The 144,179-nt window shown below is 41.6% G+C and overlaps 1 protein-coding gene across 1 annotated transcript; it reads left to right on the forward strand.

Moving 5' to 3' along the window:
* Positions 1 to 18,084: 18,084 nt before the first annotated feature.
* Positions 18,085 to 94,926, forward strand: FSHR (follicle stimulating hormone receptor; the record flags this gene model as incomplete). Its single annotated transcript, XM_080615005.1, has 10 exons — positions 18,085 to 18,269; positions 47,458 to 47,529; positions 70,040 to 70,114; positions 70,505 to 70,579; positions 78,503 to 78,574; positions 81,084 to 81,161; positions 83,631 to 83,699; positions 83,815 to 83,889; positions 88,680 to 88,865; positions 93,666 to 94,926. 10 exons carry the CDS (start codon positions 18,085 to 18,087, stop codon positions 94,924 to 94,926), a joined length of 2,148 nt encoding a protein of 715 aa, XP_080471131.1.
* Positions 94,927 to 144,179: the final 49,253 nt, after the last annotated feature.

Raw genomic sequence — 144,179 nt, forward strand, 5'->3', positions numbered from 1 at the left:
AGAAGAGAGTCAAGAAAAATAGAATTCATGTTGACTTTTTGCCTATACTTATATATATATTTTGTGTTCAGTTAAGTTGCCTGTGTTTAGTTATTTGCAGATTTCTTTGATTGCCTGGAAAATTCTTGGGTCTTATTCAACCTTTTACTCTCTTTTTCTGGTTTTGACAATTGAAAAACTTTTGATACTGCTATTACAGAAGTAGATGTAATATAGCAAACTATAAAAATACATAGCTGCTGTGCCGAAGTAGTGCGAAGCGTCAGACCTGGGAACAGGCTGGACAAAAAACAAGGGGGTGGGTGTAGCCATATGTAGAGAGCTGCTTGGAATCTATCATCTTCAACAATTCAAATCATTATTCCTCATTGTGGGTAAGCAAGGGGGGGGGGGGAGAGAGGGAGAATTAAATATGCAGTTTTATTCAACAGAAATGTTTTGAAGATGTATGGAATTCTTTGTGAATAATTCATGCTCTTTAAGATCAGAAGCACTGAGACAAAGAAAAGGTGGGGAATTCTGCTGGGATGTGCCAGTTTAGAAACAAAGCAGCACTCTTGCTCCATGTAAATGCTGCTGAAACAGGATGGCTGTAACATCGGAGGGGAAAAAAATCTTTGCTAAAAAGTCTGTAGCAATATAGATGATCTCTTCTTCAGCAAGTAAATTATTCATTTTGTCCTTGATCAGTTCCAGTTAACATGTATTTGTGGCTCACAGCTGTTTCTCTAAAACATAAAAGGGGCTCACGGGGGAGAAGAAAAATCAGGCTTGGGGAAAAGAGCATCAAGAAGCCACAGGGTAGTTCTCCATCTTATGCCCCTGCCAGGTATCTCTGATTAACTAACCCTTTCAATGACTTTGGCACTAGCAAGTTATTTAAATTTTCCTTGTCTCTCTCAGTGCATTGCTCTACTTATTTTTTCTAGCAGATTAAACACAAAATTTAAATGAAAAAGGAAGAGAAATATTGGAATGTGCTTTGGATTGGGGCAGTTGAACAGCAGTGGGTGTAGCATGGACTGTAGGGTGAAGCCTGGGAGAGATGGGTGACAGCTCTGTCATGTCATGCAAACTTTTGTATGCTTGCTTCTGTAAGCCTGCCCTAGCAGAGTAATGTAGGTATTAATATTCTTTGCTATATCTGCAGATAGAGCCCCTTGTCTTGCAGCACGAACCGAAGTCAATGGGAATCTGCTGGTGCTTAAAAATACGTTCTTCTGGTGTAAAGAGCTGTGACTTTGTGGTACACACAAATTGTCCCCCGACTGCTTGCTGCAGGGTATGCTGAGCAGCTTGTCACTCCTGGGGAGCCCCTGTCAATGGGAAGAGTTAAAGCTTTCTCCCATTTGTCATGTTCTAGCAAGACTTTCTGTTCTCCCTTTACCAGGGAATGCATGAAGCAAAGCATTGTCTAGAATTGGTATTTCTGTCTAGTTTTCATAGTGCTTTGGTGACTTCTGGATCATCTGCAGATCCTTTTCATGCAACATTTTTAAGTTCTCTGAAAAATGGATGTAAACTCTTTATGTTCAGCATCCAGAAGCTGAGATACTTCTGTAAATCATAGAATCATAGAGTCACGTGGGTTGGGAAAAACCTTGAAGATCAAGTTCAACCATTACCCAGTACTGCCAAGGCCACCACTAAACCATGCCACTAAGGGCCTTGTCTACACAGCTTGTGAACACTTCCAGGGACGATGATTCCATCACTGCCCTGAGCAGCCTGTTCCAATGCCCAACAGCCCTTTGGGGGAAAAAATTGTTCCTAATATCCAGTCTAAAAATGTTCCTATATACAAGCAGAGTCCTCCTTCCTGTATGTGCACTGGCTATTAGCATGTCTCCTCTTGTTACAAGGGATGAACACCTTTAGCTATATAGATGATGCATAGACACAGGGTAAAAGCATGGTATGTCCAGTTACACCCTCATGCCAGGACATTTTCACTACCCAGGTTATACTATGACGCTTGACTGAGAAGCCAAACAGAACTGAAATGTGTCAGTCTTTTAAAATATTGCTTTACCACCTGTTTGTTACTTTTCTTCCAAACATATATAAATAAAACTATAGTTTGGGGGTGAGGTTCATCCAAATCCAACTGTCTGAACACTAAGCCATTTTTGGAACTGCCGCAGTGTGCCCTGCACCACTTCTGTTCCATTTTACATGCATGCAGAGAAGGTCAAGCAGTGAATTAGCAGACAGCTTTGATGGTGCCAAAGACAGCAACCTGCTTCAATATATTATCAAATAATAGACTATAAATTATGTAAGCACCGAAATGCCAAGCAGCAAACAGCATTTCCACTGCTAAATAGAATCACCAAATTCATTAGGAACTGCTAACCCTGATGATGTATTTATTTTGAGGAGTCTGAACATTAACTCTTTGCCACCATCCTTCCTTTCTTTCTGCCTATCAAATGTGCTCATTTTTTGATCACATTCCCTTATTATGTGATTCTCCACCAAGCCCTGCCTCCAGCATGCAGAAACTGTGTTTTGAATCATGTTCAGACCATAAGGTGACAGATGTCTGAGGTAGCTCAGGAGGAGCACCACTTAGGAGCAAAATACTGAGTATGCAAAGTTCAGGAGTAAAATGACCCAAGTTGGAGCTGGCAGCATGGAGCTGTGATCCTTTCTGAGCTGCTTAGCTCCAGACTTTCTGTAAGCAGATGGTGGAGAGGTGACAGAGCCACAGGCTGTGCATGTATCGGTGTATTACCTCCTGACACAGATTGTGCAGCCTCTAGGAGATGGGAACCCCAGCTGTCTAGGGCTTTGAGAATCTGTGGTAGTAAGAAGTAAAAGGAGATGGAAACAAAAGCAAACACAGATGTAAATGGCAGATTTTATTAGGAATTAAACTATGTTTTATTATTTTTTTTATAGAGAAACATCAAAGTAAATAAGACAGAATAGAAATTTAAGCAGTTTTACGCATGATTCTTCTACACCCTATGCCCTCACAAATCAATCTGTATTTGTAGGTTTGGTTCTTGTTACTTTATAAATGGCAGCAAACTCTGCCCAGCCTCTTCTGTTTCCTGGGGGTCTTTTCTCCCCCTCTGGAACTGGACTAGTTCTCCCCATCTCCTGGTCTCCAGCCCTGGACTGTGCTGCTTCTCAGCTGCTGCTGCTGCCATACCCTGCTTGGTTGCAGCCTTCTCTTCTGTGGCTTACCCAGATCTTCCCCAGGGAAGACATCATCTTCCCTCCCTTCAAAGGTCTGTTCAAGTCCTGTCTCCTTGCAGGAGTATAAAACATAACTGAAAACAATGAGAGTGCTCACCAAGCAACGTCCTGAGTGGTCTGCACTCGGGTTTTTTGCTGATACCACCAGCAGTGATGTTGCTTGCAGTATCTGGCATACTTTCATGTATGTAAGACAGGTTTGTGGCAGTGGGCATTACAGTCCTAGGAAAAGTAAGTGCAATCCTATGCAAAATAATCTAATGTAGTACCCTTAGGAAGAGGTACAGCTGAACTCAACTAGAACTTCTCATTCCCAATGCCAAATTTTAAGCACATTTGTTTCGGGGAATAAAACAATCTTGTTAGTAAAACCTTAATGTATCCAAGTCAAGTCAAAAGAGTCTTTTAGAAGCATCCTTCAAAGGGTGGGATTTTATATGAAAACTAGGTTTTACAGAGTTTCGAAAGGCTGTGTCCAGGTAGTGTTCTGCTAATACAGCTGCCAGACACACAAGGGCAAGGAGTGCCATATATGCAAAATGCCATTATCATTTATTGACAAAATGTCTCACAGACTCAATGGACTACATAAAAATCAGGCTAAAGCAAAACAAAAAACACAGCGTAAATATTAATGAACAAAAAATCCATAGTCTAGCATAGCAGTTGGTCCCTGTTTAGGCTTGGCAAATAGAATGAATATTAGGTACATAGCAGGACTCAGAGGCAATTGCAGTGCTCAATAGGGAAATGTAGTAGTAGTTCATGTACTGTTTCTATACAGGCTGCTATCAGTGCATTATTTTGCAGAACCACTAAAACTCAGTGGATCATTATCAAAGGATAAAAAGCATAAAGTTAAAATACAACCGAAGTATGGAATCAAATCATTTGCCTCTGAACATTTTACTTGCTAAGCTTTTTTCTTTCAGGGAACTCTGCAGTTCTTAAAAACATCTCTCTCCTTTTCATGACCAATCTGATGATTTCTGTGCTTATGATAGTTTCTGGTTATAATGCTTAAGGCAGGGCTGTGGTTGTTCCACATCCTCGTTTAGGTGGTCTTGCATCATTCTTCTGCGAGTAAACTGGAAGTGAATGATCAGAGAAACATCTGGTTTTCTCTTGTATACTCCATGCATCAAGAGACCAGAGGTGGTCTTTCAGTTATAGTATGCGCCGAAGTAGTTTTGCTTAACAAAGGAGAAGAAAAGAGAAAATGCTTGCACTGACTTCTTTAAAAGAGGGGAAGCCTCGAACAGAGGAATATTCTCAAGCCCGTATCCAAGTTTAAGCATTGAGTTTGGTATTCATGAAACAATTCAAATGCATAAAATTAGACATACACTTGGCAAGCAATGATGTCAACTCTTAGTAATGAACCACTGTCCTTACATGAATCTGGAGGCAGTGCAGATATATGACTCAAGAGCTAACTACTAGAAAGTTTCTCCTATCTCTAGAATTATCAGTACTACATATTTCAGTGTTGTAACTTCTGTACAAGACAGTGAGTATATCAGGGAGAAAATTTAGGAGATTAACTTAAAGTATTCCAGTTAACACAATAGAAGGTCCTCACCTACTGTAGAATTGCTGATTAATTTAACTCATAATTGGCCATTGTAGGGTCTCACATGTCTAAAACTGGTGACAATGTTCACACCAAGGATCTGCTATTCTGTCTCCAGGAGTAATCAAAAATGGACACCTGAAGAAAAGGAAGAGCAGGCAAACCTACATGATAGCTTTCTCCCAATATTCTCTCCGCCTCCAACTTCATGCAACTATAGGGATTTCCTAAGTCTTTTGTTGCGTGTTCATTTGACAACCCTAAATCATCTCTCTTCCAGGTATTCATCCAATCTTTCCTTGAACCAGTGTCCACTTGTGCACCCACAGTATATTTTAAGAAGGAATTACATGGGTCTGCTCTCTGTTGTGTTAAAAAAACAGCTCTTCTGGCTTCATCTGATGCCCCTTAGTCCTTGGAATGAAAGGACATCCCTTCCATTTGAGTCTTTATTTTGTTGACTTATGCCAAATTCTTCTAAATCAGCTCACTCTTCCAGCTTTGTCACTTTGACTCTTATATCCTAGATAGTTTTTTGCACAGGTCAGAATTGTCCCATTTCTCCCACAGCCTTTTATGAAGGATTTTGTCAAAAGCGTTTTGGAAACACTGATAAACTGTATCAACTAGATCCCTTTTTTCTGCAAGGATCTGTAAGGCAGGATTTCCCTTTGCAGTTCCTCACAGCTCTGTCATTTTCCATGCTCTGTAGCTGCATCCTTTGTTACAGCTTCTAGTTTGCCCAGTGTTGCCATCATGGTTACAGGCCTGCAATTTCTCAAGGTCTCCCTGGGAACTTTTCTTAAGGATTGACATTACACCCATTTTTTAGATTGGAGAATGTTTCAAGTCATTAATAGGTTTATGTATTGGCATTAGTAACTCAGCTACTTGACTCTTGAGTTCTTTCAGAAATCCTGGGGGACTGCCATTTGGTTTTTGCAATAGGTTACCGCTGGAGGTGAGGTTAACCAGTACCATTGTATTATCTGCCTTCACTGCCTCTCAGATTCCTCTGACCACATAGCAGTCACTGCCATTAGCCTCAAAGAGCAGGCAGTAAGAGATGCTTCCTAAGGAATGTCCTTATTGCTAGAAGGTCCATGAATGCGGCCCAGTGGGATCATTTCCCCCATGTCTGTTCTAAAATGATGATTCTGGAACTGATCAACCTCTACAAGCCTCTCCCTATTCTCTTCCTGGGAAGAAGCATTTAAAAATAAATGGAAGAAAAGTTGAATGGTGAATCTTGCCTATGTCAGGCCTGATCCTGCCCCATGCTGTGCCATAGTTGGTTCCCTTTTAAGAAGGCATCTGGCTTCAGAAGTAGATTGAGCTGAGAAGCCATGTACAGCTGGAATTGTGGATCTATTTTTCAAGGTTTTTGCAGAATGGGGTGGGTTCAGAGTTCAGTATTTGAGAAATGGTTTGGTTTGTTGGGTTTTTTTGTGATGAATCTGGAACTCTGATCTCATCATGGGATCTGAAGATTAAGCAGGAGCAAACACTACATAATCCTCTGCCTTTTCCTGCTGCCAGAAATGTGCCACATTGCCCTATGACAGATAAGTGGGAGGCAGAGAAGAAGAAAAGGGATGAAATAGAAGCTATTTACAGATGCAAGGCTTAACTTTTATGCTATCACCTTCATACATGGCTGAAATGCCACCTTCTCCTACGCATGTTGGAGAATGCTCCATACAACAGCTGTGGTCTGTCAGTGACAAAAGCCAGAGTTTGCAGTAGGATGTGTAAATGTGAATATTGGCCACAACCAGCTTTGGGAACTTTTCCCTGCTGGAGCTTGCATGCTTTCTACCTAGAAGCTGGTGCTCTGGTAGCTAATGCTAGCTTTAGATTTGGCCATGCATCCTATCTGAAGGGTACATTTAGGCTGGGTTTATGTTTCTCCCAAAGCTTTATATACCTCTATAGTGACTCACTTGTTTGTTATTCATAGCTTTTCTTTACATGCAGGTGTGCCTACTGTTAATGCCAATACAGCAGGTTTGCATAACAACCATGCAGAGACTAAAGATCTTAATTTCTTCAAGTGGAACAGGAGGTTTCCCCCAGAGAGTCTTTTTTAGTCATTTTCCTCATTCAAAACTCAGTCCTCTTCCAACAGTTCAGTGTCACTGCTAGCATTTGGTAAAATCACTCCTATAATGAACTTGAATTGAGATATATTAGGGTGACCAGTGGCTTAATGGCTCAACTGTAACTACGCCTTGATTCAGCTCTTGGGTAATAAGTGAGGTAAGAATAGCTCCTCATCTTGTGTTCTGCACTACCTGAGGTTCCTGCAGGCAATCATTATTACCTGCTACTTCATACACTGTTTGGCCAGATAATGCCTTGCAATTAGGCCCTAAGAGCAAGCGATGGAAAGCTCTCCATAAAAGCTGATTATATTAGAGCCCAGCAGTGTATCTGTACCACCATTCTCTAAGATTTGCTGCCTTTTTGATGTCTCACTCTTGCTGCTCTCATCCAGAGGCAAGCTGTTTATTCAAACTGCTGCAGGCCATATCTTCAGCAGTGGTGTGCTCTGGCATAGCTACACTCAAGTCAAGGGAAATATAGCCTGGCTCCTTCTTACTTACCTCTCTTCATATTCCATAATGTTAGTTGTATCTTATTGGTACTTTTCCATTTCTTCTGTTGCCACAGTCATCTTCAGCTGGTATAAATAATATGTCAATTTTAACTCAATGAATCTGTTATTGAAATTATGTCTGTTTCATGGTTTTACATAGATGATGAAATGTATATAGGGGCTGTACAATAGTAGAAAACCTTGATAATTTGGTGAATGTCAGCACAGTTTGGCAGTAAATCTTTGCTAACCCTTATGGTTACACTGCCATGCATGGAAAGGATGAACACCTTAAATTGATTCCAACAGGAGCCTCATATCCTCAGTAGAGAGAAACTCTGCTCATGCAGAGTAGCAATCAAGCATAACTGGCTCCTGAGGACAGCACTGCAAGCCCAGGTTTAACAGATGGGGAATCTATAAGGAAATTTTCAGCTTTCTTGCATTCTGTAAGAGAGCATCCAAATATGGCCAGGAGCCTTCTTTCCACTTCCCAAAACTACTGTGCTTTGGAAGGGTGCAAAGCAATTTTCTTTTGCTTTGTATATAAACAAGCAACAGTAATGTCCTTCAGCCTGCCAATGCAGTGCTTGCTTTCTCCAAGGGCACACCACACATTTCTTTGCAAGCAGAGGCAAAGTCTCTTTACCCACATGCCAGGCCAATCAGGAGTTATAAGAGTAAGACTGGTTAGCACTGAGCATGAACTGGTGAGTCCTAATGAGATTTCTGCTCAGCTTGGAGCATATGCAGATCAGGCTTGTAATATACCCTGTAGGTACTTTTCAAGAGACACAGTGCAAAACCTCACCTGTTAGTCCCCAGGCATTTTGAATTTCACCTAGGCTAGTAATAATTAGGCAAGGTATGGTCTTCATCTCTTGGTTTGGCAGCATTCAACAGGCTATGCTTTGCCTGTGCAGTCCATCTTAAAAGCAGCAATCACCAAAGGTAGTTTTGCAGCCTTCCACAGGCAGTTTAGGTTTGGGTTGTTGTGCCTAGATTGTTGTCAGCTTAGACCAAAACGTACTTGTTTTTTTCATCTCAGACAGATGTAACACAATAGAGTGTATCATTTGTTGATAGATTATATTATGATAAACCATGTCATGTGAGTCAAAAGGATAAGGAGAACTGTAGAAGAGGTAAGAAAAATGAAATATTCTGGTGGAGTGTGGCTTTTCTTTCTGATTTGAGTTCACAACGTTCAATAGATATAAATCTTTTTTAGGTATCTAACACTTTTCTCAGCTAACCCATCAACAAACCATATCCTAGCATTGTTACAAGGGTGGCAGCAGCCAGAAGAGCCTTTCTGAGTGGAGGACATGTAATCTGTCAGGGTGTGCAGGTGAGCAGGCTAATGCAAATCTGTTAGCACATTTGTTTCCTACACAGGTCATGATCTTCTGGTACAGTGGCCAGGTTTCAATTTGGGTAGCTATACATCTGTTGGGACTTCAGCTGTGGCTTGTGAAGTGTGTTTGAATCCTTTGAATAGCAAGTAAGGCCTATCTGAATGTCAGGTGTGATGGAGTGTTAGAGATAAGGGGAAGGTGAGGTGGGATGTGAGGGGGGAATCTCAGTGCCTCTCTGTCCTTCCCCAGTGGATGCCATTCAGTTCCCCAGGGTGCAGGCAGCAGCATTGCTTCTCCATTGCCAGGTCTGGATGTGCAGAGAAACACAGGTCAGATGCCTGAAGTGGCTGCAGGTGGGCCAGGGGGGTGTCGGAAGTCCTGTGTGTGTTTGCAGTGTGGGGTCCTAAAGCACAGCTTCTTGGCTCAGGCACATCACTGTGAGGATATGAGGATATTGTGCACAGATCCGCACCTCCCTGGGGTCTGTCTCCAGGTATCTCTGCTCTGCAGCTGGGTGGATCCACCCACCACCAGGATGTGGATGTGCCGTTAGTTTCCCTGACACTTAACCAGTGCATCACCAGTAAAATGATGCTAGAGGTCTTTCTGTGCCATAGAAATGGGGATTAAAATGTGCATCAGAATTGTGAGGTGCTTTGATAACATGGTAATGAGAACTATAAAGTACCTGAGAGAGATTCAGAAGCTTTTTTTTTTCATCATCTGCAGAATCTCATTAGTCTACCTGCCATTGCTTTATTTGCCTTAAGAGCAATGGCAGGACCTTATTCTCCTTTCACAGAGAGCTGTGACTGACCTCCTCCCTGTGTGCTGAGAGCACTTGCAGGCACAACAAGAATTGGAGGCAACTTTCTGTCATCTTTCATGCAATAACCTGCTTCCTGGCAGAAAAGGTGTCCAAGAAAAACTGCTCCAAGGAGGAATATAACCTTGGGCAGTCTTATAGCACCAATTCAAGCTTGCTGAAGCAACTGGAAGCTGCTCCCTTTCTATTTCGCCAGGACTCCAGCTGCATAAAGACTTAGACATGCTGAGCTCTCCTGAGCTCAGCTGCTTACTTTTAAGTGCATGTGCCATTTTTCACTACTTTATACGCTAAGGAGCAGATTCTGAATTTTTTAGTCATGTTTGGCAGAACCTTGTTCCATAAATAATCTTATTAACTTTGGTGGATCTGCATGGGGAAAACAGTACTGTTCAGCAGAGGCTGAGGAGTCCCAGCAGGAAGAGCAAGGAAGAGCGAAAGAGGAAATGTGCTGCCAGAGATCAAATCAACATTTAGGCTTTGGTGTGGCTCAACATCAGTCACTGAATGCAGTAAAATAATTCTTCTAATTTGCTCTAAAAGCTTCAGCAAGAGTAGGAAAAACCTCAGGTGCTCTTCTAGGAGTGTTTTGAAACAAAGGTGCAATATTCATTTTCACTGTATAGCATTAAAGAAAGACCCAGGAACTCTCTGGCTCCTAATTATCACCATAGGCAGCTTATTTAGCCTACCTGTCAGGAAGGTAGCAAGTATACAACCCACTGTAACTCTTGCAAAGTCATTAAGCCACTTTTTTAGCCTTCCTCTGTCGATATTAATAACCTACACTAATTGCACAATGCTTTCACACATTTTTTTCTTCCTTTTTCTTCAGTCTCCTACAGGGATTAGTGAGGCATTTGCATCTTCTTTAGGGGCCTTAACAAATGTTAATTTCTTATTTTTACCTTTCCCTGTTTTTTTTTTTTTTTTTTTCTTTTTTTGGTATTGTCAGAACGAAATTAATTTCCCACAAGGATATTTACTGCCTTTCATGTATCAGTCAGGGCTGAGCTTTTCCCTTTCTCATGCAGAGATGATTTCTCCTAAGCTCTCTGAGGTCAAGAAAAGAGAAGATAGAGTTTTACACATTGGAGAGAACCTTGAAATTAAAGACATTGGAAGTAGAAAGTTAAGTGACCTATGGTATGCTGTAAAGATATTTCCATTTGAGACCCCTTTAATATATTTCAATGCCTGAAATACTCATGCAATCTGAATGAATTTCAGCAAACTTAGTTGCTCTGGCTGAACAACAGGTTGCTGGCACTACCTATGAGCAGGTGGTAAGTACTAGAGGAGTTAAGCAAGTTTCGTCTTTACAGATATTTCAACCATTGAAATTCCTCATGTATGCTCTTCCAGGCTGCTCTCTTTCTTTAATAGGAGATGCTAATTATGTGACATGTTGGGGGAGCATCATTAGCGTGAAGTTTCTTTAATTCATTTTATTTCATAATAAATTGTACTTGAAAGTATTAATGTTTTCTTGAATTTCGGTGAGTAAGAAGTTTAGGTTTGCTGCTGAACTGCATACCTTCCTGGATAGCAGGCTTCTGAACTTGGAAATGGTGGGCAGGAAGCATTGCCAGCCTATTTATTCATGCTGATGAACATTTCTCTGTTATTTACGGATTAGAGATTAATAGCTGAGTAGTATCTTGTAACCATGCTCAAAAGCAACTGGCAGTGTAGGCTTGAGAAAAAGAGTGAATAGTCATTCTCTATTTTAAACATCCTGAAGAGGTTTTTTTTATGAGCCACAAGTAGAATCATGAAAGAATTCAAGTGGAAAGGGGACTTAAGGGGATCTCTGGTCCCACATCTCAAAGTGAGGTCAGCTGGATTGTCCAGGGGTTTATTTGGTTTGGTCTCTTAAAACTCCATGGAAGGAGACACAACCTCTGTAGTCAACCATGCTACTGCTTCACTGCCTTCAAGGTGAAAAATATCTCTTTGTAGCTGGTCTGAATGTCTGATTTCAACTCTTGTTCTCCCACCCCGCACCACTGCAGTGAGTCTGGGTCCCTCTCTTGATTACCTCCTTGTGGGTGCTGTTAAGTCCCCACAGGCATCCCTCCCCCAGGCTGAACAAGCCCTGGTCTCGCAGCTTTAGCTTACAGGGAAGAGCTGATGGTCCTACCCTTACTGTCTTGGTTGCCTTCCCTCAATTCCCTCCTTAAAGACCTAATGGTCCTTCCTAAGGGAGACTTTGTAACAGTCTCCCAATACCTAAAGGGGACAGACAAGAAATCTGGAAAGGGACTTTTGACAAGGGCCTGTAGTGACAGGACAAGGGGGAATGGCTTTAAACTGACAGAGGGGAGACTGAGATTAGACATTAGGAAGGAATTCTTCTGTGAGAGTGGTGAAACACTGGCACAGGTTGCCTAGAGAAGCTGTGGCTGCCCCATCCCTGGCAGTGTTCAAGAACAGGTTGGACGGGGCTTGGAGCAACCTGCTCTAGTGGCAGGGACTTTCAACTAGATGAGCTTTAAGGTCCCTTCCAACCCAAACTATTCTTTGATTCTATGAAATGGTGTCTTTCTTCTACTGGGCATTCCAGATGGGATGCAGTACTGTCACTGTGGTCTAACAAGTGCTGAGTTAAAGGGAACGATCACCTCTCTCTATTATAAAGCCTGCTCTCCATCCAGGCGGTGCTCAGCCTGTATTGCTGCAGGGGGTTCATCCTCCCCAGGTTTGGGGCTTTGCATTTGAGGTTCTACTGGTGCTAGCATTAACAATATATAGTTATTGTTGTCTGTAGGCAGGTCTGCTTGACACTGCAGTTAGGCAAAGTTTCTCTTGCTTTGCATCTCTGGACTTTGGATACACTTCGCTGTCTGGGAAAGGTGCTGGGAATGAATATATGATGGGAAGGGCAATTTTGGGCAGGCTTTGGCATTGCTTGTGCATTATTTTGGTCTAGTCAAACCCACTCACGGACAGTGCAAAGAAAAAGTACTTCTATAACTGTGCTTGTACAGACTTGATAGAAACCTAGCAGATGGGCTGTGTCTTTTATTATCGACGGGGGATGAACAAACCTGAACCTGGGGAGCAAAATCGGGTGGCAAAGACTGTTCTCCGACTTGAGTGTTGTCTCTTGCATATGTCTCCGGAGGTCCAAAAATACATGAGGTACTTATATCCTTAGATTACTTCTGAAAAATCATACAGATAAAGGGCTGGGTGGGAGTTTGTCAGCCATAAAAGCCACTGAAGTACTGGAGCAGAGTGAAATAAAGACGGTCATTATTCCCCAGATCATAACACAAGGACATGGTCACTGCCGAGAAGTGTCAGCAAAAACATTACAAGTGTCCAAGGCCCTTCCATGCTGGGCAGTGTCCTTCCATAATCAGGGAGATAGGCAGGGCTATTTATATCAGATGTTAATTAGATTTTAAGGACGAGAAGATGGATAACAAGGGAAGCAAGAGACACAGTGCCACTGGTTATTACTGCGTTAAACACAATGCAGAGGTGCTGTTTATAGAACCATAGAATCATTAGGTTGGAGAAGACCTTTAAGATCATTGAGTTCAACTGTAAACCAAGACCAAGCTGTCAGTCTTTCTGTGCTGCCTACATACTCTATTTTTTTCTAATAAACTAATAACTAATCATGGCCAAGTTTGGGAGTCAAAAGCCAGTCACAAGAACCCCGTGTGAGCAAAATTCCATCAAATTTCTAATCCTTTCCTTATACTAGTTCATTTTCTCGAGTGAATGCACTCCCTCTGGTGGCTAATTTACTGTCTCCATTTCATTCTGGTTTTAGAGGTAAGAAGCAGCTGGCTTAAAAGAATTATAAGAGCAATGAGCTGACTGCCTTTATCAGGCTAGTTTAATGTTTTATGCTCTCAACACTGAGGGCACATAAAAAGTCTGGCCCTTAAAATGTGTTTAAAAATAATTACCTTTCATGGGAAAAGATGAAGAAAAACGTAAAAAAAGAAAAAAAATCTGTTCAGAAAGATTGTTTCTGAAAAGAAGCCTAAAACATGTTTTTATCAGGTAAATGGTCTGTTGGGTTCTGTGATCTGCTGTTTTAAAACCCAAGCTGGTCATTCACAAAAGGTAAATCAATGATGTGTCAAACTCCCTCTTATGAATTTCCTTTTAGGTGTCTATTTGTTACATCTCACCTTGCAAGCTTTTCTGAGTAGAAAACTCCTTTTTCTGATCATAGCATGGTAGTCAGGGCAATAGATGCTATTGCTACCTTTAAAAACCCATAGGAAGAATTGATGGGCTGGAAATCATCCACAGAGTAAGAAATCTCCAGTCTTTGAAGGCTAAACTTCTTTTGGATGTGGTTTGTATCTAATTTATTCATACAGGAGACTTACTGCCTACACAGTTTTATAAAATGCTTACAGTTTTATTTAGTTTTAGGATTTAGTGTTACAGTAGCATTTATATAGTGGACATTATTCTGAGGCTAGAAAAAGTCAGCAGAAAGTGTATTTACTTAATTAGCTGTCATGCTGTGTTTCAAGAGATAGAAACACAAGCAGAAACTGCTGCAAACTTGCTTGCCTGTAGATTGATGTACTCCAGCACCCTGTAAGCTTCCTACCTTACGAGAAAAAGCTGTTCCCATGCCTGAGAGCTGGATTTAGGTGCTGTGCCGATCCTGTCTGCACCATAGTGGGTGGAATTAAAGCCTTTTCAGTATATTTGGAGCATGTTTTGTGAGGGCAAGAAGCAGAGACCTGGGGTGGTTCATTTTACTTCCTACTGTATCCTCATCAATCCAGGTGACAGAGTGGCCTGGGACAGGAGTCACTGCCTGGTAAGAGGACGGGATCTGCAAAACCCTTCAGTACTTACAGAATTAGGCTAATGCTAATTTTAGAGGCCAAAGCTGACGTTAGAGGCCAGTCCTATCAACCAGGCTCTTTTACTACTGTGTCAAAAAAGGTTCCTTGGTGACTATATAACCTTGAATTAACTGTCTACCCCAGAAATCCTCTAATCTCATAATCTATAAAGTCATCATTGAATTTCTGTCATAATTCACTCAATTGCATGTCTGTTGCTACAGTGCTTCAATTTGGGGAAATTTCTGTTTCCTTACTCAGAAAAAGAGTTTACACTCTCAAGACCAATTTGCCAGCTGGAGCATAGTTCTGCAAAGATAAGGCTCTTATAAATATCTGAAAGCACCATCATCTCTGCATTTATACTTTTGACAGTATGTATCTCAATGACAGCCATCATCACAGTCAGCCATCTCCTTGCACCTAGCATGTGATGCTCTGAAGATGGCAGAATGCGTTGCTGGGGTAGATCTATGGAGGCATGAGTTTACTTTGGACAACTACTGAAGAAGAAGTATGAAACTGATGACACAAAGATATGGGGCATAATTATGACTAGCTTTAAGTAGCACTCATGGATCCCTTGCAACAGGTCTTTTGGGTTTTCAGGCATGGTTGTAGCTCCAACCTGGTACTCAACGACTTGTGAGTGCAGCCTCCCCAGAAAGAGACCAGGAGGTATCTTTCATTTTTTCCCCTCCTTTACATGGATTTTCTTCCTGAGAGGAGACAATCGTGCTCCTGAACTGGTAGAGAGAGGATCATCAGCTGATTAATCTATCAGAGGACTGTAGTGATGTGGCTGTTGTCATTTGGCAGTCAGGAACAGAAATTAGGAGATTCCCGGTTCAAAAAATTAATAGACACCAGAATCTTTTCTGCAAGACCTTGGATCGTGTAGGCAATGTGTAGGCAATAAAATAACTTGGAAATCCTTTTCAATCTTCATTTATCCTCAAATAGTTTTAGTGTGGTTCTGCGTTAGTACTTTCTCTAATATCAGTGAAATGTCAGTTCTATTTTGCATACTAGTCTGATTTTATTGAAATTAATGATAACTGGATACTTCTCTCAATGTCTGGTCTCCGTGGTGTTTCAAGAGAATCTTGGAGTTTAGGATTTTAAAATATTATTTAATAATCATCATTTGATTCTATGATCTCACTCTTAACTGTTGGAAATCAAAGTGGAGCAATGTGCACTGGACTGATAAAATGGCCTTACCAGGTAAAGGCGGGAAGGAGACAACCTCCTCTAATTTTTCTTCGTGTTGCTCATGATTTGCTGCTGGGCCTGACCTGATGTTCTAAAAAGTCTGTGTTTTACTAACTATATTAAAATAAGGCACAGTTGGTGTAGTTTTAAAAGTCACTAATAACTGGAAAGATCTCTTGGAGCCCTGGTGATATTTTTTAATCTCCTGACTTTTCCATATAGAAGAATTATTATTACCATCTGAAAGAAATTTTGTAGTTTGAACTATGAAGCCCAAAGTTAGTCAAATTACAATGTCTTCATATCAGTGAAAATTATTTTGACATTCAGAGAATGTTACCACTTTTACAACTATGTCATAAATATCACTATCCGTTTCATCAGTATAACATGACCGTCTATATTGATGTATGTCAGAATGAAGAGATATGGCTTGCATTCATTTGTAACCAAATGTTCTCCTGCCCTGTATTTTCATTAAGCTTCACCTTTTGTATTTGGGGTTGACTGTCAGTCTAATTTCAATCTATAGCTGTAGAAACTAGAGACTTGCTATTGAAAAGGCAAAACCAAAAAAGCCTCGAATGAATTGTCCTCCTGGCATTTGTTTAAATCCTAAGGTGTCTAGTTAGTCCAACCTGCAGTGGGCTACAGCAGATTTTTTATGAAATGGGTATTTGTTTGACCAGAGAATGGACTTTTGCAGTTTTCATCCCATTGGGTATAACAGAAACTGAAGGTTGTACTCATTTCAGAAGATCTTGTAGCTCAAAGTTGTTTCAAAGGAAAGGATAGGTAGGTATACAGACATATATATGTCTGTATAGAATATATATATCTTATAGCTCTAAGGTGTTTCAAAGTAAAGTATAGGTAGACAGACATATATATATGTGTGTGTATATATATATATGACAAAAACATCACTCAAGGTTTCGTTACTTCTTTTGTGGCAGTCACTGTCATTCTCACAAAACTCATTCAGACACCTTAGCAAAATGGACTCTGTTTCACACATTCAGTTAAATGAATGCTCTTACAATTCAGTACAAGCCTACCCTGGTTAGAAAAAGATTGTTGTGAGTTATTTTTTATTTTACCTTTATTGTTTAAATGGCGCTGTTCTCATCTTGAATGGGCTTAAATGAGTGGGGGAAGAGTAACCAATATTTGATGATATTTGGTAAAATTAGGCCAACTCTTAAGGTAGCTTAATTAGTTGAATTAGTTTTAAAATACTATTTAGCTCGTTTCAGAAACATCTACATTTTGAGTCTTACCGTAAAGGTGAGAATGCTGGCATCTTTAGGCTAGCACACTTCAGAGAAAAGATGCTGTCTTGTGTCTCATTATATTTGCTTATGCTTTTTGATTGTAGGAGCAGAAAAAAACCCAAACAAGTAACAATTAAAAATCCCAGAAAAACAACCTAACAGCTGCTTTTAACAAGATTAAAATCCTTCCTCCCAGCAATGTGAAGGACTGAAAGTGAATCAGGTTCCAGTTGTCCCTTAAAATGCATGTGATTTAAAAGCTCTGTTTGAAACAGCTATTTACAGTTTAAAAGAAAAGTAAGAAAAAACCCAAATGAAACCATAAAACCAAAAACTGGGGGGGAAAACCCCAACCAACCAAACAACAAAACCAAACCAACAACAAAACCCCACCTTTTTATCTCGAAATTCTCATTTCAGGTGTCTTGTAGACACCCCTGGTTCCAACTGATATCCTGGTGCAGCACGATCTAGTGACAGGAAAAGGTTCACAAGGTCCCTTCCTCGAGGATTAATATTTGTAACAAGAAAGATATTTTAGCTGGTTTACAAGTCCACAGGGACTATTGCGATTGTGGCATTTTCTCCTGTTTGGGTTCCTGTAAGGATGCCAAGAAGAGGAGATGAATCAGCAAGTACATGAAGAGTAATCACAGCTGAAAATATAGATGTGTTATTTAGCTCTGGATTTAGGACTGTACAGCTTTTAACCTATCAAATAGATTATATACCCTATGAAAAAAATAACACATTTCTTTTGCCTAGGAGCAACACAAAAGGAGGGGCTCTTGGATCCATGAAGGGGAGCGTAAATAGTGCCTGTCCTTCAGGGACAAAAGTGCCTGGGCTGTAGAAAGTAAAAATGCTCTGTTGTCCCTTGGTCTTACCAAATAAAGCATGCAAAGTAGCACAGCTGAGAAAGAAGCAGCTTTTCCCAGTGCAGATACCTAGTGCATCAAAAGCACCCTTAATTCAGCTGGGCCTGTGATTTCAACACCGCTTTAAATATAAAATACTCTTCTCGGAAAATCAGCATTGCTGAACTCCATCTCTGCTGTAAGGTCAGGAAGGATCTGGGGCCATGACCCGAAACTTGCTGAGAAGTCATCCCCCAAGGGCCACAAGGTTTGTCCCAGCTCTTGGGCGGGTCTTCCATTCGGGGAGATGGGTGGGGGAGGTCTCTGCACTCCTCCTTTTGAAATGAAGGAGCCGGGCACAGATGTGAAGGCAGAGATGTCTCCAGTCCTTGCCTGCTTGCTGGTTATCCTGGTGTGCTGCTCGGGATGCCAACACCATGCCTGCCATTGCGTGGGAACAGTCTTCATTTGTGAGGAGAGCAAAGTGGTCCAGGTTCCCCGCGACATCCCTGCCAACACCACCGAACTGTAAGTAGGAAGAGGGACTGGTTGTGAATAGCAGCCTTGCACTGTCTCTGACAAGAAACTGCTGCTTGGCAAGCCAAGGGTCAGGTTCATAGGGAGTCACTCGGGAGACTTGCGCCAGCTGTTTGTAAAGCACAGCCCTTCCTCCGCTGCTTGCTAAATTACATCTTGAAGCTCCTCTCTGTTACTCTAACCGTGCTCACTTTAAGATCTCTGTTAAGAAAAGATATGGTACCTTAGAATGCAAAGTGCAGCCTAAATTTTAAGGAAGCTTTCTTGGTGCTGTGACAGTAATCTGAAACATAAAGCCGAAGCTTTCTTTACAGCTTGTGTAGTGCAGCTTGTCTGCCCCAAACAACTTGATGATGAGCATTTGCGTTTGTGCTTCAGGAGCTTTCTGAAAGATTTGTGCTTGTTTGCCAAGCAGCAGCTTAATGTTTTCTTTCTGAAATCACAAAGGCGTTGCAGAAAGGACTCTGATAAACACTCAGAGAGCTATCCTTCCCTATTAGAGGAGCAGTTGGAGAGAGTAAACAATGTAAAGATATTGTCCTGCATTACTTGAGGAAGGGTTTTTCTATCTTAAAGCTTCTCTGTGTTTTGCATAAAGTAACATGAAGTAATAACTGTATGACAGCTGTTTTCTGGGTCAGTAGCACAGGCGAGCAAAAGAGCTTACGCAGTGGCAAGTATTTACCTGTGCAAGTGGCTGTTTTCATTTTCATTTTTTAAAAGCAAATTAGATCCCCTCTTGCCTACACCCACAGCTGCCTGACATCATTATGACCTAAAGCAAAACCAAAAGGAGTAGTCGTGGATAAACCCTTTGTGTGGCAAGTTTGGAGGGAGGATACAACAAAGAATGATATGTCACTAATTGGAGAAATATATCCCTATCCCAGTGTTGCACACCACAATATACCCGTGGTTACTATCCCACAGTTCCTAGGGCAGAAGTTTCCTTTCTTTCACAAGGAAGAGTTATTATGCTCGCTGAATAAGTAGACTGCAGTGAAAACTTGAGAAAACTGTCTGAGTTAACCAGAGAAGGTCAGTAAAAGTTTAAATCATTCTCGCAACTAGAGGGAAAATAATCCATCTGTGGTTCAGGTCATCTAAATCCTGAGCAAACCGTGCTCCAGGCGTACACTGCTAATTTGGTTTAATTTTGCTTTGATTGTTTCTTTAGATTACACAGTTACGGTTTGCCTTCTAGGGATTAAGCAAAAGCAGTTTATAATTATTTCTGCAAAGAAGTAGAGTTTTGTATTGCCAAATAGCACCTGTTACTAAACTGGGATTTGTTCACAGCAGATCCTAATTGTTAACTTCTCGAGGGTTTGTGGAGGATGCTAATTTGTGGGTCCCTCGAGCGTGAGTGTGTATTCTCTGAAACAGGCATACTAGAACGTTAGTATGACTGAAAACAGCAAACATTATTTCTTCTGGCAGCACTGTGCATATACTGGGGTTGGAACCTCTCTACTTGACTCTCTTCTCACACCAACTTTTGGTTCCTCAGGAGGTAACTCTGGTCTCATTCAGTCAATAGAGCCCTGGGACAGATTTAGGCATAGCTTAAAAATTTGTCTATGAAAACTATGTAGAGTTGCTTTGAATATACCAAATATTAGTGCTACTAAAGCCAGATACATCAGCTGAAGAGCTATTAAATCACTGTTCTGGTATTCCAGGGAAATAGCTTTTCCCCAGCAGCTAGCTGCAACCGTTGGTAGACTATACCTGTGATGTGACAAAGAAAAGGGACAGTATAAGGCAGCTTGGTCCAATTCTGCTTCTGCTCCTGCAGAGTTATGTGACAGAAATGCTAATATCAGCATCCTGTGATAAAAAGGCATCTGAAAATCAAATTTGGTCATCTTGTATTTGTTATAAAGAGAAACTGCATTCAACTCTATTACTTCCCTAATTTTCTCCTGCTCCTAAACTGTACTCCCTTGATGTTTAGCCCTCCTTAGCTGCCATATAACAGCAGCAGCATGTAGAGGTTGACCAGTTGGTTCCGTCGGCCTGACCATTTTTATGCCATGGAGATAACACAAGAAATATCTCTTGAGAATGGAAGCTCCTCAAAGAAAGCTTGCAAACTTGGATACATGACTCAGCTAATGGAAAGGAATTGTTCAATGTGTTAGTGTGCTAGAGGCTTTAGAGGGATCGTTGTTCCAGTTTTAGAAAGGAGCAACTGAAACAGCTGAAACAATTAATGACAGAGACAGTCCATCATTTGGCACCCATATGTCAAGGTGCTATATAAAAGGAAACTGCAGCTAAAATAAGCAAGGCCTACGCCTGTTGATTCTATGATTCTGTGTGGTGTTTTGTATTTTAAAAACCATTCTGTGGATTCGGTAGCCAGTTTAGCCATTGTCAGTGCAGTTTAGAGGTATGTTATGTAACATGTTTTCTCCCAGGCATCTGCAAACTATAAACAGCGAGGTTTTTTACTTGCTATCTGCATAGGTGTTTTTGTACAGTTGCTCAAGGATGTTTATTTTAAGGCTATCAAGTCAAGGATGAGGAGATGTCTGAGCACTAAACAGTGGCTGCCTTGAAATAGCAAGTTCCATGTTATGTACTGAATGAGTCAGATGTGCTTGCTTGCAACTGAAGCTGCAAATGATGTGAAACAGTGGCTGCAACACTGTTATTGACAGCTGCAATTAAGATATATTCATTTTTAATGCTTTAAAACTTAAAGGTGAAATGACATTGAAACCTGCAAACAGTTACAGTTCTTGCTCAGGGGTTTATGCTGGTCGATTGACCTTAATCTAAGAAAGATGCAGTGTGGAGAGGATAAAGTAACTTAACAAAGTGATGACACATAAAGCTTTCAAGTCCCTGTGTTATGGTGGTTAATCATGTAGTTAATCAATAAACCCACGTATTACCAGAAGGGGATGAGAATATTAGCACAGTGGAACATACTGAAAACATACTACATGTCATCTAAAGCTTTTTTTGTTGTTGCTGTTATTTGGGGGGTTTTTTTGTATTTAAACCAGCTTTGTTTCTGTTAGGGTAGAAAAAGTTCTGCAGTAAGTGCTGTATTCTTCTCTTCCTGAATTTATGATCAGTTCATGTTTTGAAGTAGAAAGCTATGGAGGTTGTTGTATGATCACTGGCTGTATATCTGTGGAGTGTTCCAGCATTTATGCTGCATTCTGGTTTTGCCATTTTCATTGGGAGGATAAAAACAAATAAGCAGAGCATAAGAGCGAAAAGAAAGGAAAAAAGTGACACTAAAGTATAACAAACTCTGCAGGGCAGATCCTCAGCTAGTGTAAATTACCAAGTACATATCTCTATAGAAAAAATCCACTTTCCAAAGCTTCAGGAGCTTTTTTCCAACACAAGGAGATACGCTGCACACAACAGGATTTGCTCTGCAGTGCAGTACTGTCTGCTGGCTTACTCGTGATAATATGGCAATAAACACACACACCTGACTTAAATGGCTGCATCTTAATTTATCTACGAAAGATGTATGACACGCACACACAGAGAGAAATCAGAGGCCTTCTGTTATATCCCAACGTATCTGCTACCAAACAAAATAGGTTCCTGGGGCTGGTCAGCTCCACATCCCAAAATAGAGCCTCTCTGTTAGACATTTTAGGTATATTTTTGCTTCAGTTCCTACGAGGAATCAAAACATGACTATTGAATGAGATTATCATCAGTGTTTTTTGACAGTGTTTGAGATGAAACTAGTCATTGGTAGGTGTTACATTTTCTTGTCTCAAACGTGTCTTCATCTTGGGTGTCTCCCCATTCAAATCTTGTTTCATATAGTTATAAACTAGGAGAGTTTGACAGTAATGTTATTCATGAGATGTGAGCTGGTAAATACCAAGGTTTAGCATAGAGGCACAGCAAGAGATAAAACCCTAGTAAGAACAAGAAGAAGTAGTTTTAAACTAAAATGTGGTTAAAATGGAGAATTGGTAAGCCTAGGGGACATTGCAAAGTAGGATGGAGATATATCTTTTAATTCTCGAAAAAGGACACTTATCACAAAACAGATCTGAGGAATCATGAATTCATCGTTGTCATGTAGCAGTTGATTTCCTCTGCTCTGAATGGTATACCATGCTAAACTCTTCAACAGTATGGATGATTTCCTAGCTCCATTTACTCCCCCTACTACAGCTTCTGTATTTCAGACTTTGTTACCTTCTCTTTTCTAATATTAAAGTGTATTAGCTTCATCTCTCATCTCACCTAGGGAAGCCAAGTCACTTTGGCTCTGGGAATCCTACTGATACTCAAAGGTGATTATTGCTAGCTGAGAGAGCAGAGCACAGCCAGAGCTCTAGGGAAAAGTTTTCAAGGGTTCTTTCATGAGTTTGAGAGAGTTAAAGTGCTTATGTGTTTCTGTCTCAGCTTTGCTGAGTTGCTTTCCCATCCTTTCCATAGGGAGCTCAGGGCATTTATACAGAGGGAGATGCAGAAAAGGGGGGGAGGGGTGTATCTGACAGCAGGGTACAGGCAGCTGTACTGTAAGATCCACCAAGGCAAGACAACTCATCCATTATCCCTGTATCTGAATACGCCTTCAGCTCCTCACTGAGCTTTATAAATGACAGCTTGGGAATTTGAGTTAATCATTTTCTGTATTTGGCCCTTAGCAAAGTTACATCAGCATTGCAGTCCTGAAGAATAAAGCTTATTATCTCCCTCCAAACCCAGGCCATGCCTCTTAAATGTAAATAAAAAAATAAAAAGCTTCTCAAATACTTGATCTTCCCAGCAACGTTTCTGAGGTGTAATGGAGAAGAGGTATCAAAGGAAAGGTGTCTTTAAAAGCTCCAAATTGAATTCCTCTGGAGGAGTATCACACACAAAATGTGTTGCCTGGTAAGCCAGCAGGAGAAAGTCTGCTGTGCAGCTCAAGGGTTTCCTTTGCAGATGCCAGGGGGGTCTCATTGGGCTGGCATGCCACTGAAAATACGGGGTTTGTGGACAGCTTAAGGGGGAAAGAGGAGAGTGGAGGAGGAGCGCCGTAAGAACAGAGAGAACGGTTGCAGAGAAGAGAGATGCCAAGTGAATATGCATCCTGAAGGGGATAGCTACTGTAACTGCCAGCAGTTTGTATGCAGGAGGGAGTTCTGCAAAGCCAAACTGATTTATCTACTGAAGAAAAGCAAACAAACCTGGTAGACACACAACTGAGGAGTGAAAGAAAGCCATGCAAAGTTCAACATGCTCACTCACCTCTCACTTGCTGGCATTTTAGTTAGTTCTGCTTAACTTTCCCAAGTGTCCTTGTGCAGGAGAGCTAAAAGATAATTGGGGTAGGTTCACAGCTAATTTAAATTGTCATAGCTTCATTAACTTCAGTGGAAAGAACAAAGTTCACTATCACTGGCTGGCAATGGGGACCTCCGCAAGCCATGTGCTGTTGGTTTTGGCAGCAGCTGATTGGTAATTAATGTGTGTATTTGGTAAACAAGATACTTTGGGCACAAAAGACAGGTATTATTTTTCCTAGCAGTCTGTTAGTTTTACACAGCAAGGAACAAGCACTTTCATAGCAAAAGTCACTTTTCTTTGTTGAAGACCTTGACCTTTTCAGACAAAACCTGTAAATTATTTCACACTCTTTGCCTGTAGTTTGATTGGACTGCTCTTATTAGCAGTGAAAGTTAAGTCATTAAAATGAAGCATATTTCAAATTATAGGTCAGAGTCAAGCCTGGGCTTCATATAAGAGTACAGAAAATGATTTCTTCCAATTGTCTTGCGTACACTGTAACAAGGTACCTGTTTACTCAGGTGCAGTTTCTTGATTTTTGGGGCTCTAGCATCCGGAAAGCTTGTGATTTGTTTGCTTTATGTTTTGCTCCAAATATACATAGGTGTTTTGGGAGCTTACTCAGCCTGGAAGGCATGGATGCTTCTTATCTCCTATTACCTTATCAAGCCACTCAGACGCATTTGCTCCTGGGTAGCTAGGGGAGAATTTACAGACTGCTGGTGTATGCAGAGGGAGAAGAAAACAGCCTTCAACCTAACTCAGATGAACCAGTCTTTGTTTTTCATAACTATATTGAACTTCCTGAGCTTCTGTCTTTGCCTGGACTAGCTAAATAATGTTGTAACCTTGACTGTAATGTAGTCAGAACTTGCTGTAGATAGGGCAGCCTCCATTCTAAATATATTCCCACTGGGTGAGCTGTGGGCTGAAGATTTCACCTCTGCTCTCTTATCTACTCTAGAATGTGGTTATTAATCAGTATTTAGTGTATTTGCCTAGAAATCCCATTTTTTTGAATGCCTGTGAAACATTGCTGTGGTAATCATCCCAGAAAGTTTCCCCTAGCACTCATGGGGATGTACTTTATGATACGAGTCCTTGGCCAAATACAGCCTGTTAATCGGAATTAATTCATAAATACTTATTTGTAAGAAATCTGTGAATGTTCAGTTGCTTTCCAAAACCACCTCGTGCATAAACATGCAGTGGAGAAAACTTCCAAGTTTTCAATGTTTGATTCATCTCTTTTTTTCCCTTTGAGAGGGGAGCAAGGAGGGAATATGCTTTCAAATGATGGTCAATGGATTTTTTTTTTTAATTTGAAATAGTAGTGTGCAATGAAGAACTGGATTGATTGTGTGAAGACCAGAAAATAAAGGGGTACTTGTTCTCTCAGGAGAGTTTCTGCTCTCCTGTATTTATGTGCTGACTATAAAACTGTGGAATGCAGTGGGATACTCATAAAACAACCACTCCTCACCCTTACCTCAAAACCAGATCCTTCCCAAAGAAGCGAGAGGAGTAGCATATGTACATGAGCATGGGGTGTCTGTGTGTTTAATGTCTTCCTCCACCACTTTGATTCCAGACAAAGAAGATGAGAATCAAAAACAGTAGCATATATTATAGACCTTTTAACAGTCTTCCAATACCTAAAAGGGACTGACAAGAAATCTGGAGGAGGGCTTTTGACAAGGGCCTGTAGTGATAGGGCAAGGAGGAATGGCTTTAAACTGGCAGAGGGGAGATTTAGTTAAGACATTAGGAAGAAATTCTTCCCTGTGAGGGTGGTGAGGCCCTGCCACAGGTCACCCAGTGAAGCTGTGGCTGCCCCATCTCTGGCAGTGTTCAAGGCCAGGTTGGACGGGGCTTGGAGCAACCTGGTCTAGTGGAAGGTGTCCCTGCGAATGGCAAGGGCTTGGAACTGGGTGAACTCTAAGGTCTCTTCCAACCCAAATCATTCTGTGATGTGTTGCTATAACTGGTAAAACTGACAAGTCTCAGTTGTGAGAGAGTGCAATGGAGGGAAGGACTGTCTCTTTTTCCGCAAGCCAGGAGCATGAGATGAGAAGAAGGAATATGTGGTTATACAGGGTTGGTTTTCTGTACTGAAAAAGTTTGTCACATGGGCAGGCTAAGCATTATGAAGGATTTTTTTTATACACATTCTGAAAGCCTTTTAATGGTTTTCCATTCTGTGCTATGCCTCATGCTTAGAAATGATCCCTGGTGTAACACCCTTGGCTTTGGGAGGTTTGGATTTCAGTGCTAACTTCAGGGTAAGCTTTGATTTCTTTTTGGTTTTTACTTGTACCATCACATGATATAAATATATTAGTCTATTGCATTTAGTAGCCCATTAAGTGTTTTCAAGGAATGAGCCTTTGCCAAAGGGCATCCTATTCAGTGGGAAGCACTCTTGTCCGTGAAAGCCACAGACACTCACGGAGTTCACAAAGCAAATCTGTCTCCAGCAGTGGAAGCACTGCCTGTGCTGCTGTCTCTAGCATCTCCAGTCTCTCCATAGCTGCAAAAAGGAAGCACAAGTCAGACAAATCCATTTTTTCCTTCTTGCCAGCTACTGGGAAGTGCTCAGTTCTGAAGAGTCTTTCGTTGGAGTCCAGTCTCTCAGCAGGAATATTTATAGATATACAGAAATTTCTGAGTAAGCAAGACACAAGAAGAGGGGCTGTAAACTGCCCTGCTATGGGAAGACATTAGGTTGATGCTAAAAAACCTGCCTTGTCCCTGAGGTTTTCTTTGGCCAGCAAAGCTGCTATGGAATTTTTTGCATTTCTTCTTTTGGCAAATAGAGAGTCATAAAAGACATACAGACCGTGTCAGAAAATGACAGCAAAGTAAGAAATGCCCTGGCAGAACTACTTCCTCTAGAAGGAATTACTGGTTTGGGGAAATACTCACTGTATTGAATCCCAGGAGCTGTAATTTTCTATCTGCAGTATATTGTTGCCATGGCAGATGAAGCCCAGACCTCATTCTTCAGGCCTTTGAAATCAGCACTAGTGGCCCCTGTGAGGGACTACCCTACAAGAAAATCTACGGTTTGATTCCGCAAGCATCCATACACATCCTAATTGCTTGCCCAAGCAGCTCCTTTGCCTTCCAGTGGGACGAACTGCAGGTGTGAAACTACCAATCTGTATGTATTTGCAGACTCAGGACTTAGTGCTATTGTGATAGACAGGAAACCACTTTAGAGAAAAATAAAATGGGTGCTGAAAGTACAAATGCAATAGGTAACCAACTGCTTAAAGTTAGTTGAAATTATTAGCAGAAATTTTAAGTGTTGTAATGGGCCATATGGAAATTACAGGATTTTCTTAGGGCTAACAAAGTTTTCCATAAGTATTAGCAGATTTCACAACATTCCTGGTAAATATGTAACCATAATTTTATCCACTGTAGAAACAGCAAAGCTATAGATTGTAAAGGACAAGTGATTTCCCAAGAGCATGGGCTAACAAATCAGTGCTCATAGTTGGGACTTTAGCCCCTTCAGGACCGTATTCATCAGACTGTACTCCTATGACAATATATTTCCTTGTTCAAAAAGAAAAAAAATACCTTTTGCACATTAATATTCCTTTCTAATAACTATTCCTCATCAGATGAAGGCTTTATGCCCAGTGGCATGAAATACAGGCCTGCTGCTTTGCGTCTTCTATATAAGGCAGTACAAAGTCATAGCTTTACTGTATTTGAATGTTCAAGTGATGCATATATACAGTTTCAGGAGTTTTTCCTTCAAATGTTTTTTACTGACATGGTACCTCTGCATCATTATCTTTTCCACTTTCTTCATACTTGTATCCATTTCTGTCACTGTGTTAGAAGAGCAGCCTTTCACAGTAGTGTTACAGTCAGTGATTTAAGGACAGCTAAAGTGGAGATTTTTGTGGGCATTTCAGTTACAGCTCTTGGCTCTGTTAGGGTCAGTAGGGCTGCCTATGGAGCACTAATTGGAAGGTCTTCATCCCTTCCGGTGTTTAACTACTATCTGTATGTGCATCCTTAGCTAGGGCCCTTCATAAATACAAGAACAATGCATCTATAGGGTTATTTGATAGAGATGTATATATGCACATATACATATATGTATAATAATATATATTTTATATATGTGTACATATATACAGTATTCATGTAGTATTCATATGTATATATATCCAGTATTCATGCAATGAACAATATTGCTTTGGCTTTCCTTCATTTCCATACATGTTATGGCTGCATTATATCAGTGTGGTTGAGTGTACTGCATGGGCCCACACCCCAAAAATTGGATTTGTTTTAGAGCACTTCAACCTAGAAGTTGGAGCACATCCATCCAGGGCTTTACAGGAGCACCACATGGGCTGGACACAGAGGCATGTGTCTCCATGAAATGCCCATCGCGGGGTGCTTGCCCTTGGATTTACTGATGCCCTGGTATGGTGGGAGTAACCTTGTAGCTTCAGAGCTGTGGACCAGCACCAGCTAGGGCTTTGGCATTTTGTTTGTCCATCAGAGGTGGGAATGCTGTCTGGAAGAAACACGCCAGCAGCACTATAAACCAGGGAGATTCTTTGGCTCTTTGTTCAAGGCTTTGAAAGACTTTATTATTGTTTCCCCCCTCTGTGTCAGACTGCCAAGTGGTAGCCTTGGTTCTAAGTGTAGATTCATGTTTACTGTCCTTAGGGCTAGATGCACATAGTGGTGGTTATCAGCTAAAATAAGGAATGAAGCAGGGGGTGCTTCAGAAGTTCCTGCTTGCATCTGCTTGAAGATTTTCTGCATTCCCCAGAAAGCTCGTTGTTAACCACTGCTTTGGAAGGATGGCAGGTTGCTATTTTTATTAGCAGTGCCTGACTTGCCAGCTAAAGTACGTCTGTTCAATGTCCATCATGTAAAGAAGTTCAGATATATCTGTAAAGCACCTTATGCTTGTATCCGTCTTTTATGAACAACAGCTTTGGGTGTCAGCTTATGTTGCATAGGAATACACAGGGTTTTATTAGCCTGAACTCAACTGGTTCATGTTGGCTGTCAATCATAGAAGCCCACAAGTGCCAGAAGCCTTAATGTTCAATATGATGTCAACTGCTTTTGTTAGAATGCTCCAAAGAAGGAAAATGGTGCACCTAAACTATATGGAGGTCTAAATTTCACTTTCACCATCAAGTATAGCATCAGCGTAGGAGTTTCCATAGCATTGAGTTCCCTCAGTTGGAAAGTGGTTTTCCAAGATCAGTATCTGTATTTCAGCAGCTATTGTAACAGAACCCAATGACCATTCTTCTTCCACTAACCTGCCTGACAGCAAGCTTCCAAGTTACGCTTGGCTTGCGTGGTCATCTGAATGTTCTTCCCTCTTGTTTATCTTATTGAAGAGGTGATGATGGAAAATATTTCCTGCGAAAAATGGTATCAAACCAATCACTAACTGTTCCCCGTTATCTCAATGCTGAAATAGCAATAGTCACTATGTGAGAGGTTACTTCTGCCAGATAAAGGGATAATCGGCTGAAACATCTGCGTGTTTCAGGGGATTACACTAAAGTGAAGCAGGTAGGAAAATCAAAAAGCATACACAAAGGCAGACAATATGTTGGTTGTGGCTTTCTGTACTTTCATTGCATGTTCTTTCTCTTTTCTAACTCAAGTAAATGAGCACTAAATGTTGTTTTTGTGAACAGGAACAACAGTAGCACTTATCAAACCTGCAACTTTTGCCAAAGGCAGCATAAAATAATCTTTTAAAGACTGCAGACTTACAAACAAAGCCCTAGGAAATAAATATCCTTTACAAACTGTCAAACTCAGAGCAAATGTTCATTTTCTCATTGCCAAAAGTGTGCCTTAATCTGAGAAATTGAGAGAGAATGCTTGCTCCTTGAAGAATCTATTTGCAGGAGTAGATAGGGGTGTTACATTAAAAGAAAAGAAAAAAAGGGATTGGCTAGTGAAATGAGTTAATCAAAAGGGCTGAATAACAAGCACTATATCTAGCCCAGCAGGTCAAGGGGCATAAATGAGTGGCACACTTTCTCAGCAAAGTAATCAGCTCCAATTCATGCACCCTCTCATTTTTTTGCAAGGCCAGCTAATCTTTAAAACTGAAGAGACCTTTTACCACTTGAAACAAAGCAAAAAGTTAAGGGATTCTGCAAGGAAGCTGCAATTAAAGTAATGTAAAGTAATGATGCAGACCTTTGAAATATAGCAAAGGGAAAACATAATGATTCTGGAAGGGTATGTGTGAATCTTTGCAGTGACATTTCAGGTTCAGTGGTGATGCTGACTGTCATTTTTGCTGGCTCTAAAGCAAAACTAAACATGGTTAACTAAGCCTCTTGCAGTGAATTCTATCAGCTAGATAAGACCTGCAGCACTTAATGCATAGTACATTCGCTGATTGTGGATGTCACCAGAGGAGAATGTAAGGCCGACTCATTTTTTTGTTGCAAACTCTAATCGGGACGATTCCATCTGTGCATAGAGAGATTATCATTGCGTCGCTGCTTGGTTAACCTCTCATCCCATTATTCAGGCTTATGCATGCAATAAAGGGTCTGTCCAATACATGTTGAGAAATCATTGGAAGAATTCCTATTGATTTCCATTAAATTGTGTCATAGTCTTTCACTGCATTGCTTTAGCAGTTGGTCATCAACACTGTCAATTGACAAAAGCTAAGGAGCCATGGGAACGTTTTTCTCATATGAGTCATGAATAGATATGTATATAAAATGAGAGCATTTGACAAAGCCAAGTTCTTATACAATTTATACCCCTGTAATTATCTTCTGTCACAGCAAGTTATCATTGGTTTTAATTAAGCAAATGTCCTTTGACTGGCAAGTTGTGCTGCTTCATGCTTTATCCCTGCTGGAAATGTTTATTTCTGTTTTGAAATTTTAATATGAAATATCAAGGAAGCGGAAGGAGAGCAGAGGTTTCAAGAACCCTGACATGCAGTACTGTATATTATGTTTCCCTAACTCTCTCTTCAAGGTGAGCAGTCAAGATAAGCCAATGATCTGCAGCCCATCTAATTTGTTTTTCCATCATTTCCTTAAGTTGTCTTACGTGCCGTAATCATTACAGGGTAAGTGACACCGCTGGGAAAATCAATTCTTCCTCGCTGAATGGAAAATAACTTACACTGCACTTGAATCATAATTGGTATTCTGTTTATTTTGTTGGACTTGCAGTTAACTGTAGAGTACTTTGGCCAAGAAAGTTCTGTGTGTTCTGGCAAAGGGGCTGCTTGCTATAAAATATTCTAAAATCTACTTCCGATTAAAATGTAATAAACCCCACTTCCGGATCTACCCTGAATTTTCTGTCATATGCTTGGTATTATGCCCTTGAAGATTAAAACGTCTCTGAATATTTATTAGCAAGGTGGAAGGCTGTTCCAGATAGGCTTTGAACCATGCTCATCACTGGAGCATGTGAATGGCTTTCAGTGGTACATCTGTCACATAGTCTATTATTATAAGATTGTTACTCTTCTTTTGCTGTTTATCTATACTTCCACCACAACACTGAAAAAGACTCTTATGTGCTATATGTGGGTGCAAAGCCCATGTAACTGATGCTAGCTTTTCCAACTGAGGATGAATGTGAGTTAGCAAAGGTTATCAACACCATGCATTGTTTCTAGGGTGTGCTTTGGTGTGCCAGAACCTCCTCAATTGTACTGTATTTGATTAAATAAATTCAGGGCTGGTAGTTTGTTCTTGGCTTAATTTTAACAAGAAGGTTTTATTGGAAGGAGTGGAGGGAAAGGTTTTTAAAGTGCATTAGTTTCTTGTACAGCACCTGTGCTCCAGAGCTGGTGCTCAGGGTATTTGGGATCAAACCCCTGCAATGAAAGGGGAGCTCATGGTGATGTCCCAATGATGACCAGGACAAGCCCTCTCATTACAGACACAGGGCTGGTGACCAGGGTTTCAACAGAGACTTGAAAAGCTGTTTGGAGCCGCAATATGCTTTTCCTAGGTTTCATTATTGGAGGGGCCCACTATTATTCAAAACAATCTTAAACAAAGTAGGGTCACCTCCCTGTTGCCCAGAATAAGGAGGCGTGTAGAATTGTCCGTTTTCTTCTACCCTTTTAGGTGGTGTGTCGTGTAGCAGGCATGTCTGTCTGCTGTACCCTTACACTGCTGGGACACATCTGGAGACCAGCTCTTTCCTTAGCAAAGAAAAGGCAAAGGCACCCTGAGCAGAGTGAGAACCCTGCTGCTGGCACACTCCTGCTCTGCTCCTGGGTGACCTAACACGTGGAAAGACACTTTTCCAGTGATTTGACAAAATCTCTGCACCTGAGCATTAAATCCCATATATATATGCTTCATGCTTGTTCGTCTGTTTGGTTCTGTCATCTCTGTAAATTCCTGCATTCATCTTCAGGACAAAGGATTTTTTCCTTTTTCCTTTTTCCTTTTTCCTTTTTCCTTTTTCCTTTTTCCTTTTTCCTTTTTCCTTTTTCCTTTTTCCTTTTTCCTTTTTCCTTTTTCCTTTTTCCTTTTTCCTTTTTCCTTTTCCCTTTTCCCTTTTCCCTTTTCCCTTTTCCCCTATTATTTCTTTGAAAAGGAAAGGGTGGCTGTGTTTGTGTTTGGATAACCAGGAGCATTTTCAGGCTCTGTATCCAAATCTGTGTACAGCTGTTCTGAGAGAGATACTGAAAAGCTGCAAGTGGATTCTTGTGCCACCTTATCTCATTCAGACAAGAGAAGACACCCCTTGGCCTATAATGATAAGCTACAGCCTTGATCGATTTGATCTGTGCTTTTGTTCTTCTTCATAATTTGAGCTATTGATTCTATTTATTAAAACTAATTTAAAAACCCCAAGGCTTGAGTGCTTGGCTGTTCCAGAGCTGGCTGCTCCGGCCAGTATGAAGTGAAGCTAATCCATTCATTGCTGATTTATTTTCACTCTGTTTTCAAGCAGAGTTCTGTTGTGTGTTTTGGGGGATTTTTACCCTCTGTTTCTCTCCAAGAAAAAAGACATTTAATTTCACACCTCCAGTGTGAGCAGGGGGTCTAGATACTCTTTTCTGGTATATGAAGTAAGCTTAGGAAAGTTTACCTGGCTCATGTTCATGCAGGTTTTGCTCAGATGGTGGCCCACTGTGTACTGTTCTCTAGTGTCTTAAATCAAAGCACTATCTTTATGCTAGAAAAGAAATCCAAGTCTTTGCTTGAACGCACTCATCTTGCCATTCCGGAGTTAACAGGACTTACTGTTTTTATGTCCAGCATGGATGTCTAGCATTAATGTTCCCAAATAAATGTCCAGCAAAGGAAATCCTTTCCTACTTCTTCCTGGGAAGCACAGGTTTCTCTAAGGGCTGAGGGATAATACCCTAAAATAAATACATTTGTTCAGATCTAGAGAAATCAAATTCTATTAAAACCAGATTAAAAAATAAGCCTTAAGGAGCTAGGCACCATTTAGCACCAAGCTAGATTTGAGTCTCTGGCCAAAGATCAGCATTTAGTGACTTAATGATACTTATTTACTGTTGGTGCATTTTGCTGGTAATAGTATTGTAGCCTTCTCTCCCTTAGATAACATAGTTGTTCAAATCTTCAGCCTTCAAATTCTTCAGGTGGTTAAAGCTCTTTGGGTGTCTTGATTGTGCAGGGACTGCATATTGTGTCTACTACATCTCTTGGCATTTGCTGATGTAATATATTCTTTCCATTCTATAAAACCTCATAGTCTGTTCCTAATTTATCTGCAGGTCTGTGTGGTCATCCTCATAGTCTAAAGCCTGTGATTTCTTCTATCAGCTAGAATTAATCAGACAAAACATAAGCCTAGATACATCATAAAGAAAACAGGCACAAGGCCTCCAAAGCCTTAGTCTGCTTTTAAAAATGTTATGCTTTACTTCAGAATCAGTATGGACACAGAAAGGTGGAGTCAGTATTACTGACTATTTCTTTGTAGGTTAGAAATGCCTTATGTACTGCAGTAGGAAGATATCTTTGTTTTGACTTGAGAGCCACAGGTAGAGGATTGGTTGCATACTTGCTACAACCAGTATTGAAGCAAAACCATAGCTGTTCAGATGCGGTAAGAAAGTGAAGCACCTCAGCTTGTTTATGATACAGTCTTGCCCCAGAGGTTGATTGAGATATTCTGTTAGTGGTTAGCAGCTCAAATTTGACCTACGAGCACCAGCCAAGGGCATGCTAGACCCCCTTTCTACAATCCTCTCCCTTGCCTCCAGGCAGGAGTATAGCCCAGCTCAGGCAGATGATGATCAGTTCTTCCTCTGTAGGAAAGGAGCCCCGCCTTTGCCTGCTCTCCTCCTGCAGTATATGCTCTGGCTATGGTAAGGCAGATCAAGCGCCCTGTGTACAAGGGGGATTCTTAATAGCTGCTAAGGTTTGAGTAAGAACAGGGCAATCGTTTTAGATGTATTACCACAATATTGCTCTAGCCTCCCACTAATTCCAGCCAGGGAATTGCATGAGATACTTGTTTAGTATATTTTAGTAACTCTAATTTCTCTCTTCTCAAATTGCTTGTACAGTCTGCCTGTGAGCCCGCATCAGCTTTCTGCACCCAGGCAAGCTGCATGAAGGAGTTGTGGCAGTGCATGTGCTCTGCCAAAGAGCCAGATCCTCTTGTTTGCTTTGAATCTAGCTGTCTCTGTCCTCACCTCTAAGTTTTTGTAACAGACGAGCTGATAAAGCTCTTGCCCACCCTCTCAGGGACATTTTGTAGGCCTCTAGCATCCCAGGGCAATTAGCAAAAGAATTTGGGGAGAGCTGAAATCATTCTTTAATAATAAAAATATTAAAAGAATGTGAAGCCTTCTTGTCACACTTATTTTTGGGTATGTCTTGTGGAGCCAATTCAAATAGGAGTCTGAATGTGGCACTGAAAACTGCACCCCTGATTCAGTTTTACCCTTTGATCTTCTAGCAAATGGAGGGGACTAATTCTTGAATTGTTTTAACCTAAGCAGCAGCCCCTTCTTCTGCACTGTACAAAAACTTGCAAATATTGAAGAACACGTCAACACTTCAACCTAGACAGAGATCTCCTGTTTCAAACAGTGCCTGAATAGGTGGTGTTTGCTTGTGCTGGTCTGGGTATGTCTCCCTGTTTTGGCAGAGCTGTCCCAAGCTGGCTGCTATGCACGTTTTTGGCTCCTCTGATGTGTTTATCAGCAGATTTGTGTACCTTTCCAGCTGTCTGGCTCAGGGATCTCTTGAGTAGAGTGATACCTTGGTAGTCAGTCCTCTTCATGTACTTTCTTTTCATGTGTTTATCCATTTCTTCTTCAGTATCCACAGTGTCCTGTAGCAAGGAGTTGCATTGTTGAGCTATGTGCTCTGTTAACTCCTCCTTTGCAAATCTTCTCACCCAGCTCTTGTCTTACTACCCTGGCCATCATACATGTTTGTCACCTTGCTCCCCTTCCAGATCGCTTATGACTTATGTAGGCGTAGGCCCTATGCAGGTCTCCTTGGGATGGCATTCGTGACCTCCTTTTACTCAGAATGCTGTTACTTCTATCCTTGTTTCTTCCAGTCAGGTTTTATCTAATTTTACACAAGAAGATACCTATAACAGTCATTTAGAGGGCTGATGGCAGAGTGTGTAAGAAGGGGGCAAAGCTCTAGGTTTAATCCACTGATGTTCGGTGTTGCAATGATATATTTTCCCAGGTATAGAGTCATAGAATAGTTAGGGTTGGAAAGGCATAACTGCTAAGCATTTTCTCAGGAGTCTTTCGTAGCCTTCACCTGTGCCACAAGCAGGTCAAGTTTCCCCCATCACTATCTCACTGTCTTATCACCCTTTTTAAGAAGACCATGTATGTTTATTATTTTTAAGCGCTCCATAGAGGGTTCATGTGCTAGAAGCACTCTGAAGGTGAAAGCACTAAGCACATCATTATTCTGAACATAGTGTTTCAGGTGCCAGTGCGGTCGAGCTGGCATCTTTCTGAAACAACACTCACTTTCGAATTCATTAAAGATCCATGCTTGACACCAGTACAAGCTTTGCCCTGTGTGTTACTGGGAAGAGACCTGTCAATCTTAAAGGAAATTGTATGGTTAGTATTTTTACAGATATTGGTACACTAACTGCCAAGCTATATTTATCCAGGAACATCATTTTAACATGTGAAGGTAAATCCATGGCCAGTGAAAGGTAGATAGATAAATTCAGCAATGGCAGTGCCAACCTAATTCTTGCTAAAATAATAGGAAAACATAATTAAATACATTTTTCAGTACAAGGAGAAGTAGTGAGGATTTCTTGCTCTATTGTTTCCCTTCTATCAAATTGGTGATGGTTATGGAGAAGAGATCTCAATAACAGAGAAAGTCTGTGAGATAAAAGAGATGCTCTCAGGAGCGTGCAGGATGAAATTGAAAGAGTCCGTCCTCCTGCAATTCATATCCCTGTGAGTGCTTCCCTCAGCAGTCACTGATTGAGCTGAGAGAAGTTCTTGACAAGGAAACTGTGCTGCTAGGAAGAGCACCAGTGATGTGGGAATGTGTGGTGAGCAATGGCAGTAAATGGGAATATTTACAGGACTTGAATAAAATGAGCAACGTGCATTACAATCCAAGGACTATGAGCTCTCTTACACATGCAGGAGCCTGTTGCCCATGTTAAATCTTGTGGGTGCTCCCATTCTGTGTGCTGTGTGATTCATCCTCTTGCACAGGCAGCAGCAATTCCAGGAGCCAGCTTCTGTCACCTTGGAAATAGATAGCAGAGACATTCAGGTTAAAGGAAGGCATGACCAGAGGCAACGAACAGGAGGTTTTGCTTCTTTGCATGGTGCTAGAATAACAAAAAGTGGGAGGTTTTCACCTTTGTCACTTTTAGTGTTATTTCAAAACATAAGTATTTACAATTTAAATGTGCACTTCAGGACATATAAAGAAGGAAATACTGCACTTGCCACAGTGGGAGAGAAGTGGAAGCATATGGCACTGGCCCAGCATATTTCAGTACAGTTATGGCAGCACAAGTCTAGCTGGTGCCCTGAGAACAGCAGAGTACATCCTGTTTGCATCCAGGACCCCTCCTTTGGGAGATGCTGTTTCCCTAGGACTTCCAATTGAGTTAGCTGTGTTTGGCACTCACACAGCTCTTTTGAAAATACAGTACGTATTAGAGAGCAGAGAGAACATTTACTTTTACAAAGCTCATACTCAGATCCAGAGGAAAAAAGAATACAATCAAGCCTGCAAGTGCTATTCCTTAAATGGTTTCTGGCTCTGGAATTGAGGAGTATCAGAGAGATTATTGGGACTTCAAACAAGCCTTTGGATGTACCCAAATTAATCCAAATACTTGGTGGGGACCTTGTTACTTATCAGGCTGTGTGTGCTAATTAGAGAATGTAACAGTGAGCATCTTTGTTTTTATTTTATTAATATTCTGTGATATTTCAGCTGTGTCCCATTAAGCAATATAGGTATAGTGCCTGTGAGGATATGGATGAGAAAGAAGGTAAAAAGCACACTTGCTCTTTCTAATTAAGTTGTCAAACAAGATAAGGTAACAGAGGTAAGTTATTTGGTGTTCTGCTAAGCAACAATGGTTCAGCAAGACATTTTGCAGAAAACCTCTCTCTTTTACCTTCACTATGGCGTCCAACCCAGAACTTGAGGAATTTTGTCCCTGGACAATGTGTCTCAGTCAGTAAAAATAGCATCCCGTGTGGAACACCTGCCAACATAGAAAGCCTCGAGGTCTTAGAGGTAGAAACACTACACACAAAGAACACTTGTCACCTTACTGCTGTGACCTCAGCCGATGAAGGTTCTCTCCCTGCTGTGGAATAAGATAGTTTTTGACACACTCTTGGGACAGGAAAATAGTGTGACTGACTATGTGTGGGCAGCAGGCTATTCTTATTCTGAATCAAAAGAGGGGAAGAAAGTTTTGAAGACAATACTTAAAAAGCTCCCCATCTGATTGGACTGTGGACATTTTCTATAACCCTGTTTGCCTTGACAAGTTGCCCACGAGAAAGAACACGAAGTAAAACACTTTCTGAACAAGAACAAAATATCAGCACTTGCACAATGCTCCCTTTGTTAGAAAGTATGCAGAGATACTACTATAAATAGATGCCACATGGAGAGTGTGCTCAGAGTGAATGAATTTTTAATGGCTCCTCACCATAAATACAGTTACAGATATCAAGGTCAGATATTAAGGAATTTGCACATTCGTTACATGCTGTACATTATTCAGAGGCCCATGTGAGTAAGCTGTGAGAAGTGAGGATGTGCTCTTCTAAAAGTAGTTCAGTGTCTTACAGGATAGTCAATACTAATAAAAGTATAGCCATTTGTAAAAATAAAGCAGCCACTATTTTCTGCCTCTCAGTAACCAAGATGGGATAATTTCATTCACTTGTGTTATTTATCTTACACAAAACACTCTTCACAGCATGCCTTTGACATTAATAAAAGCAATTTAACAGTGCTCTCAAGCTTACTGCTGGCCTTTTTTATGGGTAACTCATTCCTTGCAGTTAAGCGCTTCCCACATGCAAGCACAGTAACTGTGATTCTGCTCGTACGCCCAAAGAGGACTTGTTACTTGGTGCCAAACCTTTTTTCTCCATGTGTGTACTGTAGAGGAGTCCAGAACTCAGGCTTTCCTCAAGCCCTGGGCAAGTTTAAAGAAAGTAGGAGGTCCTTCCTGCCAAGACGACATTTCTTTGCTCAGGGAAAGTGTCATTTGGGTTTGTTACCTATCTTGTGAGTTACTGCTACTTGCACCTTAGTCGTCAGCAGAAATGACACAGATAACTGGTATGAATAGTGACAACTCTGTTTCTTTCCAGCTTTATCTTGGTGTAAAGCAACCCAAGTACAGTGAAATAATTGCATTAAGTGTAGACCATTAAACGTCTGAGGTCGAGTAGAAGTCCTGCTGCTGTATCTCTTTTTCTAACTGGGAATTTTGCTGTCTTTTTTTTTTCTTTTTTTTTCCTCCATCTTACTGATTGGTTGTTTCTTTTTAAATGTCCCATCTCCAGATTCATAAAATCCCAGACTGGTTTGGGTTAGAAGGGACCTTAAAGCTCATCCAGTTCCAACCCCCTGCCACAGGCAGGGACACCTTCCACTAGACCAGGTTGCTCCAAGCCCCGTCCAACCTGGCCTTGAACACTGCCAGAGATGGGGCAGCCACAGCTTCTCTGGGCAACCTGTGCCAGGGCCTCACCAACCTCACAGAGAAGAATTTCTTCCCACCCTATTCAAGGAGAGATATTTAAAAGCATCTCGAAGATTTATTTTTAACTGCTGGCACGTGTGCCCTCAGAAGGAAGCTATCTGCAGCGTCGTCGGGGGGTGTACAGTGTTGCTGAGGACAGTGTATGCTTTGTCCAGAAATGAAAAGAATATCAGGGCTGAGACTAAACATACAATGGTTTTGGAAAACTAAGGCGGGAGGATGGAGAGTAAGCTTTAGGAGCCTGTGGCTTGACCATTCTTGCAATCTTTTAGATGCTTTTCTTTTCCTCATAACAATTTTCTGTCCTGCCTTATCTCTCCTTATCAGCTGCTAGCTTCTGCGGGGCACAGTGTGCAACTTATTAAGCTGACCTAAGCAAGGTCCTGGGGGAAAACAAATCCCACAGCAACTTTATTGTGTGCCTGTGTGAGCAACATCACAGCTCTGCTGGGGAAATGGGCATTTTGTTATCCATGTTGTGGTCTTGTAGGCGCTCTGCAAGTGAAACAGTTTTTTGTGGCTGGGTGGGATTATTACGCCAAGCAAGTATTCACTAAATTTAGAATAGGAATGCTATCAGTACTATTCATTATCCTTTTATTCTAATTCAAAAAAGAAAAGGAAATTGATTTTTAAGGAAGGCCACTGGTGAAGATTAAGGAGTGATTTTTCATGAGCTACTGCACATATTGCTTTTGAGATTCAGACCCGTAAGCAGATGAGCATCACTAATAACTTTATCATCACAGTTCTAATTGTATTTACTTTGCCTGTACATTGCTTTGTTTAATAGCACACAAATCAAAAGTATTTTCGTTCTGAGATGCCCCTTACATCACTCCCAGACCTGAAAAGATTCCCAAGTAGCATACCTGAAAGGAGGATGTGCACCCTCCCAGCTTTACCCTGCATTTTTCTGTTGCATAGAAGAATGTTTTTTCCTTGTACTGCTGAGCATGACATTATATGGTATGGAATATCTCCCTGGTGAGTTTGGGTCACCTGCCTGGTTGTGTGCCCCATGCCTATAGCCCACCTCCCACCCCCACTGAAGAGGGCAAAGGGTGGCCTTGATGCTGTGCAAACCCTGTTCAGCAAAAGCTAGAAGATTAGTGTGTTATCAGTAGGGTTTTAGTCATGCCATGAAGAAAATTAGCTCACTCCTAGCCAGGCCCAGTACAGCCTAAATCTCAGGAGTTCATCTTTGGTTTCTGTCTTTTCCATAAAATGTACAAGATAAAATGTACATCGCCTAATCTTTTCCTTGGAATACTCACCTTTACCTGCTTTTATTATCCTACAAAAGGAATAAACCGGCTGCACAGCCTAGATAACTTGTTCTTGCACAAGCATCTGAAGGGATGAGCAGCTGATTTAAACACATTAGGTGAATGCAGTGATTAGATGCTTCAAGCCATATGGTGCCTATGAGCAAGGGATTACAGTCTCTGTCTTGTAAGTCAGTTTACATGTGTGTAAAGTAGGAGCTCTCAAATGCATGGATCATATCTCTCAAAGCTCTTCCTCATTTTTCAGATGTGCCTGTGCCATCAGGGTCCATTTTTTAAATGAATCTGTAGTTACATGAATAGTCATTACTGGAAAAAATATTCTGCTTGGCTTTGGCTTGATGATGGCATAGCTCTCTGAAAAAATGAGCCTGTAGGATAGTGGGAGCAGTGTTTTGTCACTGCCAGTGCCATTCCTCATGATCCCATCAGCTTTATGAAGTCCTAACCTCAGCATCTCTTGGAATTGAGGCAACTAATATTAATCTTCTTCTGTTTTTCAGTTAAAACCTCACAAGTGTTGCAAATAGCTTTGCAACATGATATACATGTACTCTAAAGAGTTTTAAACCAGAAAGCAAATTTTGCATTTAGCTTGATGGTTTTTGAAGCCTGATGTTTTAGCATCCAATTTAAGAGGTTTAGATTCCTCTCTGCCTACTGTTAGGAAATGAAAACCTTAGCTGTGTCTGAAAGCATCTACAAACTGCTTAATAGATTAGCAAGATCTTCCACCTAGATAGTTGATTAGGAAAAATACCTCCATGGTCCTGTATATCTGCATATGCCCCTTCCTAGTGAGATGTTGTGAGACCCCCCTGCAGTCCCGCATTCAGCCAACACAAGAGTGATACTAAGATGTTGGAGTGAGTCCAGAGGAGGCCACAAAGATATTCTGAGTGCTGGAGCAGCTCTGCTCTGGAGACAGGCTGAGAGAGCTGGGCTTGTTCAGCCTGGAGGAGAGAAGGCTCTGGGGAGACCTTAGAGCAGCTTCCAGTGCCTAAAGGGACTGACAAGAAAGCTGGAGAGGATCTTCTGACAAGGGCCTGTAGGGACAGGACAAGAGGGAATGGATTTAACCTGACAGAGGGGAGATTGAGATGAGACATTAGGAAGAAATTCTTCCCTGTGAGGGTGCTGATGCCCTGGCACAGGGTGCCCAGAGAAGCTGTGGCTGCCCCATCCCTGGCAGTGTTCAAGGCCAGGTTGGACAGGGCTTGGAGCAACCTGGTCTAGTGGAAGGTGTCCCTGCCCATGTCAGGGGGCTGGAACTGGATGAGCTTTAAGGTCCATTTCTACACAAACCATTCTGTGATTCTGTGTTTGCCAAAATCAGACCATACTCATAGCGAAGTCATATGGCAATGTGAACTCATTTCAATAAGCTGATGGCTTACAAATGTTCTTCATAAATTTAAATTGCATCACATTTAGCTCAAAGGAATCTCATAATTCATTCCAGTGAGAATTAGGACAAAAGTTTAGGGCAAAACTGACACAGCTCAATTCATTTACACTATCTGGGACATGGTCTGCAGTATCTATTTATCTCCTATTATGGCATGAAAAGCAAAATAGTCCTTCACTGTTGCATAGACTAATCCAGTGAAAACAGAAAAAAAACCCAACCAAACAAACAGAGGGAGCAGGATTTTCTTGTTTCTTGCATTTAGTCAAGACCATGCTGAATAGGTCATGGCATCATTTTATCTTCTCCTGATGTAAAGCAAAGACTCATCTGTTGCCTATGCTGGAACTTCCAGCAAAGCAAGAAGTAAACCAGAGAAACAAACGAACGAAAATTTACAGAGAGTAAATGAAATTTAACTATAAGTCTTTGCTTGACAAAATACACATTGCTGCAGAGGATTAGAACTTTATAACATCAGTCTATTAGCTTGGAGATCAAAGAAGAATGTTCTTCAAAATCCTATCACATTTATATCTTTGGAGCCAAATTTAGCGATTTAGCATTATGGTCACTAAATCTTTTTGGCTTTATATTTTATTTTCCTTTAGTCCTTAAGTTATAGAGTTTATAGTATCTGCTTGGTACTGTTCATTTTAACATCATGAATTTGCAATTTACATGAGCCAGGGAAGATAATTCTACAACGCACATGCTTTCTGATTAACTGTGTGTGACTTACGTAGATCTGAGAAATGAGTTTCAAAGCATGGTTTGAAAGACCTAGTTTCAGCCATGCTTTATGAAGCAGGTATTGGGGTTGTTTGTTTTTGACTAGTCTAATTTCTGATAATCAGTTCAGTGCTTTGTTTTTGCAAGATTATTGCCAGTGGTGTGAGGAGGGGCACCCCTGCAGTGCTGGAGTAAGTTCTGGTATAGAATGTATGCCAAAGAGCATCTTCATGGTTGTTCAAGCAAAATCTCGTGGGACATGGGGCTGAGAACTCAGTTGATGAATATGCAAAATACATCACTTTGCACAAAAATGGCTAACCTCACAAACACAGTGTATTTATTTTGTGCTTAACGTGCACGCTTCACATATTTCCTATGCACTGTTTTTTAATTTCTCAAGTCTTTTCAATCACCCACACCTTGGGCACCAGATACTTCAATAATGACATGCAGTCCTTCACCCCTTCATGATGAGGTCAGTCTGATTCATGTGGGGATGGATGGAAAATTATTAACTTTGCTGGAGGGCTTTTTTTTCCTTTCGTATCTTATGTAATGTGTGTCTTGAACTACTTCAGCTGCAGAAGAGACTGTTTCAATAAATCCCTTCATAACTGCAAATGTTGGAGTTATTTAGGACATTTTACCGGTACCTGCTAATTTCTGTTGTTTGCATTATGTCCTCTATAGGTTTTGAGATTACATTGGCACTATGATATTTCTCTTATACTAGATACAGCCATACAGAAACAAAATGTGTTGTTGGCTCTTCATGGCAATATAAAGTGTTGTGAGGCATCTGTGTCAGTGGCTTCCTATTAACTGAGACCCTACTGTTTTAAACAACCAGGTTTAGATATCTCTAAATATGTATTTATATAGATATCTATAAATGGAAAGACCAGTAGGAGATAGTTCTGCCCTAGTCCTGACATGTCTAGCCTTAACTAGCAGCAGGGTTTTAGTAGTTTTGTAATAGAAGAATTTTACTACAGCCATTGATGAGACAAACTACAATGATGAAATAAAGAGGCATATAAAATTAAAAAAATGGAAAAACCTATGGAAATCGTGCATGTTTAGTCCAGAGAAATATAGTCTGATTATAAACTTACCTGTCCTTTGAGATGTAAAACAGTATTACTGCTCAACAGAAGACAGTTGTTCTCACTGATCAGGAAACCAAAAGCAGGTAAAGATCAGTTAAAATATTAAGCAATGTTATATATTTAAGTAAATATATTGTGATTCATAACACACATATATATAAATAAATAAAGTATAACCAGGATTGTACAACTGCAGCAGACAGCTTCAATAAACTCCCTAAGAGTTACTGGCAGCAGATGCATTTAAATCAGGATGTAGAAACCTTTTTTGGATAACAGGGCCTGAATAGGAGCAGTGGGCCAGACTTAAACCTAACTTATACTTCCGTGCACAGGGAATAACAACAGTTAATAATGCCATTCTTCTATATCCAGCTGAATGTATTGCCTTCTCATGGTGCAGGATAACTGTGTCACTATTTAGGGCTTGCTTCCTCTCCTGTGCTTGTTTCTGCTCTTTTATCTGTCAGGTTTTTGGTGACTCCAACACTGGAGTCCTTGCTAAGACTTCTGAGACCTACTGTAGCCTAAATAACATTAACATCACTGAACTTTGGACTTAAAAAAGTGGGGTTTGGGGGTTTTGGGGTGGTTTTGTTGGTTTTTTTTTAACTTACCCCAGGGAAATCAGCTCTAATCATAATGCCTCTAGAGAGGGGGATTGGGTTAAGCTCCCCTTTGTCCTCTTTGGTGGTATAAGGAGTCTAGCCCTAGCTGCAGGATGCTTGAGTGTAGACTGGGAGAGATCCCTTGGTGGCTGAGCATCATGAAATATGAGAGTCTGCACCATTCAGGGTGAAGGGAGACTGGAAGCCAGGACTCTCATTCCCCATGTCTGTGCTTCAGCTGCCATTGCTATGCTGAGAGACCACCACGTACACAGAGCTGAAACGTCTGGGAGTTGAGATTTAGTGTTTCCTGGGGGCTAGCTCTGCGTACACCTTTTTGGATTACCCAACCTTCAGTCTAGCCTTTCTCACCCCTTATGTCAGGCACCTGGCTCTGGGTTTTCAGTTCTATACCATACACTGAGCTTTTAGGCTTTTCAGTGCTTTCCTTGTGCCTAAGTGCTAACATAATTTTTAAGGACCAAATGCTGCACCTTTTCATTAAGCACATGTTTCTTAAAGAATGCTTTTGTTTACTTACTTGTTTGTCTTGGTGTGAAACATGCTTGAATGAAGGTGGGCTGTATTCATTTCTTTGACCCTAAAGTAATGAGAGCAACAAAACAGAGGAAATGCTTTTTAATTATTCTCTCCATGTACATTGGAAAGAATCGGAACTGAACAGCCAGTATTTCAAGTTAAGTACAGATTGATTCTTGGAGCCTAATTGGTGAGATTTATTGACAGTACAGCATTTGGCTAGTTATAATAGACTCCTATTCATTATCCAGTTGATAATTCAACAAGTAGCTGATTCTAATTTTCAGTGTTCATTATACCATTAAGGCTGACTTTATTAGCCTACTCAGGGATGTTTAAAAACAATTAACCTTAATTTTTTGAAGTGGAATGTGAGACTTCAGCTATTAAAATCCAATTCTACTTTTACTGCTCCAGGGCATTAGATACATGGTTCCAGAATTCTGGCGTCTTATTAATGCAGGATAGCACAGTACTTGAAGAAACTCAAGGGTTGATTTTTACTTCTATGCACTTGTAGCTTTTCTTATACAGGTAACCTCATCTATGAATGAGGTTCCCTCTTTTTAATTAGTTTTGGGATCAGGCTCTAAATTCTTGTTGTGGTGAAGCATGGTGTAGGCCAGTGTTTCATTAAAACATCACAAACTCCCTGGTGATCTTTGCTTGCAGAGAGAAGATTCAGTTTAGAACATTGCCATAAGAAAATTATAGGTGGCTTTTCAGACAGAACCTGCTTTCTAGGGTTCCGAAACTAGGCATGTGTTTCTACAAAGGAGAGTTTGGGAAAGGTTTCAAAGCAGACCAAAGTTAAAGAGTTTCCCGATGGTTCAGCTTCATAGCACTAAGCCTGCTGGGCGTTCTGCAAGGATCCATTGTACCTAGCTGCCCTCCAAAAGCAGAGCCGTAGCTTTGCATGCATTACACCAGCTGTGTTTTCAGTAGGGCTTTACAAATTGCTTAATCCAAGTTAGGCCCTTTCTGGAAGCTCTTTAATCCTTCTAACATTTGCATAATGATCTCAATACTGTAATTCTTGTGTGACAGTGTGTTGAAACTCTTTCTGAAGTGCATTAATGATAGCACAAGAATAATGGAATACCAAATGACTTAATTGTCTTGCAGGACTGAAAATGCCATAAATTTCAATGTTTAAAAAAGTGTGGGGCTGTGCTCACTCCTGGTGTAATCACAGTGACATCTCTAGAGCTAGGTGAGGCAGGCACTGACTTTGTCATGTTTAAATATTAACTCGTATTTGGGAATCTAAATGAGGGGGTAGAGTCTACTAAAGATCTACAATTAAAAAAATTGGCACCTTTCACAGGGTATTCTATCAGAATAATGCTTTTTTTTCCTAAGACTTTGATTAAAGCATGATAACCTCCCATGAAAATTCTAAACTAATCAGCTGAAATAAAAAATAGATGAGGATTGCATGAATACTTTATGTGAACAGTGAGAAAGTAAGTCTCTAGTTTTGAGGGATTGTGTTAAAATTTGCAGGACTACACAGCAGGTAATACCAGGCTGAGTTCCCATTTCTGTCCTCCCGCAGATGTTACAATAAGACAGCACAGACATGAACTAAAAGGCAGTCCCAAGCAGCCATGCAAAACCAGTTGTGAGATGATAAAAATGAGGGATGGTCTGGCAGGTATGCTCACTGAAAAAAAGACTTCTATAGTAATTCAGAAAACAATTCATTTCCGTGGGAAAAGAGACTAAGAAACAGATTCACAGGCTGATATTTCTGTGTGTTACACGAATGATTATTTTTTAGCAACTGTCTGTCAATGCAACCACTATTATCTGATGTCTTGCTTATTTCCCTGCTTAGTGTGTAATACCTGGAAATTCGAATGTGATTTTTGCTCTCAGTAGAAAATAGAAAAATGTGATATTTCTCCCTACAAACCCTCTGTGGGCTTTCTCATTTCTCAGTTAGGCTTTCTTAACCTGGGATCTAGTCATAAGAATACCATGTGGCAGTCTACAAGAAAGCTGGAGAGGGGCTTTTGACAAGGGTCTGTAGTGACAGGACAAGGGGGAATGGCTTTAGTTTGACAGAGGGGAGATTGAGATGAGACATTAGGCAGAAGTTCTTCCCTGTGAGGTTGGCGAGGCCCTGGCACAGGGTGCCCAGAGAAGCTGTGGCTGCCCCATCCCTGGCAGTGTTCAAGGCCAGGTTGAATGGCGCTTGGAGCAACCTGCTCTAGTGGAAGGTGTCCCTGCCTGTGGCAGGTGGTTGGAACTGGGTAAGCTTTAAGGTCCCTTCCAACCCAAACTATTCTTTGATTTTATGATTCTATGTGTCTTCATGAGCAGGTCATATTAAAGTATACAGTTGTTTGTGATCACTACCTATGAAGAATTGAATGTGTAGGAGTAGTAGAAACCCTACCTTTCATTTGCTGAGTGCCATCACAAGTTTTGTAGTCTTCTTTGCTTATTGTGGTAAAAGGAGATGAGTGCAGTTTAACAGAAAGGTTTATATGATATTTTAAATTATCTATGCAGCAGGTTAAGGCTTATCTTGCATGAGCATGCATGTACTGTCTTACAACAATGTGTAAGAAACTCATTCCAGTCTAGCTCTGCCAGGGTGCTTCATCCTGTGCTTGAGCATGTCTCAAAAGAGAGGTCAAAATGAGAAAGAGGTTGTCCCAGCACACAGCTAAGTTGCAGTGAACGAATCTAGATTTCTTGCTGAAGCAAACATGCAAATTGCTACTACTGGCGGATGCTTTTTCCCTGGAGGAACTCCATAGGCAGCCCAAATCTTTGCTGTAATTTTGGTCTAGGCAGGCAGTTGGAGTCTGACAAAACCTTTGAACTTCACAGCTATATTTAGATGCCAAAGCCTTTAGCCTGGAGACTCTCCTTGTACCTCTCCTCTGTTGACATGGCCTCCATGCAGCCCTGTGTTGTGAATAGTGAATAACCACCGCATTTTCTTTATTTCAGGAGATTTGTCCTCACCAAGATGAGAGTCATTCCAAAAGGAGCTTTCAGAGGACTCACTGACCTCGAAAAAATGTATGTATCATGTCAGTATTTAGTAGGAAAAAACTATTTCACTTCAAACAGCAGTTTCTTGTTGTAGCTCCTTTTACAGCCAGTGAGCAAGCCCCTCTCTCTGAGCTTCATCTGGTTTCCTTGGTCAAAGGGTTTTGTTCAGCATGGAGTGTCATTGCATTTAGTAAATGTAGTGCCATAGCAGAGGATCATGAGAAACTGATTATTTGACGAGTTTGGAATGAAGCAGTGGAAAGATTACGGAGGAAAGAGCTCCTGTTCATAACAGGCCAGGCAATTCTGTTTCACTAAGGAATAAATCGGATTGTTTTGTGCATGTTCAGATGCAGCTGGTAGGATGTGTGAGACAAGTTTCTTACAGGTGATAGAGCCAAAAATCTTAGCACATAAAGGGTGTAAGCACCTAATTTCTGTGAATTTTAGTGATAAGCCTAACAATTATGAGCACTTTTGATGAACAGATATATCATACCTTCATTAGTATACTACTGGGGGTGTAGAGCAGCTCTCCAACACCAGGAAAAACAAATCCCAAATAATATATTCCCTACTATTCTTTAGTCACAGAAAATCTATGGGTTAACTGGTGCTAGCACCAGAAATTGTAAATGACAGCATCCAACCTGAACCATTCCAGAGTGTGTATGATTTTTCTGAATTATTTCATATATGAGCAAATCACAATGTTTTGTTTAGGAACACATCCAGCGCTTGCACCCTGACAGGAGACGGTCACAAACAGTCTGTTCACCTGTGAGGTATCTGAGTGGCAGTGGGGAAATCCATTTGAAAGTCAGTGCCTTTTTCAATGCTGTGTGTAATGGCAAAACTACAAGGGATTAGATTGCTGGTGTTTCTCTGCATCATTTCTACCCATTTCTCTCATACTCTCGCATAAGTAATGAATTTAGCAAGGAGAACACACCAGAAGGTATAGCAAGGAAATAGGTAGGATTTTGAACCTAGAAAAGGATGGGGATGGAGGGATGAAGACCGAAGAGTGAACATAAAAGGATTCAGGAGTTGCTGATCAGTAGCAAGTAGTAAAGCTCACACGGCATCTGGTCTTTTCTGAAGTGTGACATCCATTTCAGCGCATTGCTGTAGGTTCAGGAGTCTTCTGTTGGCATGTGGTACACACTAAAAAGCCTCCAGTTTCTGCATCCTACTCATAGATCCAGACCCTCATAAGTCCATCAAGCTGTAAATGGATATTTTTCTTGACAAAAGAAAAAGAAAGTTGTCTTTTTTGTGGCTAAGGGTTATCAGGACTAAGATTGGCTCTGTTTCGACAGTTCTGTTGGCACTTGATTCTCCCCAGTCCTGCAGGGTTCCTTTTAGCTTAGTCTTTATGGAAAATCATTGAGCTCTCTGGACTATGAAGTGGGTTACAAAGTGCATTGTAAACTGCTTCCGTTATCTTTGATTACTCAGAAACCGTACGTCAGGTATGTATGAAAGTAGTGATCGCATTGAATATGATGTCTCTAAGTAGGGATTTATTGTCAACCAAAAAAATTATACATGGAAATGAGCTCAATTTGAAAATATATGGACTAGTAGTACTTGGAGGAGAAATGGGGACAGACAATTTATAGCAAAACGTCCTTGAAAATAAAAGTGTGATAAATATGTAAATGCAACCGATCGCCATCAACAAAGATGCAGTATTTGCAGATGATGTGGCAAACAAATAAAATGTGAAATAGCTCACAAGTCCTAAACCTAAGCCATAAAACATTAATCAGAAATATTCATGATACTGTAAGGACAAAAAAAGTGTGTAATCAAATAATAGATTTGCATATAAAACCACGGCTTTTGTATGAAAGCCTTCTTACTCTTGGAGGATCATGCACAGAAAGGAAGATTAAAGCAAACTGTAGTCTATTTAAGGAAAACAACTATTAATAATGTGATACCTCCATATGGTAAAATGTGGATAGCCTGATGTATACAAATGAGATACCTCAGTGTATTATGTGTAAGTGCTTATCTTGAAGTAGACTAAAAATGAAGAGAGTGACAATATCTTCTGAATATGTTACTGAAGAAAAACAGTATCTTTAAGAGTCCAGCATATCTGTACACATGATTTTTATCATTACTGGATCATTTCTAACTGTATTTCTGAGAATAGGGTAGGTTTTTAAAGCTCATAAGTTGCAAGGCAGGAGTGATCTTTGCAATCATCCATTGGGGATAAACTGGTTGAGTACAATTTAAATTAGGGATGAGTCCTCCATGAGAATCTTATCTCTGATGTATTTCTGTTCAAAGTGAGTGAAGGCTTTTGAATACAGTGACTGAAAAATTCTGGTTTTCAAAGAAAAATAATTCAGTAACATTTTTTAGTGTTCCTGCTTTCTGTATGCATTCCAAAACACCTGAACAGCTGAGAGCTTTGAACATGTCAGATACTTCCAGTCAGGCTCAGGTCTCAATAGCCAGGCAAGATCTTGTTTGTTTTCCATTTGGACGGTCCAAGGACTTTCTAGAATGGACACTCGTGATCATTAATAGTGTGACCATGGAGCACTTCACCTGCACTCCCTTCTGAAGCTCCAGTTTTAGTTACCAAGACAAAATGCTTTGGTTTTCATCTGCTTTTTTTAGGTGGTGTCAACATTTTCACTGGAATACTTTTGCCATTTTGAAGTTTTTTTGAAAGAACAGGAGCCCATTTGAACCATATCTAAATTTTCCTTGCCTTCTCACCCATCTAAATTCCTTCAGTTACCGAAAAGCCATGAAATGGCCATTCTGCAAGCTGTCATCGAGAGGAACAACTTTCCCCAAGTATGTTCTGGAGGGAGATCTTTTCTTCTTAGAATGTTTGAAGCTATGAAATAAACTGACAGGCTCTAATTATCTGAGCTTCCTCTAACTAAAGGTGCAACTTGGATTTTCGTACAGAAAACTACTTCAGAAACGCACAGATCTGAGGAACAGCCTTAACCAGCTTGATGCTGGCAGCTCCCCAACTTCTGCACAGCTCTGGCTTCATGTTAATTTAGCAAATAGGTGTTCAGGGAAGCAGATTAGTTATTCTCGCTACATGTTTAGTCTACTCCTAAGTCCTAGCCAACTGGAACGCGGCAGCTCATCTGGACTCCTGCTTAACCAGCCTGTTTACACTCCAAGAACTAATTAACCCTCCAGTAACTAAATTAAAAAGCAGCCCCATGCAGGCACATGCCTGGCAAAATCAATTCAACATGCTCTGCAGCTGCTGTCATCTTCAACCTGCACTGGACGTGCTTAATTTGGAGGAGAGACAGTATAAAGCACTATTAACTCTCCCTTTTTCTCTTGCGTAGTTTCCTCCTATTACTGTAAGATAGCAAAGTAGGTTTTGAATGTTGGTCTAGCAAGGCCTGGTTCAGGGATCGTATTTACAGGAAGTCTGGACTTACTGCCTTACCCTGTGCAAGCCAAAGGGGCACAATCCCCTTGAAAATTCATCATCTGTCATTTATTCTTTTGAGAGGTTTAAGCTAAATCATAATGCTTTGTTTTATCACTATTTTCAAACCCAACCTGTGTGCAGCCCAAGGAAATTCAGCCATATGGGTGAAGTACTTCCCAAACTAGAAGATGTCAGAGAAAAAAATGGCCCTGTTTTGTATGTTGGAGTAAAGGAAAAGGGCATTTCTTCAGCAGATTTTGGCAAAGACAGATTTTGTGAACCTGAACCATGCTGTGGTTAACAGAGCTTGATGAGATGGATCCTTGATGAGCTCTGAAAACACTGGAGAGCTAAAACTTATAGGGTGGAAAGAAGCTGCCATAGTTGACACTCCTGGAAATTGAAGTCTTCTGTCTATGGAAGACAGCAGGGATATACGCACCAGCTATCTACAGCTTCCTCATGAATTTGTAGAGAAAATACCTCTGAATCAGGTATTTATTAAATCACTCAGTGCATTCAAGCTTTTCTGGTTTTTTGCTGAGACTGTTGATCCAGTGGTAGTTTATACAAACAAATAGCTGCTGGTGTGAAACCTAGGTACAGGAGCACCAGGCTATTTCATATACAGCAACCAACCTGATGTGATGCTAAAATTTCTCATTTGCCCCATGCAGGCTAAAAGATAGGTCCCACTTTCCTTTGACTTAATTAGGTCAGATTGAGATACCTCTTACGTTTTATCTGTACTGAAGTGAGGTACTTGGGGACAGTGGAGAGCACTCAACAGAGTATTCTGAGGCATGTGTGAAAGTACATTGCTGAATCAAGGTGTATCTCTCTTCCTGTGAGTGGGGAAGGAAAAAAGTTCTTGGCTTGATAGGTAAAAGTCTCATCAGGAAAATCTGGCATAGTGTGAAGTCTTCACTTTATTTAGCAACTTTTAATGACCTGGTGAATTGGTGGATTCACTGTCCAGACCTTCTGCAGCAGTAGCCATTGAAGCTTTCTGGGCTAGCAAATAGCTAAGGGGATGTCCATCATCCCATGTGCTCCTGATATCAGTTTCATTCAGCCCCAGCGTATGACGCTGTCACACTTGGCAGCATACAGCCCAAAAAGATGGGAATGAAGGGGCAGAAGCAGAAATCACATGATCATTTAAGGATGAGCAGCCTGTGTCTTCTGCTACCGAGAAAGCTGGTCAGTATTTTGCAGCTTCTTCATTTTTTCTTGCACAGTGTATTGTGTGCTGCCCGATTTGGTATGCAAAAGGTTGTGATTAAATTGGATCCTTAAAGCTATTATGAGAAAAGGGTTAGGATTCTGTGTAACCAAGACATGTGGAAATTGGCTCCAGGCAGGAGTTCCTTTCTGTCTTCTGCATCATCTGGATGAGTCTGCTATTTGTTTGGTGGGTTTTTGTAAGAAGCAAAGAAAGGAGGATCTTCTGTGATGTGTAAGTTAAATAGTGCATGTTTACAAAAATATATATTTACATACCTAAGGTGATAGGGGGACACAGTGTGTTCTGCATACCGAAACACACACTGAATCAGGTAACAATTGTATGTTGGTAATAAATACTCCAGGGTCTATTACCAAGGTGCAACTCCATGGATATTAAATTCTAATTTACATTTTAGGAAGTTATGTGTAATGCTCTGCATCTTAAAGGCAGGATATGAAAAAGGATGCTACTTAATGCATTTAAATTAGTCTAAATATGCATTTTTTCTCAGGGAACAGAGGACTACAGTTCAAAAACAATAAGGCAAGTAACTCGCATAAGCAAAGAAATTCAAAGTTCAGGTTGATGTTCCAAAGAATAAGTGTTTTAATGGGCCACTGTTATGGTGTGGGGCTCTCTCCTCTCTCTGCCTAGCCTAATCCTGCTCTTTTCTATACCAGAGAGGTTGCCTGCAATTCAGGCCTCTGACTGAGCAGCAAAATCATGTAAGAAAACTTATCCTCTGCTGTGTGCAATGTACACTTTCCTTAACCCAACAGCATCCAGGGTGTCAGTCATTTGCACATTGCTACACTCTGCCCTTTGAAATGGGTTCCCACAAATGTGTTTTGAAAGTTGAACAGGTTTGTGAGCTTCTCCAAGGAGTCCTATAATATGCCATCAGTGGAGGAGCCAGGCAAAGCAGACCCTTGTTCCACAGTCTCTCTGTATGGCCATGAGCAGCTTGGGTACATTTTCTTCTCAAAGGGGGGGCATTACTTCAGAGAGTAGATTTAGATTGGACATGAGGAAGAAGTTCTTCACTGTGAGGGTGCTTAGGCCCTGGCACAGGTTGTCCAGAGAAGCTGTGGCTGCCCCATCCCTGGCAGTGTTCAAGGCCAGGTTGGACGAGGCTTGGAGCAACCTGGTCTAGTATCCTGCCCATGGCAGGGGATTGGAGCTGGGTGAGCTCTAAGGTCCTTTCCAGACCAAACCATTCTAGGATCCTCCTGCAGCCTTTGCAAATAGCATCCATTGGATAGCAAACTTCAGTGATTAGTATTAATACATAGGATGCCTGGTGTGTTCTTAATTCAAATTTATTGCTGAAAGTAGAAGCCATGCCTTGGGTTCTAAACATGGGAAGTAATGAACGAAGACTAGGTGGTTTTATTATAACCCATAAATGTTTTGCTGCATCATCACCTGCCATTCTGCTTTTCCCTGCCAAAGCTTATCTGTGGAAGAAATCTCATACTTGCAGTTATTGTTGTCATCCCTTGCACAATTACAAAAAACTTGAGATAGAAATCTATTATCCATGTCAGAAACACCACTGTTGTTGCAGAGCACAGCTTCTAATTACAGCTTTGTGTATTTCAGTAAATGCATAACCTGATCTCAGTCTTTTGCTAATGCTATGGCGGAACAAAATCACAATTAATGTAAAAAACCTTAGAAGAAGCTAGGAAATGTAAAATAAATTCATAAGATCCATATCAACATTTGCTAACTTTTCTATTTAAAAACTCACCAAAAACGTCATACTAATATTTACGTATTTTAATCGAAACAAGTCAGAGTACAAGAAAGGAAGTCGTCCATAATTCTTTCTGTATGGTTTGGTATCTTGATGCTCTCTGTCTTTGACAGAAGAGATTTAGAAAGGGGGAAAAAAAAAAAAAAGAAAATACATTTTGTCATTACTTCTTTTTGAGCAACAATGAGCTTTGTGATAATGAACTGTTAGCAGAATCTTTATTTTTTTAACTGCATTGGTAGTGAAGCCACCATGAGAGACTGAAGTATTTAATGGAAGAATCATAGAATCACAGACTTCTTTGGGTTGAAAAGGACCTTAAGATCATTCAGTTCCAATCCCCCCTGCGATGGGCAGGGACACCTTCCACTAGACGAGGTTGCTCTAAGCCCTGTCCAACCTTTCCTTGAACACAGCCAGGGATGGAGCATTCACAACTTCCTTGGGCAAAGGAAGCCCAATGATGTCATCCTGGACATCATTTCTGGTCTGTCTAGACATGGAGATAGATAAAGCAAAGAAAGGAAGTCCACTTGCCTGAACGTATGATAAATGTTTCAGTGCATCTCCCCAGTGACATACTGTTCAGATAACTTGAATTCATAGAAGACAAAACACGGGTAAATGCCTGTGTGAGTTCCCACTTTTCTTTAGGAGGAAACTTTGATCTAGTGTTCTTCTGCCTTCCTCTATGCAAACAAATCCGATATAATCAAGTGCAGGCTAAGTTAAGATAGTTCTGTTGTATATCTAAATGTGGGCTCTAAAGTTGCCTCAGTCATTCAAAATGAGATCTGAGGGTGAAATGCACAGCGCTTCAAAAAAGTTCTCAGCCCAGTGGTTAAAAACACCTCTCCACGTGAAAAAGGAATTACTAAGATTTTTTTTCCTCAATTACTAAGATTATTTCTCAATAAGCTTGTTCAGCTTTTACACTCTTTTCGGGGCCGTCCCTACCACCACTAGGGCAAGACAGTAGGCCAGATGTATTGCAGGTTTGGCATGCTGTGGTGGTTCATACAGGGATATTAGCTTTCTCCAAATCATTCAGTTTTGCAAGGCAGCCTCACTTTAGGTCCTTGCATTAGAGGCATGAAGCTGATGATAATTGCAACCGATAAACATAGCAAGGAGCCTCAGAACTGATAGTCATCCCATGATGTGGAATTAATGCTACGATCTTTTTTCTTCTGTCTTGTGGGCCATGCAAGTAACAAAAGATGGTACAAGAGGAAACAGCCTCAAGCTGCGTCAGGGGAAGTTTAGACTGGATATTAGGAAAAATGTCTTCACCAAAAGGTCAGTCAGGCATTGGAACAGGCTGCCCAGGGCAGTGGTGGAATCACTGTCCCTGGAAGTGTTCAAAAACCGTGTAGAGAATGCCCTTAGCAACATGAGTTAGTGATGGCCTTGGCAGTGCTGGGGCATGGTTCATCTTACGTGCTTTCGGGTGGGTTTTTCATTTCAAAAGGAGCCAGTGTTGTAAAATGTACGATGGCTGTCATTAAAGGCAATTTTTTTTTTCTCAAAACATGTCAATTCTTCAGCTTTCATCTCCTCCTCCCAGGAGCTTCACTCTATTTTGAAGTAAAGGAAATGTCAGGTTGTCTATTATTATGAGATTCTTGTACTTTCCAAGTAGAATCAGTGACCATCTAAGTTACTTTATAAATATAAAAATATATATTTTCTTAGGAACATCAGGTAATTCTTAAGCTGGCTGAGTGGTACTGCAAACTGACATTTGTATACCAGAAAATGAAATGAGAGCTCAGAATTGTTGGTTCTAATTCTGTTTTACATTTTCCAATGTAATTCATAGCTCATACATGGCAAAAAATGTGATTCTTCTCATGTGATGTTTCAGAATATTGCTCTGATTTAAATAATTACCTTTTTCTTACTAAAATTAATGCATTCAGGTCTCGTATCCTTAAATATGATTTGGAAAAAATAAACAGACTCTTGTGTATTGATTACACTTTAACTCCGAAATTCCTGGATAGAATTCAGAATAAAATGTATTGACCTGAAAACAAACACAGTACAATAACAAAACAACTCTGAGAGACAATGCGTGCATTCAGAATTACAGCATTTGCACTTCACTTGGTTGTTCAGCTCAAACATGCAGCACCTCCATCTCCTCTACCTGACAGACATGCTGGAAAGGGTCCATGGCTCCTGAGGTTGCTGTGCTGGTGAGACTCTATGGGAATCTGAGTGATGGCATATCCAGAGAGGCATCATGGTGCCATCTGCTTCCAGATACATCCAGCTTCTGGGTTTGCTTCAAAAAGTGCTGCTATTAAAAGTATAAATTAGAAAGGAAAGGTCTTTTTTCATAAGAAAACAGGGGTTTATTGGATTTTCTTTTCTGTTAATCTTCTGTGTGTATTGTAACTGTACCAGTGAATGGGTGCAAAAGGTGTGACCTACTCGAAATTGTGACCAATTTCCTCTAAATGGGATTTTCTTCAATATTTATTGTTGCTGCTACTAAGTGTTGTTTGTCAGAAAGAAGGCAGCTAGCATCAGATTGGAAATGGTAATTCAATTTCAGGAGGATTTCAGAAATACCTTTCCATATTAATTTTATCTCACTTTTCTGTTTAGCTTTGAAATAATGTTAGTGGAGTTGGCATGTTACAATGAAAGATTGTTTCCCATTGCTGTAGCAATTCTGATCCAAACCTCAGCATTTATGGAAAACAAATGTTGAGAAGAAGTCAAGAGATTTATTTTCTAAGCAGGAGATGCTGATTCTCTGACAACATTATATTGCATGGCCTGTATTTCTATTATGCCGAATGATTGACGTGGATTTAATCATTAGTTTGATGGCTGCTTTGCTCAGTGGAGAGACGGCTGGGCATTTGATTGTTATTAGTGAGCTGCATTTTGATTTTGCTATCAAAGGCACTGCTGGCCCCAATCATCACAGGTGTAAAATCAGAGATGCGTTGTGCCCATTGTTTGTTTTGTGACCAAGCCAAGATCAATTTGCTTGCAAAATACTGTGAATATTTGTTTTGATTTCTCAAGCAAGAACCTGGTTTTGATGACAACTTCCATATATGTGGGGCTTTTTAAAAGAGTAAGAGTGGTGTAACTTTGGTGACTAAATTTCATATCATGTGGTAGAATATATGTATGTACATATATACTTGCGTACATGCATATGTGTGTACATATATATATACACGTACATAGAGTAGTCTGGAAAAGATTTAAATTGCTAGCGTTTAGGATGATAGACAGATACTATGCCAAAAAATACTTTGAATGCTTGGGGAGCCAACACCACAGATGGAAATTACAAATGATCGTGAAAGAAATGCATTATGCTGAAAAACTATTGGTGTCTGTGCATTTTCCAATGCAGTCAGCACAGCATTAGAAGCTGGGGACAGGGACAAGCTGTTGGCTTTCCCAGTTCAGAGCCTTGTCCCTGAGAGCTGCTGATGCCAATTGCTGAAGGAGAACGTTCAAGAGAACATTTCTGGAACAATTGCTCCTCTGAGGAGGAGAAATGCATCTAATAAGTAATGGGCTGTTCATCAAAAGCTCCTGGAATGGTGTCTTTGTGATGCCTTTGTGTTGTAATCTCCACTAAAACAAGGCATAATGCTGAATTTCACATGGGGACCGCATTAAACTAGTCTTTGTTGTATGGAAGCATCATTTACTTCTGTCTTGCTTGTCTGCTCAAGAGCAGAAAGATTTACATCTTCATCTGGATATGTTTATCCTTTCTAGCGTAATTACGAAGTGAAGGTGCTCATTAGATGCATCTAATCCTTTTGTCATCCTTATCTCTTATTTTGAATTAGATTTTATGATACGTTTTTCAGCTTTATTTTCCACATTTTTGAGACTTCTGCTGGATTTCTAAGATTTTGGCTTTGCCCATCTGTGCTGTGAGAAGGGGTGAGCACAATATGGTGAAAAGGATTTGCTTATTTATTACTTCTGTTCCCTGCTCTTTAGGAAAACTGGCAGTGGCGGAGCTCCCTGGAGGAATGGCTGTGTGGGTATACCTTTTGTGGGCTGATGGGCATGTTTGTAGGGGAGTGGCTCTGAGGTACTACAAGTGGCAGGAGGTTTACAGGCCAGAGGTGGATATGTGCCACCTAAAGGCTGCACTGGGGAGCAGGGAGCAGCCCCAAAGGTGATGAATGAGGTTTTCCAGGAAATCTGGGCAGAGCTTACTAACATTTGGAATAAACTCCAAACCTTCTCCAGAAGCGTTGGATGCCAGGGTAGGTGGGGATATACAATCTTCTCACATCACTTTCAGTATTCTTTAAAGTTTTTCTGCCTTAAAGTTAATTATCCTAGTTTATATTCTAATTAAAACTGCCCTTGTGAGCTTAAAACCCTTTTGCTCTTCTTCAGGGCATTTTGTGCAGAGGAAGATCAAGACACATTGTGTGAAAGTTGTGTTGTACAGCACTGTCCAGACTGTCTTGTCATTACATTATCACCAGGCTGGATGTGGTTCTGAGCAACCTGGTCTAGTGGAAGGTTTCCCTGAAGGTCTCTTCCAACCCAAACTATTCTACAATTCTATGTGCCATGTTTTGGCTCCCCTGTTCCCCAAACCTGACCCTCTATTGGGGAATACTGGGATGAGCTGAGACAGAAGGCACAGCTGCAGCAGAGGGTAATAGAGGAGGGAGCCAAGTGGCAGGACATTTGTACAGAGGCAAGTGAATGGATCACAGTTCACCTGTGACAGCCGTGTGCCTGGACATAATTGACAGCACAGTTTGTCTAAAAATAAGCTTGGTTTGATCTGTGTTTCTTAGTAGCACACTTAAATGCGCTAACAAGTAAAATAGCTTTTCACAAGCCTTCATCTGTCAGTACCAAAGAGCCTGCTTTGTATTCCCAGTACCCAGAGTACCTCTGAATAGCACATTATGTTTTCATCCTACTGTGCTGCCAGGCACTGTGCTTTCAGGGTGAGAGATAACATCCTAATGACTGAAATAGGCTGCAAAAGTCAGGTAGGAATTGTGTCAACAATGGGCAATTCCTCAGGTCACTAGAGGGAGGACTTCCTAATGGGATCTCAACTAAGCACTGCACAGCTTAAATCCCAGGGAGCATCTTCCTGTGAACCGGCCAGTCTCACCTTATTCCAAGTTTCAGGGATTCTTCTCACCCAGGGAGATTGATTTCAGATGTAGGTACATTGATAAAAATCTATGCCATATTTATGCCTGATTTTGGCAGCGTGCAGTCAACATCAGTCCCAGCAATGTGTCAGGGAGGTGTCCTTTTATCTGCAGATCTAAGGATGCTTCTGTTCTCTGTATTTTGTGAAATGTTGGCAGGTTAAAAGCTTTCTGCAGTCAGGTAAGGGGCAAAGCTCTCATTTGCTGTGACTCCTTTTGTTCATAGGAAAGCGAGTAATAACAGAACAGTGACCATCCTTTGGGGAAGATTGTCCAGGAGTCTGCTCCTCCTCTTCGTGCTGTTATTGACTCTCAGTGGCCTTTTTAAAAACCTATAGAGCTTACTCCAGCACTGACCTTGTCTAATCATATTGATTGTTAGTAACTGAAGGCTAATTAGGAAGCAAGTTGCTATGGTAATTCTTGAGTCATACATATGAAGAGAAAATACTGCTAAAACCACTAGTGCATGGTGACTATTGCCATAGTTAAACAAATTAAAAAATATAATTCATTCAGATTTATTCAGGAATTCAAATGAAGATACAATATGCAACAAGGAAGCTTTTCCCTTGCTACCACGTTTTCCTCTTTTGTCGTCATCTTGTTCTTTTATTTGTCTTTGGGTTAATTATGCATAATTTTAGGACTAAATGACAAGTAGACTTTGGGTTGTTCTCCATCCCCAAACCCTGCAGCCTGCAAAAAAGATGTCACACTAAGGTTCATGCAACAGGAGAATGACTCAGGCAGAGGGTAATAGGATTTGGAACCCTCCAGATTTCTAGGTCACTTGTTCACATCCAGTCCATATGCATGTGATGAATATTTCCTTTTCGCATGGGTAGTTTGATGGCTTACATACCATGAAATGGTGATCTTGGCCCGTGCCCTCAGGAGATGGTGATTCATCGAAAGCTAGGGCTGCTGCAGCTGGCTTTCAGCAGCAACCTCTTTTGGCCAGACATTGAAATGGTTCTGCAGCAGAGCTGGTGTCTCAGTGGGTGACCACGCTTCGTTGTGTGGCACTGTGGGAAGGTTGGATTGCTTTGGCAGTGCTGTGCCTCCTGGGTGGATAAATGGAAAATTTTTGCCAGTCAAATCTAATAGAATATTTTCACCTGATTTTTAACTGAATGTCACCCAAAGGAAAATCATGGGAATTCTTCCCTGTGTAATGGGGGTCTTCCTTCTCTTCCTTTGGCACCTCACTAACTAGTCATGTCACGTACAAATCTTAGCTCTCCTAATGAGCCTCCGTCTGCACGTCTTTAAAGAGGAGGAGGATGTAAGAACATGCATCCTGTTGCTACCCTTCTGGACAGTTTGAATGATGAGGCAAAATGAGTCTGAGGACTGCATGGGAGATAGGAGTGTACTGAATACAGGTCATATCCAGGTGAACGTGAGTTTTTCTGCCCCTCTCAGTCTTCAGTGGATGAATGTCCTTAAATTGACTTTAGCAGGACATAAAGAAAAAAGCGAGCAGAAATGCAGCCACTGTGTAGCATGAATCTCTTTTAACAGGTCTCATAAATAGAGTGTTCTCTGTATGGTTTCTTGGGACTTGTATGCTCACAGAGTTGCATTCATTTAACTGAAAAGAAGATACAAAGTGGAATAGTAAGAAGTGTTTGCCACTTAAAAGCAAAAACAATTCAATACATAAAAAAACCCAAACAAGCAAAAGATAGGCATACATTTAAATTGATTAGGATCAACTACTCTAACGGTGAAACCAAAGCATCTGGTTTGAGGCTTTGTGCGGTCCTCAAGTTAAATAGGTGCCACTGTAGAGAGAAGTCCTGAGCCTGCCATTTTGAAGTACCCACTTCATGTTACCAGCAATTTAACACTGAGGGGAAAAAAACCTGAAAGCCCTTGTACTTAGCCACTGCCTAATCTGTCCTCACCAAAGGCATGGAGCACAGGGATTCCCCTGGGGAATGTCTAAACCAGAGCCATCCTGCAGAGCTATCTTCAAACTCATAGAAAAAAATATCATGAAAGCCTGTTACCTTTGTGTAGAAGAATGAGGTGTGTTCCGGTGTGCTCGTTGCTTTCATTTGCTGTACCTTTCTGCATATAAGAAAAATGCACTCCTGTCCAGGGATCCAATCCAAATCCTTAGGGATTTGGGTAACTTCAAGATAGAACATCTTTCAGAGGAAGCTCTGATCATTTTCTGTAATAGTGTTACATTTGTTTCTTCATTTCCCATTGAAATAATCCAAAAATAGATGTTTTGGTTTCAGTTTGATGGAAGAAACAATATAGCAGTTGCCTTTTAGTTTTAAATTTGGTATTTAACATACACAAAACATTCCTTTAAATCTGAAAACCAAATTGCTCTCATAGGATTGCCTTCCAGTTAGAGTACTTGTGTGTCCTTTTGTGTATTGAGCTGTGTGCTTTCCAAAGACAATACTTAGTTAAAATTACAGGAAAATACGCACTCCTCTAAAATGTAGAATGCTAATGGAACTACAGATTGAATATATTAAAACCAATGGATTTCTATGCCTTCTTCTGCGGAGTTTGGAATCTCCTTCAGTCTCAACTAAAGCAACAGGCATAATCAGAAATGATTGATTTAATTTTCTGTTTATATTTGTAAAATGCATTTCATCAGCATGACTTCCTCAAAGGGTAATTTTTGTGGTTTGGGATCTCTTCAGGATTCTTCCCCCTCCCCTCATCAGTAGTATTTTTCCAAAGTGTTTTACTGGAAACATGTAAGGTTTTGCCAGGCTTGTATGCTGTGAAAACACTGTAAGTTCCAGTATGTTTACATCAATTCAGGAAGCCAGACAGAACAATATCCAAAGTATATGCCGTGCAGTACAGTAAAGGAATAGACACAGCAACTTCTAAGGAAAACACTGTTTTATTCAAACCATGTTTCTTGTTCAGTCATCTTCTTTAAGTGCTGTGAGGAAGAAGATTTCTCTTCTCCCTTGATTAAGAAGGAGGAACTACTTCAGGTAAGGTGTTTTGCGCTATCTCTAGCTCCAGCTTCTTTCTATGTCTCCCATTAGATATGACTCAGGAGAGTGTGGAGGAAAACGGCTCCCAGGGAGATAAAAGTGCTCTTACATAGGAAAAAGCAGGTTATTACCGAGTGGCCAGGAATTGTCTTTGGGTTCTCAAGGGTTTTGCCACATGCCTATGGAGACTCCATTGAGGGAACCAGTACTGAAGGCTCCCCAATCCAGTCTGAGGACTTTCTTGTTAAAGCACTACAGCAGCACACAGCAGCAAAAAACTGCTGTTCCTACAAGCCTGAGTTGCACAGTGTGGTTGTGGCAGAGAACCTCTGTGGCTTGCATGAGCAACTTCTTTATAAATGGAATTAGATATGCAGAAAGGCTGCTGCTGGCTGAATTGAAGCAGTAAGCACTGTATGTCCATGGGTCTATTACTTTTATTGCTTTTATTGGAATATTGTATACACACACAAACGTAGAAACATAGTAATATATTGAATTTTGGCCCAAGTTTTATGACATGTTCAGTTCCTCCTGTTAAGATCTGTCTGTGTGCAGCCTTGCAGTGTTTCCTGATGAGGAGGGTTATTTGTGTCAAGGAAAGTCAAGTAGAAGCATGTGATTTTCATAGAGAGCTGTTCAGTTATTTATCAAATAAGACTCCAGAGGTATTGAATCAGGCTCCTTTCTGCTGTCATCAGCTACTTGGCAAACGGATTAGGAATTGTAGGCAATTCCCATGTTTGTACAGTGTGCCATCTCTGCATCCTCCAATATAGAACCTGCAGATTTGGGCTTAATGGTAATTTTTTCTGCTCATGATAGCGCAGTATTGCAATCAGATAAATAATCCTCATTGCACACTAGGTTTGTAAAGCTTTTGACTTAGCAGCTTCTTGCTGGTGCTTGTGTTTTCTCTGGCAGTCTGTTGCAAGGCAGAGGTTTGGATTTGACTTTGGAAGCATAAAAGAATATCCTTTTCCCAGGTAGGTTATATCTAAGGGCCCCAGTCATGCAAATAGTTATGCAGTAGTGTCTTGGCTGAGCCTGGGGGCAAAGCTCAGGCATTAAAGTTTGTAGGGTCAAGGCCTCATACACAAACCATAAAAACAGTAAGTAGCTTTTGTGGAAGGGAAGAATGAGTGTGAACAGAAAACAAAACAGAAGGAAATCTTTGTACTGGAAGAAGGTATTTTGCAGGGAGATTGTAATATTGAATCAGAGAAACCTAAATCCCTTCATGAGGACATTGCAAAGATGTAGTGGATGGTGTTAGCAGCTGTAAGAGAATGTCTGTATTCATGATTTCAGTTAACATTAGGCAATGCTAATATTTTTCTCGTGATGGGTCCAGTCATGGAGATTTATTTTCACTGAAGTAGGTGTAACATAGTGCATGATTTGCTCTAATGAATACTTAGAGACTTCTCCTGAGCCTGGAAAGATTTTTAATGCCAGATCTGAGAAGTAAGAGGTGTTTTAACATTTTCAGTCTTAGCAATAAAGTTTAATTGTGTGTATCTGAGGCACTGACTATCCTGGATCTTACCATTTCTGTAATGCATTGGAGCTAGCAATGAACCATCCTTCACAGGCCTCTTGCGCATGTGTGCTTCCTTAAAGCATTTCAGAACTGTTTGTTGAAGTGTCTGGGAACACCTGCTTCAAGATGGTTGGTTTGGAAAGGCTGTCACTAAACTTTGGGTCTTGGAAGCCACACATTCTTCCAGCCTAAGAAAGGCTGCCTTTTGATTTTCCCCAGAACTTACTTCCCCTATTTCCTCATTCACCTGCTCTCCTGAGTGGTTATCTCAAATGTAGTCTCCTCATCTGCCCAGGTCATCTTAGTAAAACCATTCATCATTAGCTGGCTATCAAAGCCAAGACAGAAGTAATAAAAGGTAAGTGGCAATAAATGCTGCTAGCCTATTTCCATGGAGGGAATTACAATGTGGGCAAAAAGCTTGTGTCAGCATCTCTGAAGGAGGAGGTCCTTTCCTCATCTGAACAACCACCTTTGTCTGCCAGCGTGATCTCAAGATGCTCTGGAGCCCATCATGTCTGAAAAAAATGTGCCATTGCCAGAGTGAGTGTTTTTATTTCAGCCTTATTTGCTGCCTTTCCCTACAAGCTTTCTTAGTCAAAGGTAAAATATAGCGATGCCCAAATGCCGGGGACAGCAGGTTACAAATCCCGTCTCTCTGGGCTGTCTGCAGGGAACCAGCATTCCTGCAGAAAGCTGCCATTCCCTCCAAAGACCAAGCCCTTGCTTATTTGACTCTACAAACCTTCACTTGATTTCAGCTGTGCTGGCAATAAACTAGTATAATGCATCCCCTTACTGTTGGCGTATGAGGGGATATCTAGCCCCCAAAACTGTACTGATTATAAAATCAACTCTTATCATAATGTGGCTTGTGCTGTTGGATCCGGTCGTTATCAGTTCCAATTCTGCAGACTAATCATGTGCTTTTTCAGGTTAGAGAGACCAATTTAAAACTGTTACATGGACAATTAATTTGATGCAGCCAAACTCTCCACAGACTTTCATCTGGATTCCTGGCATGGTGCTAAAGCACCGATAGGAACAAAATCCCTCTTGCTTCTGTCTGCTGTGTGGAAATTTGCATTTTACTTTTCCCATGCCTGCATTGATTTATTTGAGAGTATGGTGTCATGCCCTTTGGAGAAGGCAGGAAGGCACAGTATTGGTGCCTCTTGATAATCTCCTTCAAAGACTTACATATACATTATTTTGATCTAAGTGTGAAATCACTATTAATGCTCAGTTGGTTAAATGGATATCCCGCTTATTTAGTCAGGTGTGTATCTTCAGTGAAGTAAAGAAATGATGAGAAGAGTCAGTGTTTGGATTCATTTTTGTACTGTCAATAACTGCTAAGATGTATTAGCCTGTTACTCCCTGGTGTTCAATAAATCATGGTAGGGAGACAAGTTTTTCATGTTCAGAAGGGAAGTGGCAGCAGAAAGTGTCAACTGTCTATTTATAAAAGGTCAAAAGTCTCTAATACTTTTAAGAAAAATAGCTTTTCTTTTGTAACCTCTTTAAATCAGCATAGTAGCTTTTTGCTGTCACTTGAGAGGGAAGTTTTCCAAAGGAGATTTCAGATTGGCTTGTTTCTGAACAGAAACAATTGTGTAAAGGAGCTCTTCTTTCTTTCATTCTGATCACAGTTTATGCAAATTGCTCTATTTATATTTAAAGAAAGATAGATAAAACTATTGGCGGGTTTTTTTTCTTCCCTTTCCCCCTAAATCAGTGCAAAGCTATTGATTTGTTGCAGTGCAGAGAGCCCAGTGAGGCCACCTGCCCTGGCAACGAGTAGCTGATACATCCAGTATCGATGCTAATTGCAGGTACCTGTAGAGTGAAAATAAACTGTTCACAGGAATACACAGGATATTTATGAAACAAAAACACTGCCTCAAAGGCTTGAGGATAAAAGGCCAAAATGCCTTGTTATGATGTATCACAGGAAATGTAAAGTGAATGTATCAAGTGTATAGTCCATGTATATATATACTATATATATATATATACTTGCCCATATATGTGGGCAAGAAGCTCTGGAAGGGCATTAAGAAAAGCTGGAGTTTGCAGGGGGCACCCAGCACTACAGAGGAGGGCAGAGTGGTTGAGAGGCTGGAAAAACCCCCCTTCACACCACATGCCACATCAGTGGGCAAGGTGAACACACCGAGCAAGTATCCAAGCCACCTCGACACACAGGACAGCCCCCTCTGCCAGTCTGCCACAGGGAGATGAAACACAGAAATCCGCACATCCCACATTTACTGTGGTTGTCACACAGCCAAGCTCATCAGTTGGGCACCAGTTACTCTATGTCATTCCTGCTGCTGGTATTGCAAGGTCTTCATGCTCGAGAGCGTATGTCCCTGGGCTCTGTGAAAGGGACTGATGCTGTGATCTGCCTCTAAACCAGTCTTCTGCTATAGGTATCCTTTCCTCCTTGCATGCAAGTTTCCACTTACTCTTCTATGCTAAACTTCTATATCTGTATATAATCTATACATAAACATTTGTTTGAAATAGGACCATTTCCTAGCAGGGGAAAATTGACCCTATCCCTGTGTGCTCTGCTCTGACCTTGAAAGGAATTCTTATCATGAAAGGCATATAGTCTTTTATTCTTCAATTGTTTTGAATTACAAGACCACTTGGCTGCAAGGCCATTAGTTTGTGAGTTTAGTACAGTCTTGCTGTAAGCCTTTGATTAGTCTAAGAGACTTTCTCTTTGGAGGACTACAAAGAAACTGCCACAAACTATAAATTCCTTGCTAATAGAATTATTTAACAGGGATTTCAGTGTATCTTGATTTTTATGGGTCGCACTGCACAAGTGCAGCTGGTTTGAAGGGGAATACTCCCTATGCTTCCTGCTGGGCTCTTGTCACAGATGTCATGAAGATGCACCCCTAGCCCTGCCTAAGGGCAGTTTTGCAGGCAGGTTAAACCAAGCTAAGACTGTACTGCCATTAGGCAGCACCTTCCTCCTCCTCTTTGTTTTCCATCTCTCTCCCTACTGTCATTGGCTCTGGCTTTCACGCATGGAAATATCAGAATCAACTAGGCTGGAAAAGACCTTGAAGATCATCAAGTCCAATGCTACACTGCAATCAGTTGCTTGTGAATAGGTAATAATGATTACAGTTTGCTACAGTGGTGGCAAATTCCTTACTCATTTGATGTTGTCACACCTGGAAGTCTTACCATTCTCCTTGAAGAAACATAAAAATTATGCTGTGTTCCTTTGTAAGACATCTTTACTGGTTCTTTTTTTTCCTCTTTTGGGCTGTGTTTGAGTAAACAGGTTATGATTTTGAAGGCAACTGTTGATTTCGATAGAGGTGTTCTTGCAGTGAAGACTAAGCTTAGGCAGACACACATTTTGCAGCCAGTGGGTGGTTTGGGGTTTTGGAGGTTTGGGTTTTTTTTAAGCAATTGCCCCTGATTGTTTTGCATACCATCTATTCAAAAGCTTTCATGCATCAGAAATGATACTCAGATTGCCCTCTGGATTTGCTGCGATAGCTAACAGTAGAGCTAATGGTATCATTCATTACAAACAAACAACATAATAACAGTCCCATCTTCTCTGGTGATGACATATAATCAGATATGCATTACGAGCAATCATCTGTTTGTGTGTATTTATACTGTAAGACAAATCACTTGCACAAATACTAGGCAGGAATCTCCCTTTTCTGTTTGTAGCTGCTGCTACAGATATTATTTGCTCTTCTCTGCAGAGGATCTGAGTCTGCTGACTTCGTTGTTCGATGTGAGCAGCAATGTACTTTTAAGGCCAGAGATACCTATATCCAAGATAGTGTTCTTTGGGTTTTCCATGAGCAGGGTGTGCATTTTTTGCAAGGTATGAATAAATTGTGCATGGAAATTATGCAACCAAAACCCAGATGAGTGCTGCTTGTTGTTCACAGTGTGTGACTGATCTCCTAAGTGGAATGTGATATTTTTTGTTTATCCTTCTTACCTAAATGACAGCCTTAACAGGTATAGAGAATGAAAGTCAGGTCATTCCCCAAATCTCTGAAACACCCCCCTTATATGAGTGTTATTTAGTTCTTTTAAAAATGTAGTCTTTAAAAAGAAATCATTTTTTAAAACCTGAATCTTGTAAAGGCAATGTAGAGTTTCCTGTCTTGCTACCTTTCTTTCATTCCTTCCTTACCCATGCATTCTCCAAGCCCTCCAGAAGGCCTGCTCATGCGCTGCTTTAAACAGATCTGTATCGTCCATTTCTTGAACTAAAACAAAGCCCATAACCTATCCCACACTTAGTAAGCCAAAACATTGGCTTCTAATAATTCCATTAAGAGAGGTATATCATTCAAGTTGTTCCAAAGTTAGATAACAGCTTGGATCATAAGGAATTACCACCCTCAACAGCCCTGTCTGGTGAGGTCACTACTGTAATGTGGTTTCTTAATGAACTTTTTCTGCGTAGACGCCTGATTTTTAGGTTGTGGGGAATGGGAAATATACTGTTAACCCCCGAGAAAGAGCACGAGAAAAAACAACTCAAATCTTTAAAGTATGAGATACTTCCCATGTTGTTGAATCTTCTAGACTATAGTTAAGCAAGTGAACTGTACCGACATATAAATACAGTATAGGGGTGATCGCTTCTTCCCTGTATCTTGTAATATTATTATTGTAATTATATATAAGATTACATTTTATATATATCTGTATGTTTAATTATATTTTTATATATAATTATTTTAATTATATATATATAAATTGTAATTATTTTTTAAAAAAAACAGGAAAATAATAAAATGTCTTTGAAACATCCCTTGCAATGGCTGTGTGCCTTGCATGGTGTGAAGGGATCCCAGTCTCGGCTGAAGCATTTTGTTGCTGCTGAAACCTAAGTAATAAAGAGGAACATGTTCACCTGTGAGCTGGTGGTTCAGCACTGCTAAACAGACCCAGTTCTCATCACACTCTGCTGAGAACCTACTGGCAGTCTTCATGTACTTTTATTGTTCTCCAGTCAGTTTAGAGGTCCCAGTTAAAAGAAGAGCTTGATTTCGTCCCTAAAAATCCTTGAGGAAACAGGAGGGAAAGCTTCTTAGTAAACTTAAAAATAGCAAACCAATCACTGAGGCATTTTTTAAAGCAGAAGAACGACTTACCTTCTTTTGCAAGGCTTTTATTAGTGTTAAATGTGCAGGTAATTTATCAGGTTCAGTTGTCACTCAGAAGGAAGTGGAATGCTTTTTATACTACTTGCAATAGGTTTTGTGATTATATTTTTGACTGTGCACCTAACATTACAATCTATTGTTTTACCTCAGGCCTGGTCAAATCTATTTGCAGCCATAATAATTTCAAAAGAACAAGATATCCAGAAACAGTTTGCAATCCGTTTATCCAAGGTTTCACTCCAAAGATGTGCACAGTTACCTTGTCATTAAAATCCAATCGACTGTCACACTACCACCAAATTATATCTGTATTACAAATTTTGCTTCCTACAGGTGGCCACAGCCTGGGAAAATGACACCATTTTTCACAAATCACAATAGAGAATCTTTGGCATAGCTGGCTTTGCGTTGACTTTCCTAGTCACTGCCAGCATTAAGGGATGTAACTGGGACAGGTTGCACTGCAGTAGCCCCTGCTTGATTCACCAGGAGAACTCCTGAGCTCTAAATTACACGAGAGCCTGAGCCCTCTCTTTGCCATCCCACAAATTAAAGAAGCAAAGAAATGTATACTCTGAACTAGCAGATGCATTCTGGTGTGTTGATAACACAAAACTGACAATTTCTATTCTGCAGGTCTGTGCCTCTAAGTGGGCATTAACTGTATACAGATGAGATCAAATAGGGTTTTCTCCAAGGTATGGAAGATTTCATCATGTTTATGGTCTCCAGCTCCTGTTAATAAGGATGTGTCTGCTGGTGCCCTAATTGTTAATATCTATAGTTTACTTTGGGTCAAAACAGCAGCAGCATATCCTACTGCTGAAGTTTTGTCATATTCCTTGGGTACTTTTTAGCGGTCTTTATTTCACCCCCTCTTCACCAAGTTAAAAGATTTCATTAAAACTCTATCAGTAATTAGTGGTGCCAGTGATCCAGTAGCCCATGATGGATATAACCTGATTTCTAATACACAGAGAATTGTGACAGCAGGAGGTGCAGGGCTGCTGTTATAAACTTCAGCCTCAGAAGATGTCTTTTGACTGTCGGTGTTTTTCTTAGTGGCAGCTCACCGGTGTTTCTGGGGTCTGTTTTCTTATCTGGTATCCAACTTGATTTTAAAACTTACAAGTAACCTAGGAAGAAGTTCCTTGTAAGTTTTTCACTTGCCCATTCTCTGTTTCATCATGGCTTGAAATATTTTGATTTTTAATTATTTTTCAGAGAGATCTCACAGAATGATGCCTTGGAGGTCATAGAAGGAAATGTATTTTCCGACCTTCCCCATCTACATGAAATGTAAGTAATGAGCAATCTAAATTCAAAGGAGACAATTATAAAGATTCATTATAGGCAAGTATCAAAGATTTTGCAGCTTAGTTCAGGTAAGCTCTGAAGAATTCATAAAGATACAGGAACATTTGAAACCTCCCTTTGTCTTTTCTGTCTTCCTGTCTAACTGTTCCTTTCTTTCCCTGGTGATCCTGAAGGTTATCCTCAAACCACTGCCAATATCCAAAAGTGGTGGGGTCTGCTGATCTGTGGAAGGCTGCTCTGAAATCATGCACATCATCTGCTGTCAAAAAGAAAATCGCAGCTTATAGTACTGCTACATCATCGGGGTACCACAAATATTTTAGGATCATTATATTGATGTATTTTCTCTGATGTTTCATTTTTTCTCTACAGAAGAATTGAGAAAGCCAACAACCTCGTGTACATTGACCAAGATGCCTTCCAATACCTTCCTAGCCTCAGATACTTGTAAGATCTTTTACTCTTTGCAAGTACTATAGTTATTTTGAACAATCCAGATGGGTTTCTGTCTGCTTATGCTGAGCACTTTTGGTGATGAGACAGGATAAGGCTCTCTCCTCACTAGTAGTTGCATGTTGTCTATCCACATTTTCACACCTAGGCCTGCGCAAAGTCCTCACAAAAGCTGAAGGTAATACCCTCCATGGAGTAATCTCACACACAAGATCCTAGAGCCTTCTTCAGGTTGAAACTAAGTGAGGAGAAAAGGAGCTGGGCCTTTTATATGTCTATAAAAAAGGGCTTAGGTGGAAATTCCTCTTGAGAGCTTTGAGAAAAAAAATCTTTCTCATCTGTCTTTACTATGGCCCTGCCCTCTGTTACACTTCATGCACATTGTCTTAAGCATTCAGATTCTCTTTTCTTCAGCAATGGCAGTGCTATAGTGATGGTATTCATTAACACTTGATGTGAGATGATTCAAACTCTAAAAATACAATGTACTGATGTATGGTATAACCTTATTTCATTAGCCAGCCTCATCAAGAATGCCATTTGCACAACTGTGGTTGCTACATCTGCTCCCATGGTGTTGCCATCAAAATTCAGTGATAGTTGAATCCATCTTTAGCATAAACTGTTGCTCAAAAATATTTTCACATCTTTTAGCATGTGATCTTAATGTGACTAATAATCTCTCCTCTGCATTAAAACCCTAGTGAAGTCCAATGAACTCCTTTTAAAGTTAATTGGGTTTAATGGCCGTAGCTAAAATAAGCTCTTTGCTGAACAATGGCATGTACACTCAGCAGTATATCAAGTTAACTTTTGTATGCCCATCCACCTGAGCACACATACCCAGTCTTTTTTTCCCAACATATACAAGAAGCCTTACTCATGCAAGAAACCTTTTATTCCTAACTTATTTAAGAAGCCTGATCATGATTTCTACATTTGAGTGTAGAAGATTAAGTGCTTAATTGTTTGGTTAGAGATGACGAGATGAATAAGCATAACTCCCAGTAAGCTAATGAGTGTTTAAAGGCTCTGAAATTCACTAGTATTTGACAGATTCTGGGCTCAAAAACTGCCAAGAGGTATTGCTTTGAATTTGAACTTTAAGATTTGAGATTTAAGATTTGGACTTTAAGAGATGAGATGTATTTAGTGCTACACAAACCATCATAGTTTAAATCCTCTTTGAAGTGGAATATGTGGTTAGAGTTGCTGTAGGATTGTCACTTTCCCCAGAATCTTGACTGAAAAGTGCTTTATCAAATTCCTCAGGCACCTTGATTAACTTTTGCATGTGTATAACTGAAATACAGATTTTGTCTTGACAGTAGGGAAACAAAGCTTTAAGTTTGCACTGTCATGAGGAGAAACCATGGGCCTTTTTCCTTTTATTTCAAGCCTGAGTCATTGAGAAGTGACTACTGTCTCCGAGTAGTTCTGGCTACTTACGAACAAAACCACAGTGGTTGTTATCCCGTGTAAAATCCACAGAACAAGCTGCTATGGGGAGTACAGTTGTCAGGTCTACACATAGGTAGAAAGAATGAGAGCACATTCATCTCATACAAAGTTGAAAAAGAAATACAAACATACTAATGAACACACTCGTTCCAGTGATTTCTTTAAGTGTGTGACACAGAAATTATAGATCATGAGGAAAGGGTAAATCCCAATTTAAGCATCTGAAGTAGTGGAAGTTTTTCTCTAGACGTTAGTGGGTGCTCCCTCTTTTGAACATTTATTATTCCATGCTCCCATAACCATCAGCTCCAGCATTCAGAGATCCTACCTGTACAAAAATTCCACTCCAGCAACACTACTATGACCTATAGAAGCAATACGTGAAAAATATAGAAGGTTGCGTGTCTAACTGACCACTCCTCACTCCTCTTTAGCTAGTTTTACTCGCTAGCTGAAATCAGAGGAAAATATATCTGAGGGATTTTTTAAAGGTTTCTCCCTTATGGGCATACAGGACTGGAAGTTACTCTCCAGATGCCTGTATCCTATTTCTTACTGGCTCCATTCCATATATCCCATTAATTAAGTGCTTAAGTGACATTACTGATGTTCTAAGTTGTTCCCTGCTTTCTCTCTTTTTCCCAGGGCAGGCTTTTCCAGAAACTCAATGACTTGGTGACTAGCATATTTCCTCTACTTTTATTTATGGCCACTTAATTCACATTCATTTTTGTGCCAAAGCTTTCTCTCATTTACATTGATAAAGTTAATCTTTGGTATTTACTCCACTAATGGATTTATGCTGTATCCCCTCTGTGCCTTCATTTTAGGATGGAAAATAAAACCAAAACAACTCTTACATGATGATAGATAGTACAAAAGATGCAGGTTTCACTGCCGCGAAGATGAACAGATGAATGTGTCTTTCATGCTACCGGCAAGTTTGAGGTAGCTGTGTTGGGGGTATAAATCAGTGCAACAACTTTGGCTTCAGTGGAGCTACATCAATTCACACTGCAGGGATCAAGAGCAGGACCATGCATGTAGCAATGAGCTGGGTGTGCTGCTGAGTTACATCATGCTTGGGTCACTCTTTCTACATAGAGTCATACCTTCTTGCTCTCTTCGGCACATTCTTGTAGACTGCCATTTTCTCCATCCCCTTGTGACATTCACTGGTGCGTGCAGAGTTTTTACTGTTTGAAAGGACAGGGCTGTTAAATTAATGAGAAAGCAGAAAATTTGATGGAAGGCTGCAAAACAACAGCTGCTGCAGGTAACCCAGTCCTAATATTCACCTACCTGGGATGTGCCAGGAAGGGTCAGTTAGGGAAAACATAAGGCAAGATGCAGAATAGTGGATTGATGGGGTTTGTGTCCAGTTTTCAGGTCTTCTGTTGTGTTGTGGATATTCTTTTAATACAATACAGAAGTAAAAGGTTGTAAACATGTGGGACTGGAGTTTAAAATAATTCAGAAACGGCTTGGACATCTGTGTGGATAGAAACACTATCAACAGCTATTTGAGCTGATAAAAATGATAAAAGTTTTAAGGCCTTGAAGGGAAACTAACAGACCTTTGTACATCACAGCCTAATTCTTCTTTTAACTACTGACAGTTAGGAAAGAATAGCAAGTGATTTCATGAATACCTTGTCACAAAATGGATTGGCAGATGCTGTCTGACCATATGCAGGGTTGTGTGTGAGTGGAAAAGCAAGCCTGACGCTGGTCCCACTGGGATATACTTCTGTTGCCCACGTGGTGTTTTTTCTCCCCAGCTGGGGTTCATGCCAGCTTCCCAAACAGTCCACATCAAGGTAGTGGAGCTGGAAATGGAGGCCTGTGCTCAGAGAGATACTTGTTCCAGCCTTCTGCTGCAGACCCTGCCATAGACCTCTGTAGCCATTCCTGGTCTGACCCACGAGACAGAATAGCTCATACAGGCTCCCTGTGATCTTGGTGTAAAAAGATGTAGTGGGACCCAAAGCAGGGAGTCTCAGGTACCTGCCTGTTGCTGGGCTCATTGTGGTTCTTCTGAAGTTTCCAGCTGTGGTAGCAGTCTGGGAGTGTAGGAGACACATAGTCTGGTTCCTCACACCAGTGCTGGCCTGTGATAGAACTGTTAAAACACAGAAAGTCTCATGGAAAAATGCATATGTACTGCCAATTTTCCTTAAAAAAAGAAATTAATCAGTATTAATGCCTGATACTGAGCCTAGGCACCACAGCCTATCAGTTGAATCACCTTTACAACATGTTGCTTGCAAGGCTTTTTCCATGCTTCTTCAAAAATAACTGTATAGCCAGTAGGTCTTATTACGGGGAGGCAAGAAGCTTTGGCTAGCTTTGGCAGTCCTCTCATCAGGTTCATGGGCTCATTACAGCCACTAGCAGTTAAACATTAACACGGTTTTCTCTGTCAGCTTGGGTACAAATATGTTCCCTGCTCACCCTATTCCCTTTGTCTCCTGTATCATCATTGCTGGTATGGCAAAAGCGTGAAGGGGAGAGAAGTGCTGAAAAAATGCAATACTGAAATATTCTAAACCTAGAAAAGAAAATCTTTCTCACTGGTCTTTTAGAAGCAGTGAAGAGAATTGCTAATTGGTCTTCTTGGATGTAAGCCAAAGAGACAGACTGCTTCAAAATCGTAACTTACTGACCTTTCTATGGGTACAAGATTATTTATCTGGCTCTCATTAGGGAGAGCTGTGGCATTGTCTGTTTAATAATGTAGTGATGGCTTCTCAAAGCTATTTTCTTTCCAAAATTAGTTCTTATGTGTAATCTGTGTCCTTTGGTTCTTTTTTTACAGTGGATGTGTCAATGTTCAGTATTAAGCAATCTCAGCTTAAAATAGAAAGGTCTAAACATTACACTCCTTTCACATCAGTTTTGAGGACATACAGCTGGATTATTGGAGGGCAGGGAAAATGTAGGTCGAAAAAGCATGCATTTTATCAGCAAAATAGTTTGCATTGTGGAGAGCAAAGCCCATCTCCAAAGTCTTGCAGCTGATTGTGCCTCCCTGGTCTTATTTTGTGGAGGATCTGGCACATGTACCTGGCATGCTACCTAAACCCAAACCACAAAATTCACAGCATCACTGACCCTTTGCGTGGAGTTGGCTCTTCAATAAAAAGAAGTGATGTTCCTCTCCTTCCTTTTGCATGGCAGCCTCATGGTTAAAGAAAGACCTTGCACCTGAAGCAGGAGGTATGGATTACATGCTCAGTTTAGCCTGCAAAGCTGGGACACATACGTCAGAGGGATCCTTTGCTGGAGTCATTTGTGGGTAGTGAGGCCCTGGCACAGGTTGCCCAGAGAAGCTGTGGCTGCCCCATCCCTGGCAGTGTTCAAGGCCAGATTGGACGGGGCCTGGAGCAACCTGGTCTAGTGGAAGGTGTCCCTGCCCATAGCAGGGGGTTGGAACTGGATGAGCTTTAAGGTCCCTTCCAACCCAACCCATGCTCTGATTTATGAGTCAGGCCCACATGACTCATAAAAGTAACCAGCATGATTAAAAGACACAGAAGGGAGTGCTGTTGTGTTTGTCTCTGCCGACCTCAGATTTGCATTTCGGCAAATACTCATAATAAGTTGATGAGGTAAACTGTGTTCCCAGGTTTGTCAGAGTAGCCCCTACCAATTTGGCATCAAAAAGAGCAGACATGTTGCTATATTTGGAGAAAAGCAGCCAGAATCTTCCAGGAATTAGTTTCTGAAAGATTTATGTTTTTCTCTGCTGATCATGGTGCTATGTTTTCTTAACTGCTGACTCCAGTAAGCCTTTACAGAAAGACAATTAATGCTTTGGAAAGCAGCCATCAGCCATCTGAGAAACAGGTTCTTACTGAGCTGTTTACGCATGGCAAGGGGGGATTCACTCAGATTAAAGAGGACACTTGTTTAAAGTGAGGTTACTGAGGATGTATACATTAAATGGTAAATATATTGACAAAATTGTCCCGCAGGAAAGATACTCAGTAAATTGGATTATCTACATTCTAACAAGATTATCCACTTGAAGGCCTCTGGGATTTCCTGGTTGAATAAAAAGAGAGGGAAGATCTAAGCTGCAGCCTAGCTAAATATTTTTTAGTTCTTTTTCTCCAGTTAATGGCAAGGGCACCCTCTCCTACTCCCAGTCACCGCTCTGTGCAATCAGTGCATTGTGCCACCTGTAGATTTACTTCAATACATAAAGATTTGTCAAAGATGCTTTCCTCTTTATCTCATGCTGCTCAGTTGACACCTGTACAAATTGAGCCCTGAACACCTTGGGATTCCTGGAAAGATCAGGGCTATGGCATCAGCCAAGGCCTTGAATGTGGTTTTTCACACATGTGGTGAAAGCCCTGCTAACCAGGCTGTCATTTTGACGTGTTGGGAGTAAGTTGCAACTGGGAGCAGTGCTTGAATAGCATATGTTGGAGTATCATCACCTTTCATTACTGCAACATGAGGACTGAGATTTTTCTCAAGAGCAGAAAGCTTCTCATGTCTTCACTGTCCTACAATAGCCACACACTACTTGGCAGCAGTTTGCTTTTTCATTTATCAACTAGAGGAAAAGCTTGCTGTAATTCATATTTAACAAGGGGCTTGTAGAAAGAATTGCATTACTTTCTAGAATATGTCTCGTTCAAAACTAAAGGCAGCTTTCAACTAAAACCCTGTACATCTCCCGTTATTTAGAGAGTATGCTTTAAAGTGCTGTAAGGGAAGAGGTACAAGTTCTTCTATTGCCTCTAATTTTTTCAGCTAACTCCTTTTACAAAGTTTAGGTACTTTTAAGTAATAAGGGTCTTGTGAAATCCCCCCTGCTTCATTAATCATGCTTTCTATTTAACTATAAGTAATAGCTTTTCAAAGGCATTTTTGTAGAGCTTTCTTGGTCACATGTGACAGCTGTTATTTTTAAGCTAATGCAGTGTCAGACCACTCTGACTTCTGAGATGGAATAGCCATGACATTTCAGCAACTTTCCCAAATTGGCTTCTTGACTATTTGCTATATTTAAGGTTTTTTCCTGCATACAACGTGCTACATTTTGTTATAAGATGAAACAGAACACGGTGGCTTTTCAACATCTGAGGATCTCCAGCTACCACCTCGGGGAGCTCAGAGCAGTACTTACCCAAGTGAATGATTGTTTTATGGACCTATGTGTCACCCTGAGTGCCCAAATGTAGGATTTGCTTTGTCACATGGAGGTGTTCAGTTTCAGTTCAGATTATGAAACCTGAAAGTTTGCAACACTCCTGAAATAACCGATGTTCATAATAAACATCTAATGAATTCTGTTACTTTTTTCCAGTCTCCAATACTCCTTTCCATCACCATTCAGCTATTCAGGAATAAATCCACACAAAACCCAAAAAAACCCAAAAATAAAAACCCCCAAACCCAAAAGATCATATCCAGTAGTGAAAGACCATTGTTCTGTGTGCCAGGATAAAAAATACCTTCCATATACTACTAACACATTCATTAAGGAACCAATATTCCCAGTGACAGTTTACCTTCTCTACCATCTCACATATTAAAAATACAGGGATATAACTGAACTTTAAAGAACCCAGATTTTCTCTTTGTTTGGTGAGACATTTGGTGTTTGGTGAGATGAAATGAGGCATTTTGATGGCTGGGCGAAACTCCCAGCCTGGCTGGTCCAGCTCCTCCTCCCTCTTGGGCTCATTCCTCCTTCCAGCCATCAGCAGCCACCAGGCATCTCCTGCTGCATGGCAATATCATGGTTGCCCATCACTTACTACTACTCCAGGAAACAAAATTTGTTTAGATTAGATGCAGTACAGCTCTGTGGATACCTGTGGCTGTGGGTGCAGGGTTCTCCTTCACAGTCAGTGTTTCTAGGATGGTGTTTCATTGATGCTCAATGAGGTGGGAGAGGAGAGGTAGATAAATACAGTGGCTCAGGCCCATTTTGAGTCACACAAACTGCTGAAGCAGTCCCGTATGTTCAGTTCCCCACTATTGGAGTTGCTGGGGTATAAAGAGTCCTAATTCTCTCTTACTTTCGTGAAATAATGTTATTCCCAATAGAATTAACATAGCCTCTAGATAGAAGGTTAAAATTGTGGTGAGTTGGTGCTTTTGTCTTAAAAAAGCTACTGTGAAAATAATTATCCTGTGTCAGTGCAGTTGATTTCTCAGAATATGGTTGGGAAATTAATACCGACAGTTCCTGGGATCATCAGGAATTATCCAAGGTAAGGTTTCTCCCTTGACTTCAGCGGGGCAGAATTCAGTCTTGTGCTTTGCAGAAGAACCTTTTTACATTACAGCTTCAAGTTTCCTATGGGCACCTCTCCCATTTGTGGCTAAACTGCCTTTTGGGCCGCCATTTTAAGTACAATTGTCTTTCTTCTGTTTTAATTATTGCTTTGCTCCTAGGACAGAGTGAATAATCATCTGTTGTCTCTCCAATAGGCTGATATCGAACACTGGCCTTCGGTTTTTACCTGCTGTCCATAAGGTGCACTCTTTCCATAAAGTTTTACTGTAAGTTTTAATGTCTGCTTTTCACTTTCATAAGCTCCCTTTGAATGGTCTTCTGCTCCAACAAAACCTTTGAAGATATGATTCCTCTTTCAAGATGTCATTCCCCTTGTGTTTGCTTATTAGCTTCATGTGGTAGCATTTTAGATTGTAATTTCCTAGGACCGATGATGATGTGGCCCAAAAGGTCTCAGTTCTCTCTAGCTCTCCCTTCCACAAAGCATTATAACTTGCACTTTACAGACCGCTCTTCATTTAACTACGCTGTGTGTGCCTGGGTGGCCCAGAGGGCGGGTAACAGCCTTTTACTCCCCTTTCACCAGCTGAAATCGAAAACAGGCTGGTCGCAGTGGAAATGTGTTGCCACCTGGTGACCGTTCTCTGGCTTGCATGGGAAGGGTTGATCTCGGGGCTGTGTGGAGAGGTACCCACATCACAGAGTAAAACACAAAAAGAAAACACAGGGCAATATCTCTACCATGCCCTTTTTTTTTTTTTTTACTGTCCAGAGAACGAAATATTTTTCCTATGGAAAAGTCTGGTGGCAGCAGGGAAAAAATATTTGTGTGAAGTTTTGTGTGAAGTGCTTCTTTTTTCTGTAAAAGCATCAGGGGTTTTGGGTAAAAAATGCGATCAGAAAAAGCTTGATATTTTTTCACTGAAAAATACTTTGACGTAAGTTTTTTAATCAGTTCTTAGTATAATTGAGGGCAGAACACAAAGGAAATAAGCAACTATTTCTTCTCTTCCTTTGGCCAAGATATATTGTTAATGCACAGGCAAAGTTCTGCACATCCAAATCTGTGACTAGAAGATTTCAAGCTGCAGAAACATTAATCCTTCAATTGCCTTAGTAATGGCCATTGATAGAAATAAAAATGCATTGAAAACATAGAGGGGGGTGCCTGAGTATATGGTATACAGAGAGATGAGTTAAAAAATATATTTATGTAATATACTTGACATGTAATTCTGAGAACTGCACTTCAGGGCTCCCCAAAACCATCAAGCAAATGCAACAGATTCCTCCTAGGAATAGATATACCTATATACATTTATCATCAGTGTTAACTAGACTTGAATTATTGTGCCCTGCTGAGCAAAAGATTTGGGTTTTTTTTCAGATGAAACACTTCACTTTGCTGTAAGAAGGGGAAAAGGTTTTAAACTGACAGAGGAGAGATTTAAATAAGACATTAGGGAGAAATTCTTTCCTGTGAGGGTGGTGAGGCCCTGGCACAGGGTGCCCAGAGAAGCTGTGGCTGCTCCATCCCTGGCAGTGTTCAAGGCCAGGTTGGACACAGGGGCTTGGAGCAACCTGCTCTAGTGGAAGGTGTCCCTGCCCGTGGCAGGGGTTGGAGCTGGATGGGCTTTAATGTCATGTCCCTTCCAACCCAAACTATTCTATGACTCTGAGAATAAGTAGGACTCGATACTGCTTGAGTCCCAGACTAGACGTTGGTTAAAACTCTGGCCCCACTGAGGTCAATAAGATGATTCCCATTGGCTTCAGTTGTGCCAATATTTTAAGTCCCAAAGATACATCTCGATTAGTCACAGATGTTTATAAAGGGCTGGTGCAGATCTTTAACAAAGGGATACACTTCACTGCATGGATGCAACACTCCCTCCCTACTCCTACCTCTGCTGACCGTAGTTTGCAGAATGAGGCCTCTGCGTAAGTATCACTTAATGCAGAGTTGTGGCCATACTCAGCTGTCAGCATGAGATAATTTAGGAGCCACACTTAATTTCAAGCTTTCAGATAATTAATTTCATACTGTGCTTTCCAACAGAAACAGCATGAAAACAACCATATCCCAGTCTAAATTATGAGTAATCCTATTTAACTTCTTTGAGGTCTATTTTGAGCAAGCAACAGAATGTACATCTATATCAGTCAAAACTGCTGAAAGACTGACATGCCTACTTGTCAGTCCAACAAACTGCATTGACAGGGGTCCCAGGTCTTAAGTTCTTAAGCACATACAAAGCTTATAAGCAATCCTGTTGACCTGGGGGGGCATTGGGGGAAAATGATTCATGGGTTGGTAGGTCAGGCCAAAAAAGCTAATGACTTTTCCTTCTTCTGGTTGGGAGGCTGCAAGAAGGGGTGGCCTCGCAGCCCCTCAGCTTGCATTTTCTGGGTAGTTTGTTTGCTGAAGGAACTATCTCATCTCATCCACCTCATGAATGGTTATGAGACCTTATGAGGGCTATGAGACCAAAGCTTTTATGCATTTTAATGACTTCAGCCTATCTGGGAGGAAAGTATGGGGGTGCTGGAAACGTTTTGCTTCAGCCTTTTTTACCAGGAAAACTCATCATTTGTGCTCTGCAGACAAAATATCTTAGCAACTTAATTTGTTACCCTTTGTCTATAATATTTCCTCAAATTGTATACATGGAAAAATATTGTGGTGGAAATAGTGTACAGTATTGAAAGGCTCACAAAGGTACAAAAATGTCTATTATTGTATAGATGACACAAATACCGAATTTTAATTTTCAGGGATATTCAAGACAATATCAATATACGTACAATTGAAAGGAACTCATTCATGGGCCTCAGTTCTGAAAATCTGATTCTGTGAGTAAGACTTAGAAAATTCATTGATCTTCTTGTTGGCTCTTTTTTTTTTTTCCTGAGTAAGGTCAAGGGTTGGGCACTATTCCGTAAGTTTCCACGTTCAATCTGAGGTTTTAGGCTTCTTCCCTATCCCTGAAATCCACGTATTCTGTTATCCTGCCATGAAAAATTAATGCCTTTGTGAGTATTTGTTGTATTCTAATCCTACTTTTTATTTTAGAAGCACAGCATACAGCATATTTAGCAATTACTGATGCCAAGGTTAAACATATTCCACCTACAACAACAGCTCCATGTGACACAAATTGTGTTCAAAAGGGTAGCATGACTCATAAATATTTACACTCAGACACATCATTCAAAGGCATTTATTACTCCTACAAAATATATGTAGATATTGTGGAAATGCACATAATATTAATGCACTGATACAGGCCAGTTCGCAACACAGTTTCAAGCTGCATGGTTAGATGGCTCTACATTTGACTTGAACAGTCATGTATTTTAATGAACTATCTGACTTCTTTGATTGCTTCTGTTGGTATATCAAAACCTACTGTTTGCTTGCTAACAAGCTGTCTTCATTTCACCTAACCAGTGACCAGACTGGAAAACTTTCCCACTCTGTGTGTGTGCAGTTTGCTTCACATCCTGAAGTAGACAAGCAAGATCTGATTGACTGAATGGGCTCACATTGATCTTTATGGGAGCAAGGTCAGACCATCAATATTGTCCCCATCAGGGAGTGTAGTGATAGGGCAAGGGGTAATGGGTTCAAACAGGGGAGATTTAGTTACATGTAAGGAAGAAGTTCTTCCCTGTGAGGGTGGTGAGACCCTGGCACAGATTGCCCAGAGAAGCTGTGGCTGCTTTGCCCTGCTTCCTGCAATGTGTACAAGAAGACCTGGCCACCATCACCTGCTCACATGATGTCCTGACTTCGCTATAGTTCTCCCTTTGGATAGTGGCCCTGCTTGTGTGCTTTGACAGTCCCTGATTAGGCTTTCCTTGTCCAAGCTCTGCATCTCTGCCTCCACTGTCATTTGTTGCTAATGTAAGAGTTAGTGGAGTTGGTAAGGCCGGAAGGGAGAGGAGAGTTTGTGTCAACAGAAACGTGTCTGTGTGTAGTATAATGAGGCCTTGGGATTTAGGTAAAATCTGTTTTACTCTTTTTACTGTTTGAATTCAATCAGCCAGGTGATGGGAGTGTATAGTCCACACTGTATGGCAACAGTGACTGGTTTTACAACCTTAGTATCTCATTTCATAGCATCATGTTCAGTGAAAGAATGCAGTAAATGCTAATCTGTGATTAAAAGCATATATATCAGCCTGACAGTTATGAATGGACCAGATCAATGTAATATAATAGATGTTTTAAATGCTATAAGCAGGGACATGTCTCTCCTCTGTGCCTGCTTAACTCCTGCCTAATAGTGCTTGCAAGTGAAGGGGACGGTGACAGTTCTCCTCATCTGACCTTACAGACATTATAGACACAGAGCTATGTACATCTGCCTGTCATGGTCAAAAGGGTAATCCTTTCAGCCAGACCCATAACTGCTTTTCATGCTGACCTTAGCTCACCACTTCAGACCTTATCTAAGTGGGTCACTCACATCCCCAGCTTTCAGTGTGAGTTAAAAACAAAACGTCCAGGTTTGCTGACAGTTTAATTAAATCAGCCCATTTTTGCCATCAATCAGACCTGTCACTGCCTGTTGGAGAGGGTGTGAGTTGCAAAGTGACATTTAAAGCGAGATGAAAGATTGCATCATAAAGACGATAAATATAACTGACCCAAATGTAAATTTTTAGGACGGTGAAGGGAAGAGAGGGAAGGACATTAAACCTTAATTAGTTAATGCACTTCAGTGACAAATTGGCAGAAAGCCCCAGGAGCTTTGATTCCCAGGTTCATACCTCTATCTCCTCTTGGGGGAGGAAGCCTGGGGAGGTGGGACTGGGGCAGCAGAGCAGACAGGGAGTGTAACTTCTCAAGGCAGCAGATGTAGGAGGAATCAGGCGCTTCCTGGGAGGTTTGGCACCACCACCCCCCTTTGGTCCTGGCAAAGGTTAAGCTGTGGCCCAGTGTTTAAAAAGCATCTTGAATAAAGTAAAACTAAGTGGCACCAACAGCACTAGCAGGAAAGATCCTGGTCTCACCCGTCCTGGGATTAAGCTGGAGCAGCCTCACTGATTCCACTGCTGCTTCCAGTACCAGCAACTTCATCAGCTCTGCCCTTGCTCCAGCTATCATCTCTGACGGTAGCACCTGTCTGCCCTACTCATGTCTACTTTCCAAAGCCTTCCTCCAGCTCCTGGGATACTACTTGCTAGAATTTATAGACATGTCACCGTTTGAATATGCATTTAGTAATTTTATTTGTTTGAGATTCCTTTCATGGATGTGAATTATATACATTTTAGTTGTGAAGCATGAATAAGAAAGCTTTCTCTCTATTACAGATGGCTGAATAAAAATGGGATTCGGGAAATAGAGGATCATGCATTTAATGGAACCTTCCTGGATGAGCTGTAACAATTTCTGTTGTTTACTATTCTCAAAAGCAACCATTAGAAGGTAGTAACTACTACAAGGGCTGCTTTAATCTCAGCTTGTTTTAGCATGAATATTTTTGTGGTTTTTCAGAAATCTAAGTGATAATCACAACCTCGAAAGACTACCAAATGAGGTCTTCCAAGGAGCCAGTGGGCCTATTGTTTTGTAAGTAATATTCAGATATCATTTTTCTCATTATTAACTACCTAGAAGAGAATACAGAAGAACATACAAATGCCAGTCTGGATCTCAACATCTCATGAACATTGGAGTTCAAAACTAGAGGTATATATTGGAAGCTATAAGTGAAATTCCAGTCTAGATACATATTTTTACTTTGTTCTCAAGTTTTGGGGAGTATTTGGATCCAGGAATTTAGATCCAGATTCCTCTCCACAACTGATTAAACTCTGTAAGAGAATAGATCTGCTTTGTTTTTTTTCCAGAGAAAAATGCTTAGTTTTTTGGTTGAGCAAGATCAAGAATAGGTGAGTGGGTCCTGAGTGCTTAAATCTGAATTGCTCACCACTGAAGATCTGCCCCTGCATCTCTAAGGCTTAATTCTGAAGATAAATTCCCTAGCCTACAGGGATAGCTAGGTATGAGATATATCTCATACAGTTACAGGAAGGTGTCTTTGGTGGGTGGTAAGCTGGAAAGAAAGACTTTAGCAGTAGAGAATTCTGCAGTAAGAATGCTCATGGATCTCAGTCACCATTACCTCAACGGTTTGCCGTGGGGTCTGAAAACATCTGTAAGTGTGCACAACTGCTTGTGTGCTCAGCACAAGGCACAACACAGAAGAGCTGCAACAGAGACATGGGAGTCATACATTGTCTCACCAAGTCATTAGAGCTCATATATCCTGGATGTCCAGAGAGGGCTAAGAGTTAACCAGAAAGGGGGAAAGGGAGTCACTGGAACTGTTGGAAGATTTTACACAGAGGTTAGACTGGTTAGAAATCTACAAAAGGAGAATAATGCCTTGAGTTCAGATCAGAACTCTTCTGAAGGCCTTATTTCCACATTGTGATGGTCAGTGCACTTGTGATACAAAGAGTTGAGTTATATGTGATATGGGTTACTGCATTCTGCTCCAATTCTATCACTCCCTCACAGTGTTTTTTCTTTGGAAAAGACTGCTAGTGAAGCATCATTTGAGCAATAAGATCATAAATGTTAGTTTTGAAAAGCATTCTTTCCTGTAGTGAAAAGTAAATGCATTTTCTTTGCAAGCTATAGCTGATACAATCATATTCTGGAAGTTTATCAAATTGATTTGGCTGTAGTTCAGATTCCTTTGATAGTTCAATTGCTAACACTGAGATATTTGTGTAAGAAGTTTTCTGTTCCATTACCAATACATCTGCTATTCTATGGACAGGAAATTACCTTTTTATCCTAACTGAGATCAGGATAAGAGCCTTCTTACTTATCCATCACTGTAGTGTACATCAGGAATGCACGTACGGAAATGTCTGACCCATGATTATATCTTTGCTGGGACAAATTGTGTTGCTGCAATCAAATCTGTGTTGCAGGCTGCATTATTTCATTAAAATGAATGTCAGGCTGTTTTAATTCTTGATCTTCCTGAATCAGTTTTCGACAGTCAATTTATACCAACTTCTGTTTTATAATACAGCATATTAAAATAGTGTGAAGAAACATGAACATGAATAGTAACATCAGAAAGCACCAATCTTAGCCCTCGTACAGGCTACACAGTTTCACAAATCAGTAAATCAGTTCCTCCCAGGCTTACAGCTCTTGGCTGAATTAAAATATCATCATCTAGAAAGACATCAAGTTTTAAAGGATTTCAGCTCTGACGGTAGGCAGGGAAATCAAATAGCTAATTACTCCCACCATTCTATAAAGAAATACACTGTATTTCCAACTTGGAATTTCATAGCTTCAATTTTCAGCCATATTGTCTCACTTAATCATCTTCTGATGCTCCCAGAGCTGTAGTGGCTTACATCAGCTTTTACTGAAGTCCTTAGGAGTTCTTTGGCTGCATCCTCACTTGGGTGCAGAGCAAGGCATGGCTGTGGTCCATCCTATCCTTGCAATTTGTCTTCAATGGGAAATCCACATATGGGGGCCACAGGACAGCTCCAGTCAATCCCCAGCTTATCAGCTGAGTCCCTAGAGCACAGGGAAAATATTTCTCACCAGTCAGTCTGACTGGTGACTCTCTGATCTCTGCTCTGATCTCTGCTCCACCAGCCAACTCTTGCTGTTTCTTTATGTGCCTTTCAGACCTCATCAGTTGGTCAGTAGTTTTGCTAATCCAACAGAGACTCCCAGTGGGAAAGAGAAGTGATTGGAAGAGAAGTCAGATTCATTTTGCTGTTCCTGAGCTGGCTGCTGTCAAGGCTGATGACTAGCAGCCAAGCAATAATAACACAAGCACATGTATTCCAGTCACTGATGTTTTCTGGTTTGATTTCCTACTGCCACTTTATTGTCTTGTTCATCATGCTTATTTAATTTATTAAGCTTCTGACTAGAGAGCAGTGTCCCAGAGAACCTCTGCACTGAGGTCTGCGTGTAGTGACTCTGTGGAGTAAGTTACTAAACCACCTTCACAATGTCTGTGTTTGCTGTTTGAGGGCTTATCAGTGGTGTATTGATAACTATCCCTAACAGACATACCGACAACAGCACTTTCCCTAACTCACTCCAACTTATGTGCAATAATGAGCATAGAAAGAATTTTTTTAAAAAAATAAGAAGAAAATAATGGAAAAATATTTCATATTTATGAAATTATTTAAAGATGCCCAGAGATCCAGTGACATTTTAGCTATTTTTTAAGCCTAGGTGATACTCCTATTCACAGTTGGGGCTCAGTAAAGATTTTTAGCTAACAAGACAAAGAAAACATTTTCCATGCTCTTGTTGAGAATTATGAGCCCTTACGAAGTTCCACAGGCTCTCAATGATGCCATGAGTGATGCTGTCAGTGGATTTAGGCAGAAAACTGCTGTTTAGTTGTTGAGACGTAAGTACATACATACATATATATTTCATTAGGCAGTGGCATACTAAGGGCAACAGCCAGTCCATGAAACAATCACGGTTGCTTATTGTAACTTAATTACCTCTTCAAGTATCTAAGTCAGGTATTAATAGCCTAAAATTTCTTGTCAGCTGCTGCTTTTAGCTCCTGTGAGAAGCAGGTCAGGCCCAGAACAGCCTCAGGACCACAGCGTGGCTGCTCTCAGCCTGACCTGCAGAAGTTCAGAGCATTTCTGGCTCCACTGGTCTGTCTCGCCCTGCCAGTAGAAGTCATGGCCCCAGATCAGGGTAGGGGAGTGTGGTCTTGCTCCTCTGCTGCCACAGTTCATGGTCCAGTTGTTGAAGGTGGCATATCCCTTCAGAGCCTGGAGGCAAAGCTTCAGCTGTAGGCACAGCATGGATACAAAGATCATCTTTACCCATCACTGACTTTACTATCTACTAGCTGTCTATGGATTTGTTAGACTTGGCCACCCCAAGCTAACTATCACTAACTGTGAGCTCAAACAGAGCCATTTCCTGGTATTCATTTCGTTTCTTAGAACAGAGTTGCAAATGTGGATATGGTACATAGCAGCTGTCTAAACTTTATTACATGCTGCTAAAACCTGGTCTCCCCCTCACATGACATTTTACTGCATTAATATGATGATAATAAAAATCTAGCTATTCTATGATTCTGTGTTGGGTTATAGAGGTCAAACAATAGGTTGTCCTGACTCCTTATTGTTATTAATTGGCTAATTAATTAGGTTAATTGAATACTGTACCTTGGAGGAGTCATGGAGAGAACTACAAATATTGTCAGTCCAATTCCTTGATTAGGGAAATTTCCTTTCTTTTGTTGGAGACTAAAGAGCAGAGCCGCCTCAGCAAACACTGCATCCTGGATCAGTCTCAGGCCATAAGAGCACAGAGGCTAAGGGAGGACAGGGGGATTTTGTGCAGCTCATTTTATTGTTGCTTCTCAGAGACAGGAGTGTGCTCTCCTGCTGTCATGAGCCAAGGGACACAAGTTTGTGCCTTGGTGAGGGAAATGCTGGGATGTTTTGCCCCAGCTGTTACACCCTGAAGCCACTGGGATGCGTTCCCAAGTATTCTTAGCCTGGAGATGGAGCACCCTTGGTCCTTCTTCCCTTTCACCACCTTCAAGGTACAGGTCAAAGTGTTTGCGCAATGGGTTTCCTTTTAAAAGCCCTAATGACCTCTCTTTAATACATTTGCAGCTACTGATTCCATCACTGCCTTTGATAACCTGTCCCACACAGTAATTGCCTTCCATACAAATACGTCTCTCCAAACCTCCTGTAATCTTGCCCCTTTCTCAGCTTCCGTCTGTGCTGTCTTTATTTTTCAAACCTCTGGAATGTTTTCTTATTTTTGTTCCTCACAGTCTGAACCAACTCACCCGTGTCTCTCTTTGATCTCTTTCTCTTCCTAATGAATACAAGACCTGATATCCCAACCTCTCCTCACATACGCACCCCTATGTGAGTTTCTCTTTTTGTGTTTAGTGCTTTTCCCACAGCAGCCTTCCCCTGATGTGATGTTCATGTAGCAAACTTCTGTTGTGATTTTGTCAGCCTTTTTTATCCTGTAGCAGTACTGTGGGATGATTGTTGTATTTACTGGGTATTAACTAAACCCAGTACCATATGGCACTAATGGTTTATGTCCCTGCTAATTCTAACATAGAGATTTTTTTCTGAGACCAAACTAACATCATTTGATTGTTGTTGGCAATGGATATTAGTTCAGGCTTCCTGGAGGAACATGTAATTAATCCCAGGATCCTCTTTTCAGTGTACATTTCCAGCTGATCTCTTTCCAATCGCTACTCTGAGAATGAGTAGGACAGTCCAAAACACATATCCACTGTCGAGAAGTAAATCTGCTTTTTACCAAGATTTTCTTATGTTTTCTTAAAGGGATATTTCAAGGACGAGAATCAGCTTCCTGCCAAGTCATGGATTAGAACTCATTAAGAAGCTAAGAGCAAGGTCTACATACAATTTAAAAAAGCTTCCTGATTTAAGCAAATTTAGAGCTTTGATTGAGGCAAACTTCACCTATCCCAGCCATTGCTGCGCATTTACAAACTGGAAAAGACAAAAGTAAGTGATTTCATTTGTTTTTCTTTCTGGTGCCTCTCAGCAGGTGCTCAGGACGTAGGTCTCATCTCCATGATGCCGCTTACATTAGTGTCACAGTTAGGTGTAGGGTTAGGATTAAGGGATCCACAAGTCCTACATATCCAAAGGCACTTCAGTTTCAAAAGAGATGCCAGGGAAGTATGGTACAGGACCAACATTACTCCTTCCACACCTTTCTCATCTGGGTCAGACATGGTGGTCAGGATGTAAGCGTCGTCTCTCTCCCGTTAGGTTTCAGTGATCCACAAAGCCTGCAGCTTCAGGGACACAAGGGCTGCAAAAGGTATGCCAAGAGGAGCATTGCACAGCACCAGCATTGCTTCTTCCACACCTTTTTCATCTGGGCCAGCCATTGTGCTGGGGGATGTAGGCCTCATCTCTATGGTGGTGGCTTAATTTAGGGATAGGCTTAGGGTAGGCTTTTCGTTAGGTTTCAGTGATCTACAAAGCCTACGGCTCCAGGGACACTGGGGCTGCAAAAGGCAATCAAATGGGAGCTTGGCACAGCAGCAACATTACTCCTTCCACACCTTTTTTATCCGGGCCAGCCATGGTGCTGGGGATGGAGACCTCATGTCTATGGTGGCAGCATCTATTAGGGTTAGGGTGCAGAGATCCTCAAAGCCTACAGCTCTAGGGATACTGGTGCTGTAAAAGGCATGCCAAGGTGAGCATTGCACAATACCAATGTTACTCCTTCCACACCTTTCTTATCTGTGCCAGCCATGGTGCTTCGACTTAACCCTCATCTCCATGATGCCGTTTACATTAGGGTTAGGGCCTAGATATTAACAAATTCTATTGCTCCAGTGACACTTGGGCTGCAAAAGGCATGCAAAGGCATGCACAGGCCAGCACCAACATTACTCATTCCATACCTTTCTTATGTGGGCCAGACATGATGCTCGTGGCATAGGCCTCATCTCCATGATGCCGCTTACATTAGGGTTTGGATTAGGGTTAGGGCTCAGATATTCACAAATCCTATGATTCAGGTGCATGATTCCATTCAGATTCAGGGTAGGGCTAATGTTCAGAGATCCACAGAGCCTTCAGCACCAGGGACATTGGAGATGCAGAAGACATGTCAAGGACTATATGGCCCTGTACGAACCTTACTCTTTGCATACCTTTTTCATCTTATTAAATGAACTTCCTTAAAGTCTGAATGGAACGGGTCTCTTCTGTGCAGGTAAGTAAATGGATAGAAATAAATATATATACAATACATGGAGGTTCATGCTACACCGTGCACTGTCTCTCTACTAAAAGGGAATAATACATTTTGATAGGTGTGTTAGCATCAGCATTTTCCCCAGCTGTGGCTTTAACTCCCACCAGCTAAAGGTCCATCTGTCACTGTGACCTGCTGATGAAGACATTCAACAGGAAAAGTTTGATAACTTACCAGGAGGTAGCTGGAAGGAAAGCTGTGTTCACACAGAAGCTGGTCGGTACTTGGCCATCAGTTTAGGAGGGTAATAGGACCACTGCATGATCGCAAACTTTTCAAGCCACATTGATCTTGAAACAGCCACCAAGCACCACAGATACAGTATCTTGTCAAGTTTACATACACAACATTTTTGTACGTGATTTATAAAATGGTTAACCTAGAACAGACCTTTTCTACCCAAAACAACAGTCAGGGCAGGGTGTCTTTTTAGATTCCTAAGTAGTTTTCCATGCTTATTTTAATTATCTATTAGCAAATTGCAGTGAGATTTCACGTATCAATGATTCTCATTGAGTATTATCAACTCAGATAACTTGTACCTTTGAAGTCAAACTAACTAGTTAACTGTGATGTGACCTGACTTGCCACGCACCTTCACAGGATATGGTAATTTTCCTGTGGCCATTTGGGTCTCAAAAATCATGCTGTTTGTTAGGGGATGTTTTATTTACTTCCAGGTAGTCCAGGTAGGATAAAAAGGATGCTTCATCACCTCCAGAAGAGCATTTCTAAGGATCACTGCAGCAATTGGTATTCATATAGGAAATCTGGGAAGGAATTAAGACAGGGATGTGTGGCCCCTTTCTGCCTGCCCCATTTACGTTAGATTTTCCCTCCCTAAGAATTCTGCAGCGCTCCAGAACATTAGATAAAATAAGTTGCCATAGTGGATCACACTTGATCACAAGTTCCAAATCCATCTGCACTGGTGAACAGGTACTGTTGTGATAATAGAAAGCTTAAACCTGTTACAGCAGCATTGCTTTCTAAATTTTGGAGCATGTCACATCAAGCACAGCTCCTCCACACTGAGGTGCAAATTAAAACAATTTTGATGCTTTCCTTTCCCTCCCCCCCATTCCAGTAATGATTATATTACCGGATTTTTCCAGTCCAGTAAGATTTATCACACTGGCCTAACAGAAGGTGAACTGCTTTCTTAGAACAAGCCCAGTGCAGTTTGCTGAACACCCCTCATGTTTTTCTGTGACTGGAAAATAATATCCTTGAACTGCAGATAGGGCAGAGTCTGAATGTTAAAATCCTTAACTTGACATAGACCATTATGAACTTCAGCAAGCCTTTGGCTTTCTTTGACATAAAGATCACCGTCTGCCTGAAAGAATGACATTGATATGACTCTGTCCTTACACTCAGTCATTATTCTTTGGAGGAGCTGTCACAAGAAATCCTACTTTTTCTTGAAGTATGGCAGCATCAGGAGTCATGTTTAGGCTTTGTCTCATGAGAACATGGTATCAGCTGCTCACAGCTCACTTGGTGTCACTTTTTGGTGAGGATGAATGCTTTGAGATAGGGCTTAATACAGAACCCAGGTTGGGACTATTTATTCTGCTGAGCGTGTTTCCTCAGCACACAATATTCTGCTGTCACTGGATCCAAATGGAGCACATAAAATAATGACTTGTGCAAAGGTAGTCATTTTTGTTTATTTTTGTTAGAGAACTCTACCCATTTTAACTTTAAGTTGTCCTTTCTCTATTTTCAGAGGGTTTGCTTGAGCACAGCAATGTTAAACAGTAACAGAAGGTTACACAGAGACTGAACAAACGAACTGTGTTACGATACCTACCATCTCACAAGAAAGCAAGGACCCATCCCTTGCCAAAATATGTTTTAACTTGTTGCTTTGAATGCACCACGCAATCCAAAGAGCAAACACTCAAGGGCAAAGAGCTGGTAAGCAGTCAGTACCAGAGCAGTTTGCAACTGCCCATCTTACCTGCTCACAGTTGACCAGGAAGAAGACTCCTCACCACTCATCCTCAGAGCAAAAAGAACAGCTACACCTCTGTGGGACCCTGGTTTTCTTTGGGACCACTCACTGTAAAGTAACTCAAGAATTAATAGATTGTAATAATCAGAAATATTTAACTGGCCTTACATAGCAGTCTTGTCAGAGGACAAATTTAGCTCCAGGTGGTGCCTCTGTAATTTCGGAAAAGGTTTATTTTTAACTCATAGCTGAGAAATGACTGGATAAAAACACTTCCCTCAGTTCATTGCTGAAGCACCACCAATTGCAGTAGCTTTCAGTGCCCTCGAGTGCCTTTTTCCCTCAAAACTGAGGGACTTTCTATCCCTTTATTGCTCCTTGGGGGCATATACTCCCTTTCAGCTAGAGAACTGTTGATGTATTGATCAAGACACTGGACCCCTCACTCATCCTTATGCGAGCAGAACACAGGGGAGCAAAATGTAATGCCTTGTTATTGCTGTTGTGACCTTCATAGTACATATTTGACCTCACAGAAAATCAGTTTTTTGCCTCAGTTGACAGGCAAGATGAAAAATATTGATAATAGTAGAGGATGTTCAGAACCTCATAGGAAATGTCCCTCACCTTCTGATGCTGGGGCTTCATTAGTTTTCCTTCCTCGCAGACCTTTTAAATTTGATTTTTGGAGGCTGTAGAGAGTGCACGAAGTCAAAGGGTAAAAGTAGGTTACAAAAAAAAAAGTCTCCCTTTTAAGCTGCTACCGATTCTTTAAAATTTTCAACCTAAAACTTGCCTAGAAAGCTCTTTTCTCAGCTGCATCACAAGTCAGGGTGGAAGATAAGAGTAAAGTCTAAGTCTAGAAATCACACACCTAAACTGATGTCTGGGCTGCAGATTAAAGTAGGCAGAGCTGAGCTGTGTTGGTTTTGAAACACACTGTCAGCTGTTGTATTCCCTAAATCAGATTAGGCCTAGATCCATCTTATGCAAAACTATGGATGCACATGTCTGGGACAGCAAACTTCAAAGGCAGCCTAGGAGAAGCAGTTGTAAAATCTGACCTTTTATTTCCTGTTGATACATTTTGATGTTTGTTTCTGAGATTGATGAAGCTGATCACCCTTCTGTCATCTCAACCAAAGGATTTCTATCTCTCTTCTGTTGGGCTTAAGCATGAAGAAGGGCATAGAATTAATACTCTAGAAAATAAAACCAAACACAAAACTTATCAGTGACAGGTTATGTGAGAAATCTGGTAGATTTTTCTCTGAAACAAGGGAGGCTTCTTACACAATGCATTATCCACGTGCATAACTGCATCACGAGTGTTACTAAAGCAAATGTTAGGCTTTCCCTTTCATTTTATGATGTTTCCAAACCCTTTACACTTCCATGTAATATTTTTATAAATAAGGACCAGCCAGACTATTGATTTCAAGCTCCAGGGTAGTCTGTGTAATCAGCTAGCCAGGAAAACTGAGCTGTTAATGGAAATGGGATGATTTTGTGTTTGTTGTATGTCATGTACCATCAGTTTCTAACTCTACTCTTCCTAAAATTTCAGCACTGAATTACATCCAATATGTAGTATATCATCTCAGAACAAGCAAGACCTTGATGAGCAGCCTGGCAATAAGATACGCAGACAATCTGCAGCTGAAGATGATAGTTCCAGCTATGGCATAGGATTTGATACAGCAGAGAATGAATTTGACTATGGTTTGTGCAATAAAGTAGTTAATGTAGCTTGCTCACCTAAACCTGATGCTTTCAATCCATGCGAAGATATCATGGGCTACAACACTTTGAGAGTTCTGATATGGTTTATCAGCATTTTAGCTATCACTGGGAACACTGTTGTCCTCATTATTTTAATAAGCAGCCAATACAAACTCACCGTACCTCGCTTTCTAATGTGCAATCTTGCATTTGCAGACCTCTGCACAGGTATCTACCTGTTGTTTATTGCATCTGTAGATATCCAGACCAAAAGCCAGTACTACAACTATGCCATAGACTGGCAAACTGGGGCAGGATGCAATGCTGCAGGATTTTTTACAGTGTTTGCAAGCGAGCTCTCAGTCTACACACTGACTGTGATAACTCTGGAAAGGTGGCACACCATCACCTATGCCATGCAGCTGCACCGCAAGGTTCGACTTCGTCATGCTGTGATTGTAATGATTTTTGGCTGGATATTTGCTTTCACGGTGGCACTTCTTCCCATAGTTGGAGTCAGCAGCTACATGAAAGTCAGCATCTGTTTGCCCATGGATATAGAAACATTGTTTTCTCAGGGTTACGTTGTATTTCTTTTAGTGTTGAATGTACTCGCATTTATGATTATATGTGCCTGCTATATCTGCATCTACTTCACTGTGAGAAACCCTAATGTGGTCTCTTCAAACAGTGACACCAAAATTGCCAAGCGCATGGCCATACTGATCTTCACAGATTTCCTCTGCATGGCACCAATATCTTTCTTTGCAATATCAGCCTCGCTCAAGGTTCCTCTCATCACAGTCTCCAAATCTAAGATCCTTCTGGTTTTGTTTTACCCCATCAATTCCTGTGCAAACCCTTTCCTCTATGCCATTTTCACAAAGACTTTCCGCAGGGATTTCTTTATTTTATTGAGCAAGTTCGGTTGCTGTGAAATGCAAGCCCAGATTTACAGAACAGAGACGACCTCATCCGCTCATAATTTCCACACGAGAAATGGCCATTGCCCTCCTGCATCAAAAAGCAGTGACGGAACCACTTATACATTGGTTCCTCTGAATCACTTAAAATGCTTGCGCGAATTCGTGTCTGAGGCAGTGTGATAATCAGTATCAACTGTGAATTTGAATAATGACGTTAGCATGGCTTCTAAACTTTTTGTTTGTGAGAAAAACAATAATTTATTTCCACTTGCCTAGTTAAGTTCCATGAACAGCCGAACACATCACCTTCAACATCTTGAACAAAGGACAGAACTTCAGTATGTCCTGAAGTGTTCTTGTGGAACTGTTCCACGAAATGACATTATAAACTGGTGTCTCTCACCATATAGACAGAGACAACCCTTAATTCTAGGAAGATGTTAGCTGCTTAGTGAGAATTCAGTAGTGGTTTTATACAGTGAAAGATAAAAATATGTAGAACTAGGGGGTTTTTTGCCTGTGAAGCAGGTTTTAACAATCATATAGAATTGGCTCTTTTCATTAATCATATCTCCTGAGGTTACAGGAGACAGAAGGCCAACTGAATGCTCTTCTTCAGCACAGACTTAGTACAAATGAGAATAGTGTGTGTTTTGAGTTAATTTATTTCTGTTGACCACAGCAGAGGGGCAGGAGGCATCTCCAGCTGATGTTTGCATGCATGAACCTGCCTTCCTCTGCACAGAAGTGTCACTTTGGGTGGGATTTGTGTTGCTGTAGCTTAGCAGACTCGGAGAACCAAATTTCATCTGAGTTCGTAATACGGATTTTCTGGTTAGGTTTGTTTTCAATGTGAGATAGAGCAGGGGAAATCCTTCATAATAAGGGGGATGTTTTCTCAACTTGATCTCTCAAAGTTGAGTTGAAATCACTTTTGTGTGGCTGAGCCCCTTGGGTATGCAGGATGGGCCAACGGGCTGTTCTAAAGTGATACCTGAGGCAGATTTGCCATACAGCAGTATTAGTGCATTACATTATCTGGGCTATGTAAATGATAACAGATTTAGATATGGCATTTGAAAACCTGAAGGAAAGTTTTTGTGAAATCCTAAAAGTTCTCATACCCTTTCCCTTTTTAAAAAACCCCAAAAACCTCCATTTGCACATTCAGAGGGTGGTCCGGATTGAACGACCTGAGAGAAACCATACACTGCGTATGTTGCAATGACAAAAATACCTCTTAATCAAGACTTCCTGATTGTATAAGGTTTTTGAATAATACCTGGATGAACCTACAGACTTCTTACCTGATTTGAATATCAACCTTATTGAGGGTTAATCATTCCAAATCACACCAACACTTGAGGGTTGGGTAAGGTTTCCTCATGCTGATTGTGTGGGTAGATGGGCATCAGGAAAAAAAATAGGCCAGAGCCTGGGCTTCATTCACACCTCACAAACAGTTCAAGGCTTTGCCCCATGAGATTATAAATCTGTGAAGCCTTCATGGTTGAATGTGATTTGCTTTGAGTATTTCCTGCCCACAAGTCCTAACATTTCAGTAGCAATTCTTGCTGCTTCTGTCCATAATTTCCCCTGTCATCAGCTTCACATTTCTGCATCTGACTTGATGTGAATAACTACAGGAGATGATTATTCATTCAGTCCTAGCCAGGGAAGGAAGCATCAGCTCCCTAGTGCATAAAACAGGGGAGATCAAAGATAATGTGTTTTGGAGAGGGAAATTTCATTACTCAACACAAGTAACACTCCCTCCAGGATCCAGGAGAAGGAAGAATGAAAAAACAGGAAAGACAGTTTATCTATCTCTGGGAAGCTCTTCTGAGGAATCATTTCTTCACAAATGCTTTATGTCATATACAGTGTACTGGTGCGCAGCCACTAAACCCCATTCCAATAGTAGCATCTGAATGATGATATTCCAAAATGACAAATAGTCTTGTATTAAAAAAAAGACTCTTGAAATCTATTTTTGGGCCAAAACCGAGGGCTGTTTTTTTGGCAAATACTGGCCCATTTTTGTTGATAAATAGGGCAAATTCTTGTAGTGTGTCACTGAGCCCTGACCATTTGCAAAGGCAGTAGAATGAGACCTGGCAGTTCAGGAAAGCACAGGCATAGTTCACAAGCCAGTCATGTAAATTCTCCCACAGCTACATCAATCAGTCCGGCACATAAGCTTGGTACAGCTCATCTACTTCATGCAAAACCATTGCCAGAATCAGGACATGGTTGAATATGCTTTACAAATAAATCACTCCTGAACAGCAGCCTTGCAGGGTTGTGTCTTGTAGCAAAAGTGAGAGCAGAACTCTTCCTCCAGAAAAGACAAGGGATCATACTCAAAGAGAAAGCAGAACCTATGTAATGGGACACTTTGCTTCATCCCTAGCAGAAAGACAGCACAGAAATGCTTGAGGCACATGTCAGCTTGCTCTGAGCTCTGAAGGTAGCTCAGACTCTGGCACCAGCTCCAAAGCTGGGAGGACCCTGACCGTGTGGTTGTCAAGATCATGGAATCATGGAATCAACCAGACTGGAAAAGAACTTTAAAATTACCAACTCCAACCACTTCCCCCAGCACTGCCAAGGCCACCACTAAACCATGTCACTGAGGGCCTTGTCTATACAGTGTCTGAACACTTCCAGGGATGATGAGTCCACCACCAAGATAAAAACCTCCTTATAGTCCCCAGGTCTCCTTGACTTTCACTACTCTCTGGATTTTAATTTTAAGCATCTTCCAAATTGTGAGGGGTATTGTAGGACCTGTGCCTTGCCCTGTGCAAGATCTTGGTTGCAATTTTTTAAAGCAGTGTTTTTTCTATGAAGAAAGCAGTGTAAAGGGAAAAAAAAAAAAAGCAAGATACATTTTATTCATGCCTGTAATGTAAAGAAAGCCTGATGGTCTGGTGTGGATTTTCTCAGCTCCGAACAACATGTTTGTGTGCGTTATCTTTCAACTATTTTACATTTCCCTTTCTGAAATCTCTTTTAATAAAACCAATATCAAAAACAAAGTGCCTGGAGAACAAGTGTGTGGCCAGAGATACGCTGACAAAGTGTGCAATAAATGTTACTGCTTATCTGGAGAGCTCCATTTATGTGGCGCAGCCTCCACAGTCAGGTCACTGTGACCTGCGGATGAAACTCGAATGATGAGACTCTGCAAAGAAAATTCTCCTGTAGCCTCCTTGAGAGTTAACAAAGCACAGAAAGGGATGTTTGCAACCTCTTAAACAGGTAACTTAGCAACACTGATCTGTCTTTGTTTTAACCAATCTCTTCTATTACTCACATTTCTTATGAAGTAAGACATAAATCATTGACAGAACTTTGATGGGCATTTTTCTCCTTTTTTAACATATATAAATGGCTCTTTTTATATGATGCACTCTAATTTTCTTTCCATCTGTGTTCTAGCCAGGGCTTGGAGCTCTGTTTTTTTGAGTGTTCTGGTCAAACAAGTAAGTGTGTGTCTGTGTGTGCACACTGTGTGTGGGAGAGAGAGACCAGCAAGGAAACAGAGTCAAAGCCTAGCTCTGACTCACGACAAAAAAAGTTGGAGTTGTTCTAAGTTGGAGCCCATTGTTAGCGTGCTTCAAAGAGCATCTAATAGTCGACAACATTGTAGTACCTGTCATAGAACCATAGAAAGACAGAATAGCTTGGGTTGGAAAGGACCTTAGGATCATCCAGTTCCAACCCTCCTGCCATAGACAGGGACACCTTCCACTAGATCAGGTTGCTCAATTGTCCAGCCTGGCCTTGAAATACCTTCTGGTTTTCCTCCCTACCCTTATATGGCACTTGTATTTCAGTCTCCACAAAGCCCCAGAAAATGCCCAGTTAAGGAGTTACAACTGTCTTTGCTTTATGGTATTAGTAACAGAATGACATAAAGAGACTGTGCTGGCAGTGAAGATACCATAAACAACTACTTCATCTGCTTGATAGTAGCATCATTCTTTCAGCCATGCACCTGGTGGGAACCCATACGTGACATCCCTGAGAAACACATATCTGGCGTTGTGATAGGAAGTGACAAATGGGGCCGCTTTAGCTTGTCAGACTAAAGATCATATCACAACAATTGCTACCACAGGTAAAGGTAATAGGAGCAGCTGGCCAAACGCATCAACAGAACAAAAACTTGACCCAGTAGAGAAAGTAACCATGAGCCATTTTCTTTACGACATTGCTCTGGGGGTTGCACAGATATGCCAAGGAGGGTTTGCTCATTAGAAGGCAGGTCTACATTTGAGCTTGTTAAGAATGCAAGATGAGGCTTTGCATCCCATTTAGAAAGTCTTCAAATCATTTGACCACATTTCTTTTCTGTAGATTCCCTCCTAATCATTCCACTGAGGACATGGCAGATAATCTTACATTTAATTTATACAGCTTTGTTGTTAAGAAGAGTTAATAATGTGAAATGATTCATCCTTGAGGAATAATTTAACCATTCTTCCCCCTCCCTGAATGAAGGAACAGAAAAGAAAGGTGGGTCTGGTTAAATGGTCAAGTAAGCACAGACAAACCTCTGTACAGATTTGCATCTTTTATATATGGGCAGAGTGTAATCTCTCATTGCGTATGCAGATGTGAATTACACGGACACACGCTTCTCCACAGTGAGCTTTTGGTCTAAGTACTTGGTTATAAGCATACATTAGAAAATCTGAGCCTTGTTGCTTTAAAATATTCAAGCCCAGGAGCAGGATATTACAGCTGTCATCTGGATAATTAAACTCTTCATTAACAGTTGTGCCCAAACCAGTAGGTGACCTTTAATTAGGGATGAAAGTACTCAGGGATAGATTTCAAGCATTAAGAAACTGCAGAGGACCCTTTGCCCCTCCACCCCCACCCCCACCCCCATGTCCATTGAATACCATTTGTAAAGCATTGGCTTTCCAAGAGAAATTATGCTGCTTGAAACAAGAATATGTTTCCACGTGAGTGCTTCACTTACCTCTGTTGTAACTAAAATGTTGCATTTTCTTTCTTCTCTCTGGTGGCGAATTTGCCATGTGTTACCTGGATCTTTTTTACACCAACCTGGACACTGGCACAAAGTTGTATCCACACTAAAATAGAACAGGAACAACAGTAAGATCACAATGAGAGCAGCGCACAGATGGGAGCGTGCTGTATTTATGAGTAGGTGGAGGACTGCAGGGCAGGATTGAGCAGTATGTGCTTTTTTGTTGAGTCATCCGAATATCCAGTGCTAAAATGCTGCATTATATATTATTTATTCTGGCTGAAAGTGTTCAAGGGCAGGGGCTTGGAGCAACCTGTTCTAGTTGAAGGTGTCCCCTGCCCGTGGCAGGGGGCTGGAACTGGATGAGCTTTACGGTCTCTTACACTAAACATCCTATGATTCTATAGTTCCCAGGTAACAAGCAATAGAAATTTGCATGGGAAAATCCTATGGAGAAATAAAGTTAAAAGGAAGTTCAAGTCATGGGGTTTTATTTCATTGTTAAAGAACTGTGTTAAAGAAAAAGAAGCAAAAAACTGATACAAATAGCATGTCTTCAGAGAAGGGGCCATCCAGGACCCATACTGCACCAGCACCAGTCACCTCTGCATTGCAATTCTGTGTATTGCTTGTGAGATACAAATGACAAATTAGCTTTAAATGCTCCCAGTTTCTTCCTCTTTTCCTGCCTATGCTATCAGGACAAACATGTGCCCCTTGGATGTCTGTAACACTTGCCTCCTCATTGCCTCAGCTTTACAAGTTTGGTCCTTTCCATGACAATGGTTCATACTGCCTATGCTTAGAAGTGCTCTGCTTTTACCTGCAGTCAGGTATGAACAGGGTTCATGTCCCTTAGAAATACTCCTTCAGCAATCAGCAGCTGGAAGGTCAGAATCTGCTCATTGCTCTCTGTGTACTGGGGTGCACATGCCTCCTTACACTGCCTTCCAGTTTATCTCCCACCTTGGCTGTTTGAGTGACTATTGTGAGGATACCTGACCCTTTCCCAAGTTTAAAACATTCTGCTTTGAAATAGTGACTCTTTGAGCGGGCTGATTTCAATAAATCAGGGTGAAACAAACAGACCCCTCAACTCATTCTGCCCCTGCACATTCCCTGGACTTTGCTGGGGGAAAGATAGCTTAATTTTACATAGGTGATTCTGAGCTTTCTTTCCCTACATTGCCAGCTGCATCTTTGCCTTGTCCCACAGATGTCGTAAAGCATCCCTAAGTGCTCTGGGGGAGGGAGGAAACACAACCTGGATAAAGCGGGGCCATCAAAAGTTATAAAAGCACAGCAAAATTAAGGCAGCCTTTAAATGACCCCCACAAGCTCCTGGACCTGTGTCAAGGATTTTATGATTCACGCCACTGTGGGGTCTCTGCTTATGTCTACATGGCATGAGGCAGTGCCAAGATACCAAGCTAGCAAGAACCCCAGAAACAGTGTATTTCCCATTGCTCTACCTGGGCTACTGTGTTACTGCACTACAGAAACACTGTTTCTTAGGAGAGCTAACTTGTCTGGACTAGGCAAAAACTGGGTTGAACTCTGCTTCGTTACAGAGGTGGCCTATCCACGGCAGTGCTTTTTCTACCACAGCAAATTAACCAAGGTTTGGCTTTTTTCCCCAGCAACTTCCACTTCTCCTGCTACCCAGCATTACCTTTCTCCTGGATTACTTGCTCTCTCTTCTTTCACCTACCGCTGCTGCCCACACCACCACTTATCATCAGTTTTCCTCCCTCCCAAGGTCGGTGGCACCTTTTCCCATGACTCATTAGTCACTGAAAAAGCCTTCAAGATGTTTGTGGTCTATCTTTTAACAAAAAGGTGTTGCTTATCTCATGGCAACAGATATGCCTACAGAATATCTTCCCAGGCATTTAACACCATTGTATTTCATGCTCAGCTTCAGTGCCTGTCCTACACCACACTGTTAATGAAGGCACCAGCTCACTAGTGCCTTTGGTCCTGATGTTGATGTCCCTCATGCTAACCAGACAAGCTTCTTCATTCTCAGATCCTCAAGAGACCTCCCATTTGACTGCACTACTGTAGGTGCTAGTCCTGTTTGGATGTTCATCAGTGTCAGCAGAAGAGACCTGCTTTTGTTTATGAGGAGGATCATCTGTGGAAGTCATATGAAATTAGGGAGGAAACAGGCAACCTGCACGCAAAACAGCCTCGTCATTGCTCAAAGACCTCAAAGGGGGCTTGAATGGCAGCCAAATCACAACACACGTAGAATCATAGAATCATAGAATAGTTAGGGTTGGAAAGGACCTTGAGATCATCTAGTTCCAACCTCCCTGCCATGGGCAGGGACACCTCACACTAAACCATGCCACCCCACATGATCACAATTTGGCTTCTTGTTGCTATAGGTAAACCTCCATGTATCACATAGCATCATGGGGCAGCATCACCTTCATTGCTAATCTTCTTAGCAATCAACTTCATTGCTAAGAACTCAGGGTGCTGGAGCTGCTGTCTGTAAAGCATTTGTCACCACCAGCTAAAAAAAGTCACTAACAGTTAACTAGTTAGGTAATCAGGCAATTAAAATTATGCAACTAATTAGATCTGACCTAATCCCTGGAAAATAGCCTTATAGGAATCCTTTACTTTGATTCCTTTTTAGGAATAATTCATTATCAAATGCACCTATTTCCTTTCGGCGAAGGTCCCGCGTGAGTGGCTCCTGGTTACTTCTTTCATAATTAAAGATCCTTTGTTGCTTTTTCAAAAGGTGAGAGACAGCACCACTGCTCTGTCTGGCTTCTCTTGCCTGGCAGACACAGATGGTGATGCCTGAGGCTGTGAGTGAGCTGAGGCTCTGCATTAACGCTCACTTCCTTTGCTCATCGAGTAACTGCAATCTCCGCACTTCCCTCACTCCTGCAAAGCTCCATTTAACAGTTGCATGTAGACAACAGTGAAGAATATGGGCAGAGATCTTCAGAGGAACCTAATGATTTGGGTACCCAGGATTCATGGACATGCACAGGGAGACCTTCTTCGAAGGCTTGAGGTTTTAGCACCCCTTTAGACTAGAAAACTGTCTAGGGGAAGGAGTTATGGGTTTGTGTTAATCAATACTTAAGCAAAGGTCAGTTCCCAGCAATGCCCCCTTGCCCCTTTCAACAGACTATAAGAATAAAAGGGCTTTTGAGGGGTAAGCCTGGAGAAGCACTCACTGCTAGAGTGAGAGGAGAATCACAAATCAGAGTGGTAAGGAGGGGGGATAGTGTCCAGGAAAACAAGATGCACTTACCAGGAGCTTTTGCCATATGAAAGAAATAGAACGATTTTCTCAAGGCAGCACCCAGAAACCAGATGGCATTGGGGCAAAACCTTCCATATCCTAAATTCTTCAGTCAGCCAAAAGAAGGTATCATCTGTCTGAGGACAGAATCCTAGTGGGGCTTTCAAAGGATTTATCCCTTTCTTAGTGTTGGCAAACTGGAGGAATGGTGTTAAGGAAGGAGGGAGGGGGAAGAGAGGGAGAATGAAATTTCTCCTACTTAAAATAAAACTACACAAATAATTCTTATGAGGGGAGTGAGAAGATTTGCACTGAGGAAGCTCATAAAGAAACCCAGTGTTTAATCTTTCTAAGCTGGGCCTCCTGCAAGCAATGCTCTGCATAAAGTCTAATATTCATCCCTGCCCAGAGAACCATCACAAGGACTATTTCCACAATAAATGACCTTTAAAGTGGGGCTGACATGATGTGTATGTTTTGCACTGGCCCTCTGCCCTGCAGCAGTTTGCATGTTGAGCACGGAATGCTTGTCTTTCATTTATAAAAATTACCCAAGCCTGCCCCATTGCCCCCAGCCACTCCTAACACACATTTGTTTATGTGCCCTTTTGGCTTTGATGCTCTGCATCACAAAATAGCACCAGAGGAATAAATGCTGGTAAAACTCTTCCCTGAAAGATAGGTGGCCTCTGCCTATTACCTGGGATTGGGAGAGGCTATTTTGAGTTGAAAGTCCCAAAAGGAGGCAAACAGGCTACAGGAGCAGCTGAGCTCCTGTCTGCTTCTAGCTACATGGAGAAAAACAGAGGGAAGAAAGCCTGGGAAAAGGGAAGGGTTGGGGTTGGGTGTCTCAGCCTGTCTCTCAGCAGAGCTGCTTCAGCCCTCAGAGAATCTCCATGGCCTCCTCTGGACTCGCTCCAGCAGCTCCACATCCCTCTTGTGTTGTTGCCTCCAGAGCTGGGTACAGGACTGCAAGGGGGGGATCTCACCAGAGCCCAGCAGAGGGAGAGAATCCCCTCCCCTTGACTCTAGGGATGCAGCCCAGCACCTCCTGGGTTTATCTCTGTATTTTCTTTCCGTTTTCATGAAACCAACCCCTTTCTAACCAAGTCCTTCCTACCACCAGGAAGCCTGTCTGCACTGAACATCCCATCTGCCACACCCTCAGTCTTCCTCTGCCTGTGGGGAGGTCTCCATTAGCAGCAGAGTGAACACTCTTCTCACCTCATGTCTGCACAGCAACAGGCATGCCAGGGCCCCATCCTGCTCCCTGGAAATGACAAAATCAACAACCAAGGCAGTGTTTGTGGACTGACTCGAGCCTCTTCTTCACTCTGTGGCTGTCATTGGAGCTGCACAGCCTGACAGAATCACACATGTGTATGCAAGGCATGCTTTCCCCCGGCAGCATGTTGGGCACTGCAAAACGAAAGCAAGTTCTCAGTGCTTTCAGAGACCTGCTTTTGATTGCGCGTCACATCAGAGTGAGCTGCAGAGAAAAGCACATGAAATAATTGAGCATATATTGTCCTAGCTACTGTGCAGGTGTTAAAGCAAAACAGACAGTGGGGGCTGCGTGGAGGAGAGCAGACAGTGGGCTGGGGAGTCACAGGATCATTAGGGTTGGAAGGGATCTCTGGAGATCACCTATTCCAACCCCTCTGCCAAGGCAAAGCCACCTACAGCAGGTTACACAGGGATGCATTGAGGCAGGTTTTGGATGTCTCCAAAGAAACTCCATGACCCCCCTGGGCAGCTCGCTCCAGTGCTCTGCCACCCTCAATGTAAAGAAGTTCTTCCTCATGTTGAGGTGAAATTTACTGTGGTTTAGTTTATGGCCTGTCACTAGGCACCACTGAAAAGAGGCTGACACCATCTGCCTTTGAGATACTGAGTTCCTGCCCTCCCTTTGCTTTCATGCAAGTCCTTTGTTCTAGTGCAGAAGCTTTTTATGCAAGTATGTATGATGAGCAAGGGAGCAAGAATGGAGCTGGGGAAATAAAGGTGCTGTGCTTTGCTCCTACATTGTTCTGGATAGCTGTTAAGAGCCAGGACGCAAAAATAAGATGATGCTAGAACACCATTAACTACACAACAGCACAATCTGCAGGCTCTGTGGGAACAAGCTGAGCCTGGCAGTTATTCAAGGGCTGGCCCTAGCTTTTTGGGGGGTCAAAGAGGTAGAGCCTCTGCTTCTCCCCTAAGCCTCCATATTCTATATGTTTACCATTTTACAAGCTAAAGTATCCACTTGCTCAGAGCAGGGGAAAGCACTCAGTCCAACCAGTTATGAGGATCAGGCATTTGCAGTGCCCGTAGATCTGCCATGGTTACAGCTCCTTCTTATGCCTCCTTCCTTATTCCCCAAGCTGCATCATGTTTCTCTTCTGTAATCCACTTCCATGTTTTCCTCCACCACCTCTCAGGCAGGCTCTTTTTGATAAAGTGCTTTTCTGTGCCTGCCCTTTCCCTCTCTGTCACATTTCTTTGATCCAGCCAAGGTGCTTCACTTCTCATGGGAATATCCTGCGCTCCTCAAGCACACAAAAAGCTTGGAGGGGAGATCTGAGGGGCTCAAGGTAGGAAGCCTGAGCTTGGTCAGGAGGCTGATGGGTGGGAAATAATTTCTTGAGAGATTCAGAAGAGAAGGAGAAGCCTTGGCCAAGCCCAAAGGACCCCTGAGACTGAACCTGGGGTGGACCTTTGCAACCAAAGGCTAAGCCCTCCATAACAGCCAGGTTTAGATAGAGATGGAAAGGTAGAGATGTTAGCAATTATGAGAACTGACTGTCACCTTATTTATAGGACGTTAGCTGGCATTTAGTAAGAGCAATGCAGAGTACAGAAAGCTGCTGTGCTTTAAAAGCCCTGCCAGAAACCAAAACGATCACTGAACAGCCTCTGGCCACAGAGTCAGGCTGACGGATGCATGCGCCCCGTGCTCTGTAGACAGCACAGCCAAGATTCCAGCACCGAGCAGTCACTCCAGGAAGCAGAAATGCCGATTGCTGGCAATTGCCATGAACATGCATCTTCCCTCTCTTCACATTCCCTAGCTCTTTGCGCATTTTTTCTCCACCCGGTTAGCCCTGCAGGCGGACAGCAAGAGCTAAGCATCCGCAGCAGGGGATCTGTTGGTGGGCTGTCCCTGCTGCTTGCTGGCTCTTGTCAATGGGGTTTGGTGGGGCCAGAGGACAGGGCAAGCTTGCCCATATGCGTGCTGTTTCCAGCCATGTCTTATGCAGCTCAGGCTTGCACAGAAGGGAATGGGGAACTGTGATGCACCTCCTTCATCCTTGGGAAATGTCCGAAATGCCCCACAGAGGGACAGCAGCTCCCTCCTGCTGCAGCTTCTGGCTCAGGAGCCAAAGGCAAGACGAATGGGCCATGTGAGATAAGGCATCACAGGGAGCCAGGGCCATGATGCTCAGCTCTGCCTCAGCTCAAAGCATGATTTGGGGAGAGGTTTTGCCTGGCTCAGCTATCACTCCCAGATGGCAAACAGCAGGCAAAGCAGCCTCCGGCAGGGCACTGTCTCTTGGCTGCTTCCCCCATCCAAGGTCAGCCCAGTGCCAGGGAGTTTCCTCCTCAGTGTTGCTGTGCCTGGAAAATGAGTTACTCCAGGACTGACATTGCAGTGTGCTCCCACACGCAGCTGCAGAGTGAGTTATCTAACTGCACAGATATTACTGAGCTACAGACTGCAATGCCTGTTTTCTTCCCGAAGTGAAAAAAGGAACATTACATCACGCCTGTATCAGGAAACACTCCTTCCCTAAGGACAACAGCAGAAAGTTATCTCAAAAAGTATGGTTAAAATGCAACAGTGCTGGCAGGTAGAGGCCAGCTCCTTTCACCCCAGCACCTGTGACCTTGCCAGTGTTGTTTCTCTGCCACCCACCCATGGGACATAACTCATTAGAGAGGATGGGGTGTGCAAGGGAAGTTTTGTGGTCCCACCTGCTTAACAGCACCAAGATACTCGGCCTCTCCTGGGGGTCTGAGCAGGAGGACAAAGGACTGTGAGGCTCGCATTCAAGTTTGACAAGGAAGGGTGAATAGGGAACTCAGGGGATGCTCACATGGCCCTAACCCACAGCCAGCCCTGCTAACCCATTGGAGGGACCTCAGCACAGGCAGGTGATACTGAATTTATCCCATCTGCAAGTGCTCAGCATCTGCTGCCTCCTGCATGTCAACAGCATCTGAAACGCACACAGGAAAGAAAATAGCTGTAACCAGGCTAAGTCAGATCACTGACCGTGACTCAGGCTGTAGCTGCTCTTGTGCTATGTGAAAGATCCCCAGATTTCATTTCTACTGCCCATACAGTTGAAGCTGACAGAATTGGGATGCATTTAATACCAGGTGAGAAGTTGGAGATAGTGCTGCACACGAGTGAACCCTTACAGGAGTCTGACAGAAGAGATTCGCTCACCACAAAAAGGCAGGCATTCATCTTGCTGTATCTTCTGTCACATACTGCTGCAAATATGTCATTTTGTTGCTCTTTCTCCTCCCTCTCAAAGCAGCATTCCACCTAGAGGGAAATGCAGAAAAATAGATGAGTTTATTTCCAGCCCTGTAATAGATGCACATTCACTTTGGGATTTCTCTCTGTGTGCACTGGTAAAGACTGACACAAGGCTTTCAAGGGTTTTTTAAATGCATTTCCAGGTTTTTCGATTTATAGGACAAAAAACTAATTATATCAATAAAAAGAAAATGTGCTCTGGGAGTCAAGCCTGCTAAAGTGAGTTCCCAACTCCTATATACGGGCCACATGCTCGGGAGGAAGATCCTCAGAGTTGCTTTGGGAAGACCAAGGAAATAAGCATTTTCCATGTCCTTGGACAAATGTTGATGCCCAGGTTCCACATTTTTAATAGAGACAGTTTGAAAAGGGCTGCAGTGAGATGGTACTCACTGTAGATTTACCCTTCATGGATGCAGTGATGTCAGATACTGGTGATTACAACTGAGAAACTGCTATTAAATCCTCTTTAATAAGAAAACCTATATTGAAGTTTTCTGAACTGTCAGCTGTAGCACAAGTAAAATACCAGCAATTTAAGTGACATGTATTGACCTAACATGTTCACTCTTCATTCACGGGGGGTAATGATACAGGAGATGTTTTCTTTTAAAGTCTGCAAATTAAAACAGCAGCAGCAAAACCCCCACAAACCAGAACTTTAAAACACCACCATGTTCCCAGAGCTATTCTTGGAAAGGCTGTCATATTAGTGTGAAATCTCAGGGAGGGAATGTATGCAAGCATTCTGCTCAGCATGAACCCCGAACACACACCGCGCTGCTAGATTAAATGTAATAATATGTTCCCAAAGGGAGATATACTGCGAAGCAAATTACACAACCCTTCAGTGTGATTTGACACCCAGAAGGGAAAGGTACCAGGGGAAGGATTGAGGTTTCTTTTTCCACAAACACACCGGATCCACAATAATGAACCATGAGGTCCAAGAAAACCACGCGGCCAGACTGCTGCAGCAGCAAAATACGACCACAGGAGGGAGAAGTCAGCCTCTGAGGAAGAAGGGGCTCTCTATGGGCTGGTTGCTCCCATCAGAGCTGCTGCTATCATCTCCAGGACCATAAAGGTAGAGCCTTTGCCCTGGGAAATACTTATTTCTTCTTAGAAGCAGTGTTACTGAGTATACACGTTTGCTGAGGAATTAACTTTCGTTTTTGTTTAATAGGAAAATCTGCATGCAAAATGGAACTACTGCAGTTTGCTGCCTTTCCTATAGAGGACTCATTCCAATGGGATTGCCCGAATTTCACTAAAAAATGAGCAAAGGAATATCTGCAACATAAAGTGTGCTTTGTTCATGTGCTCTTAGCATATGTGGATTTATTCCTTAATATTTCCTTCCCGTCACTGAACTTGTAAATTAATGAAGTCTTGAAAATAGAGGCCATCCTACTTCACATTCTCCATCACTAAAGCTTTCACACAGTCACAGGCAAAAATCAGCCTTCTTTCTTCAATATTGCTACATATTACATTATTGCTTTCCTTCTGGAATCCGAAGTGACTGGCCTGTCTCTATTGGAACAGAAACTTTATGGCATCAAACCTTGTGTTAATTAATTATCTCCCTCCAATTAATTAGTGTGCCCATTCCTGTAGGCAGGTTGGGGAACTGTGGTTTCCAGAACTAGGCAGCTTTCTACATTCAGCTTATTGAGGATCTAAAAATCACAAGGAAATAAAGAATCTGGTGCATACCACATATCTAACAGGGACTGCCATCAAAACTATTTCTATCCGCTTTTACATGTGAGCTCATACAAACGAAGGCCCAGAATCCTTGCTATGTGGCTTTCATAAATGATCTTACAACAAATCAATGAGATTCTGACACCAGGGATTTTTGTTGCTCTGGAGGCAGTTAAATTCTTGCATTTGCAATTTCTGCTGAAGATCTGTGGTCTCCGATGTATCTCAAAGAGAATCCTGCTGGAGCTAGTCAGGAACCAGAAACCAGTTGAGTATCATACGACTTCTGACTATGATGGAAAATCACTGCTGGGTAGAACAGAGTTACTAAATTTAATCATTTCAAGCTGCAATCATAAGAAGGAAAAGTTTCAGCAATGTTTGTCTTTGCTTCACAACAGAGAGAGAAATAAGAAAAAGACTGCTTAATTTGGGACTATTTTCAAACTGTTCCAAAAGGTTTCATTAATGTTATTAACTGAGCCCAAGTCAGTGTAAAGAGGGATGCTTTAAGTGCACAAATATATTCCGCACATCTGCATATGAGACCTGGTTGTTTATGGTGGATGCTCCCTAAGGACAGGCACTTGCCCGAGCCAGGGCATCATTAAGCTGCAAACCCTCCTTCCCAGAGGATGCACATCTCATGGTCTCAAGCAGAGATGCTCTGCAGAGAAGCTCTGCCAGCTCAGAGGCAAAGCCAGACACATTAATGATGCATTAGTGCGCCAAAGACTGCTGTTCTAGGATTCAAAGCTGCACTCCAGTGATGTAGTGTAAGCACAGGAGCTTTGTGCTGAATATTGAGGTTACATGAGGATTTTTCTTTCAGAAGCAATCTCACTCTCCGTTTATTTTGCTTGTTTTCGGTGTTTTGTTGGATAGCTTGGGAAATAACAGATTCTCCCCAAGTTCATGATTGAGCTGAAAACTTCAGAGAAATTTCATCTGATCAGAATATTTACAATTTTACCTGAAAAATGCCAAAGAAAAACTCTAGAGAATGCATATTCTGGGTGAAGTAAAAAAATGCCATATTTGACCTAAAAATCAAATGCTTTGGATCTAGCTTTCTGTTGTATAATCAGGTCTTACATTTTTAAATCGGTTTACATCAATACAAAATTTGTATGAATAAACTTTCATTTAAACAATGAAAAATAACTTGCCTTGTGGGCATTTTAAAAAGTAATGTAAAAGATCAAATCAAAACCTCTTATTGCAGAAAATAGTTAATAAATTAAACCCAAACATTTAATTGGTTTTAGTTCTTCAAAACGTTTCAGTATATTCATCGTCAGTGCATTTGTTTAATTCCTTAGCTTAGTTACTAATTAACAGCAATGGGAAGTTTCTGGTGCCACAGAAAGGAAGAGGTTATAAAAATTGCTGTGGTCACTGCTGAAAGCACACAGCATAAGTCACTTGTAAATCTAATAATCTCAAGAAAAAACACAAGTTAGTCCTGTCTTACAGATGTCAAACATGTGCACAGATCCATGGAATCACTTGCTGTGGTCATGCAGGACATCTAAGGCTTATCAGGTAGCACAGCCCAGGAGGAGCGGTGCTGTAGGGAGGGATGTGTGAAGACTAGAGGTCCACGACATTGGTGTGCAATTCACAGCACCCACATGGATAAGTCCTTACTATGCATTCATTTCTAGTCTGGTGCCATAGAGCTGAACTCACATTCACAGACAGAATGCATACAGTACATGTCTCTAGTCTGCCCAGAAAAGCCCATGTGGTCCAAGACTTCCCCATAGCGGGAAGCAAAAGTAGAATGAGGAGGGATGGTCAGGAAACACATGTCAAAACACACTGTAGTTCTGCTCAAAAATGCTAGTACAGATACTACACTGAGTGTACTAAGAGAGCCCAGATCTCTGAAATGCTAATTCTGGCCCCATTTATATCATCTTCTCACTTGGAACTCACAAGAGATCTGTTATGAGATGGTTTGAGTGTTTCAGCAGTACCAGCCAAAAAACGTGCATTCCAGAAGCAGTCACAGTCAGTCAACAGCTACTATTCCTTGCCAGAAGATGTGGGCTGTCCCAGTTCCATTTTTCAAACATACAGTTTTCTTGGTGACATCACCATTATCATGACTATTTATAAATGAATTTGAAAGCACATACCAAGGGAAGAATTAGGAACAGGAATTAGGAATAATACTGATACAAAATCAAAGAGGCATGACGAGTGAATCAAGAACAAATTCAGAACGGAAACTGGAAAACTGGTTCTGATTAACAAAATAAGAAAAAAAATGATATTGTGAAGGAGTCTACCTAGAATTGTCAAATCAGATGATGGTTTGGCTTAGAAATGACCTTAAGATCATCCAGTTCCAACCCCCTGCTGTGGGGGCAGGGGCACCTTCCACTAGACCAGGCTGCTCCAAGCCCCATCCAACCTGGCCTTGAACACTGTCAGGGACTGGGCAGCCACAGCTTCTCTGGGCACCCTGTGCCAGTGCCTCAGCACTCTCATCACTTGTCTGAGACTGGTAGTGAAGATACATGTTTCCTTGCAGTTCTACCCTCCTGCATGACGGCATTGATTCACTATGCACTATTTCAGGCTAAGTAAGCACTAAGGGTAAGAGCCTAAAGAGATTCTGGGACAACTACTCGCAACTTTAAACTTGCCTCTATGTGGTGAGTGGAGATGAAACCCAAGATCCAATCAGTACTGAACTCCAGCCAAAACCAGAGTCTGACAGCAGATTTGAGATAAAGTGCAGATTTTTTAATTCCTAGTTACACTTATAGCTTATTCTTTGTGCACCTCTACGCGGCACATTTCTCCTGAAAGATACTTGTACATTTTGAAGGCAAAGCCAATGAGGAGTACTGACTATGACTAACATTATGGAGTTACGTTACCCAAGCGAGAGGGACTTTTCTCTTTGCATTTCTCGCAGATTCTGCCAGTGGTGGATAATGTCAAAGCATCACTGAGCTCCTCGTGCACATGCATTATTCAAGACATGCACTTTTGTGTGATAACTTGTACATGGAGGAAGGAGGGAGTGGTAAGAGGTACTATGTAAACAATATGCGGAAAAATCTTCAGTACGTACACAGTGATAACATTAGGCAATAAAGGTGCTACCAAAATTGATTGATATGCCTTAATAATGCCTTTCCACTTTCCTAAGGGAGGAAGAACAAAATCAAACTGAGAATCTTCTGTGTTGGAGATGGGATTTTGTGAGTTTATATTTCTTTTCAATCACTTTCTAGGAAAGGATTTTGTACCCAGAGTGTAATATTCTCTTAAAGAACTCTCCTAGTGTGCTTCCCTTTATGAACTGACATTAACTGTTATTAAAATACATACTTATTTACATGGACTTGAAAACAATCTTGTTTCATTTGGCTTCCACAAGTATGTGGTAATAGTAAATGTTCTGGGTCACTGCACTCTTCGCATGGTATTATCTCCTTTTAGACTATGCTTGCAAATATAGGAATAGATTAGAGCAAAATATAATTTAATACATAGCAAACACAAAGTACTTACAAATAAAATCATTCTTTTCCAACTGCCTTTTTTTCTTTTCAATGAGTTTTTCCTAAGGGTTGATTTCATAAAAGCTGGACGGGTGTTCTGCAGTTTTTGCTATCCAGAGACTTTTATTGCAGGGATGGAGATTGTAAAGGTGGTTTGAGATTTCCAGGCTGAGCACTTATGTTTGTAAGAAAGAATCACTTTCCCATAATGTCAAAGTTAAATCTGTACAGGAACATCAACATTCTGGAGGAGAAAAAGAACAACTAATGGGATTCTGACAGTGTAAACAGCACTACAAATGAACTGCTTTGCTAGAAGAGCAACTTCACTGCATGGACGCCCTCAACTGCCCTTCAACTCAAGTCTTCAGCAGATTCCCACTGTTTTCCCAACTGAGTTCACTCAACTCTTCAGGCTGAAGGCTTTGCTCATTTAAACCAGTGAGACATTCCTCACTTCTCAGATTTTTAAGGCCAGGAAGGCAATTCTGACAGTGGTGTCTGCACGGCACAGGCAACCTCACCCATCATCATCTGCAGCAAACTTACAGCTTTGCTGCACTTGTGCTGAGTCCCCTGGAAAGGTAACTGAGCATGGTTAGAAGCGTAAGTGGAGTAGTGACCCCAACATGGCCATGTCTACATGGGTGATTATTTCTCTGTTTAAGAAAAAAAGATAAATAAAGGGAGAAAAAAGCATGCAATTATATATTCATGCCTCCTGAATATCTCTCTCATCTCTGTTCTTACTCTCTGCTGCATAACAGAGATGACTTTCATCAGCACTATCTTCTCTAGATAAACATATACAATGAAGAGCTCTCCTCTTTACCCTGGATAAACTAGGCACACATTAGTTAAAATAAAATAAAATAAAATAAAATAAAATAAAATAAAATAAAATAAAATAAAATAAAATAAAATAAGAAAAAACCCAATAATTTTAATCTGTCTTTTAGGAAAAAAATCCAATGGCAGTTGAAGTTGCCTGCACAGTGAATGATTGGACCCTTCTGATTAGAAGCTCACTTGCACTGCAGGTTTACTACATTCAAGGTATGTTTCCACACTTGCATGTCATCTCTTTTCTGAACCCTAAACTGCTGAAGTGTTAAACCAGTCCTGGAATGAGTCCTTGTGGTCAGCGAACAGACATACCCTCCTCTGGACAGCAGTTTTCCATTCACAGTTACATTCTGCAATTCAGTGGATTAATTGGCATATGATCCACCTAATAAGGGCCCATCATGATATTTGCAGACTGCCAAGATATGCAGCAAGAGGGCAGGTTTCACTTGGTTTGCAGGAATCAAAATCTACTGTGTTGACATGATTCAACTGAGCAAACTGATTCATAAACCTACAGCAATACTTCTGCTATTATTTTTAATGAATTAAAAATTACTTATGGATCCTCTTCTATTTTTACAGGATGTCTCCTCCAGAGAGTTGCTAGATTAATTGGTCTGTAATTTGCTGTGTCGTTCAATTTACCCTTTTAAATTGTGGCATAATATTAGCTCTGGCATCCCTCAGCCCTCATGCTCCAAGACTTGCTAGAAATCAGGGCGAACAGTTCATAAAACTCCTAAGGCAAACCTTTCAATGCTTCTGGATACAAGCACCATAGTCCTGAGACTTTAAAATGTTTAACTTCAGTAGTTGCTGTTTAACATCCTCCCTGATTAAGAACGGAAGACAAAGTAGTTTTTACTACACTGAGACACGAAACCATTATTCTGCTGCTTTCTGACCACAGAACAAACAATTACTGAACAATTCTGAGGCAAAGCTTTCAGGGAGAGGTAATATCTTTATTAGACTTAGATTAACGGATGGTTTTGATCATGCTGATAACAAGTCTAATACAAGATTTTATCACTTCCTGTGAAATCTGCTTTATCTGTATCTTTAAACTATTGTGACTCCAACAGCACCACCATGAGAAAAATTTTAGTTATTTAGTATCAAGACTGATAAGTTTATTTATCGTCCTAATATATGACTCTCCACGTGCCAATGCTAAGGTTTCATCTGCTCCTCAGATGCAGCAATTAAGGTATCCATTTAAAACAAAGAGGTTTAGGCTGCTTAGCACTGTCTTTAACCTCTTCAATCAATTTTCTGAATTTTCTATTTAATTTAAGAACCTCACATTCCAATTTGATCTATGGGAATGTCCATGAACATGTATACATGTATTTGGTTTCATACACAGCTGCTGCTCTCTCTTTTAATCTGCAGGAAGTTGTAGCCTGTTTTTCCCGATTACTGAATTGCAGGGGCTTGAAATATTTAATGAAGAGATTTCCACCACTGTTTGTATTCTGGAGTTTAGTTTTTTCTCATTTTGAGAATTATCCCTTCCAGAAAGGAAGCAAGGGAGAGAGATTCCTGGACATACCTATTTCAGTTAGGATCAGGAGATGGAATTAGGTTTGATCATTCACATTTCAGCAATGCTCTTTGCTGTCTTCTGAAGTAATCAAGTGGCCTTATCCAACAGAATAATATCTAAGACAGGCTTTTCTTTATGATATGTAAAACAGATCTTCCTTTTGTTCTTACAAAACTACCTCCCTGTTTTTAGAAAGTCTACAGTTATAGTGTGAGTGGAAGAATGCACATGTGTTCCAAAACTTGAATTACTCCCTGCTTAAAGGATATAAGGGGATGTTTTTGGTGACCTACGAAGGTCTTTTGCCTTCGCTCTCTCTGCTCCATTCAACCACTGCCTCCCAGCCATTCTGCATGTAGCCCTGTGACCATCAGCATTAAAGAGATCTTAGCCTTTTAGAAATATACCACCCTGGGGTATTAATGGCATCTTTGATGAAAAGAGCTCCTCCCAGCCTACCACAAACACCCAAAATACACACCCCAACTGCCCAGTTTAATGTTCCTGCAGAGACTATGGCCAGTATATCTGAGCACTCCAGCTATCTTGGCCTTCCAATCTCACTACTGCTGATGATATCCAATTTCTTTTCACAAATGGGAATGTGTAGTTCCTCTTGTTTATTGCCTGAACTTCTTGTGCTGGTAGAAAGGCTGTTAAAGGCTTGCCTTTCTGTAAATGCCTCAGTGCTTTGGTTCTTTACATTGCTGTAACCTTGAGTTTAAGTAATATGACTAGAGCAAATGTGCACTGTCAATGTCTCTTAATACACTCTCATTTGCATGCTGGTTTTAAATCTTTGGGGTCACTTTTGTCAGCTAACTCCCCAGAAGATTGGCAGCTGTCTCAGACCCAAGGCAACTCACATACGTTTAAGCCCTTCCACTGTATGCACTCTCTGCCACCACCCCAGTGTGCTGATACCCACACATACAAATTGATCCTTCTCTCACTTAAGAGACACTTAAAATTAATGGTGTGAACCTTTCTTAAATGTACTTCCTCCTGTATCTTCATGTCTCCATCCTATGATGTTTAAGCCCAGAGGTCCTCTCCTCTTCCCAAGGGTGTTCACTGCAGAAAGCTCTTCTGTATGCCCACATAGCACACTGACATGTACCTGTTACACCAAAATTATTAACCATGCTGGTTTTGCAGACTACAGTTCGTGCAATTCAGCTATAACACAGAAAAAGCGTTACAAGAACAGCCCCATCTGTTCAACATTGCCAACAACATGGACAGTGGGATCAAGTGCATCCTTAGCAAGTTTGCCAATGACAGCAAGCTGTGTGGTGCGGTCAACATGCTAGAGGGAAAGAGGGAAAGGATGCGATCCAGAGGAACTTGGACAAGCTAGAGAGGTGGGACTGTGCAAACCTCATGGAGTTCAACAAAGCCAAGTACAAGGTCTTGCACAGGGGTTGGGGCAATCCCGAGCTCAAGTACAGGCTGGGCAGAGAACAGGTTGAGATCAGCCCTGAGGAGAAGGACTTGGGGGTGTTGGGTGATGAGAGGCTCCTCATGACCCGGCAGTGTGTGCTTGAGCCCAGAAACCAACAACTGTGTCCTGGGCTGTATCCCCAGAAGCGTCACCAGCAGGTCGAGGCAGGGGATTCTCCCCCTCTCCTCTACTCTGGTGAGATCCTCAACACACGCTTCTGTGTCCAGCTCTGGGGGCAACAACACAAGAGGGATGTGGAGCTTTTGGAGCGAGACCAGAGCAGACCATGGAGATGCTGTGAGGGCTGGAGCAGCTCTTCTATGGAGCCAGGCTGAGACATCTGGGCTGGTTCAGTCTAGAGAAGAGAAAGCTCCTTAAGGGGAGACCTTAGAGCAGCTTCCAGTGCCTAAAGGGGCTACAAGAAACCTGGAGCTTTTGATAAGGGCCTGTTGGGACAGGACAAGGGGGAACGGCTTTAACCTGACAGAGGGGATACTAAGATGAGACAGAAAGAAAATCTTCCCTGTGAGGGTGCTGAGGCGCTGGCACAGGGTGCCCAGAGAAGCTGTGGTAGCCCAGTCCCTGGCAGTGTTCAAGGCCAGGTTGGACGGGGCTTGGAGCAACCTGGTCTGGTGGAAGGTGTCCCTGCCTGTGGCAGTGGCGTGGAACTGGAGGAGCTTTAAGGACCCTTCCAACACAAACCAGTCTGGGATTCTATGATTATTCACATGATATCCCTAGGATGTTAGGCATTATGACCACCAGGATTTGACCTGCAACACCTCTAATATCTGGAAGTTATGAGCAAGCCACCTTAGCACAAAGCAAAATTGCAGCATCAGAGACCTGAAAGACTAAATATTCATTCAGATATGAATATTATGATGTAAGAACCCACAGAAAGAGCTTTACCCTCCCCCAAGCACTGCTCCTCCAGGTCTCGCTGCTGATATAAATGAACTGCAAGCTGGCTATTTTGCTTTCACAAACTGGTGTCCCTCAGGCGGCTCTGCACAGCCTTGGGATGAGCTGTAAAGATTAGCTCTGGGTGTGCAGGCTCAGGGATGTACTGTTGTCAACTTTTCTCCCCTAACAAAGCCAATGTGGGGAGCCAAGTGAGAGCGGTGCCAGTTGCTGTGTTGTGTCTCCCTCTATTCCCCTGGCACTTATGAATCTATTTGAATTCTTTCCTGTGTCCATAGACCAAGCGTGGTACATGTCATACCTGCACAACCCAGCCTCTTCGTCTTCACGTGGTAAGACACGAGCGAGTCACTGCAGACTATTAGCTGGGCTAGAAAGCCTGGCTTTCTGGCTGAGGAGAATGGTATCTTGCATGTTTGAGCAGAGCCACCTAGAAAAAGTGTTTGCATTTTAAGGCAGCAGTGGGATAAATCATCCCCTGGCTCTCTACAGTAAACAAACATCTTCAGCAGGGCACATTTGCAGATAATCAGTTCAGTGTGAGTTCTTAGTACAGAACTGTGGCCCTGGACAAATGTAGTCATTAGGTGCATAATTACAGAGCATTGATAGAAGCAGGGAGCTTTGATTTTCTCTGCACACAACACTTACCATCTGTGATGGAAATGCTTCACCTGTCACTCAAAACACCTTTGAACACTTAGAAAAGATTCCAAGAAGTTCCCAAGAATGATTGGGGGATTTGAAAGCACATTTAACAAGCAATTGCAGGGGGCTCAAGCTATTTATCTGATCAGGTCTGAGGGGTTATGTGGACAGCTCCTAAAAATTCTTTTCTGAGGAGAAAGAATTGAAGCAGATCTCAGGTACCCAGCAGTCAAATGTATCAAAGATCAAATGGCTATAACCCGAAGCTAGAAAAAAATCAGACTCTAAACCCAGCACCGCTTTTAAACAATGTTTGAACTTAATCACTGGACCGATTTACCAACAGCTAGCTTTTCAGTCTGTTGCTTTCCTGTTCCTGACCTGCAGAAGAGGCAGACAGCTCCTGCCATGGCCAGCACAGGTCCTTCCATGGGAAACCTGAGCAGGCATAGAAAGAGATTGTCTGCAGCCACAGCATCCCCTTCTTCTGCCACTGCAGGCAGTGGAGCCACTCAAAATCATCACACACAAGTCTATTCATGCCCACATCCCCTTTTATTTCCTTTCCTTCGATACACAGTGCTCAGCCACTTCCGAACTTACATCTCTGTGGGGCTCAGCTTCTTCTACACTTTCTCAAGATGTTATATGTTTTCCTAAAGTGGGTAATACAGCCCTTTTGTCACTCAGCATCCCTGCCTACAGCAACAGTCTCAAGCTTATGGCTTCAGTAAGAAAACCAGGCAACATAACAAGGCAGCAAAAGTGTTTTTCAATTCTCAGATGGCTATTCCTAGGCTAACCCTACATGGCTGAAGCCCCTTATAGGGGCCTATTTACACACAGACATACTCAGGAAGGTCAAGGCAGACTTGCTGCAGGGAGGAGGCAATGCACATAATTCAAAGCACATTCAGTCTGCAAGAAGATGCTAAGATGGCTTCAGGGCCCTAACACACGGGCTCTGCAAGATTTAGCTGGCATGACAGAGGACACTGCCTTTTCCACCTGCTTGTCTTCCCCGCTTATTCTTATCACCAAAGCAAGAGTGCAGGAGACATGGAAGGTCTAATTCCTGGTGGCACAGTTCATCGACTCGAGAGTTAATCCAACTGCAATTGATTGTGCAAGCAATTAATAAGACAGAGTGATAACCAGAGCACTGCAGAGAGGCTGAATGCAGCCCAAGTTATGACCCTGCTGGAAGAAGTCTCCAGCTAGAAGAGGGAACAGACTGCTAATCCGTTAAATCTTCCCAACATGAATCACCTGAGTTTGTGCAGCAGAGTCTTTAATTCAACTATAATTTAACTCTCCAAGACATAAACTACAAAGATCTACAGCCACTTAAAACTCCTGAGTGAGAGCATCCAGGCCTGCTATGAATTTTCCTGTGTCTTCACACCTTCAGTTCAATTTCTATCTCTCATACAGACGTAGACCAACAGCCATATAACTCATTGAAACTCCCAAGGAGAGATCTGACCCCACAGGATCTCAATGCTTTGACCAGAAATGGGGTTTTTGAAAGGGTGTATATGCAACTCCTGCCCTGCTTCACTGATCACTTTTACCATTCCCCTGCTGTGAGTGGGGCATTTTCCACATAACACTGGCATTTGTTGTGAGCAGGGAAGTGTTTACTGGTCTCATTTGGACTTGTTACCGTCTTCTGCAGAGCTTTTTGTGCTCAGTGTCAGTATATAGCAGAGCTCTAGCTGACATAAAAACTCCTTGCATCTGGGAAGTGTATAAATTCTGAATGCATAAGGTCTTAAAAACTGAGTGTCCTTAATGAGCTATGGGTCATCAGCACTTCTGCTTTTTCTCTGTATCACTAAAAACTACTGTGAGGATTAAGGCAGCAAGGTTCAGAAATGGCTTTTATTCATTATGGGCAGTTTATGTAAGAACTGTTATTTTAGATGCATACTGCTGAATACATACCCATAGCTGGGCTTTAGGAATAGTATGTCTTGATTTGCCTTTTATTCAAAGCCAATTGATAGTTATATTTTTACAGAAAGCTAAAACTAAGCTTTAATATCAATTAAATATTTTATATTTAAATCTATAACTGCTAAGATTACCCTTACCTTGTCCCAGAATGTTGCTTCTTTTAAACTGAAAGGATGGTGCTTCTCTATACACTCATTTACAGAGATGGTAAGTAAATGTTGAACACCAATAGAATTTCACCAAGCTTATGAAAGTTACTGTGCTTCTATATTCCCTTCAGAGGTTTGGGTTGGGTATTGGGTTGTTTAAGAGAGGGTTGTCAAAATTACCACAGCTCAAAAAGCAGCTGATCTGTACCAGTCAGGAATTTACACTTCTGTATGTAAACCAGCTCCTGCATTAATGCAATGAGCAATTCTGCACTGGCAGAATCCCATATATAAGAGGAAGCGTTGAAAGCGAAGCAGGAATATCATATGAGAAACGCCAGATGCAACTGGAAGGCAATCAGCAGGCCAGGTCAATCAGCTGTTGCCAAATTCCTTCAACTGACACCTTTTCTGCAAGATTTTAGTGGTGGCCTCCCAGAAGAGGAAACCAATTTGTCCCATAATCCCTACAGATGATGAGCCTCGACGCTCCAACACTCTGTAGTAGCTTTGCTGGCCCCTCAGCTTCCACCTCGTCTTTAGCAAACCTGCAACACAGCTGGCCAAGCCACTGCTAGCAAACTAGAGAGAAGATCTGTACCACATCAGCACTTCTGCAGCACCCACCCCGACCATGCTTTTGCCACTTGCTTCTCTACAGCTGAGGATCCACTACCTCACATTTTCTATCGGATGAGCACACAGTGCAGCAGTTACTAAGTCCAAGCTAAAGCAGCATCAGCTCACCCTTCCTCTCCTTGCATTTACCTAGTCCTGCTGTTGATGACCCTTTGCAACTCAAAAACCAAGCATCTTTGGAAACGAAGACTTAGACTTTGTCCTGATTTCACTCCAGCTCCCTGCTGACAGATACTGCAAACAGGCTCTTACAACTTGTCTCACTTTTCTGATTAAAAGCATTATCTTTATGTAAGGCTAGAATTTAAGGCATCAGATTAGACTCCAGCCGTAGCTAAGTGATAGTGTTTGCTAGGTAAGTATCCTGAAAGCAGAGGGTTTGCTCTTCTGAAACCAACTGTAATGATACAATAAAGTGGCACACAAGAGGGCTCAAATTGGATTTCAGTCTTAGTCAAGTGATAAAAGGGCAGCACCTTTTAACTAGGATACAAAAAAACCTTTCTGTAAGGGGTCCTCCAGAAATGAAATCCAATAAACACACACAATTAAAAGAGAGAGGCAAAAGCAAAGGGCCATGCAAGGACAGTCAGTTTTCTCAGGTAAAGTGAGGACAATAAGAGAATATGCAAAGTACCCAGTCATAAGAAAATACATATGAGCACATCGATCACTTTAAACCATAATCCTCAAGCAAATGCTAGCCTTTTTTTACCTCTAAAAATAGAACTGGATCTTGAACTGTGTCAGAGGAGTAGATAATAACCATCAGGAACCCACAGAGACTTGACTACCAGCATGAAGATTTTCCTCTCCATGAGAAACAGCACAATTTTAGCTTTCCAACCATAAAAGGGAAACGGCATAGGGGAAATCACAGTCTGCTGAGGGGGGTGTCTTTCCTGGGCAGGGTAATAATGTTTTTTTCAGCCTAAGCCACCCACATAATTGGTTCTCCTTCTTCATTAACGAATTTCTATCTCTGGCTTTAAACTGAACTACATCTAACGAAAAATAATATACATTACATTAGTAAAATCATCCATTTGAATGGATGTGTGAGAGAGGAGAAGCAGACCTGTGGAAGAAAGAGCTCCTCTCCCATACATCCGTAAAAATGAGTGATTTTACTAATGTAAAGAGAGGTCTACCACTGTTAAGCCTTGTCAATGAGATCTCAGACAGGGCCCTGCTGTCTGCTCCTTACAGTATATTATTTTTTGTTAGATCACCTTTGTTCATAACACGGCCATTGAAAATTTAATGTCCTTACATATATCACTGCCAGACTTTATTGCACATTCACGAAGGAAAGTAATTTCATCAAATGATAGACTATGAACGGTACTAAATATAGATTTATTGGAAATTCCTGCTGAAGGTAAGTGAATCCTTTCTGCCAGCTGGAATAGAGAGCTACAGTCAAGCTATTTTCTTACCTGTCTATCATTCTCAGTGTAGAGAAAATAATGACTGCTGAGTTCTAAAATCAGATTATCACTGCAGTGCCTATAAGCCTATTCTTCAGTACCAGTGTTTGTCTTACCTCTGGAAGGAAAGCCATTTCAGTCTCTAGACTGAGTATTTGACCAGAATCTACTGATTAAAACAATCATTGGGAAGAAAAGATCCCCTCTGCAATGAAGTTTAGTTCCTACATCTTCTATTCAGCACATAGTTCCCAAGCCCAAACTTAAGTGCTGCTAATCAGCAGGTGATGAAGGGCATGTGAAGATGACCATGGTTCTGCACAATCAGAAGACAGGCAAGAAAACTTCCCCACAAGTGGAGTCACCTCAAAATATAACAAGACACAGTCACATATGCTGCACTGTAACCAGTGGCACATCTGTGACTTCCAGGGCCAGGGAAAGAAGGTGTGAATGAAGAAGCCAAGTGTTTTATAGTGCTCTAACAGAGTTAAGTAACCCAAAAGCACAGCATCACATGCATCTTCCTCTCTATCTGACCACAGAGCTGACTACAGCATTGCTGTCATCTGCCCATTGCTGACAGAGCCAGGGCTGGTCAGGGGACAGCACATTCCAACCCAGGATTAGGGCTGTTGATGGGGAAAGTCTGTCTTGCAAGTGATCAGCAAGAACAAGCAGAGGAAAATAAAGTTTAAATGTTTGGAATCAGATTATTGTGCTATTCATTTTGCTTTTTTCCTTCTCTGTTATTTCTTTGTGGGCAGAATTGTCTCTCTTGTCTGAAAAGACTTGCAAGGCTCAGCCATCCATGCGAAACTTTGCCTGTATGTTTGTGGCTGAAAATGCTTGTGCAAATTCCCAGGAGATCAGAACTTGACTTGAGAGTCCCTTTCTGCCACTGAGGAAGAAGTAATGGGATTCACCAAGAGCTAAGGTCTCCTCCAGTGCAGAGGGTGCCCTTGCCTGAGTGCTCTTGAGAGAACAGCTCTATTGCCTGCTCACAGCTAGGGCTGACCAGAGGGCTGTTCAGCTTATTACCTCTGACACTGGCCAAGAGCAGATGCTTACAGGAGAACACAGAAATAGAGAGAAGCAGACATGTCCAGGGATGTCCTCAGGAAAGATTTCTGAGCTGCCTTCCTCCCAGCCACTCTGACATCTCCATCCCACCAGCGTAGCTGGTTGACTGACCAGCAAGAAAAGGAGGATCCGACACTCCTTCATAAGCCCCTGTTTCTTGTTTCCCTGAGACCCTCATGCAGAGGAGGAGAGGGAGGTGATAACTGATGCTCATTACTGTCCTGTGGAGAAGATGGGGCATCATGAGGTAAGAGATGTGCAGTGGAAAGGAGCAAGTGACCTAGAAATAATCTACAGAGGATGAAGTTAGTGAAATGTTGTAAAAAACCCAGTTTGGATGGGGTTTGAGCAACATGGTCTAGTGGAAGGTGTCCCTGACCATGGCGAAGGGGGAACCAAATGAGCTTTAAGATCCCTCCCAACCCAAACCAGTCTATGATTCTATGAAATAGTATATGCAATAACCAAAGAAGAACCATAAATCAAGGAAAAGAAGAAGAGCAAAAGAAGAGAATGAAGAACAAGTAAAAAGGCATGAGGGAAGAAGGGTGATAAAGAGAAGAAAAACTAAATTGGTGCAAAAGAACTGGTTAAAGAAATAAAAAAAGGAGCCCGAGATGGAGAAAGAGGGCAGTGAAAGAGGAAGAACTGGGAACAGAACTGACAAAATTGCTATCCTTAAACCATCTGAACACAAGCCACAGGTACAATTTCCTCCCACTGAGTCTGGAGGGAGCCAAAGGTCCTTCTCTTCCTCACGATAAAACTAGACAATATGGTGACATCGCTTAAGCCAGAGCTGAATGCTTCAGTCAGCAATACCACACTCATATACCCTGGTCTCAAAGTTGTGTTCAATCATTCTCCTTTTATTGTTAATTACTCAGATCAAGATCATGAAACTGAGGTTATAAACTGACATCTATAAATGGGGAGTTAACTTCAGAGCATTTAATTTTGCTCGGGAATATGATTGATTGTTTCTCCCATCTTGCACCTCAGTTCTGCATATCCCTTGTGTGCCAATAGGTCTGGTAAGTAACTTACTACTTTTGACATGCAGAAAGGAAGATTTGGGCCTACTATTTTGGGTTTTATTGATGACATTCATTATCAAGTCCCCTGTCCCATGGCTCTTATTTTGTGTTATTATCTAGTTTGAAGAAGCTATAAAGTAGGATTTATTTTGCTTAACTTCTAAGAACTAAAATAATTACGTTTTTATTTCATTCCATTTTCATGAGCAGTCAGGAATATTGTTTGAGTGCATCTACTTCAGATTTTATCACTTCAGTTAATTGGCTTAATTTGAACAAACTTAACACACTGCTAAAGGGCTAGGTATAATCTCTAAATACTCTTTCCAGACCAGTAAAGCTAGCAGTTTATCCCAAGGCTCTGTCTTGAGCAACAGATGTCCCCTCCTAATCATGCCATTCAAAGAATGAACTCTATTGCCATTGGAGTTGGCTCCAGATACCCCTAATTGGAGTTTGAACGCCCAGGAAATGCTAGAAAATTCAAGCAGACAAGAACTGGGGGGTTTAGGCCAGCAAATAAGAAAGAAGACTGTCTTTTGAACAGTAGCCAACAGAAATCATTGTTACCTTATTTAGAATTATTTAAAATGGTAAGATTGCACTTAAGTTTTTTTCATAGCAGCAATCAAGAAACTTAAGTAAGGGCCAGGGAACAGCATTCACCTACCCTCAGGCCAGTATTTCTCCAGAAGTTTCTATGTGAAGAGGCCCAAATTCTTCTCAAAATATAATTGCTGCATTTGATAACATTTCCACCCTACCAGGTGAATATTAGTGTTCTTCAGGATAATCTTTCTTACAGATTTTAAGTATTTATCCCCTTTACATTTATTTTACTTCTCATTTAGTATTCCCTCACTTGCTGTGGATGCTTCCCATCACAGCAGCACGGCATGCTGCCATGTTTTGCGGTACGGCACTGCTCATTTCTTGCTGTATGATTAGGTGGTCAGACACCATCCTTTCTATCTGTTATCATGACAGCCCAATCATCTTGGGGAGGCTTCCTGGAACTTCCTTGCACTTCAAACACAATGGGGTCAAACAACAATTACATCAGTTAATGGCATCTACAATACACCATTTCCAGCAGCATCCAGTGAAGACTCTCTGCTCTGCAGAGAGATAAAGACAGAGCCTAATGCCCATAGACCAAACAAATCACATGCTGTATGTACAGGCCAAGTAGCTGAAAGGCTGTCTAGCTTGCCAGATTTCACAGCCACTGGATAGCTTAGGGGGACACACAGAAGCCACCAAATCTGACCTACACCCAGTAAGTGTCAGCTTGGATTGGAGAGCAGGCAGGAGCCTGGAAAAATGAATGGTGCTGCTGCCTGACTCTGTCAAAAGGGGTTTTATTATAGAGTTTTTTTCTTGGGGAGATGTGATCTGAGAAGAACAGAAGACGCTTAGAAGTATTTTCAAAGAGAAAGCAACAGACACATGCAAATGCTAGCAGGGAGGGATTAGGGAAGGGAAAATGAGATGGGTTCAGGGAGGAAATGGGATATGTGAGAGGTAGGAAAGATCAGAGGACGCACATAAAGGGAAGAGGTGCAGATCAGGGCAATAAAAGGTTAAAAACAATGTGAGGGTAGGTAGCCAAGAAAGGCAGGCAGAATAACAGCATAGCAACGTTCATGCTCTGTTTTCCTCTAATAGGTGAGCTGAAGGATGGGGTTTTCTTGCACCATCTGGGACCTCAGTGTCCTTAAATTCCAGGAGGTTTCTGTTCCCTTTTGCAAGAAGGGCTTGGAAAAGCACAGCCATGTGATGTTGCCTTTTCCTGTATTCTGTATGTGTGCTGAATGTGGTGTATCCCCACTCTCAGAAGGTCCCTGAGCCCCATCCTTGCAGCCCTACAGACCTAGATCTGGAAAAGCTCTGTGTGCGGGAGCTGCACTGAAGCCTCCCCCAGCCCCAGCAGCCTGAAATGAGGCAAACGTAGGACATCCAAATGTCACAGGTGTCACAGCCCAGGCAGTGGTTAGAAGACAAGGAGGCTGTGAAAGGGGCTCAGAGACCCCCTGGGATGAAGGGCAGGGGATCCTATTGCTTGCAGCAGTTGTATCAGATGACATGGGCTCTTCTCCACATTGCATGGAGTCTAATGTGGCACACCAGTACCTCAAAAAAATCATTTTCTGTTCAAAGGCAAGATACCATACATCGCAAGGGGCAGAGCTCATCCAACACCAGAGCTGTTGAAAGCAGAAGTGAACAGAGTACAGTCCCTACCCACATTCCTCCAAGAAAAAATACTTAACTTTCTTCCTACATGCATAATCAACCAAACCACATTTCTAATTAGAGTCTTAATCACCCAGCATTTACCCCAGCTATTGCACATCCCTGTTGGGAAGAAAAGCACCAGCTTTCCAGCTGAACTCCTCTAGCCTGGGATAAGCCAGCTCTCAGGGGCAGGGCAGGCGGCGAGGGATAGAGCTGCATCACATAGTCAGAGTTACCATTATCTCCTTATAGTAAAATAGGCAGGACTTTCTAACAGTGTGCTGGAGAAACTGGTCTGTGGGGGACTGTGGCATGAGTTTCATCACCAGTAGCGTACAAAGAGAAGAGGGTGGAAAACCACTCGGAAATTACATGGATCTTTCATCCATGCTGTAACATGAACTGAAAATATGGATGGCAATTACAGCTCCCCCTATAATCCTAACTCTTACAAATAATGTTTTCATTCCTGCCAGACAGAAGGAGGGATTGAAATGCAAAGTGAAGAGCTAAGGTTGGTTGATGGAACTTTCCAATTCAGGAAAACCAGACACTGGCAAATGAATGTAAATCCACATAAAACCTTGATTCCATTCTGCCTGAAGGATGCCTCTGCATTCCCTTATAACTTCATTGTGACTCTGCTTTTGAAGTGAACTGATCAGGAGCCAAAATTGGCCCTGTAGGCTACCACTTTCTGCGCAGACAGAGCAGTGCAGCTGCTAAGCTGTATAGCCCTCAGCCCCTCTGAGAGCCCTGCAGCCTTTAGCAGGAAAGGCCACTTGCTGCTGCACTTCCCCTCACTGAAATTACACTGGCAGCCCATGATCACCTCCTACCGAACTGCTGGCAGTTCCCTGCCCAGAAAAGCAGGGCTGTGGTGTTCTATTGACACAATAGAAGTGGTGAAACCTGAAAAGGTACACCAATTCTCTCCAAGAACACCCTGACATCTTTATTCGCTCAGGGGTCAGGCAGAGAGCTGTGGCTTTCTCAGATCAGTTCAAATGGGACTGCTCCAAAGTATCTACTCACTATGCAATGCAACTGCCTCTAATGCTGTCAATGCAGCTGGTGTGCTTGTCCCTGCCAGGTTCAGGGATGCCAAATCACATTTGCATGTCTGTGTGCCTTAATGCTTTGCTACTGGGCTTACAGAAAGGTAGTATTTGCAGGAATGAACCTTCTGGGTGGACCCAAGCTCACTGAGACATTGGGCAGCATCAGCAAAGTTGCTTACTGCTTGATCTAATTTGAAACTTGCTGTAAAAGAGCATAGTGAAAAGTTTTATTCACACACCAAGCTTGTGAGTTTGTAGTCCGTGTAGGACCTAATATATGGAGAGAATAGAGTAGAGAAGGGAAGAGCAAGATAAATGACAATGAGGTCTGAAATGCAGTTAGATATTTCATACACAAAGAAGGCAGTTGTGCCAAATTAACATTCTTGGAGCAGTCTTCCCCTGATACAGCACATGTGCTTCTGATCACCTGGAGAGAAGGTTGAGATTTATATTATTTCTAAATTAAATTAGGAAGAATAGTTTAAGTATAATTTACATTTGTATTGCAGAAGAAATGGCTGGAGGTGTGTTTCCATTTGAAAGCTGTATGAACCAGGGTTGACAATTGCTGCCTTTGCAAAGTGCTCAGTGTATAATGCACCAGGAGTTGCCACCCTGGCAGAGGGTGTCGATGTGCTGCCACAAGGCAAGGGATTCCCTCATTGAACATCCCACTGTCCCAAGCATCATCCATGGTGGAAGATGGTAGCAGTGGTAGTTTTTACATTAGAAGCACAGCACCAATTTCCTGAGGGAATAGTGGGGAATAGGAACCAAATGCCTCCAACCTGAGCTTTTGTGAATAAAGACTCCTCTTTCCCTATAAACCCTTTAAGAAGGATTTCTATCCCCAGGATCACCCCTCTCTGTTCAGATGCACTGTGTGATGTTCTGTGTTGTGACGCACAATGCTGGGCACTGTGTGTCAGGTCACATTAAGCTAAAGGAGTGGCCTGCAGCAGAAAGGCTCAGTGCGATTCCCAATGAATTGTCAGCAGAGTGGAAAACAACAGTTGCCCATAATTTGAATTTCATGCCAGCTCGTCATGGAAATCTTATGTGACAGTTTGATGTGCCCAAGAGCTTGCTCAGATAGATGCCTGCATCCTTAGAAACTCAGTCCACTGGTCTGAGTTGCCCACACAGCTTGCTGGACACTCATTGCACGGCATAACATTGCTTTACGAGCATCACAAATGCTCAAAAACAAAGCTTCGTCAGTAGTTTAGAGGGCTCAGACTCTAATTGTAGCAGCTGTAGAGAATGGAAACCACTAAAATTTGAGTTTTAACTTGGCAAGAGGAAATACAAATATAGATGCTTTTGTCCTGGCTCAACCAAGGCATACACATACCATTCTTCCGGGCTGCCACTCTATTTTAGGCTCTCATGCTGCCCAAGAGTGCTTCCTCCAGCCTCTCCATGAGGCAAACACTTCTGCAGTGCCTCACCAGGGTCTGCAGGAGCTCTGCCCAGCCTTGACAACACCAAAATTCCACCCTTCACACAGGAGAAGAAATGAAGGCAATAAAAATCTATGTCGCCTGATGGAAGAAAATGCTGAGGTGCTCTCAGTCAGAGAAGCAGCTGCCTATGCACCCAGTGGTCTGTTGCCAAGGGGTTTTCTTGTGGGTATCATGGCCTAGGAGAGTTCTATAAGGGATCTGAGAGAAGATAATGAGGGGGATTGTGAATTTTTACAGGAAGTTTATTCAAGCATGAAAGACAGCATGGGAGAAGACAGGGAAGTGTTTGCAGTGTTAATAAGGCAAAGATATTGGAGGCTACTGCCTTGGGCAGGAAAGAAACAGGAGCAATATCTTAATAAAACATAATACATAAGGGTAAGATACGTCATTTGTGAGGAAAGTGAGGATGAATAACAAGTATATTTACTGCTCGACAGAAAAGAGAGTGCTGTGGAGAAGCACAAAATGAGACAGTCAAAGGGATTGACTAGGAAAATTCCCTCTGCAAGAGCATTTGGGACTGATACCTGGAAGTCATAAAAAAAGGGTAGTACTTGTTTATCTCACATACTGTGCATGGATGTGAATGAAACTGAGGATCTTTCACTCAGAAAAATCCAAAACGAATTCTACCCTTCCCACAGCATTTCACAGGACAGGCAGAAAACCTCCAGAACACTGATTTGTTCTCCAGACCTTTAGAGCAGTGTCTGTCTGTTGAAGCTTTTAATTCTAGCAAATTCTATAGGTTTCCTGCAAGAACAGTTGCTACAAAGGAGGTAACAATGGCTCCTTCCAGCCAGCATTCGTAGCATTAGGGTATCCACTCCAGCCTGAACTCCTCCTTTGGCCACCAGTTGATCAGCTAGTTGAGAGAGAAAACAAATCCCTCAAAAACTAAGAACTCATGCTCAAAACACTCACGGATCCTTCAAGCTTTGTTTGAACACCACCATAAATTTAATGCAGAAGCCAAGGTAAATAACGAAGAACTACCTAACCTCAGCTGACACCTTTCCTGAAGTTTTATTTACAGAAAAATCCAGCAGCTTCTTGTACAGAGCTGAGACTGGGCACAAACACAGCACTGCTTTTATCACTGTGATGATTGCTTCTACAGCTAATTGTTCATAAGAAATGAGACATCACATGCATCTAAGGGTGAGAGTGCATCTGAAATAAATGGCAATCTCTGATCTCTACTGTTAATACAAGGCAGAAAGTACGTGCCAGCTCTTTGCTTAGGATAATAAGCAGAGGGCAAGTAGCACCTCCACATTTTGCCAGGTAATACAGAAGGTGTTTTTTTGTGTCGCTGGCAATGAACAGGTTGAATCTGTTTATAATGGCTGGTAGAAGGCAGGTGGTATCTGTTCCAGGCACCAAGGAACAGGTAAGTGGCATCTGCTCATTGCGCCACCCAATTGTGAGTCAATCAGCATTGGGATTGATGTTTAAAATGCTTTAAAAAGGTGAAATCAAAAGCTACATTTTTATCCCAAATTGTTTCTAACAGGTTGGAAACCATCTCTGACTCTCCTCAACTTTTTGCGGGTAACTCCCTAAACCAAATTCCATCCCTTAGGGTCACTTCCTGCAAAGTTTTGCTCACACAGTTGCACTGATCCACTCAAGAAATTGAACAACGGAGTAGTAGCTGTGGAAGCAAAATACCATAGGGCTTGCACAGGATAAGACAGCACTCAATTTTTGAGCCCCTAGAACAGCCACCCAGAAGGAATACTTATTACAGTGAAAATAAATTCCTGTGGACTCTTACATTACTACATCAATGTGATTAAAAACTAGAAGCAGTCTCCTGATCTGAGGGCTGTATAAATCCTCAACTTTATAATTAAATGATCTAGGTGTGAGCAAAACCAGTTACCGCAGAAGATGGTTAAAGCCCTAACTTGTAACTCCAGTTTAGGTCACCATCTTTTTAGCTCTCTAAATACATGCAAATAGGATAGACTCCTTAAATTTGATAAAACCTAAAAATAACTTAATTTAACCTAAACCTCCAGGTTCTGAGACAGCTTCCTGCCTGACCTGTTCTCATATCCCTGCCTGAAGCCAAATCAAATCTACATTTAATAAGGGAAGAAAGGTTAAATTATACAGGTACAGCTCACTGTCCACTATGAGACAGACATCCAGTATAAGGCTGAATAGAGCTGACAAAATCAAGTAGACCTAGCATTAGCTCATCCTTTTCATGAAACATCAGTATGCACAAGCTATGGTAGCCTGTGATTTACAGTGTAGCTGAACATTACCTGTATTTGACAAACATGCATCCAAGGCCACCAGCTCAAACAAATTTCAATGCCTTCAGAGGAACAACTCCATTTATTCTTCTTTTAATCTTTGAATATACATGTTCTTGTAAAGTGAACTACACCAAGTGTTCTTGAATATGCTGTTTCCTCATGATTGCATAGCAATAATTATTGCTATGGAGTGAAATAATTTCTGGAAGATGCTTTGATATTCTAAGGTGCCGATTATAATTACATATTCCCTCAGCTAGAAAACAGGTACTTCAGCCTGCCATCGTCGCCCTTTGCCTCCTGCTTCCAGCCCAAATTCTCTAAGCACATACAGACACACTCGAATAAGCAGGAAACAAATCTTATTATGCTACCAGGAGGTCTAGGGGGTTCTGATTTTTAGAGCTCTAAGATGCTATTTAGGTACTGAAGTGATATGTGAAGAGAATTGCAAGCTGGAGTAGTAGTAAAAACTCCCAAAGGCTTTTAAAGTCCCTTTTATGGGATGACAGGCTCTTTGAGCAAGGGCAGCATATTGATTCCCTTTTGGAGGTCTGCTAGTTTGCTTTACTGTAGGTATGCTGCACATTTCAGTGGAGTGCAATCCAGGCTCTTCCCCAGAGCTGTTCAGAGCTGTCATTGTCTCCCTTCAGTGGGGCTGCTAGTAGCATTACTGGGATCAGAGGGTACAAGGAAGTCCTTGGCCTCCCTACCCTGTTCATACAATATCCTTTTCACTTTGTGCCTTTTCCAGGGGCAAGTGGAGAGAACAGAGGACCAGAGGCTGTGTCACAGTTCAAGCTCTGTGGCAGAAATCACGGCGTGAGTCAAGCACTCCCACCATTCCCAGAATTACATCCCTGCTGGTAAAGATACAGCCAATAATGTGTTTCCACATCTCCCATATATAAGAAAAATATATTCAAGGAATCCAAAGCTAAATAGAAATAAAATGCAGGCTTTGTGCACACACTGAATTATTTATAAAAATATCATCCTTTGAGGGTGGCTGCTGCATTCAGCTTGAAATCCATCCAGATAACCCAAGAATTTTTAAGCACGCTTATTTATATTCCTAACAGCTATTCGTTGCAGCCATGTTGATTTCCCACGATGTTTAGTACTGGCTGCAACAAAGTTTTGCCTGTGCAGATTTATTCAAAAGGATTGCTCTTCATGCAAGCATCTGTTTATCCCCATAAGAAGAACCTCAGCCTGCAAACAAGAGTGTATGTGATTAATTATTTAGCAAATGCTGTCTCACGCTTAAGAATTTTAAATTACCCAAGCAGCAGCCAAGAACAACACTGTTTAAGGGAGTTATTCTGTTACACAAAGGTAACAGGGAACAATAAGGCCGAACAGTCTGAAATCAACACAAAATCTAAAGGCAGTTAACTCAGATTGGCAAATACGTATAATTGAAGAACACGTTCACAGAAAAGCCTTCTCTCTTCAGCAGTGCCACGGCTGCAAAAACCCAGGGATGCTAATGCCATATAATTCGTTCCAACAATCCAGGCACAACACACTTTTCAGCAAGTCTTGATGACAGGATTGTCACCCAGACATGTCTCCACCTATCTCTACCAAAGGTACCATGTCTCATGTTTTCATGCATATCCCCTGGCACTGACTGTGGCTTGAAAAGCACATGGAGCCACCTGACAAGCCCGTCTGGAGCAGCAGACACCGATTTACTCAACATACAGGTGGGCTGGAACAACATGGGAACCACATCTCCATTCCCATCTCCTTGAGCTGCTAGCTGGGCAGTTGTTGAGGAAAACTCTTGTAAGCAACTGAATCTAGAACAATATAGATCTCTAATACAATCCTCATTTTCCTCACTTTTGCTCCCTAATACAACATTCAAAGCCTTGTCTAAGCTCTTGTGCAAATATGCATGGAAGTTGAAAAAATGGATCTTATGTTTTACAAGTTCTATTATACCAAGTCCTGACCAGCCAGTCTGATGGGGAGGTTTCTTCCGTAAGTATATCAACCCTGGGAGGATCCAGTCTCCGGATTTTCTGCAGCCCATGGTCCTGTAATAGCCATGCTACCCTTTCTTTATGATTTCAGCCATATTTGGCTGTTTATTTTTGCAGTGGTTTTAGGGAGCTAGCCATCAGGACACACTCACTGAGCACTGCACACAGTATGACAAGAAGACACTTGGGAAGAAGTGCTCTTTTCCTTCCAACATGCTGCTTTGAGAGAGCTGATCTATGAGCAAGACATGATTAATTACAGAAACTAGATTCACAGTCTCCAAGGTCGCGTGCAGGTACCGTGATCCACGGCATACCAAATGCAGGCACTCCATGGGCTTGATATATTAATTTCAGTTCCTCTTAAACATTCTTCGATTATCCCAACCTTATGTGGAGCTGGGCTCCAAAGCTAGGATCTGGCTACACAGTACTGCAACGTCAGGGCACCAAAGTAATGAGGGTCCCCACAGACAGTTAATCCCTCATTCTCCCGCAGAAGGGATGGAAGCTGAGATGATCTCTGCCTATGTATTTTAGCTATAGCTACATGCAGATGCATGGCATTTACACCTGCATCCCTCAGCTTAACCGAAAGCCACAGATAAGGAACCTCCCCATGCTCACAGCATGGTTGTACAGACACAACAAGATTGCTGGCATGGACCCTCATCACAGCCCAATCCCTTGCAAGTGTTCAAACCATTTTTGAACTCGTGTCCTACTTAGAGAAATGTATTCAAAACCACAAATCACATCCTACCATCCAAATAGCTGAGACATCCAATTATTAATTAACAGCTCTTTTTATACCCAAAGGGTGCAACCTTGCTGCTTCTGTGCATCTGTGAGTCTTCAGGAAAATCACAACTAGTTGTCTATGTTAATTGAGTTAGCCTGAAGTGCTGCAAGGCAGTGCACTGACTGTGTGCTATGGCAAGCAATGCTGTTCCTTAGAAAAGAGCCGGGCTACCTTTGTATTGTGTCAGAAACTGACTCATGGCAAAAGTCATGACCAGACAAAGCGAGCTCAAGGCAACTCAACACCCAATTGAATCTAGAGTGTCCCTGCCCCTGAAAAGCTGCAGTGCCTCCCCACCTCTGCCAAACAGTATTTCAGTGAGGCTGGCAATGTGGGCACTGCCAAGTGTATAGCAAGGCACAGGAGTCATGCTGATGGAAGGCTAGAGCCTGCACAGCTCCAGCTGAGAGCAATGTAAGGGACAGTCCTGTGTGTACTGAAAATATGACCCTCCATCTGGATATGCAGGCCAGGATGTTTTTAACCTCTATCCCCATTTCATAGCTCCTGATCAGTAGAACAGAGTTAACACATGCCCAGTTGAATGGCACAAAAATAAGTGCATTAATATTTGTGAAGCATTTATGTACTGCAACAATGAACATCAGAGGAGAGCCCAGGAGGAAATCCAAGTAAGATTTGAATGGTGTGTGCAAATACTTCACGGAGCTGCACTAGGAACAATGAGGAAAAAGAAACTCCTGAGCACGCCTGTGCACTGAAGATGTGGAGAACCTAGTGGAAAAATAATATGGAGGCGTGTACGTATTGCACAGAAAGGTGATTCATTAGGTTTGGACAGGCAATCTGATGCTCTAACTTTCTTTTTTAGGAAGGAGACTTAAAAATACATAAGCAGGTGAAAAGGAAGAAATTATATTAGACACATGATTCTATCACACCTAAAACCGTTTGTGCCCATTCAAACCACACGTACGGCTTTGTAGCACTGCAGTCCCCAATAGTACAGAGCTACGTTTGCTTCAGGACAAGTTTCTTTGTACAGCTGAAAATTATTTAAACCTCAAACCAGCAGAAATGAGAAAGAAAACAGAACTGATTCTAAAAAGACATGTGCCGGGTTCTCTGCTGCTAAAGGATGCTAGCCAGGGTCCAAAGCCTTCTGGTAATTTATACTGAGAAGAAACGGTTCAATATAGACAAAGATTTTTTTCATTGCCTTTCTAACAGGGCCCAGTATCTATTTGCACAATGTGTTTGATACTTTGAAGTGCCAACTTCTTGTGTTTACTGGTGAAATAATATAATTCTGTTGATCTAGGCATCCTTAATTTAAGTCATTCCATTGAAAAATGTTTGATTTACTCAAACATTTTATTATCAAGCACCTAACATGAGCAGTAGAAGGATATCCAAATGAGATACTAGTGCAGGACACAGACCTGATGGAACAGGTGCTCATGGCCTGTTCTGATTCATTAAAATCAGTGGAAGTGCTGGGATTGATTTCAACAGGAGCAGACATGCACATTCATAGGGGAGGGATGGCTATATGCAAAAGGAACTTGTAGGCCCTCTCTCTTTAGTCTTGACACAGAGCCTCACTGCAATCCTCATTTAAAGTCAATCTGTTGAGCAGCGATATTAAAGTCGTGCTTTCAAAGCTCACCTGGCTCCTGCACGAATTGCTGTAAGTGCTTTTACAAGACCTAACTTCTTTCTGGCTTTCAGTGATCATACTCAAATCCAAAGGCCAGGAAAAAAAAAAATATGTAAAACCACAAATTCCAGCTGGCACAAGGAAATAAGCATGTTGCAGGAAGGAATGCCAACTGCAAATGCCTATCAAGAGATGCACTCAATTTTCTTTCTTTAGGACCTCTCTGCCTCCAAACTTTGCCACCTTCCTTGCAGCACATCCTTTCCTGTGCAATTCCTGCTGGCCCAAGTTAGAGACAGCACTCACCATGTCTGACTTCTTACACACTGTGTCATTGTGGAACAAGGCAATATCACAGCCCCAAAAGCATGATGTGAGAAAAAACATTCTCTGTGTGTGCATGACAGCTTGAAAAGTCCAACCTTCAACCAGATTCACTGCCTGCAAAGTTGTTACTGATATTAATACTAGGAACATGTAATACTGAATTCTCATTCAACATGCAAAGCCACGCCTCCTCTCCATTTAGATTTTTTTAATACCACTTGATTTTACTGCATTTATTCATTGTTCCTTTTGCATGCAAGGTCCTGGCCATGTAACACTAATTCAGATATGATTCAACCCACCACAAGTCAAAGTCTATAAAGCATATTTTGCTTTATAGACATAACATGAAATCATTCCTTCCAAGACACTCCAAAGTCCCTTGTATTCCTGTACTCTTCTAACCTACATCTCTCAATTACCTAAATATTACTTTATTAGGAATATAAACCTGTCTGCTGGTTGCTACCCATTGCACAATACACGATTCCTGGATTTTACTGGTAGGCTCACAGCCTCAAGACTCGCTATCCCACACGCTCTCAGATGCACTTCTTCGACGAAGTCAACGAGGCACATTCAATTTCCACCAAAAGAAATGGTTCCTAAGCTGTATTTATTTGTTGTTTTGTTTAGGAAGAGTTTGATTTTAAGTATTTTGCTAGCTAGGCAGTAGATATAAAATCTATTATTCTCTGTGCAGTGAAATTATAAAGGCCTTATTTTAAACTTATAATGATGGTGGTTGTGCTAAAGAGAAGTAGATTATTAAATGAAGGCAACAATAAATCTATCAGAATGAACTGTAGAAACCATGGCCATAGGGTGGTAAAATGGCTGTACACTGACTTGTTTTACTATAACAGCTACCATTAAACTGCAGTTTTATCACCACCATTATTGATTTATTTTGCTGAACTTCCAGAATACAGCCCTGTTAAAAGCTTAATTCAAAGTGTATTCCTGTTTTGTTAGCACTGAAAGAAAAAGAATAGCAGGACTTTCCCCTTAGATCAGAGGCAACTGCATTAACCACACTGGACTGTAAAGAGCCCACCAACATAATGTTTGAACTTTCACCTGGAGGTGAAGCACTGGGAAAGAATTAACCCCTCAGTCAACACAGAAAACAAGAGGAATGTGTTTGGGCTGAGCAGGATTTAGCTCATTTGAATGGCTTTGGCAATAAGCAGGGAATGGGCTGTGGCTCCAAAGCAGCTCAATCACCATAGATGACCTGGCTGAGGATGCCTTTTGGCCAAGCTGAGCAGAAACCTGACAACACTAGCCATAACGATGCCTATCCAGGACACCTGGATTTGTCCAAAGGTGCAATGAGAAATACCCAGTAACCCTTCCAGGAAAGCCTTCTAACAGACCTGACACCTTGGGGCAGATTCTTAAAGGTTTTCTAGATTCAAAGGGTCAGGCTTGAAATGGATGTTGAGCTCCCAAGGTCAAGAGATGGTTAATTTTGGCTCTGGATTCCTAAGGCCTCATACACCTAAGCCTTGCATAGCTGTAGACAGCAGCAATTAAAATCAAAGCAGAGAAGACAGAAAATTACCCAAATCTATCATAAGCCCTGCTTTTATATTAACAGAGGGAGATGGGGGGAGTCTTGCTCTATTCATCCAAGAGCACCTTACAAAAATCCATCTCATTAAAACCACCCTAAATTTTCTATTAGTAATGGCAAGGCCAACAGTGTACCTTCATAAACAGAACTATTAATGAGCAAAAAGAACTAGCAACAGGGTCATCAGGTGATAGATCTCTGATACTGCTGAAAAGGCAAAAAAGGCAGCTAGTAAGGTAGGGCAGAAGATTGCTTTCTCTTTCCTACTCTTTCCATTGCAGTGCCCTTTATATATGCAGGCTGAGTGGAATGCATCATAAAAGGTGACATTTTATAACAGCAGTTTGTAAATTTTACAGAAGTTTACTGCCTGTAAATCACACAGCTTATTCCCTCACTGACTTTATTACTGCAAGCCCAGCCATGGATAAACTCCATGCCAGTTTACTTGAAATTTATCTCTTTTATTCAGACTGAACTGAAATCTTTTAATATTCCTTTTCTTCTAATGATAAAGCCATCCTTCCTGATAATCTTATTTCCTTTACAGACATTTTGAAGGACTCTAAAAGCAATTCCTGTTTTGGTAGTTCCTATCTTAACACATACTTCTGCTGTCAAAAGATGTGCTTTTCCCCTTTATTTCAATTATATGTATTTTTATTCCAAATACTCCCCAGGCACCCAACTCTTAGATCTAAACTATTTCCCTTTGACTTGCCTTGCTGAGCTTTGACTTGCTTCACAGCCAGACATCACAGACTGGTTTTTACAGGATCTGTGCACAAACCTGTTCTTTATTCGGTAACATCCACATTTATTTCATAGCAGAGATACACAGTTTATTCTCCCATCTGTGCAGAGGATATTTTCATAGATAGTCTCCACAGGCATTAATGGAAAGGGATAGCACAAATTCCTCCTGAGCTTTGTGAATGAGGTGGTTAGTCAATTAACTTCTTTTTCCAAAGAGCTTCAGGAAGCACAGTGCCCCAAGTAATGACTTTTCCCTCTGTTTTCAGCTTATGGCCTCTGCTTATGGCCCTGCTCATACTTCATTTTCAACCCTAATAGAAAGTAAGCCTAGATTCTGCTCAAAACCCTGTTTCAAGGGTAGAGAAGACCAAACTGTTTGGAAAGCAATGTGGAAAGCTATTTCTTCAGAGTGGTTCTTGATGCAGGCATTGGAAAGTTCAGCCTTATTTTCCTTGGCAAGCCAAGCAGGATTTGCAGTCAGGTTAGACTTAGTTCAAAGCACTCACATCTGGAGCTCAGAAAGGTGTTAGCTATGTGAAGGTGTTGATTGCAGTGGAAATCTGCCAACACAGAGCAGGATATGACACGGCCCTTCTTCAAATTGCACTGCTGGCTTTGTGCCTGTGTGAAGTTCACATCATTTTTAACGAGGATGGCATGAAGCTTTACTGATATGCCCTGATGTACATCGACAGCTTGGCGCCAGAAGCTGGCCAGTGTCCAGAGCCCCTCAAGACTCCAAAGTAAAGCACATAGTCCAGGCCCTTTTTGGGGTCCTGAAATACATTAGTCCTTAGCTACCGAACATCTACAGTGCTGGGGAAGATGATGTTTTACTGCATGGATGAAACAATCGCCCCTTATGGCTGTTCTAGCCAGTGACCTCAGACTAAAAATTGAATTCTGTAGTGCCTGATTGTCTTCTCACTTATGAACTGGGGGACAGCTTGACCAAAATAAATACTGAGTCATATTTTCTCCAAGAGAACAACCAGCTTCAGAGCACTGTGCTTTGCAGCTCCACGGCACAGTAGAAATGGGGTTGCAAGACTGCCCAGACAAGAATAATTATTTGTTTAAATACTTGAGATATCTGCTGCAACTTCAGAGCATAATGGATTAAAGATACCTTAAAGTGAGATTTAGGTATTACAGATAGAAGGAAATGGTTACTGGGGTATTCTTAAATCTTAGGAGCCAGGTTTTTCATATATTAATAGGTTGCTGGGACATGCAGATGGTCTGCTAGGTTAGTGCGGGAGTGACCGTTTGCCCTATCATCCCACTTGTTGGCCAATAACCTCAATATCTTGAGATGTCATCTAGCAAACACAACAGGCCCCAATTTCAGTCCATCCATAGGGACGAACATCCTCTACGAACACACACAGGACTCTGCAGACATACACACACAGCCATCGCTGCAGTAGCCTTAAGCCGTTGTGGCAATCATGAAGGTGGTCAACTAATATTTACTATTGATGCTGAAAAGGAGATTCTATTTCCTGGAAGACTTCCTCAAAGTATCCACAAGCAAAATCCATTTACTTCATCTTTGGCCCTCAGAGATGCATCAACATGTAAAGGCATTTAATTGCTGCATTTCAAATGCTCTGCTCAGAGATTAAATACTGCATAGGAAAATGGATTCAATAAAACAGAGCACAAATCACTACAATTTCAAAACATAAATCTTTGTTACTCTGCATTACTGCTGCTCTTGCTGCTAATTGCTGGCATGTTTTATTTGAGCTTTTTGGTCTGTTTTTCTTTTAAAGCGGGGATGTAGAAAAGGGATTGGAAAACACAGCGGGAAGGTAAGGGCACTTTTTCAGCTGACCACAGTGAAATCAGATTCCTGCAGGGTTCCAGTTCCACATGGGAAATAGTGGGGGTTGGATCATTTAGAAAGGAGTTACCAAAGGTATTACAAAAGAATGAACTTTTGAGATTATCCATTCCATGTGCCCAGGACAGCTTTTTTTTTTTTTTTTATGTGAAATTTAATCAGCATTGTGTAATGACATCACATTTTATCTTGCAAATTACATATTGTAATTACCTAATTACACATTGTAAATAGGTGATTACATGATTTTGCACCAAAATTCATAATTACACTTAATTACACTAATTGCATCAATCTAAACTAATCAACTACAAAATACAAGGAAAAGTCATGCAAACAAAGCCTACAGAAAATTTTGAGAGTGAGCCCACATTCCCAGAGTACCCAGAAACACAGCACTGCCTTATACCTGGAATACAAGCCATAAATAGAGCTGTTGGGAAACAACTTCTCTGAGCTAAAGGTGCTTTTACGCTCTCAGAAATGTGCTTCTCCTCTGCAAACACACCTCCATACCTCACAAAGCTTTTGGAAGGTTGATTTGGTCTTTTTCCTTTCTGCATAAAAATGCAGGAGGCTTCTCGCTCATTGTAGTGTGCCAGTTAGTTGTACAACATTGCAGGACAGGAAAGAGGAGGAGGAAAACAAACCTCAGATCATCCCTGCAGGTCAAAAGCTCCCCTGAGACACCAGGAGACCGAAATCCTGGCCTGAAATACAACAGAGCAGCCACTTAACACAGAGCTTATTATATCAGTGAGTGAATCCGCAGTGCTGACCATGTCACCTGCCAAGTGTCATCTTTGCTGAAGATCCTATATCTGCTCTCAGGGAAGGATTTGGCTTCGGTGAATTGCCAGTTTCCACCAGAAGGGCAGATACATTGGATGGCAGCTTCACTGGGAGCAGCAGGTGCTTCACATTTCTGAAAGCCTAGCCCTAAATCTCCCACTGCAGCAATACGGCAGGATTTACCTCCTCTCTGCTGAGGCAATGGTCTGAGGAGCTGATTGAGCTCTGGAGTACAGCCTTGGTCATTTGAGGCCGCCCACAGTCCTTAAGGACTCTTTCTTGTTAAAAGAATACCAGCCCTTTAACTCCATTAGAGTGGATATTGCCATGCATAATTATAATTCACTTTCTTTACTAATTAATGGCCTATTTTCTGTCAGATGCTTATCATGACTCCAGAAAAGGTTTTGATGATGGAAATATATAGTGTGTTTGATGCACTTTCATTAATTAACTCTCATCTTACATATTTATATATGTTTCCTTCCTTTGGGTAGCAATTCTGAGGAAACTGACGGAAGCGCTGCTGATCAGAGAGAAAGACAGGCAATTATGGAGTATCCCTTTCTTTCCTTCCCTTTTATCATTGTAATTAAAACTGTTGTACTGTAAATATAGCTTTACACATCTCAAACGAAAAGGAGCTGTTGCCAATAAAGCACACAGTGTGCACAGACATGTGTCATCGTGATGGAAACTAACAGAGATGCAGTGTATTTCCCCATGGATGCACTCTTGTAAGTCCCATTAATACTCATAATTTAATGATGGGGTGGGTGAAAGCAGACTATTCCAAGGCATTTAGAAGTGACACAACTCAACTGAGGCGTAGTAGATGTGCTTTAAAATGTTGCCTCCCTTCTCTACCACTCTGTTTCCCAGAAAAATCTCTGGCAGGTTTTCTTATTTGCCCAGTATATTGCAAGAGAAGAGCCTTTCTCTGCTTGCAGCCAGAGGTCAACATGCATCCTTTGTCATGAGTGCCCTTCTTGAAATGCCCCCTTCTTCTAAACCAAGACAGTGTACCTCCATGTGTTGTGATCCTGGGAAGGTCCCAGCTGGGGGACTGGGAGGTGCTGGGATACAGCCTTTCAAGTCTAAAGGAAAGAAAACCTCACATTCCCATACCCAATATGTGCTGTTATGTTTAAAGGTCTTTGTAAGACTTCTAAAACTCCGGGACTTGTACTTATTCTTAGTGATATAATAGTACTCTCACATTTAATGAAAACATGAGGGAATGGCATGATGTTTGCTGTTCAACCCGAAGATCCTACCCCGGAAAGACTCAGCTCATGCAAAGCAATTACAATAAACATTGCTTATGTTCAAACCCAGCAACTTCTGTTTATCTCCTGCCTTCTAGAACAGCAATCACACCAAATATTTTCAATATAGCTGATATTTCTGCTAATGTTCCTATTCAAGCACATCAAAGCAAGGCAGTCCTGCAGTTAAATTTACCCATGTAATCTCAGTTCTTGCTGTGTGTAACGTAGTCTTTAAGCACCCAGTTAAGCATTATATTTTCCACTGGATTAACCCCCTTGGAGACCTTCTGGAGGGCATCACATCTTGCATCTTACAGCTAGATCTGCAAAACGACTTAGTCTCACAGAGTGCAAAACCATGATGTCTTCAAAACCCCCTCACTTTCCTCCTCACCTGGGGGATGACTCAGGTTCCCAGGACTTAATTATTCCATGTCTGTCAGTAAATATCCTTAAGAGCTCGAGGCACCCTCTGATGGATATATGTCCGGATAACACTGCGCAGCTTTGCATCTTGTTCATTCCCAGATCCCACTGGGATGGGCAAACTCACCACTCCCCTGCCTGCTTTCCCTGAAGATAGCTACAGCACATCTATGAAGTCAATCTCCTCACAAAAGACAAGCAGAAGAGGAGGCTATTTCCCCATTTACACAGGAGCTCAGGATTCAGGTCTCACCCAAGGTACACAAGATCCACATGCAGCTCTCCTCTCTCCCCTCAGACTTTCAAAGCAGATGACACCAGGGACAAAGCTGCAGCTGGGTTTGCTTAGACTGCTCTATTGAAGCTCTTCCACTGTATAGTGGATATGTTGGATAGTCTAATCCAACATACATTGAAGCAGATGCAGTCAACACCAAGTTTCAGCCTGTCTTGCAGTGACACCTTTAAACAGGAACAGCAACACCAGGCTGGTGTTCCCTGGCTCTAGGCTCTTGCATTTCCAGCCAGATGAATTTTCTTACTGCTTGAATGGAGTGCAAGGATGTTATTTCATTTTACAATGATGGGCAGCAAGTCATGAAGATGAAATTATCCAAAGTGCCAATCAAATTCAGGTGCCTGGTTTGCTCCTAAGTGTTGCCCTCTGAAGTCCAACCTGGGTTAATTATTTTAGGCCTCTCAAACCAGCCCAAGCTAGAATTATCCACAAGTTACCAGAGGAAAAGAATGAAACATTTCTAAAGGTGATGTACCCCACTTACCCTGGGATTCTCTTTGCCTGACCCATACACAACACGCCAGAGCGAGCTTTCCAATACTGCTGGTAGTGGGTTTGCACAGAAGTGAAAATGTGATCTTTGCCTTCCTTTACCTGACACTTGGTACAGTGTTAGCTGAAAAATCTCCTTAGCTCTGGCCCACAGCTCTATTTCATGAGGTCAGCGGTGAAACTGGTGACTCTATTGCTGAAAAAATGGCTTCTGCAGTATTCTGCTCTCACAACATCACATTTAAAGCTGGGTAAATACAAATCGATTTTCATTTTAATGTCTGTTCCTGAAGGGAACATATTTATATACGCAGTCAAATGAAAACTCTCATTGTGATTTTAAGCTTGCATAAACACTTTTAACACAAAGTTAAACTCTTTTTTTCTAAACAAATACCTATTTTATACTGAGAAATGGATA

Source organism: Psittacula echo (assembly GCF_963264785.1).
Source record: "Psittacula echo genome assembly, chromosome: 4".
Taxonomy (NCBI): Eukaryota; Metazoa; Chordata; class Aves; order Psittaciformes; family Psittacidae; genus Psittacula; species Psittacula echo.